The sequence below is a fragment of the Cannabis sativa genome, chromosome 7 (assembly GCF_029168945.1).
Source record: "Cannabis sativa cultivar Pink pepper isolate KNU-18-1 chromosome 7, ASM2916894v1, whole genome shotgun sequence".
NCBI lineage: Eukaryota > Viridiplantae > Streptophyta > Magnoliopsida > Rosales > Cannabaceae > Cannabis > Cannabis sativa.
The window spans coordinates 1,093,144-1,206,995 of NC_083607.1; the positions used below are offsets into that span (position 1 = coordinate 1,093,144).

At 29.2% G+C, this 113,852-nt stretch overlaps 14 protein-coding genes, 3 long non-coding RNA genes, 1 other non-coding gene and 1 pseudogene across 33 annotated transcripts; 10 read left to right on the top strand and 9 right to left on the bottom strand.

Annotated features, from left to right (window-relative positions):
• Positions 1-4,742: 4,742 nt before the first annotated feature.
• On the bottom strand, positions 4,743-9,689 carry LOC133039956 (uncharacterized). Of its 2 annotated transcripts, none has more exons than XR_009688900.1 (2): positions 9,420-9,689; positions 4,743-5,299 (listed from the first exon to the last, which is right to left on the bottom strand). It is a non-coding gene; the product is annotated as an uncharacterized LOC133039956 (long non-coding RNA). The 2 variants fall into 2 exon arrangements; XR_009688899.1 differs by having other exon boundaries at positions 4,743-5,307.
• Positions 9,690-14,203: 4,514 nt separating this feature from the next.
• Positions 14,204-20,514, top strand: LOC115697459 (splicing factor U2af large subunit B). 6 transcript variants are annotated; one of them, XM_030624472.2, is made up of 18 exons: positions 14,204-14,404; positions 15,224-15,354; positions 15,746-15,901; positions 16,080-16,147; positions 16,714-16,784; positions 16,885-16,926; positions 17,016-17,075; positions 17,177-17,237; positions 17,374-17,486; positions 17,910-18,025; positions 18,121-18,219; positions 18,422-18,497; positions 18,709-18,797; positions 19,211-19,277; positions 19,367-19,465; positions 19,603-19,684; positions 20,057-20,127; positions 20,212-20,514. In XM_030624472.2, exons 1-18 carry the CDS (start codon positions 14,354-14,356, stop codon positions 20,353-20,355), a joined length of 1,596 nt encoding a protein of 531 aa, XP_030480332.1. In that variant the 5' UTR covers positions 14,204-14,353; the 3' UTR covers positions 20,356-20,514. The 6 variants fall into 6 exon arrangements, with proteins under 6 accessions (XP_030480332.1, XP_030480331.1, XP_030480333.1 ...); XM_030624471.2 differs by having other exon boundaries at positions 14,208-14,404; positions 17,371-17,486; XM_030624473.2 differs by lacking the exons at positions 14,204-14,404; positions 15,224-15,354; positions 15,746-15,901; positions 16,080-16,147 and adding an exon at positions 16,382-16,481 and having other exon boundaries at positions 17,371-17,486.
• Positions 20,515-21,399: 885 nt separating this feature from the next.
• Positions 21,400-24,309, bottom strand: LOC115697635 (BTB/POZ domain-containing protein At5g17580-like). The gene is made up of 3 exons (XM_030624717.2): positions 23,868-24,309; positions 23,743-23,785; positions 21,400-23,654 (listed from the first exon to the last, which is right to left on the bottom strand). Exons 1-3 carry the CDS (start codon positions 23,978-23,980, stop codon positions 21,951-21,953), a joined length of 1,860 nt encoding a protein of 619 aa, XP_030480577.2. The 5' UTR covers positions 23,981-24,309; the 3' UTR covers positions 21,400-21,950.
• Positions 24,310-24,902: 593 nt separating this feature from the next.
• LOC115696244 (uncharacterized) lies at positions 24,903-27,720 on the top strand. The gene is made up of 3 exons (XR_009683406.1): positions 24,903-24,938; positions 26,037-26,349; positions 27,262-27,720. It is a non-coding gene; the product is annotated as an uncharacterized LOC115696244 (long non-coding RNA).
• Positions 27,721-35,904: 8,184 nt separating this feature from the next.
• On the top strand, positions 35,905-39,478 carry LOC115698249 (E3 ubiquitin-protein ligase AIRP2). 2 transcript variants are annotated; one of them, XR_004008078.2, is made up of 6 exons: positions 35,913-36,328; positions 37,400-37,550; positions 38,028-38,094; positions 38,194-38,428; positions 38,549-38,627; positions 38,897-39,036. XR_004008078.2 is itself a non-coding variant. In XM_061119117.1 (5 exons), exons 1-5 carry the CDS (start codon positions 36,249-36,251, stop codon positions 39,105-39,107), a joined length of 744 nt encoding a protein of 247 aa, XP_060975100.1. In that variant the 5' UTR covers positions 35,905-36,248; the 3' UTR covers positions 39,108-39,478. The 2 variants fall into 2 exon arrangements, 1 of the variants encoding a protein (XP_060975100.1); XM_061119117.1 differs by lacking the exon at positions 38,549-38,627 and having other exon boundaries at positions 35,905-36,328; positions 38,897-39,478.
• A 5,270-nt stretch (positions 39,479-44,748) lies between these two features.
• LOC115698190 (sphingolipid delta(4)-desaturase DES1-like) lies at positions 44,749-47,926 on the top strand. The gene is made up of 2 exons (XM_030625378.2): positions 44,749-45,052; positions 46,936-47,926. Exons 1-2 carry the CDS (start codon positions 44,876-44,878, stop codon positions 47,752-47,754), a joined length of 996 nt encoding a protein of 331 aa, XP_030481238.2. The 5' UTR covers positions 44,749-44,875; the 3' UTR covers positions 47,755-47,926.
• A 739-nt stretch (positions 47,927-48,665) lies between these two features.
• LOC115696657 (tetraspanin-19) lies at positions 48,666-50,723 on the bottom strand. Of its 2 annotated transcripts, XM_030623547.2 has the most exons (6): positions 50,336-50,723; positions 49,919-50,018; positions 49,577-49,657; positions 49,370-49,474; positions 49,070-49,252; positions 48,666-48,979 (listed from the first exon to the last, which is right to left on the bottom strand). In XM_030623547.2, the coding sequence occupies exons 1-6, from the start codon at positions 50,500-50,502 to the stop codon at positions 48,968-48,970; spliced, it is 648 nt and encodes a 215-aa protein (XP_030479407.2). In that variant the 5' UTR covers positions 50,503-50,723; the 3' UTR covers positions 48,666-48,967. The 2 variants fall into 2 exon arrangements, with proteins under 2 accessions (XP_030479407.2, XP_060975101.1); XM_061119118.1 differs by having other exon boundaries at positions 48,666-49,252; positions 50,336-50,722.
• A 170-nt stretch (positions 50,724-50,893) lies between these two features.
• Positions 50,894-50,966, top strand: TRNAV-UAC (transfer RNA valine (anticodon UAC)). The gene has a single exon. It is a non-coding gene; the product is annotated as a tRNA-Val (tRNA).
• A 2,118-nt stretch (positions 50,967-53,084) lies between these two features.
• Positions 53,085-57,900, bottom strand: LOC115698094 (general transcription and DNA repair factor IIH subunit TFB2). Its single transcript, XM_030625269.2, has 15 exons — positions 57,621-57,900; positions 57,374-57,541; positions 57,210-57,278; positions 56,520-56,613; positions 56,256-56,356; positions 56,125-56,170; positions 55,978-56,037; positions 55,066-55,134; positions 54,850-54,933; positions 54,666-54,749; positions 54,478-54,563; positions 54,264-54,354; positions 53,844-53,924; positions 53,680-53,754; positions 53,085-53,574 (listed from the first exon to the last, which is right to left on the bottom strand). Exons 1-15 carry the CDS (start codon positions 57,857-57,859, stop codon positions 53,437-53,439), a joined length of 1,485 nt encoding a protein of 494 aa, XP_030481129.2. The 5' UTR covers positions 57,860-57,900; the 3' UTR covers positions 53,085-53,436.
• A 2,298-nt stretch (positions 57,901-60,198) lies between these two features.
• Positions 60,199-63,706, bottom strand: LOC115696894 (uncharacterized). 3 transcript variants are annotated; one of them, XR_009688901.1, is made up of 6 exons: positions 63,548-63,706; positions 62,443-62,496; positions 61,411-61,514; positions 60,975-61,013; positions 60,488-60,791; positions 60,199-60,391 (listed from the first exon to the last, which is right to left on the bottom strand). XR_009688901.1 is itself a non-coding variant. In XM_030623780.2 (5 exons), exons 1-5 carry the CDS (start codon positions 63,621-63,623, stop codon positions 60,657-60,659), a joined length of 408 nt encoding a protein of 135 aa, XP_030479640.1. In that variant the 5' UTR covers positions 63,624-63,706; the 3' UTR covers positions 60,199-60,656. The 3 variants fall into 3 exon arrangements, 2 of the variants coding, with proteins under 2 accessions (XP_030479640.1, XP_030479641.1); XM_030623780.2 differs by having other exon boundaries at positions 60,199-60,791; XM_030623781.2 differs by having other exon boundaries at positions 60,199-60,791; positions 62,443-62,515; positions 63,548-63,702.
• Positions 63,707-65,946: 2,240 nt separating this feature from the next.
• LOC115697811 (allantoinase) lies at positions 65,947-75,061 on the top strand. Of its 3 annotated transcripts, none has more exons than XM_061119119.1 (15): positions 65,947-66,160; positions 69,047-69,140; positions 70,458-70,578; positions 70,754-70,827; positions 70,984-71,060; positions 71,163-71,199; positions 71,279-71,364; positions 71,995-72,054; positions 72,152-72,300; positions 72,404-72,530; positions 72,768-72,923; positions 73,032-73,142; positions 73,246-73,356; positions 74,093-74,191; positions 74,726-75,061. In XM_061119119.1, exons 1-15 carry the CDS (start codon positions 66,065-66,067, stop codon positions 74,852-74,854), a joined length of 1,527 nt encoding a protein of 508 aa, XP_060975102.1. In that variant the 5' UTR covers positions 65,947-66,064; the 3' UTR covers positions 74,855-75,061. The 3 variants fall into 3 exon arrangements, with proteins under 3 accessions (XP_060975102.1, XP_060975103.1, XP_030480803.2); XM_061119120.1 differs by having other exon boundaries at positions 69,056-69,140; XM_030624943.2 differs by lacking the exon at positions 69,047-69,140 and having other exon boundaries at positions 66,017-66,160.
• A 2,360-nt stretch (positions 75,062-77,421) lies between these two features.
• On the top strand, positions 77,422-82,054 carry LOC115697439 (uncharacterized). The gene is made up of 5 exons (XM_030624447.2): positions 77,422-78,028; positions 79,042-79,909; positions 79,997-80,521; positions 81,176-81,631; positions 81,729-82,054. Exons 1-5 carry the CDS (start codon positions 77,505-77,507, stop codon positions 82,038-82,040), a joined length of 2,685 nt encoding a protein of 894 aa, XP_030480307.2. The 5' UTR covers positions 77,422-77,504; the 3' UTR covers positions 82,041-82,054.
• A 380-nt stretch (positions 82,055-82,434) lies between these two features.
• Positions 82,435-85,384, top strand: LOC115697440 (stem-specific protein TSJT1). The gene is made up of 4 exons (XM_030624448.2): positions 82,435-82,919; positions 83,000-83,240; positions 83,425-83,545; positions 83,878-85,384. Exons 1-4 carry the CDS (start codon positions 82,720-82,722, stop codon positions 84,123-84,125), a joined length of 810 nt encoding a protein of 269 aa, XP_030480308.2. The 5' UTR covers positions 82,435-82,719; the 3' UTR covers positions 84,126-85,384.
• Positions 84,746-85,321, bottom strand: LOC133029186 (uncharacterized). The gene has a single exon (XM_061101679.1). It carries the CDS (start codon positions 85,319-85,321, stop codon positions 84,746-84,748), a length of 576 nt encoding a protein of 191 aa, XP_060957662.1.
• A 4,014-nt stretch (positions 85,385-89,398) lies between the features above and the next one.
• On the top strand, positions 89,399-103,253 carry LOC115697446 (putative nuclear RNA export factor SDE5). Of its 4 annotated transcripts, none has more exons than XM_061119121.1 (13): positions 89,401-89,624; positions 90,005-90,113; positions 90,490-91,087; positions 91,373-91,398; positions 91,510-91,587; positions 91,678-91,745; positions 91,833-92,104; positions 92,196-92,275; positions 92,344-92,400; positions 92,498-92,568; positions 92,663-92,769; positions 92,872-92,945; positions 93,040-93,480. In XM_061119121.1, exons 3-13 carry the CDS (start codon positions 90,565-90,567, stop codon positions 93,157-93,159), a joined length of 1,476 nt encoding a protein of 491 aa, XP_060975104.1. In that variant the 5' UTR covers positions 89,401-89,624; positions 90,005-90,113; positions 90,490-90,564; the 3' UTR covers positions 93,160-93,480. The 4 variants fall into 4 exon arrangements, with proteins under 4 accessions (XP_060975105.1, XP_030480316.2, XP_060975104.1 ...); XM_061119123.1 differs by having other exon boundaries at positions 89,415-89,624; positions 90,049-90,113; XM_061119122.1 differs by lacking the exons at positions 90,005-90,113; positions 93,040-93,480 and adding an exon at positions 102,802-103,253 and having other exon boundaries at positions 89,399-89,624.
• On the bottom strand, positions 93,068-95,432 carry LOC133039957 (probable protein phosphatase 2C 55; annotated as a pseudogene).
• On the top strand, positions 97,403-100,932 carry LOC115697447 (uncharacterized). The gene is made up of 5 exons (XR_004007954.2): positions 97,403-97,655; positions 97,736-97,798; positions 98,994-99,066; positions 100,246-100,417; positions 100,509-100,932. It is a non-coding gene; the product is annotated as an uncharacterized LOC115697447 (long non-coding RNA).
• Positions 103,254-104,189: 936 nt separating the features above from the next.
• On the bottom strand, positions 104,190-104,576 carry LOC115697644 (probable protein phosphatase 2C 55). Its single transcript, XM_030624728.2, has one exon. The coding sequence runs from the start codon at positions 104,574-104,576 to the stop codon at positions 104,190-104,192; it is 387 nt and encodes a 128-aa protein (XP_030480588.2).
• A 1,521-nt stretch (positions 104,577-106,097) lies between these two features.
• Positions 106,098-106,847, bottom strand: LOC115697645 (probable protein phosphatase 2C 55). Its single transcript, XM_030624729.2, has one exon. It carries the CDS (start codon positions 106,845-106,847, stop codon positions 106,098-106,100), a length of 750 nt encoding a protein of 249 aa, XP_030480589.2.
• Positions 106,848-113,852: the final 7,005 nt, after the last annotated feature.

Below are 113,852 nucleotides of genomic sequence, written 5' to 3' on the forward strand. Positions count from 1 at the left end.
TCTAATAAAAAAAGTATCAGCAAAAGTACTTTATTTTATGATTTTGTTACAGTCGTACCCTTTTAGTTGTTAAATGCTAACTTAAAAATGTGTGGCGACATATTATTGCTACAAAATCGTAATATAAAGTATTTTTACCACCATTTTTTTGTTATTAGGGTCATATATTGTGACAATTATAAATATTAAGAGGATTTCGTTGTATTTTTCTTTTTAACGAGGAAAAAAATAATTGGGAGAATATTAAGTTGGGAAAATTTATAGTAAACCCCCTAATAGGTTAGTTTTGATGTATTTTTTATCTACTTTTTAATTATTTCTAATTCTTTTTCATATTTTTGTGTATGTTGTAGTTTTTTTAAAATTATTTGTAATATTTGAGAAAGTTTTAGATAGCTTACAATTTTAAAAATAAGTTTAAGTAGTTGTTTACTTTAGACCATCTCTAATGAGAGATGTAAAAACTGTGTTATATTTGACACAAAAAATAGTTTTATGGTATATTTACACTAAATTTTAGCTTTGTGCTCCAATGCACAATTGAAAAATTTTGATGTAAAATTTAATATCTAATTAATATTTTATTAAAAAAAATAAAATCTAATAACTTTATAATCAATTTTATTATTATTTTAATATGTAAGACAACAAAAAAATAATACAAATGTTTCATTATTTAATGTGATAGTTAAATGTACTAATAAAATAATATAAATGACATAAATGTAAATAAAAAAGTAGTGCATTTATTGTGGTGTAAATTTTACATCATAACTAATGTTGTGCTAAATTTGACACAAAATTTACTATGTGCCAAATTTATATCATTTTTTGGCATATCATTATAGCACACTTTTTGTTAAATGAACTATATTTTAATTTTTTATCATTTATTTATATATCCATTAGAGATGCTCTTACGTATACGAAAGAGTGCTAGAAAATATTTTAGTCTTATTTTTAATATTATAAATTATTTGAACTTTTTAAAAAATTTATAAATAGTATTAAAAAAATACAATATACCATCATAAAACAACGTGAAAGTTACAAGAAAAATCTTCTGGAAGCTAAAATAAGTGCTATCAAATTAGCTATGATGTTTATCTTAGTGGTTAATTAATATTATGTATTTAGAAAAAACAAAATTAATGAATGAAGAAGATATTTGAATTAATTAATTAGTTATTACCCTCTTTCTATACCAAATGACTCGTTATCTTGGTTGTTAATTAATACTATTTTTGTAATTTTTTTTTAATGAAATTTTGTAATTTATTGTTTGTTCTAAGAACTAACTAAATTGAATTTTGTTTTCCTTTTTTAGGGATTTAATTTATTTTAATATTTATATTGTATAATATTTTTAGGAGAATGGTAATCTTATCACTTTAACAAAGATATATAATGTTTTTTTAGAAATGTAACAATATATTTTTTTTTTTTTTGATGAAAGAAATGGAACAATATTTAAATCTTAACAATATCATAAAAAAAATCTCAAACTAAACATAAAAAATATTAAAAAAAAAAATAGATCATATTAATATTGTATAAAATTAGAAAATATGTATAACAAAATCTTTTTTAAAAAACCCCTTAAATATTTAGAGACACCATTTATGAAAAAAAAAATAAAACTTTGATTGATTTCACATGTATAAAATATGTTATATCATATCATATATTAATAATAATAATTAAATGTGACAAAACTTAATTGTTTTTAGACTTACTTTAAAATAATACATTTGGGTCCCATGAAGCTTTTTTTGGCTAAATATTTGATTACTTTCTTCTTTTACGAATGTATGGGATTTTTTTTTTTTGAGTAAATATTATTTTGGATTTTATATTGTGTAAAAGTTATTAATTGATTATTCAGTTTGTTAAATGATAAAATGGACTTTGTAATTTTTAAAATGGTATAAATAGAATTTTAAATTGATTTTTTGTCAAAATAAAACTTAATAATAATCCAATTTAGAGATGTTATGATAATACTGATCACATTTTCTGTATTTATTCGTGTTAGAAATTGTATTTAAGTTGATTATATTAAAAAAAAAATATTGTCAAAAATTGAACTCAAAGTTCTATTTTTATCATTTTAAAAAGTAGTGTCTATTTTATCATTAAGAAAATAAATAATCTAATCGATAACTTTGGCAAAATATATGGTCCAAAATAATATTTATTTTTTTTTAAAATACAAATACAAAATTATGAGTTCTTTGATCTTGTATATCTCGTGTGTTTTTAATAATATTTGAAATATGTTGAAAATTATTAATCAACACCAAGACACAACTCCAAATCTACTAAATGAAACAATGGTGACAAAACACAACAACTAAACAAATAATCAAACACAATAAGAACACATAAACATGAACATAAATAAAAAGAGAAGAAAAATACCAAGTTTTATCCTAGTTTCGATCTTAGAGATCAAATCGATTCCTAGTCATATTCCAACTGAAAGTCATTATCATGATGCCAATATGAATGTGTTGAACTTGTACAATCACCAATGGCAGAGATCAAGAGCTTTGTATTCTTTCTTGAAGAACAGTCATAATTTTTTTTCCAAAAATCCCGAGTATACCCTTAAGTTCTTAGCCTCAAAAAACTTGATTCTGTCTCTTTCTAAGTTTACAATACAAGCTACAACTAGAAAAAATAGGATAGGAACTATTTATAAACTATCGCTCGAACAAAATTATAAACTGTCATAATAGAAACTTAGTGAACTAATTAAACCAGTTCCAACTAACTTAACAACGGTTAGTCAAATTAGTTATTCTTTTAGAGAATTAACTTCTTCAAAATATATATTTATTTATCTTATATTTCAAATATATATTTGGTATCTTAAAATTAAATTTTATCAATTATTTGAATTCTAAATATTTAAGATTTTTATCTTTTTAACCTCAATAATTTTTATAAATATAATTGTGTTAGCCTCTAAATAAAACCTCATAAAGCAAATAAATGGTAAATAAGGATATATTGTGATGATATTTAAAAATATATATATTTTAAGAACATGTTCACAAAAGATTTGATCAATAAGGATAATGTAAATGTAATATTTAATTTATGAAAATAGTAATAAAAAATGTAATTTTAGAAATTAGAATTGAGAATGAAAAAATAAAAGTTATATGTAGAAATCAAAAGAACAAAAATTATTAATTAATATTAATATATATGTATATGTGATATATAATTTGATTGTATTATGAGGACCATGTATGTCATTATCAATTATCATGAAATAGTAGATGAGTTTAGTTTAGTGTGTGGTCTACCTTCTCTCCATATACTTTGGATTTTGGAGATTATATTTTCAATATCATAATTTAATTTATATGCCATCATTAATGACCACTTCTTAAATGTTCTTTAAAAAAAAAAATTGATTAAGAGCACTAATAATATTCAATATTTTTTTTATTATTAATGTAATTTAATATTGAATTCTCAATATTTTGATTTAATAATTGTTAGATGTATATGTATATGTGTTTTATATTAGATATATGTTAATTTAAGGTTTTTTATTTTTATTTTTATTTTTTTATAAACATTCCTTATAATGTTTAGTAGACAATAAAAAATCATTATTTTGAATTAAAAATTTTTACACTACACCATATCTACCATTTTAAATAATAATAATAATAATAATAATAATAATAATAATAATAATAATAATCTAATACACAAAAGAATACATTTATTACCAATGATGCAACTTTCACTATTTCAGAATAATTTTATATACAATTTTATTATTTAATTTTTAGTCAAATAAATTCACAAGAATCATAAAAAAAAAAAAAAAAAAAAAAAAAATTGTGACTCAAATTGGAGTTTTCAATTGTGGTCCAAATGTTGTATTATTATTATTATTATTCGATTGGAAGTGACACCAAATATGAAGGGGTTAATATACATATATTGAGAAAAAAAAAATTAAGACTATGAAAATTAATTATATTGTCTTTTGATTATTATTTCCAACAACCAAACATATAAGAAAGAAGGAGAGAGAATTAAGTAAGAAAGAAAGATAAACATACACACCATTTTATGTGGTCTAGGACTTAAAATAATTTTAGTCCACGATTTACTATTATTATTTTTTTTAACAATGAACATTTATTGAAAATAATTAGTGAATAATATATCATAGAGATGAGATGGAAACATTTATTCAAATTAGTTTATTATTCACTTTAAATGCCCGAACTGTTAATTCATGTCCAATCATAATAATTGAACAACGAACATAAATCAAATATGTCTCATAAAATTTGGACAACAAACTAGTAAAAAGTACTCTAATTCTACAAAAAATCTTACTTTTAGTCACAATAAAATTTGTGACTAAAAGTGAAAAAATTGTAACTAATTATAAATTATTATTTTTATGTTGTGACTAAGAGGTCCGTGACTAAAGGTATTAGTCACAAAAATTACAATTTGTTATGACTAAATGTATTTTTAGTCACAATACTTGTTGTGACTAAAACTAAATTAGTGACAACTTGTAACTAAATACTATGTTTTAGTCACAAGTAACATTTTGTTGTGACTAAAAGTCACATTTAGTCACAAAAAAAAATATATTGTAACTAAAAATTTTTCACTAAAAGTAACAGTTTTTTGTAGTGTAACATAGATCCTAATTCATTACATACAGTAACAACAAAGTAAATAATGAGTCCTTATAAAGTAATATTCACTGTAAAATTATTTCTTTAAAATTTAAAGTAAAAAAAATATTAGTAGCATATGCTCGACAACTAAAATTTGAATCTATTTTATAGACTTACAGTGATAATTGATCATATTTATAAGTAAATAAGCCATTGGGCCGAATTAACATAGCACAACAAGAGAGCAATTCTCGATTAACAACAATGATAAAGAGATTAACATTTCTTAAGATTGCACTAAGTATCATGAGCTAAGGCCCAACAGGCAACCCAATGTGGAGTGTAAATTATGATTGCACATGAATTAGCACTCCGCACTATTAAAAAATTGGACAATCTTGGCCTATTTTCTTGTAAGGAATGGCCTAGACAATTTCCTTTTAAAACTGATTGTTTTATAGATTTGTCTAGGTCGAATGCTCTTTGAATAAAGGCATTCCCCAAGAGAAAATCTTCAAAACCGAATCACGTCTAGGAAATTGGCCTTTTAGAAACGATCATCTTGGCTTCAAAGGCTTATTTTAGGCCCAAGCTCTTCTCACCGTCTAGACCTTGTATTGTATAACCATCTGAATGACTATGTTTCTTCAGTTAGATGAAAATTGTATTTGGTTGGAGGATACTCTCTTAATTATCTTTGTAGTTGTAATAAAATTATTTTATAAATATAGTAGTATGAATCAAATAAATTTTACTTCTTGATTTTTTGTATAGCATCGATTATTTATGTATGATTTATTATAATTTGAATATTTTTGATTATGTATTGTACATGATCTTTCCTTAAAAAATATGTATAATTGTATAAATATTAAAAACAAATTGGAACTTTCTAAAATATTAATTTCCAAAAAAAAACAAAAAAACTCCAATCTAATCTATCATAAATCTCAAATTTACAATAAAAAAAAAATACAATACATATAAAGAAAAAATAACATGCATTGAATAAATTGGTGAAAAAGATAACCTTCATGCACAATAAATAAATTTTGACTGCATGTGAGATTAGGTAAAATTGAAAAATTATGTGATTTTGTATTATTTTGTTTCATCAATAATTTCATTTCATTTTATTTTCTATAAACAACAACCATATTTTTTATATTTTGTTTTAATGGACATTACCTACTTGCCTTTAGTATTTTGACCTAATAGCTTGGATAAGAACTATTCAAAGAAAGAAAGGAAAGAAAAAAGGTCACCATCATAATCACCAAATATTCCATTTGTTTTTTCTTTTTTATTTAGGATTTATTAATGTATAATTTTTTTTTTTAAAGAAAATAAATGACACTAATAATATCTAACATATGTAAAATTTGTATTAATATCCAATTTTATATATTTTAATTGAATAATTATTATATATAAAAAAACATTTATGAAAATTTTGTAAATTATTCTTTCATATTTTTTTTTTTTTTTTTTTAAAAAAAAGCATTCCCAATGCATTGGAATTCAATGCGTAAATAATAATAGAATGTTTTACAAATAATTATCAAAAAAATATTATTTTATTGATTAACATTAACAAAATACATATTTCATCATTTACTATAATTAATTATTTTTTTTTTCAATTTTGAATTTTAATAAATTGGTTAAAATTACACCTGGGTTTTTTACTCCATTCAATTTCAAAATTTAATTTATGAATTTTTGAAATTTAATGTGTCAAATTATATATTCTAAAAAAATAAGTTTACAAATATAATTAAGCTATAATTTATATATTAATTATACATATTTTTCAAAAGTTCCAACTACAACAATCTATAAATTAGATTCATAAATATCTAATATATATAAGATACAAGTATCTACACTAATTTCTTTTTTATTTATCAACTACACCAAACTATTTTAATAATGTTTTTTTTAATTAATAATTTTCTATTGATACATTAATAAACTAAATAATTATTTCATGAAGAAAGCTCCTATGTAGTACATAATGGATTATTGTCATATTAAAATACTAATTAATGGATTTTTCTAAGTAAAATTTATTATTTAAATTGACCACCTATCCTAACTCTATTATTTATACTTATATCTTACTTTATTAAATTTTATTTATTTATATATATTAGATATTTCCCATTAAATTTGACCACTATATATGAACATTGCTAAAAATATATATAAAGCAAAAGTTAAAAGTTAAATTATCAATTCTAATTTTTTTTGAAATAATTTACCATGTTGAAAATATATTTTTAAGTATAAGCATTGCCTATATATACAATATGCTTCACAATAATTTGTGTTTTTGTCATTGTAAGTTGTTCAAAAATTTGTAAATTAATTAGTTTTCTAGCTAAAAAAGAATACAACAAACATAATTATAAATTTTGGACTTAACCAAGGTCAACTCTAAGTATAGGTGAGCTAGACCTGTGTTTAGAGCTTATATTTTTGGAGACCAAAATAAAAAAATAAAAGACATCATTAGGTTTTTATTTTAAAAAATTATGTATTATAAATAACAAATATTCATAGCTCGATAAATTAGAGTGTATGATACATTATACAATAGTGCGAGTCCAAGTCTTATAAGTAAGGGCCCCAAAATACAAATCATGTTATACTCATATATTCTCAAGGTCGACTCTAGACTTAACCCTAAAAAAAAGATGTGTGCAAGTCAGGGTCGGCTCTAGGTTGACCCTAAGTATAGGCGGGCTAGACCCATGTCTAAGACTTATATTTTTTAGGACCTAATATAAAAAATAAAAAGTCTCATTAAGTTTTTATTTAAGTAAAATTAAGTATGTGATAAACAATAAATATTTACTGTTTAATTAGTTAAAGTGTACGATACTTTACACCCTAGTGTGAGTACAATATTTTTTAGAATTTAATTTCATTTAAATATGAAAATGTAGAGAATTGAAACTATAATATTTTATGTGGAATACACACACGTGAGGATTTCATAATTTTTCTTAAAACTTTTAGTACAAATAAAGACCATTTTTAGTCAATAATAGCATGCGTGAAAAAAAAAAGAAGTATTAATTAATATTTATTTAATTTAAATATTTTGTTTTTTTTTTTAAAAAAAAAAATTCTTTTGACAATATAATTATACATATAGATCCAAAATAATAATTGAGAATAAATAAATGAAGAGAACGAGGTTAATTAAGATTTTTGCTCTTTAAATTTTGGCATGTATTAAATTATGCTTCTTAAATTTTGACGTATACTAAATTATGTCCCTTAAATTTTTATCTATGTTAGACTTTGCTTATTAAATTTGGACAAAAAATCTTAAATCTAACAATCTTAATAGTTTATGAGAGAATTTTTAATAACAAAGTTCAGAAAGTATAATTTGATATATGTCAAAATTTCAAGAACAAAAATTATAATTAGCCAGAAAAAGAATATGTCCATTTTAAAATTGACATAGAGAGAACATTATATATTTTTTATTTCTAAGATTACTTTTTTTCTCTAACATATTTTTATGATGATGTTTATTATAATTATAATATTTTTTTATAAATTTTTTAAAATTACAAATAATTTATAGTATGGAAAATTAATTTAATTCTGTTAAACCTACTTATTAAATAAGGTAAAAATTATTTTAAACTCTGAAGATATTGATTGGATTCTTTAGGTTGTTAAATGATAAATTAGACCATGTATTTTTTAATAGTACTAAATAGTACTTTGAATTAATTTTCTGTTAAAATAAAACTTAATAATAACTTAATATTGATGCGTTATGACAAAATTAATTATGTCTTTTTTTTTTTACGTATGTTTGTATCATGAATTATTTTTAAATTAGTTATACTAAAAAAGATTATCAAAAATTAAGTTCATGTTTCTATTTATACCATTTTAAAAAATACATAATCTATTTTTTAATTTAATAAATAAAAAATTTAATTAATAATTTTTATAAAATATTTTAAAGATGGATGAAATTATTTTTTTTCCTTTAAAAAAAGAGAAAAAATGATCAAATTTATCTTGGTGGGCCGGGCCCACTTGTATGTAAAACTGCAAAAGATGAGGTTGATGTAGCCCATTGGCCCATTGACAGGCTGTTATTATTCAGTGTGGTACAGTCCACTATTGCACTTAGACAGACTAGAATGAAATTTTGATCCCATGCTACGTCAGTGCACATGTCTTATGGTAGTCACGTGGCCGTTTGCTCTTAAAACGACACGTGTATATACCGCGTTTGGTTCAATTATTATTATTAGTGTAATAATTAGGTTTAGTTTTAGATAAAGACAAACATGTACTAGTTGTACCTCAGGCTTGTTTGTTTCTCAATTTCGATTTTTTTAATATTATTTTTTATAAATTGTATAAAGCATTAAATAATTTAACAAATATATAAATATTAAAAGATATTTAATTATTGATTAATTATTTGATTGGTTTAAAATGTTAAAGAAGAGAAAAGAATCTATTAAATTTAAAATTTTATTTTATTTTTTCATTTTTAAAACTTCTATTATCCTTAATTTATTATAAATTCTAAATGTTATAGCATTTTTATTTACTAATCTTTTTTAAAAAATTAGTGTATAAGTCATCCAATTTGCATTTTTGTAATATTATTTTTTAAAAAATTAGCACTTAATAATAATTTAGATTTTTATTTTTTATAACAACCATAATAATAAATACAATATAAAGAGAAAATTTAAATACCTGAACAATATTTGCTTATCTCATCCAAAACAATCTAATAGTAGAAAAAAAATCTAGCAGGGGCGACCTGAGAACACACGAAAAATTATCAAATCACATACATTTTATAATATCGATTCGTGTATTCTCAGGAAACCCCTGATAGACTCCTCTACCATCTTTTCTTTCAAAAACCTTCTTCTTCTCTTTGGCATTGCTTGTGTTTTAGTATAGTTTTATATATAATTTTATCATTAGAGTACTAGAAAGTACTTTTTCTTTGTTTTATGAATGAAATGTTGTACTACACATAACAATACTAGTACATGTTACAAAATAAGGGCTTTATTTTGATGGAGTACAATTTTTGTTGTACTTCTCAATTTTTGGTTGTGTTGTGGTACTACTAATATTATTGCTTAAATTCATGGAATAATGTAGACCAAGTAATTTGGAGAAAATAAATGTGTTATTTTTGGGTTATTTGTTTTTGTTTAATAGTAATTGTTCAAGTTATATGGATTGAAATATGGATGAAAATTAATAGGCATAACTACTTCATTTTGTTCCCTCAAAAAAAAATAAATAAATAAATAAATAAATACTTCATTTTGTTGTTCAAAAAAAAAAAAAAAAAAAAACTACTACTTCATTTTGCATGCACACAAAATCATGTGTGTCTTAAGTTAATTGAAGTTTTGGGTAAAAAAATCTAATTGAATTTTTAATATATGAAAAAAATTATACTTTTTTTTATGTAGTGTTAAGAATAATGTTTAGAAATATAATTTAGTATTTTTTTTAATAAAATATGAAATGTAGCATTTTGAAAAAATAAATTAAGTATTAAAATAGTTATATTTTTGAAATATTTGCACCAACAACTATTATTATTAAATTATTTAAGAATTTACCCTTACCTATTTTAATACTCACAATTTAGGCATTTCTTTTTGATAGGTATACCAATGTATATTTATTGCTTCTCTCTCCGCCTACATGCTAATTTTTTTTTTCTTTTTCTAGACAGTAGCTTTTTTTTTTTTTTTAATAAAAATCTAATTTTTTTTTTCAAAATAACAGTAAACTAGGTTGATCAAATATATATTTTTTTTTACATTCTATTCTTTTTTTTTTATTATTATTTTACATTCTTTTTTGTTTTTTAATCTAATTAGTAGTTTTAGAAAAAAAATAATTATATGTATCAACGTGAATTGTAAATTATTTATGAAATTTTCTTAGACCATTTTATTGTTTTAAATACCGCTACACGTCTACTAAAATTAAAAATTAACCATATGTTTTTCTTTTACATTTTATTGACTCTCCTAGTTGATATACAATCAGATTTTTTTTTTTAAAAAAAAAATTATGTGAATAAACGACACAAATTGTTATTATTCTCACTTTCTTTATTTTTTTTTATTTCAAAAGTTTTTTCAGCCACGCAATTTATTATTTGGACACAAAAATTACACTATTATAATCTATTTTTTAAAGTGATCATTTTGACATGTTAGAAGCATATATTTTTTTGCTATAAAAAAAAATGACTAAAATTAAAAGTTAGACTAAGGTTTCTTAAACAACAAAATAACACACTATAATTTAAAATGTAAACAAGAAATTATAAGTCTCCTCCAATATTTATCTTTTTACTTTTTTTTTCCTTTTTGTTTACTTTTTCTTTTTCTGACATTATTATCTTCTTCATTTATTTATTAATTTGTTTTTTTTGAAAAAATCTTCTTCATTTATTATTATTTTTTTATTATTCTTTTTCTCTAAATTTATTATTTCTCTTAGTTTTTTTTATTTTTCCTCTAACACTTAGATATCTCTCTTACATTTTAGTGACTCCGAAAAAGGACGATCAGTGTTAAAAGAAACTTTTTTATTCCTTTTTTATATTTTGTAACAAAAAGTAATAAATTTAAAATTTAATAAACTTTAACATATCAAGTAACATCATAACTTAACTTAAAGTCTTTTGTTATTTTGTATTTAAAAGTTAAAATATAGTATACTAATAATAAATTTATTTAATAAAAAGAATTTAATATGTTAATAAAAAAACTTATAAAGTTACCAAATAGTATCTAAAACATAATAGAATTAGTTACAATATGAAAATTATTATATATATTAATTTTAAAGTTGTCTGATCAAAATAAGGAACCAAATGTGTATGAGAAAAAAATTATCTTGAATTAATTTTTTTCTAATAAAAAGTAACTAATTGATATATTATTTACATCAAAAGCAACCAAAAGGTTGCTTTTTTTAAAATTTGCAAAACACTGAAATTTCTGGAAGCGAGATTTTTTTATTTTTTTCAATTTTCGGTAATTATTTTATATTTCGGTATTTATGCTGACGTGGCAATCGGTATTTATGCAAATAATTTTCTTAAAGGTATTTTTATAAATAAAATCAATTTTATGTATAATATTGAAAAGACCCCTATATTTTTTTAATAAATAATAATAAAAACACAATGGGTTGTTCTTGCTACAAAACCCTCTTATGTTTTGATTTTTATATTTAACTCCCTTATTTATTTTTTTTTATGGGAAAACTCCTTTATATTTACTTTTTTTTTTTTTTTGATATATATATATACAAATTTAAGGTATCAACAGAATATCGTTGTTAAATTTGTAATCTTTTTGTTAAAGAATTTTTCGAGTCTGGGTGAGGAGCTTTGGGTGTAGCTTCTACTGTACCACTCTTGAGCTAGCCCGACATAAAACTCACATCATCATATATTTTTGTTTAATAATTAAGGATTATTTCACAAAAACATAAAAACAACAAAAAAATTACAAAAACACGGTTTTTTGGAATTTTAAATATTTTTACGATATTTTTGATTTTATTTACAGAAAATACGGTCTTTTATGTTGTAATCTTGTTCATTTATTATTGATTTTTTGTTATCTGTATATTATTTTTGTTGTTATTTTGATGTTATTTTGATGTAGTTTTCTTGTTGATTTTATACTGTTTTCGTGTTATTTTTTGGAAAACCGTAAAAATGTTAAAAAACATTCTTTGAACGTAAAAATGTAAATATTTTACAAAAAATAGTACCTTATAATTATTCCTAATAAATATCAACAAATAATACACAAATATTGGGGATTTGAGTAGAACCAATATTTTTGTATGTAATTATGTAATTAAGTATATTCTATAAATTTTTGTTGTTCTATGTTTTCATATGTATTGTGGATCAATTATTGACATTTTCATGTGCTATCGAAATTTTATATAAGGTTTCTTTGGGTTGATTATACTTTCAAGACTACCATTATTTTATGATATTTAGAAAAATACCACAAAACTTATAGAATTTGCAACAAAATACCAAAATATAACACAACTATTTAGGCTTCTTAATTTTGTACAAATTCAATTTTGTATGGGGTATATTGAGAAATACCTCTTTTATTTATCAATTAACTAAAACTACCTCTAATTTTTTATTTAATTGAAACATACCTCTTTTTATATGTATTGTACCCAAAATACCCTGATATAAGGGAGTCACACGGAGAGTATATTGAGGTGGCAAGGGTAAAATCGGTAAAGTGTTTAAAAAAAAGGTAAAAATGATAGTTTTTAAAAAAGAGGGTAAAAATGAAAGAAGACAATATAAAAAAGGTATAGAGTCTAATTTCCTCATTTTGTATTTCGAACTTGCAATGATTTACAATGGTTATAGGCCCGACCGTACCTATCATAGAAAACGAAAATTTTCACAAAATACTTAAAATTACACAATTTTTTTTACATTCTTATAGATTTTTTGTAAGGGAAAGCAACATTGTTTTTAACTTTTATGTTGCTGTAATGTTGTGTTACATTTTGTAACGTGAAAATAACATCTTTTTTTTTAAAAAAAACAACATAATGTATTAAGAAAAATTACATAAAAAAAGTATTTTTTTTTTTTAAAAAAAAAAATTACTCCATAAAAACGTAATTATTTTATTATTTTTTAGTATTTCTGAAATAATACCTTTAGAAACTACCATTCAATCGAGGACTCAATCTGGAGGTCCTCGATCTGGAGTGGGCATTAAGCCCTAATACCTCAAATTGATCATATTAAATTAAGTACATAAAACACTATTTTTTGTTATTTTTTTTTACATTTTTACGTTTAAAAGATATATATATATATTTTTTTATATTTTTATAGTGTTTTTTAACAACTCTAATGTAATGAGAAAATTCAGTAAAATAATATCAAAACAACAACAACAAATGTACAAATAATAGAAAATGAACAATAAATTAATAAAAATATAATATAATAATACATCAAAATATTGTATTTTCTGTAAATAAAATTATAAGAAATCAAAATTCCATACAACTATATTTTATAATTATTTTGTTATTTTTGTATATTTGGTGAAATAATCTTTTAAAAAAAAAAATACGAGAAAATTACATTATATATCCACTTTACTTTACATATTTTAATTTTTTACATTTATTTCTATATTTTTTAAAATATACACTTTTATAGATAATGTCTTCATTATATCCTTAGATTAATGTAAATTATATGTTAGATTTAAGTAGAGTGTGATGCTATCTTGGTCAACCCACTCATAAAAGTAGGTATATTTTAATGAAATATATTTTGAGAGTATTTTTAATTAATGAATATAAAAAATAGGTATTTCTCAACTTATCTCAAAAAATACCATATTCGATAATGGGCTGGGCCTTTAATGGGCTTGCAAAGCTTTCTCTTCAAAAGAGCCCATAAAGACGACAATGAATTGACAAGCTTTCTCATTCATCCCAAGATTTTCTTTGCAACCAAAAAAAAAAAAAAAAGAAAAAGAAAAATCTGAAGAGAAAACTTTGCTGGTCTTCTGAGCTTTACTCAAATCCCAAAATCTTTTGTGTTTGGGTTTCGAATTTGACCTACAATGTCTGATAATGATGGTAGTGGTGACGACTACGCTACTTTTCGGAGCAAAGTACGCTTTCATTTCGTATATATATCTCAATTTGAAAGTCAAATTAGGTTTTGATTTTTATTCGTTAAATTCTTACAATGTTTGTGTGGAATTTCATTCTTTTTTATAATGATTGAATTCAAGTAAGTAACTGTGAACGTCATTGAATTTGCAGTGAAGAAATCTGTGGTTTCGATATTGATTTTATGATTGGCTTGTATTTCTTTATTGTTTCAAATTAGGTTTCTTTATTAGTTGTGAAGTGGTTAAATTCTTACAATGTTTGTGTGGATGGAATTTCATTTTTTTTTAAAGTGATTGAATTCAAGTTAGTAACTGTGAACGCCATTGAATTTGCAGTGAAGAAATCAGTGGTTTCACTATTGATTATAATGGGGTTTTTTCTTATATGATTGGCTAGTATTTCTTTTTTTGCTTCAAATTAGGTTTCTTTAGTTGTTGTGAAGTGGTTAAATTCTTACAATATTTGGGTGGAATTTCATTTTTTTTATAGTGATTGAATTCAAGTAACTGTGAACGCCATTGGATTTGCAGTGAAGAAATCAGTGGTTTCGCTATTGATTTTATGATTGGCTTGTATTTCTTTCTCGTTTCAAATTAGGGTTCTTTAGTAGTTGTGAAGTGGTTAAACTCTTACATGTTTTTGTGGAATTTCATTTTTTATAGTGATTGAATTCAAGTAACTGTCAATGACATTGACTTTTTAGTTAAGTTTTTTCTTGATTGTGTGGGTTTTGATGCAGTGAAGAAATTAGTGTTATAGATTATGGAGTTTCTTTATTGTATATTTGGGGACTTATTGTTGTGTAATTTTCTCAGCGTAATTCTAATGGGTCAGGCTATGAGAGGTCCATGACGAGGGACTATAAGGATAGAAGTGGTAGAGGAGGTGACAGAGGAAGGGGCGGTCGTAATGACTATGACCGTCGTCACAGCCGAGATCATGACAGGTTTTTATTAAATTTTATGGAAATGTTATCAAACCAGTAAGGAATGAGCTATGTAAATGTGTGGATTTATGTAAAATGATGTGGCGAAGTGGGAAATTGAAAATTATTGTACTCGTTGCAAAATGATTTCTAATATGTTTTTGGGTTGTAATTTCTCTAATATTAGTAGAATTTGTAATTTTGTTGCCTATAGTGTGGCGAAGTGGGCTTATGCTCACAACTTAAATGGAGTGTTGGATCTATCTAGCATTCCAGAAAACATTATCTGTAATGAATATGAGGTCTAATTTCTTTTGTTGAATCTATGAACGCTCTGTTTCTTTTAGAAAAAAAATGTGTGGATTTATGTTAAATTGTGTATTGATTTGGGTTTTGTATGTTTTCTTTGTAGGCGACGAGATTATGATCAAGGAAGAGATAGAGATAGAGGAGATAGAGGAGAGAGAGAAAGAGAAAGAGATAGAGATAGAAGGCCTAGGCATAGAGAACGTTCACGCTCAAAGGAAAGATCAAGATCACCCTCTTCTTCACGTTCTCGTTCTAAAAGGTGATTATTCAACGTGTTCAGCTTAATTTTAGATTGTTCATATTGATTTAAAATCCCCTAGCTATATACCCTTTTGGTTTTTCAGTTTATGTTGCCACTTTAAGTTTGTAATTTACCAATATCTTATTGGAACACTAGTAGTGATTTATCTTTTGAAAATGTACTTATTCTTCTTCAGCAAGCGAGGTAGTTTCTTCGATGTGGCGCCACCTTCTGTGAACATGATGCCCGGTGCTGACATGCCAGGTATGGTTTTAGCTTGTAAAGTTATTATTCAGTTGACATGTTAATAATTCTAGTTTGTGTCGTTAACTAGTATAATATGTTGCAAGAAGAATTGTGGTCTCTTGCTACTTTTAGTGTTTTTGCTTGAAAACTATTTTATAATGGTTTACTATGGGAACTGAGAGCCATTGTTCTGTTGTTTGGCTGTTGTGTGTGTTTTTTGTTTGTGATTTTGTTGATGGTTTGGGTAAGAAGGCAATGTTGGGTTGGCGTGACCACGTAGCCTTTATGTCCATCGACGATTGCATCAGTTAGCTGGATCTTGTTCGCCTTCAACCTCTACAGTTTCCATTTGGTAGACTTACTAATAATTCCCTAGCATCTGAAGTGACGGAACTTATTTCTTACTCTATATATATATGATGGTATATTTTAGGTTTCTCTTTTCGGTTTCGTTGTAAATGAAATAGGTAAGTCTAGGTTATTAAATGTATTATCTCTTCACATTGGCTGGGACGTGTTTTCGCTTTTAAATGATTTCAACAATCGTTCTGAACTTTACCTCTTCCTTTTTATTAACAACACAGGGCAGCTGTTGGCTGTTCCTCAAACAACACCTGGAGTGGTGCCAAACATGTTACCCTTTGGAACAACACAAGTCTGTATCTTTCATTGACATCATTTTGTATGGTTATGATACCCTTGTTTTCATCTGTAATTTGGTGTGGTAATACCATATTGCCTTTAATATGTTTCAGCTTTCTCTTCCCATGATGCCGGCCCAGGCTATGACTCAGCAGGTAGAATTATAAATACCATATGTACGTCTATAGAAATATTTAGTGATTACTATCTATGATTCATATTTGTCATCTTTGCTCTCTTTTAGGCTACAAGGCATGCTCGCCGAGTATATGTTGGTGGACTTCCTCCGTTAGCTAATGAGCAGGTTTTTCTTTGAGTTCCTTTTCTGATCTTCTGTTTTAGGTAGTAAGAAATATGTCTTGCTTTCCTTTGAACACTTTGAAGGATTGTCCTATGTTTGAACAGACCATTGCAACATTCTTTAGCGGTGTCATGGCTGCAATTGGAGGAAACTCCTCCGGCTCAGGTAATTATATATCTCACGATAGAAATTTACAACAAGCATTATTTTATAGTCTGTTATTTTGAACCGAATGTGCAACTCATTTCTTTCTCATGCGCTGTTTGAGTAGAGTATGTATTTTTTGGCATTTGCTTAGCAGGTGATGCAGTTGTTAATGTCTATATCAATCATGAGAAGAAGTTTGCATTTGTGGAGATGAGAACTGTTGAAGAAGCAAGTAATGCAATGGCACTTGATGGGATCATATTTGAGGCAAGTTTGATAAGGACATATTTATACCGTGATAAACATCATTAGGTCTAATTGATGATGATCTATTGGCTGAAATTAAAACACATGTTAGAAATGAAAACAACTATTTTTACAGTGTTTTGATTTCATCTATTCGATCTACTTAATCTAACATTGTTATCACGGTGTAGAAATTTGTGTACAAATGCATGTCTATTGAACCTGTTCCATTTTTGGGGTTATCTTAACCAGAAAAATTGTGTAAATAAGTGAATTTAACCAGATGAGACACTCTCTGATTGAATAACTTTATAGAACTGTGGTTGGTTGTTTGACCATTGGAAAGCTTGTGATGTGACCTGAGAAAATGCTGATTGCAGCTCAACTCCATCGTGCTATGGGTTTTTTCATGACTAAAATAGATTACCTATTTATTATTTATAGGGTGTTGCTGTAAGGGTGCGGAGGCCAACTGACTATAATCCTGCATTAGCTGCAACACTTGGTCCTAGCCAACCTAGTCCTCACCTTAACTTGGCTGCTGTCGGACTCATTCCAGGGTTAGCTTTTTTAGTACTTTTAAAATTTGGATTGCTCTTTATGCACTCTAAAGTTGAAAAAGTCTCGGTGCTGATTCTTGTTACTCGGATGACAGTGCAATCACTGGAGCAGAGGGACCTGAACGTGTTTTCGTTGGTGGGCTTCCGTATTACTTCACTGAAGAGCAGATAAAAGAATTGTTGGAATCCTTTGGGTGAGAACATCAGTTCCTACTTACGAACCACATTATTGACTATTTTAATGCCCGATGCTTTATGCTTGTTTATGTTGTTCTCTATGTTTCTTTTTGATGAAATAAATTAAACAAGGAAGAAGATACCTGCACTCATAGATCTCACATTTGTGTCAGACAAACTGTTAGTACTTCATCTAAGTTTTCAAATTTTACAATGCAGACCTCTCCGTGGCTTCGACCTTGTTAAGGATAAAGACACTGGAAACTCTAAAGGATATGGTTTTTGTGTTTATCAGGTGAACAATCAAAGTTTAGATGGAAACTTAAGTTTTCATCTTTGGAGTCGCTAACCTTACTACCGATGGTTGTCGTTATGTGATGAAATTAATATGATTGGTTGATGATAAGGCTGTTTTATTTTCTTTATTCATGCACACATTGCTTTGTAATAACTAGTCCAGAGTATTCTTCTCGAATCTGATTTTGTTGATTTTGAAACAAGTTCAGGACCCAGCTGTGACAGACATTGCCTGTGCTTCTCTTAATGGTTTGAAAATGGGGGATAAAACTCTAACTGTTCGACGTGCTACTATGAGGTTGGTACTCTTTGATTAAATAGTCTTGCCATATGCAACCGATAGGGGGGGAATATCTCAATTTATTCAAATCTCAAACTTCCATGTTTGTTCCTTATTTGCTTATTAATTCCTTTTACAATTTACTATAACAGATTTATTTATTATCAATTCCACTTCATATAATCTTAAGAAAGGTTCTATTCACTAAGAAATATTAATTATAACTCACATGAAGTTTCCTTTTACTTGATTCATATATTATGCAATTACAACATTTGAGATTTTATTTGAACTATTTACAATGTTATTTCCTTTAGGATGTAGTTAGGCATTGTAGTGGATGTCTTGTATGATTCCGAATTTATTTTAAATGTTTTGGTATAGTCGAAGACTGACTTGCATGAAATGTTTTGTTGAATATTCTTTTGTAGCGCTGGGCAATCCAAATCGGAACAGGATAGTATTTTGGCTCAGGCGCAACAGCATATAGCTATTCAGGTCAAACTTAACCTTTGCTTCGTGTTTTTTATTTTTTTTTTCTTAATCTTGTCATCGATATGGTGGACTCAAAATTTTAAGCTATACAGAAAATGGCACTGCAAGCTGGCGGTGTAAGACTTCCTGTAGGCGGGATGGGCTTTGGAGGAAATGGAGAAAGTCCAACTAAGATTTTATGTCTCACCGAGGTATTTTACAAAGCTGAATAGTTTCGATGATTCAATAGTTATGCACTCTGTTTGTACGGGTTGTTATTAGATTGGTTTTCGTAAGTGAAAATGGTCCGATCACTGATTCTTGGTACACTTTGTTCCATTCCATTCAGGCAATTAGTGCTGATCAACTGGCGAACGATGAAGAATATGAAGAAATTTTAGAGGATATGAAGGATGAATGTGGCAAATTTGGTATGTATATATATATTTATGCTTTATATACTTGATGGATGCAAATATGTTTGTATATCTTAATATAATTTTGTAACAGTAATATGATATTATGTATATACAAATTACACGCAAACTTGACAAAAAGAAAATAAATTCAACCAATTATATACATTTAGGATTGTGTATCAAATTTGTGTATAATATCTGTGTACATATCAATACATCACTTTTGTGGCTTCAATAAAGAACATATATATATATAAATATTTGTGTATATATAAAATATTATAAATTATGCACATCTTGCCTAGTTTACTACTTTGATATATTCAAATACAACTTGGTTGTTTTGTCTTGAGACTTCTTTCTGAACGGATTAAATTTAATTAGGAACTGTGGTGAATGTCATCATTCCTCGGCCGAGTAGTCAGAGCGGAGAGCCAACCTCAGGTGTCGGAAAGGTATATTGAAACATCATCAGCAGTACAATATTCTCCGAAACTGAAAATCTTCTTCGGGTTTTAATGGGGTTTGATCATTTGCAGGTGTTCTTGGAATATGCGGATACCACGGGTTGCGCGAATGCGAGGAATGTATTGAATGGAAGAAAATTTGGGGGTAATATTGTGAATGCTGTTTATTATCCAGAAGACAGATATTATAGCAAGGATTTTAGTTATAGTGCCTAAGAATAATATTAAAAATTTTAGGGTATGCTTTTTGCCATATTTTTTGTTGTTTTTTTATTGGGGAATTTTTTTGTTAACAGTATGAAAAAAAAATAGTTAAATGTGACAAGAATAGAAGATGATGATGATGATGGTGTAATATTAGACAATGCTTTTTTTATGGGAAATTTGATTTTCTGTACTTAAAAAATCTTAATATTTTATTCTTAAATCAATACATTTCAAACTAAAAAATATATGTCACTTTTATTTAAAACCTAAAAATACCCCTCTCATAACTCAGTTCCATTTTTTCCCAACCCGCATATGCATCAGACCCCCCATCGGATCCCCCATCGGACCTATCGGACTCTATTGGACCCTAACCCAATTTTCGGACCCTCCTATCAGACCCATCGGACCCAACCCAATTTTTTTCCCAACTCGCAAGCATCGGACCCCCCATCGAGGTGCCCATCGGACCCGATCGGGCCATCGTCTTCCCCAAACTACAATTTTTCCAAATCCCAGATCTAAACCTAAAATCGAACTTAAATCTAACAAAACTCACGGTGCACACATAAACACACACATTATACATTATAACCTTAAAATCAATACCTATCAATACTCCAAAACATATATCACACAAAAAAAAATCACAAAAAAAAGGGGCCAGCGGTGGGAGATCGGTTTTGGTTTGGGAGGGGGCCGGCGTTGTGAACGGTGGTGAGGGGGGGGGGGGGGGGGTTTGGGTTGTGGTTCGGTTTGGGTTGTAGACGAGCAAAGTGAAGGAAAAAAATATAAAAATGAAAAAAAAATGAAAAAAATATAAAGTGAAGGAAAAAAATACTTATTTTTCTTTTCATATTTAAGCTATTTCTGAGAAAGAAAAAATACTTTTTAATATTTTGATAAATTGCAACCCTAATTTTTTTTTACAGGGATACATAATATAATTGATCAAGAGCTCCTACACATTTTTAAGGAAATTTGTAATATATATATATATACATATATATATATTATAATTTTTAATAAATTTAAACAATTTTGAATGTTAAAATTATATTTAAATTGTTTATTGCATATCATATCAAAATTCAAAACAAATCATTCTTCATTTGGACAAAAGGAAGGTGCTTTGCTAAATCATTATTTAAATATATTATTATAATGTTCTAGCAAAAAAATATAAATTAAAAATATGATTTATTATTATTATTATTATTATTTAAACAAAATATGAGATAAATATATGAGTGTACTTGTATAGTTTGAGTAATGATACTATATAATATTTTAACAATCAATGAGATGGAAAAAATTTATATAAATAATGAAATAATCTATAGTAAAGATATAAATGCATGCTAATTATTAAAAACATAATCATAGGAAAGTACAAAAGAAGACACTTGTTTGTGAAAAACCATCCAAATGTTTAAACAATCAAAACAACAACAACAAAAAAAATATAAACTTAACAAACTTAATGATCTCTTCTTCATCTTAGAGCTCTTAATTTCTCTAAGAAAGCAAAAAAAAAAACAATTATTATACTAAATGAATTAAAGAACTAAGCAAAAACAATTCACTTCCTTCTATTACGATCATTACACTTTCTTCTTTTTATTCTTATTCTGATAATTCTGATTTTGATTCTGATTCTTTCCATGGCGATTCGAATCATTACTCACATTACAATTACTATTACTAACACAACCAAACTTTCTCTTCATTTCTCTCCACAAACTCACCTTCTTCTCTTTCTCTTTTTCATTCTTCTTCTTCTTCTTTTTCTTCTTACTCTCATCTTTCTCAATCTCCTTCTTTATAACACAACACTCTTTCTCAAGCTCAACTAGCTTCATACTCATCTTCTCCATTTCAATCCTCATGCTCTCCTCCTCACCACACACCAATCTCGCCTCTTCTTCTTCTTCTTCTTCTTCTTCTTCCTCCTTTTTCTCCCCAAACCGAGCGCTACCTTGACAACCTTGAACTTCCTTCATGATTGACTCTCTAAGTTGCAATTGTGCCACAAACAATACTTGAATCGTCACTCTCAATGGGAGCCTTTCGTTTTTCGCAGCATGATCACAAGCTTCTTCTGACATGTTGTTGAAATCTAAAGCTTGACACACTTTCTCTCGCTCTGATTCGGTTAAGTACTTATGTTTGTCTAAGTAAATGTCAATAGCTCTGTATAATCCATCTGAGTTTCTATTAGTTCCCATTGATAAACTAACTGATAACTCAGCTAATTCCATGAAAGTCTCTAACTTTAAATCTATATCACAACTAGCAATTTCAGCTAAGAATTCTTCAAATAGTTCAGCAACTAAAATCAAACCTGTCAAATGAGAACTTGAGTAGTTTCCATAAAAGTGCTTCAAAATCCTTCTTATGCAATCAATGTCAACTCGGTTTTGAGAGATTATCATGAGATCTTTAACACTTGCATGATGAAGATTTGTTCCAATTCTAAACTCCAAACCTTCTAAACATTCCAAGCTAGCATTGAATAACATTGCTGATCTTAGAATCTCAAGCAATATAGAACAAGGAATTATGATTAGTCCTCTTTCTCTTGGCAAAAGTTTCTCCACAGCTTCAATGATTTCTTTCTCTGAATTTCTCTCTGTCATAGTGGGAATTAACACCCTTTTCTTAACATAGTTAAGAAGTGAAGATGTCACATAGTTTAATGGAACACCTCTCTTGATCATTTCATAGATTAAAGGCTCATAGAGTTTGAGTGACAATGTAGTAAGATCCTCATTTTGTTGCCAACTCAAACCGAAAAGCCTTCTTTTTGCTTTTGGCCACTCTTCATCTTCCTCTTCCTCTTCCTCCTCCTCCTCCTCATCATCTCTATCACTAGTGTTTTCATCATTGTTGATTGGCTCACCGAGAAGGCGAGGATCGGTGAGAGCCTTGGCAATTAGGGAATTCAAACAAGTACCAACTAAACCAAGTTGAATTGCTTGATCAAGAATGTTGTTGTCAATTGTTCTAAGTGACTTGAGTGTTTGATCCCAACTAGAAAGTACATTTTTTTCAAAATAACTAAGAGCCCTTTTCAAAAGATTGTTTTTTGAATGAGTTTCATTCATTCCCAAATGATGAGCAACACAATAGAGTTGAATCACATTATCTTGTGAGATATGAATTTCATAGCCTTGACAAAAGCTTATAACAAGCTCTAAAGTCTTTGAATTCATAGTGATTTCACCAAGAAATTGAGTAACATCTTTAGGTGATGATCCATTTTTGAGAATTGAATCAATGTTAGCACATTTTGTAGCCAAAACTTCCTATAAAGATTAACACATAAATCAAATCAAAATCATCATAATCATAATTAGAGTATTAATAACTTAATGGGGTTTTAGAATTACTTACATATAACTCAATATCATATGAAGAAGAAATAGGCTTGGCAATCCTAAGAAGAAGATAATATTTTTTGAGTCAAATATTTTGAGCTATAATTAATCAAATAAAAAAGTAATGAGAAAATTTGTTACCATGATGAAAGGACTTTGCTTGGTGCAGTGGACATACTCCTTTGAATCTGCAATGGAGATTTGTGGAGAGATGAAGAAGAAGAAAAAGATGAGATTTTTGAATTTTGAAACATTTTTTTCAAGTGTTTTAGTTTCAACTGTTATATGAGTAATTAAGCATTATTACTTAGTATTTTAGTATGATCAAGTAAAGATAAAAAATCAGAATACTAACGTTAGTGTAGAGAAAAATAAGGATTAGTTAGTTTTAGTTGCAAAATAATAGGAATTGTAGAGATATTATATTATTACTAAGTCAAAAAAAAAAATACTTTAATTAATTTAAAATAAATAAATAAATAACTCACTTAGTTTTATTATTATGATTATTACAATAATGACCCATCATCTTCAATCAATTCGATGATTATTATTTATTCAACAACTGCATTAGCTTATTATAATTCTTTTTTTTTTTTGTTTATCTCTTTTCTCATCAAAACCCCATTCTCAATTTTTGTTGAAAAGATCAATTTTTTATATAAAGTTTTTACTTTTATCCATTTTCATCAAAACCCCAAGACTCAATTTTCTTTCTTTAGTTGAAAAGACCAATTTTTTACATAAAGTTTTTTTTTTTTTATAAACATTCTCATCAAAACCCCTTTCTTAATTTCTTTATTTAGTTGAAAAGATCAAATTTTTATACAAAGTTTTTCACTTTTATCCATTCTCATCAAAAACCCATTCTCAATTTTCTTTTTTTAGTTGAAAAAATTCAAATTTTTATATAAAGTTTTAAATCCTCATCAAAACCCCATTCTCAATTTTCTTATTTTTAGTTGAAAATATCAATTTTTTTATACAAAGTCTTTAACTTTTATCCATTCCCATCAAAACCCCATTCTCAATTTTCTTCTTTTTGACAAAAAGATCATCTTTTCATATAAAGTTTTCAATTTTATCAAAATATTGTATGTGCAAAGCCCAGCCCACTAATTTTAGGGCTAACATCATTACCACTCAATTTTCCTCTCATTTCCATTTCTTTGCCCTTTGCTGTTAGCTCCACGGCTATTGCAAGACCAGCAGGTATTTATATATGTATATATATAGATATTTATGTAATTGTATTTGTATATGAAGTTATGAACTTAGTTGTTGATTTTGATTGAAAGATTTAGTCTTTTTTCACTATTATCACTAGCTGCTCTTTTGAATTTGAACTAATAAGGGTTAAGGAAGAAAAGTTAGTAGCTTTGGTGTTCTTAGTTTCAGCAATAACTGGTTTTGTATTTTGTAGGCTTGAAAGAATTGAGGATTGTTTTCATTTGGTTGAGCCTTATTATGGTTTATGTTGTTTCATAGAGTTGAAATGAAACACTATATTATGTACCATTTATGTCTTGAATTTGAGATGAAATATCATATATTGATTAGATCAACTAGATTTGAAACTTGAAACACTAGTGGTCCTAAGCCATGTTGTTGATTTTGTCTTCAATTTGAGTTGTTATATTTCATATATTGATAAGATCCACTAAATGATGTTTTTTCTTTCCTTATAGCTTTGTTTCTTTAATTTTGTCTCAATAAACTAAACTGTTGCAATGGAGGCTATATTGGTTTGGTTTGATTTTGCTTTTCTGCTTTGTAAATATTATCAGTTGGACCATTTGTTTTGTTAAAATGAATTGAGCTACGTATTTTTTAAAATAGTACAAATAGGGCCTTAAGCTCAATTTTTGATAATTTTTTTAATATAACTAACTTGAAAACAATTTATAGCATGAACAAATGTAGAAGACGTAACTAATTTGTCATTTAACAAAATAAAGGGTCCAATTAGTAACTTTTGCAAAATCCAGTGTCCAAAATGGTTTTTACTAATATGTAAATATTATTCCTTTTGTGAGATTACTAAAAATCCTATCCTATGTAACTCAACACTAAGCATGAGATAAATAAGCAGAAAATAGATTAGAAACCAAAGAAGAAAGCATTCTTACATAGTCTTTGATTGAATTCTTTGAGTTGAAACACAAGTATTTAGTTACCATAGCAGACCATGTTGTTAGTCTTGAATTTGAGATATTAGATATCATATATTTGATAAGATCAATCAACTGTTTCTCTTTTATGGCAATCTGATTGATTTTTCTTCTTCTTCTTTGGTTTGATGATGATTAGCTTTGGTTGATTTAGACTTGAGAGAACAATGGCGAAAGGTCTGATATGGGCGACAGCAGATGATTTGGCTCGAAATAAGGGACATGTTCTGTCTCTGTATCGTCAAATTTTAAGGAGCCTCAACTCGCCCGAGCTACCACTTACTTGGGCTGCACGACTGTCAAAGAAGGCGGAGGCTCGGTCCATCTTCTTAGTGGCTTCTGAAGAGCGATCGGTCCACAATATTGCTGACCTCATTGATGTAGCTGAGCACACTCTTTCTCTCCTAAGAAAAGGCCAAATTCCTAAACTTCCCTTAATATGAACATTATTTGTAAGTCTTGTTTTCTTCTTACTATAGTTTTTTTTGGGTTTCCTTTGATAATAATACAAGTTTGAATCTTTATTAAACAATGTGGATGCATATAGAGATTAAAGTTTTATTGGTCTTGAAATCAAGATCAAATTTTATTTGATATTTGTTGTATTGATTTTAGCATAATTAGCTAAAGATGGTTTGAAAAACTTTCATGGGAAACTCATAATAAATTGAATTTAGATTAGGCTTATACACCATAGTATGTTGTTTGTAGTCAACAACATACAAAGAGCTTTTGATTTTTTCATGTTGTCCAAGAGTTGAACAATGATTTTTTTTTCTTGTGTTGTCAAAGAGCTTTTGGCTTACACACCATAGTATGTTGTGTGTAGTCAAATAAATGGCGAGTGTCTGATCGAATTGATCAGGTCCTTTAGGAACAAGGTTCAAGTTTACCGATCTGTTCATATTTCTTGAGATCCACCCTATTTTACGCTCATAACACGTTGTGATACAGGTCAGAGTCAAATAGCAATGATTTGAAACATTTTTTTTTTTTGCCAAATGCTAAGGGCACCCTTGTGAGGTGTCATATTGCTACCAGTGTATAATTCAATATCAGTCTTACTTATTTTACTTTAATAAATAATTATAGAAAATCACTAACCATTTATAGAGCATCATTTCAAAGTGGCGCTAAATATTATGGTGCCTAATAGTAATAGTAATGCTTTTCTTTTTTATACTATTTCGAAAACTCAAGTACTCAATCATAGAGATATTTTTAGTGACAATGTTACTTGAATTGCTTTAATTAATGATATGTAGAGGTTTCTAATAATATTTTTGTAGTGAAATTATTCTTAGTTTTTTTGTTGCCAAGATAGAAATATGAATTGACACCTTCTTATGTTGATCTGTATCAAGAGACTTGCAGACACATAAGGCCGATTTATAGTACAGCTTCAATCGAAGAAAATAAGCTTGCCGGTTGCTCGTGTCCGTGTTTGTGTTCGTGTTGGTGTTGGATTTCAAGTCAAAACTCGAAAATCATGAGATGAGCTGTATGAAATGAAGTATTCAAATTTGCTGGAGCAATTGAATTGGAGTCTTCCACAGCAAGTGAAAAAATTCTTCTCGAACTATAGAAATTATTACAAATTTCCTCTCATGGTTGCATTTCGTAGTTATATGTTTAGAGAGAAATTTTTTCAAAAAACAAAATAATTTATGAGACAAAAAAAGTGTCTTAATTTAGGGGACAAAAATTATATTTATTTAAACATTTTTTAACATTATGAAACCAATTGAAGTGATTGTCATGTGATTTGTACATGTTTTTACTTTGCTAGTAATATATGTCTCTTATGATTGATTATTCCTATACACACCATTGCTACTATACTAGTGTTGTTCTTGCTTGATTGATTTGATTAATCAATGCTAGATGGTTTTGTTCTTAGTAATTTTAGTGTGTAATATATTTTTTTTTTAAAATAATAATAATAATAATAAAACTTCATTATAAAGATAAAGAAAATTCAATTTGAAAAAATATGAGGTTTTAACAAAATTATGAGTGATACTTCATTACATATGTAATATATTTTAGAATATTAGCGGTTAAACTACCTGAACTTTACGGTTTGTAACACAACCACAAAAATTGAAATATTGGTGGCTAAACTACCTAAACCCTGATTCCATTTTGCTCTGCACACCGCCGTCCAAAATCACAGTTAAGTGCCACGGTAGATTGTCCACGTGTACACACTTGTACACGTGGCAAGTTTTTAGTGGTCCACGTAATAATTAGTTTTTAGTGGTCCACGTCGACCAACCTCGGCGACCACCCCTGAGATCGTCGCTGTCGAGACTGTTGTCGTCGAAATGGCGGTCAGAGGAGTTGAGATCGCCGCCGTCGAGACCGTAGGCGTCGAAGGAAGCCACAGTTTTCTCTCTCACTCTCTCTCTCTCTCTCTCTCTCTCTCTCTCTCTCTCTCTCTCTCTCTCTCTCTCTCTCTCTTCGTGGTGGTCGCCGGAGTTGGTCGACGTCACACAAGGGGATCAGGGTGGTCGCCGGGGTTGGTCGACGTCGCACAAGGGGCACAAGGGGGTCGGAAAGGGCTAGGAATTCTGTAGGAAAAGAAGAAAAAAAAAGAAAAGAAAAAGAAAAAGAAAAAAAAAAGTAAAAAAAATATTTTTAATTTTTTTTTTTTTTTGATGGAATTAAGGTTTTATGAAAATCGAAATAAAAAATTGGAGAAAGAGGGGTTTGAACAATGCCAAAGAGTATTTACAAATCGATGTATATTTGTTACCTTCGTAGAAATCGTGGAATAGGAAGAAGAATGCAGCAGAGATAAAAGGTAAAAAAATCGCAGCATTAATGGAACTTTGATTGTGAAGAATTTTCTCTTAACCCTAATTATGGGTAAAATTGTTATATAATTCAGGTTTGTACATTTAAATTTTAATAGGTTTTAATGGAGCAGTTAGATTTAACGTAAAAAAAATAAAACAATCGTTAAATCAAGAATTACCGTTAGATAGTTACTTTTAGATAATCACTTTTAATATATAAAGATATTGATTAAACCGAATATTGTTACGACATTAAACTTAATTGAATTTTTAAGGACTCCAATGCATCTTTATGTTTATTTGCTCAACAAACAATATTATGGGAAGTGAGAATAATCAACTTCCATATTTTGTGAAACTTTATAGAGAATTTAATTAATTGATGTGTTAGATAATATTGTGTGATGATCCTTAATTAAAACACTTGAGTTTTATAAGTCATTAGTTAGTTGTTATTATAATTTGTAATTAATGTGGGAGCATTATTATTATTATTATTATTATTATTATTATTGAGACTAATAATTATATTCATGTAATTAATTGTTGTCTGGGTAATAATTTTTCTCATTAGTAGATCTTGACCTTTTAATTTTTATACTAATTAATAATCCAAAATAAAAATAGTACAACCTTAACAAAATAAGTAATATAGATCGATTGATTTTTCTGTACTTTTTTTTTTTTTTTTTTTTTTTTTGTAGGAAGTATAGATAGATTGAGTGATTTTTATAATGTAAATACCTAGCCATTAAGTAACAAGCTAATATTCACTTGTTATTTTTTTATTAATATATTTAATTGAATTTTTAAATAAAAAATAAAAATTTAATGACATGGATCAATTAGAGACTGTCATGTGACTATTAACTTAACATTTAACGGTTAAGTATTTATGTAAGTTTTAATTAATATAACTTAAATATTATAACTGTTAAAAATTATACTTAAATATTTATTTATAATCAATTAAATTTAAATATTTATACCATAAATAACTTCTATAATAATGGTACATTTTCTTTAAAAAAACAATAATAATTGTACATGTAATGTTATAGTACAAACAAGTTACCAAAGTCTTGTAATTAATTATAATCTCCAAATTAATTAAGTTGGAATATTGTATCATCATTATCAAGATATTAACCCTTAATTATTCCAAATTAATTAAACTATAATTGTTTTGTGTTGGTTGTTAAGACAACATTATCATGTATACAAATTTCCTCTATTTATGAAAGCACATTTGAGCTTTGAGCTGTAAACCACCAATAATTAAAATTAAAATAAATAAATAAAATAAAACAATTGTGGGTGGTCCTATCCTATACCTATATTATATATGTATATAATTATTTATAAAGAAAAATTCAAGATATTTTATCTTAAATATTTATATATCAAAATGGTTAAAAGGGTTAATATGTATACATGGGAATATGAAATCATGATAGTTATTTGTGAATGATGTTAAATTAGATTGCAATAATTTTATAATTTTATGTTAAATTTAGATGTTGAGATTGATCATTGGCATCATTCAAGGAAATTGATTTGTCACTTTTCTTTTTTTACATTATTTGTATATTGGTACTTGTACCCTTTTTTTAATTGCAAGTTAACCCCTATATTTTATATAATGGTGTATTTTTTTATTTATTTGTTTATATTTAAAAATAAGTTAGTGGTGTGTCTAAATTATATGTAAATATATTGAGTAATTTGTGGTTAAATTTTTTATGTTTTTATTTTTATATAGTTAAGTTATTGGTGTCTAAATACAACTCTTGATGCTCTTATATATATATTTGTATATTTTATATATTAAATAATAAAATGCTAGTAAAAAATTTATTTAAGAATACACATCAAATAAATTATATTTTAATTGATAAGTTATAACTATATAGAATTACACTAAAAAAAATCAAAACACCAAAAAATATCAATATAACAATAATAACAATAATCAATCCTTAATAATACATCATAATAAAATTATTTTTGAGTAAATATAATTTATATATATTATAATTTAAAATAAAATTATTAATTTTACATAAATAAATTTACAAACTATATGTTTATATTTTATAAAGATATAATTATTTTTATATAAATATTTATTTTTTTAATACGACACTTAGAAAATGTATAAATAACTAATTACAATTTAGAGATTATTTTTGTTTATAATTGATCCAAATTTAGACTTAAGTTTTTTTATAATAAATTAAAAATTATTTTTGAATAAAGTATTTTTAGATAGATATTTAATTGTATTATTGTTGTAATAGTTATATATAGTTATTATCATTAATAAATTTGATTATGTTGAAAGAGAAAGCACCACCATCTAACAAATAAAAAAACAATAGAGAAGAATTTAGAAAATTTGTGGGGTAATCATTAATAGTGTTTTTTTTTTAAAAAAAAATGGTATAATAATGAATTCATGATGTGAGTTTTTAATTTCTATTTTGATAAAAGAGAAACTCAACTAACTTACCTATCATTTTGTGTAATAAATGAAAACACAAGCTCTAATAAGTGCACTAATCATTCTAGTGTACTAACTTTTTGTCTAATTAATTTTTCTTTTTTATTATTTACAACATAAATATAGGGAATTATTATGTTTTTCATTACATTATTTATAGAATAATGTTATATATATATATTTAAATTGCACACAATTATTATACATATAGTAATGTATAATAAATATTTACTATTGAGAAATTTGTGACTAAATGTGTGTATTTAAATTCATATACACTTAATTCTTTTATCTTTTATACGCGGCAAAACTACTTTATATTCATTTCTATTTGTAAATTTAGATTTCCAGTTAAATATTACAGTTAAACACTAATTAGGATCACTATTGTAGTATTGTATATACTTATGTACATGTATTTATTGGTCTAAATAATTTTTATTATTTAAATATTATTTAATTAAGATAATATCACTTTTAATTATATGTATGTGAGTGCATTATAATTATTTCACTTATTTATTTTAGGGTTGCATCTGCGTGTGGAATTTAAAAAAATATATATGTAAAATTAAGATTAATTTTTTTTAAAAAAAAAATGTATTAAAGTATATTTTTAAAAAAATTAAAATAATTACAATTAGTCTAAATTCTCAAAAGAATGTAAACTAAGTAAAGAGAAAGGAAGATTTATTAGGTTTGTCAAACAAACAAATGAGGTAATTTAGTAAATAAAATGAAAAGTGGGGAACCAAGAGTGATTAAAAATTTATATTAATTAAATATTAAATTAAAAATAAAATAAATTAAAAAAATAACGAAGGGTGGCAGACAAAACCCAAATCCACATTATAAAAATAAAATAATCATAATTACTATTCTTTTATTATTATTATTAAAAGTATATATATATATAGTTTTAGAAATTTATGTAGCAGATCCTAAAGAGTTATTCTAGTAGATTTTCTATCTGTTTTAGTATCTAAGAAATCCACACAAAAAAATTAGTCTATTTTTTTTTATGATTGTATGTGTTGTAGCTATTTAAAATTACTTGTAAATTTTTAGAAAATTACTATATTAGTGAGATAGAAGAAGAACTATGAAAATAAATAATTTTTATTATTTTAAAATATAAGTAATCACCAATAATAAGTTAAGAATAACAAATAAATAGAAAAAACACACAAAATTATAAAGGTTTAGCCTCCTTAGATATGAGTAATGTGACAGTCAGTAGTCCCGTGATCCATAAGGGGAAATACCATGTAAGCTGTACAATCCCACATCGCCTGGGAAGGTCAAGTGAGATGATTCTGAAACTGTGTAGGTATGGGACTATGCAGTTGAAGAGGGCTTAAATGTATTGATTGGTACTATCTATATCGACAAGGTGCATCTTATTTTTCGGTAGCCCATCACGAAAGAACTCCACAGTTAAGCGTGCTTGACCTGGGGCAATTTCAGGATGGGTGATCTCCTGAGAATTTTCCTAGGAAGCGTGCGAGTGAGGACAAAACACGATGGAAACACTCGTATTGGTCTGTAGGGTCAGTCGTCAATCCATGAAGCAGCCAGAGTGACGTACTCGTGTATAATAGCCATTCATTCCGTGGGTGTAAGGATCCAATGGAGGCTTGAAGTGGGGACGTTACAAATGGTATCAAAGCCTTGACCCAGCCGGAAGTGTGGTCGACGAGGACGTTGGACCCCGTAAGGGGGGTGATTGCGACAGTCAGTAGTCCTGTGATCCGTAAGGGGAAATACCGGGTAAGCTGTACAATCCCACATCGCCTGGGAAGGTCAAGTGAGATGATTCTGAGGCTGTGTAGGTATGGGACTACACAGTTGAAGATGGCTTAAATGGATTGATTGGTACTATCTATATCAACAAGGTGCATCTTATTTTCGGTAGCCCATCACGAAAGAATTCCACAGTTAAGCGTGTTTGACCTGGGGCAATTTCAGGATGGGTGACCTCCTGGGAATTTTCCTAGGAAGCGTGCGAGTGAGGACAAAACACGCTGGAAACACTCGTGTTGGTCTGTAGGGTCAGTCGTCAGTCCATGAAACAGCCAGAGTGACGTACTCGTGTATAAGAGCCATTCATTCCGTGGGAGTAAGGATCCAATGGAGGCTTGAAGCGGGGACGTTACAAGTAATGACCTACTTCCCTTTTAGTTGTATTGATTATGAGATAATACTGTGTAGATCACTAAGGAAGATAGAGTGAATTCTAGCTACAGTTCTCAAGATGTTTACAAAGAATTCAACAAAGTGCTCTTCAATTGAGATTATGATTTTAGGTCCCTTCCTCCTGTGAATTCATTAACTATTTATAGGGAGAGATTGTTACAATTAGCTTCGTAAAAAGAGTAACCAAAAAGTAAATATCCATATATTATAGGATTCAATTATGACCTGTTGAAGCTCCTACAATCTCAGGTAGATCAGTCAAATCCACATTTATAGGATACAGTTAGAGATATTTCTGGAAGTTATTTAAGGAAGAAATTAAGGCTTGTGCAGCTTTGTCCGACATTCGTAGTATCGTTCACCCTAGTTGGCGTGTTGACAATCCAACCAGGCCCTTCTTGAAACTTGTCCTTTTTATGGGAAGACTCATGAAGTGTGTCAATATTTCCTTATCTGGCCGATATATTGATAGCCTGACTGGATGCTTCCTAGAAGTCAATCTTTAGTTCATGGATATCATCCTTATACGGGCCCTGCCATGCACACTTCTGCCTAGAAGTCTCTTGTCATGTTAAGGGTTGGCTGAATTATGCCACGCGTAGGTGCCACGTCAGATGTGTAAAATTTAAGATAACAATAAGTATTTTTTATAACTTAAAATATGTGTACTTAATGTTGTGGATCTGTCACGAATATTCATAAAGAGAAATGCTAAAAGGTATTAGTGATGTCTAATACTCTCATCGGTGTCATATCGCTATTGGTGCAATTAAATATTGGGTCCCATATAATTTAATATAATAATTTATTTTTTGGGAGTATCATTAACGAATCGCAAAAAGACATGTCTAGAAGGTGCTAGGCACTGCTGGTGCCCACTAGTAATGCTCATTCTAAAATTTGGCGAACCATTGAGGCAAAGCCTTGACCCCTATCTGGTTAAGGGCAACCACGCCTCAGACTGGTGAGTTCAACGAGGACTTACCACTTTATTAATAGTTTGACTAAGAATAATTAGTATTTTTACCTCTTAAATTTATGACACTACCAGATCGTGCTTCTTAAAATATACGACTTGTTAATATTTCCCCTTAATTTTTTACATTTATAGAAATTTAGTCTTTTTGATATTTAATTTGCATATATTTATCAACCACCATTTCTCGCATCACTCATGTCATGATAAAATTAAATATAATATGCTCAAAGGACCATATTATTGTAAAAAATTATATTTCAAGAGATATTATTAACAAGTCGTATACTATAGGAGGCACAACTTAATATTGTAAAAAGTTCAGTAGAGAAAATGTTAATTATTGTATAATTTTTAGAATAATTTGCGATATAAATACCTATGTTTAACTCCTGGTTACGAATAAATACATAAGTTTAATTTTTAACGGTAATAATACCTAAGTTATATTTATGGAATTTCTGTAGGTACATGACGGTTAAGTGTCAAGTTAATAGCCACATGACAATCCCTGATTGGTCAAAGTCATTTAATTTTTATTAAAAATTCATTTAAATATACCAATAAGAAAATGACACATAGATATTGACTTGACACTTAACTGTCAGGTACATACCAAAGTTTCAGAAATATAACTTAAGTATTATTACCGTTATATATTAAACTTAAGTATTTATTTTTGTTATCTGTATTTTCAAATGGAGGCATGTATAATTCTAAAAGTGGTACAACTCATTTACTTTAAGCCCAAAAAACAATAGGCTCAACTAAGATAATAGATCAAATCTAGTAGTAAAGTCTTATCTTTCGGATGTTGGATAAATGACTCGATCAAGTGGGATAATCCTCCAGCACTGTGCGTATCTGAAAGATCTCAGCCAGAGCATCCAGAGAAGTAGTCAGCAAGCATTCGAACACCCAGCTCAAAATCGTATTCATTAATTACCAGATCACGCAATAGCAAAACTTAACTCCCAAGATTTCCTCAGATGATCATAACTTCCAAAACATAAAAAGATAGTAATTGAGGATCAAACATTTAACATGTCTTTATTATCCATAAAAATAAGACACAATTTTGACAACTATCAATATGATATGACATCCACATCAGCATACAATCATCGCCTAATGGGTCGGGCTTCGTCAAAAAGACTTAAAGTCAGTATATTACATATATTTACCCATCAGTGAGAATAAGGATAAACAAATAGGAACCCTAGCACTATAAATACAAGAAAACTCATTCAAGCAAATGATTGAAATCTCATTCCTCAACTTAGGCAAATTCTAATCTTATTGTAATAATATTGATTCCTGAACTAAGACTTAAGACTTGGTAATGCTATAACCACGTAGAAGCTTTGGTGTTACTTTTTTTTATTATTTATCTATTTCTCTAACTTTCACATATATTTTATTAGTTTATCAAAATCTCATAAATAATCTCTAACCAGATTAAACTTAGATATTTACACCACAAATTATTTTAATATTTATAATAATAAAATAAGAAAAAAAAGAAGGTAATAGTAAGTAGAAAGGGTGTAGTGTCCACGTGTCTAGGTGACGTCACCTTCTCCCCAACCTCGCTTTCAAGAACGGCATAGAAGCAAAAAGAAACCATTTTTATTTTTACTTTCCTTCTTTTCTTTAACATATTTTTCTCCAAAACCAAAACCAAAACACAATCTCTTCAGGGTTTTTGGCCAACTCCACTAAAAGGGTTCACTCATATTAGGGTTCTCTTCAAAATTCTCTCTTACTTTCCAAATTTGCCTATTTTTTTTCTTTCTTTCTTTTGTTATTATTTGTTAATTTTTGGTTTTGAATTATATATATATAATTAATTTTTGGAAGAGAAGGAGAAAAAAAATGTACATAGGTTCCATGAGAAAGTCGTTTAAGGATTCTCTGAAGGTTCTCGAAGCTGATATTCAACATGCTAACACTCTGTAAGTTTCTTTGTTTTTTTTGGATTTTTTTTAATAATAATTAGAAAAGTTTGGTTTTTTATTTCTGGGTTCTTAGTTTTGAATTTCAAGCTTGGATTATTTTTTTTTTGCTTTAAAATTGGGTTTGTTTAATTTTTGTGATACTAAATTTTAAAGCTTTCCTTTTTGGGTTTTCTTTGGTTGTAAAAACTTTTGTGTTTATTTTAATTGAGTAAAACAATTATGAAGAAGCTTGAACATTATTTCCTTTGATACCCTTTTGGTCCTTTATATTATTTCCTTTGATGTTTCACTCACAGCTGTTTTTTAGCTTCAATTTTCATCACTAATTGTCACATTTGAATTAATCTTTGTTTTGTGTTTAATCTCATTGATTATTGTGTTCATATTCTTCTTATGTTTTTCAATATCAATCTATCATAGCATATATATTGGCATTTGCTTCTTTATCACTTTTGTGTTTATCCTTTTCTTTATTGATACTTCACAGTAATGCCACTTGGTCCTTACTCTTGTAATATCTTATGGCAATTCTTAGTTTCTTATGTTTAAGTTTGTTGTTTCGAAAATCGGTTTTAGTGGTTTTAGTTTTGCAGCAGGAAATGACTGATTTTTGATTGATTTTGATGTTTTAGCTTTTTCATAATAACAATGTTTATTTAATAATCAAATGTTTATATCAAGCTGTTGAAGAAATTCTAATTTGAAGAGATGCTTAAGTTTGTTGTTTCGAAAATCGGTTGCTAAGTTTAGTTTAGCAACAGATAATGACTGATTTTTGATTGATTTTGATGTTTAAGCTTTTCATAATAACAATTTTTTCAATAATCAAATTCCCATAAAGTTGTTTAAGCTTGCTGTTTCGAAATCGGTTGCTAGTTTTTAGCTTTGCAACAAGAAATAACTGATTTTTGATTGATTTTGATGTTTTAGCTTTTCATAATAGCAAATTTTACTAATCAAATTCCCATATCAAACTGTTGAAGAAGTTCTAATTAGAAGAGATGTTAAGTTGTAATGTTGCTTTTCTAAGCTGTCATTTTTTGAATCAATTTATCTTGTGAGACGCAGGGCTTCGGATTTTCCAAGGGATTATGATGGTGCTTCTCTTCAAATGAGGATATCATACAGTCCTGCTGCTCACTTGTTCCTTTTTCTTGTTCAATGGACCGATTGCCACCTCGCCGGAGCTCTTGGACTCTTGAGAATTCTTATATACAAGGTTGAATTTCGTGTCCTCTCATTGTGTGCTCGTGTGTGAGAGCGAGCACACTTTTTCGATTGCATTCATCGGTTGTGTGTATGAGAACCGAATGAATCCATTGAATTTCTTTCTAAAAAGGTTATGGGATTACTAATCCTTAATTTTCGAGGAATCCATCATGAATGATTGGTTTTTCTCAATCTTTTCTATCAACCTTGGTTTCGTAGGAATCATGATACTCTATTAAGTTTCGGTGTCATAAATCATGTAATGCATGGCAAATCATTTAAACAAAAAAAAGCTGGTTTTTATTCATTAGTTGGACATAAAATCGAGACATCAAAGTTAGATTGATAGAGGATCTTGTTTCGTTTCGTAGGTTAGCAATTGTTGAATGTGACATTTTTCTTTTAAGTTCATTGTATTTTAATCACTTTAGACTCATTTTCGGGTGATGGAATTCGATACGAGTATTGACCTTGGCACTTTGCACAGGTCTATGTGGATGGAACAACCACCATGTCTACTCATGAAAGGAAAGCAAGTATTAGAGAGTTCTATGGTATATAGCATATACTTGCTTTCGGTTTGTATGTATGTATGTATGTATCTATCTATGACTTATATTGACTGATTTTGTGACTTTTTTAATCATGGCCAGCGGTAATTTATCCTTCACTTCTGCAACTTCCAAAAGGTGTTACTGACACCGAAGATAGAATGCAGAAAGCAGTGTGCTTGGAGAGGTACAAGAGAAGAGACGATGATGAGAATTGGCATTGTACAGATATAGAAATCGAAAGAGAAGAGGAATGCGGTATATGCATGGAGATGAATAGTAAGATTGTGTTACCCAACTGCAATCATGCTATGTGCTTCAAATGTTATCGCGAATGGTATTGCCATCTCTCTCTTATTGCTCTTGAATATTAGCATACTATTATTTCATCGAGCTGCTCGAATGCCTTAGTTTCGGTCAATAGCTTATATTTTATTCTTGTTATGTCCTATTTAAGTTTGATCAGTTAAAATGAGGAACAGTTAGGCAAAAGGCATGTGGTTGCTCTCACATGGTCCCGAGGGAACGCCTACTAGGTACCTACATTGCAATTGCTTTAGTTTTCTAGTCGAATGTTAGGCCGGGAAGAAAATGAGCAATTGGCTATTAGTGCCTTTTCGAAACTCTTTTAATATTGAGTTAGGAGAAAGATTAGTTCTAAAGACAAAATGTCCTTAGAATTGTACTAAAGGATTGATTTTTATAACTTCATCGAGTTTTGAGGCCCGAAATTTGATAACATGTGTTGCTTTTATAACTCCTTTGTTAGTTAATTCGGTTAACATTTCCTAAAATGTTTAAACAGGCGAACAAGATCTCAATCATGCCCCTTTTGTCGGGACAGTCTTAAGCGAGTGAACTCTGGCGATCTCTGGGTATATACTGACACTAGAGACGTAGTTGACATGGCAACGGTGACAAGAGACAACCTAAGGAGGCTCTTCCTGTATGTAGATAAATTGCCTCTTGTCATTCCCGATGACCTTTTCGACAAATATGATTCTCATCTGAGATGATTTTTGTACACAAAACCCCGAAAACTAAAGAAAAGAAGAAAAGCATTTGAATGAGTAGTTGTAATAGTAGTAACTCATCTACTTTCGCTTACCTAAGAACTGAGATTTTGCTCGGTGGAAAATTTAGAATCAGTTTCTTCCCTCTTCTGATGAGAAGATCCCGACCAGAATTATTGTTGGTCGGCCGGTGAAGTTAAGATAGTTTTTTTTTTTTTTTCCTTTTCGTTTTTCAATTCAAATGGGGTTTTTTTTTTTTTTTTAAATTTGTGTAACTATAACACTACTTATTTTGTACATGCTTTGTATAGCTCCTTAAGTTTGCATATATGAAAAATGCCTTGCATATTCTGCATATATGGCATCATTTTCAAGCTTGGGTCTTTTTTTTTTTTTTTGTTTACCTAATAGAAATGGATGTGAAATTTGATATGAAGGATTGTCATAATGTCAAATGAAGAGGAATAATGCCCATCTAAAGGAGTGGCCAAGTGATATTGATATATGACTAGTTCTTCATTCAAATGGTCTCTTTAAAATAACATTTTTTAGCTATATTTGGGAATGAAATTACAAGGGAAATTTGACATTATATACTTAAAAAAAGCATAGATTGTTTTTATATGCTTCTTAAAAAAATGTAAAAATAATACCCTCCAAATATCTTTAATCCCAACAATACCCTCCTCATTTCAAACCCCCATTCTCTCTCTAACTCTCTCGTTTTTCTCTCTCTTTCTCTAACTCTCCAAACCCATTCCCAACAAAACCCCACTGGACCATCCACGAGAAGCACCCGACAACCCACGACCACCGCACCACTTCCGGCGAAACCCATTCGCTTGTTTTCTGCATTTTTTTTTTCTGGTTTTTGACGATGTCGCGAAACATCGCTAAATGTCGCGAAACATCGCGAAATCATGAAACATCTCTAAATGTCTTTAATTCACAACAGCGCTTGTTTTCTATATTTTTTTTTTTCTGATTTTTGACGATGTCGCGAAACATCGCTAGATGTCGCGAACATGTCGCGAAACATCGCAAAATCGTGAAAACATCTCCAATTCACTATATTGCGAAACACATCGCGAATATCATCGCTAAACATCGCGAAACATCGCGAAATATCGCTAAATATCGCAAATCATCACTAAACTTCATCCCTGACCTCTGATTTGTTCTATCATTGCAAATACATCGCTAAATATCGCTAAATATCGCAAAATATCGCAAAAAACTGGTAAACCAGAAGAAAAAAATGCAGAAAACAAGAGAGGCCGTGAGAGAAGATGACGGCGAGGCCTTGCGACTGAAGTTCTGGGTCTGTGTGTTCGACGGTAGGGGTTCTAGGTCGGGGTTAACGCCGGAGAAAGAGAGAGAGAGACATGGATGTTTGATTTTTATTTGTTTAAGGGTAAAATTGGATAGAAAAATAGTGTGAGTATATTTTGCATGATGCAAAATATGCTAGCATATTTTTAGTGGATAAATTAATTTTAAGCATATAATATCAAATTTCCCAATTACAACTACTCTATATTTACTCCAATGTTGAGAGAGAGACATGAAGGATCTAGCTCTTGAAAACAAAACAAAAAAGTAGATTAACATTACTACTATTTTAATTTAAAAAGTGGGACTTATTTGGAAATACAAACTCTTTGATCATTAAAATTTAATTTAGTGATGTGGCATTGTCATGTTAGTGCTAATTGTATATTTAAATTAAAAAGATTAGTCTAAAAATAAATATAAAAGTTTAAAAGAAATTATTAGGTTTAATTGAAGTATTAAAAAAATATATTAAAACTTTATCATGTTTATATTGCTCTAAATCCTCCTCTTAAAGGAAAATTTAAAATAATTTATTTAAATTCTCAGGCTAAATATTCATGTTGCTTTAAATACTCTTCTTAAAAAAAATTCAAAATAATTTATTTTATACTTTCATGCTAAATGTTCATGTTGTTGTAATGTCTCCGTTTTATTTGTGTAGTCCCATACCTATATAGTATACACATGTACCTTATTTTTTCAAGAGGTTTTCCATCATAAGATTGTTTCAGGTCAAACACAATTAATTTTGTAGTACTTAAAAGATAGACTATAGAAAAGAAAATATACCCATCAATCCATTTAAGTGTTCTTCAATTGTATAGTCTCATACTTATACAATCTTAGAATCATCACACTTGACCCTGTCCATGCGATGTGGGATTGCATAGCTTACCTATATTTTTCTTTATGGATCACGAAACTCTAACTGTCACAGTTGCCAATTGGGTTTTAGTGTGATTCTCTTTTATATATTTTGTTCTTGGTGTTAGCTCTGGTGTTCATTCCAAGTGTTCGACTCTGATGCACAAAGCTCTTTTTTGAACTCCAGCAAATTTGTAATTGTAGAGGGAGAGACTTGAGCTTTACTTAAGGGAAGTGCATCCATGTCTTGGCTCCTTCACCGTTTTGAACCTTATTGGGAGGCTGAGAATGGATTGTTATCGATGGGAGTTTTCTACTGCTTTCTCTACCCATTTTTCTACATGATCTAGGATGATATTAGGGCTCCTTTCCACTCGGTGTTTGAGTTTATAGAGCGACTTAGTGGCATGATCATTTAGTTTATTTTATTTTCTTTGTAATAATAGTGTTTAACACCCTTTGCCTTTAGTGTCATTAGCTTTAGGTGTGTTTTTTGCCCCTTTATTCTTATTTACTGAGATTTTTGAAAACTAAGTATTTAAATAAATAAGTTTAAGAAAAAAATAAATTAAAGATGATGAGACCCAAATTTTTACGTGGTTTGAGTGTTAACAAACTCTAGTCTACGAGTCAATGTTATTAAGCAAGAAAAGTTCTAAAGTATTTCTTACAAGTATTTATGCTCTAGTAAGAACCCTAATTCTTAGTTCTTCTCCTTAAAAATTGATCCCTCTCCCCCTTGGACGAAGGAGTAATTCTATTTGTAGGAAAGAATCGGGTATGGGCATACCCAAACCTGGTAGAGTTTATGGGTGTCAACTAGACCATCTGATGGGATAAAATACAATGTTTATTGACTTTGGGCCAATTGAGTAGGCCCAATTCACGAGCTAAAGATATTCCGTAGAAGCTAAGACCATTCGAAGGTATTGTTTCCGTACCAAGGATGTCATAGAATATGGCGTTGGAACAAAGTGTGACATTCTTTTAGTAGCACACACACTCAGCTAGGCTGAAGCAAGGGACAAACTCTGACATGGTGGGGCCCTGTATCTAAAGGGTTCCGAGTTGATTGAGCTCTGGAATCTATTAGAGTGACTCTTCAATTACCCGCTTCAGGATTGCATCTTAGAGGCCTCCGATAAGTATTAAGAGACTCTTCGTTTCTGGTCGAGATGGCCTCTTCTAGATCAACACGATTCAACCTTGGCGGTCTTAGCAAATTATAGCTCATTCATGGACCAGAGTTTTAGTTTGACCTAGTTGTTGGGCCTATTTAGACTTGTCTCAGCTGATATAGAATTTTAGAATTATACATGTCACCTATCTAAAAATCCAAATAACAGTTTTCCTTAGCAATCTTTGAGTTTTTGTAACAATTTTTTCTACATTATCGTATAGGGTTTTGTCTTTTTTAACCTTGATCACAACGAATCCCCTTTCAACAAAATAAAAATAAAATTATAAAAAGAAAATATAGGTACCAAAGTATATTCCATATAAAGAAAACTAGAGACTAGTACATAAATAGATAACAATAACATGTGGGCATGCATGAATATGAATGAACGATAGTTGATGAGATTGAGGATTACCTAAATATAAAATTAATAAATTATATATATATAGGGTATTTCTAGCGTAGAACTTAGTATATTGCACTTATACTATAAGGTATTTATGTTAACCAATCTAAACTTAGAAAAGAAAAGATCTAAATAACTTTTGTTCAAAAAATCTAGAGGATTATTTGAAACTCTGTATATTTATTTTTTCACTAAATGAAACTTTATATATTGTTTCATTGATTGAGTAGCCTTAAGACTCAGCACACGCCTTAGACATGGGCGCATGGGATATTTAGATTTTGGTCTTTTCTTGATAATTAAAAATATTATTTTATCATTTTATTGTTATACTTTTATCATTTATAAAATAGATAAGGGTTTTTTTTTTTTACACTTTATAATAGTTTTTTTTTTTAATTTTATTTTTTTACATTTTTACAAAATTCTACATAGAAACCCCTATTGTAACTAGTGCTGCAACCTAAATTGCAACAAAAAATCGTATAGAGACTCCTAACCATTTAGAAACCCAAATCGTAAATTTGAAAAAAAAAATAGTATATGGGGTAGTTCCTCAATAAATAATTTGTGACATAAATATTTAAGTTTACTTTTTAACAATAATAATACTTAAATTATATTTTTAAAATTTCAATCTATAAATACCTAACCATTAAATGTCAAGTTAATGTTGTTAATATTTTCCAAATAAAAAATGAATTATTTTTATAAACATCCAATAATAACAAAAAATTATATTTCTACAGATTTATAATTATTTTTATATTTTTGCAGATTTTAATTTTCTTTTTTCAAATACGGAGTGTTGTTGTGTTCATCCAATCCAATCCACACTATTTTCCTCATAGTGCATCTGATTCGCACTAAGTGCGAATTTCATATTTTGGATGTAATCCATTTCGGACAATAGCTTAAATTCAATCCAATTCAATCAGTAAAAATACAGATTGAATCAGTTATTTTGAATTGGTTACTTTTTAATATTAAATTATTTAATATTTATAAAAAAATATTTTTTTTCACATTTGATATTTTATATTGATTAATATTATATTGATAGCAAAGTTGGTAACTAAATTTTTTTTAAAAAATAAATATTTATATAAAAAAATTAAACTAATTTTTTTTTTTTAAAAAATAATAATAATTTAAATTAAAAATAATATTTTTTTTATAAATTATTAATATTATTTTATTTTTTAAAATAAATATATCATTAAATATTATTATAATGTATAAAGTTTTCATTGTATACAAGCAGTCTTATCGTAAGAGTATACACCTTATATCATAATAACCACATGATCTAAAATCAATGGTTAAAAAAAGTACCCTACCGGTGGGGAACTTTTGTTAGGTCCTACCATAGTCTTGCTCTATATATATATAAAAAAAAAACCTTAGGATTTTTCATCTCAACTAAACATAGTTACACACTCACATAATATACTAATATAATGTTTTTAATTAATTAATTAATTTTTTTGTAAGGAATTAATTATTAATTAATTAATATAAGATTGTGGATTACCTAAATATATTTAATTTAATAAATTATAAAAATAAAAATAAAAACTTAGGATTTTCCATCTAAACTAAACTAAACTAAACTATAATATTTTTATTTATTTATTTATTTCTTTTGTAAGGAGTTAATTAATTAATATGAGATTTAGGATTACCTAAATATATTTAATTTAATTAATTATAAAATATAAATAAATAAACTTAGGATTTTCCATCTAAACTAAACATAGTTCTACACTTACATAACATACTAATTTAATATTTCAATTAATTAATTAATATTAATATTAATATTAATATATAGCTGTTGTTTTTTACCCAAAAATGGATTTTTTTTGAACGATTGAACGAACGAGAGTTCAGCTATATATATACATATTATATATATAAACACACAGACTATATATATAGATCAAACCCAGAAAGGAGAAGAGAGAGAAAGAGGTATAGAGAGAGATGGGAATGGCGAGAGATGAGAAAGAGGAAGAAGAAGAAGAAGAAGGAGTAGCAATGGCCACCGACTTTTTCTGGTCTTACACTGATGAACCCCATGCTTCTAGACGCCGTCAGATTCTCTCCAAATACCCTCAAATCAAAGACCTTTTTGGTCCTGATCCCTTTGCTTTACTCAAGGTATATAAATATATACATTGTAGATCTGTGATTAAAGTTTGAATTTTTAACATCTGAATCGTTCTGCATTGTGGTTTTTGGTGGTGGGTAGATCTTACTTTTTCATGGGGTTTGGGTTTTGATTTTGATTTGATTGAATTGAGATGTGTTTTTCTACTTGGCTTGAGTTTTACTCTTTAGGAATGAAATTGATTGTTTTTGTTAGAATAATAATGATTAGTGTTGGTAATGTGCTTTTCCAAATTATGGTTATCCGAACATCTGTTAAAATTATAGATATATTTTAACTTGCTAAAGAGAATATTGTTAAAGGGCCAACACTTGAAGTTTGGGTGTAATTTAATATCGGGTCCTATCAGAACCCCTAACCATTCGTAAAGCGCTACCTTGGGATTCTATTGGTAATTTTTGCAAAATAACATCAAGACTAGGTGTCTAGTACGATGTTAGTGTGTGTTATGATAGTTAGTTTGGTTATTTTGGGATGTAATGTGAGAAAAAAAATAGATTTGTAAAAGCTTTTGCAATTTCATATCGGGTCCTATAAGAACCATTAAGTACTTGTAAGATGCTATTGCTAGCTTGTGGTGGTGTTGGGCACTACTGATGACTAATAATCGAGAATTTCAATAAGGTGTCGAGTATGTTAATGTGTGTTTTGAAAGATCATTCTACAAAAGAATTGTGCAAAGTACCCAAAAAATTAGCTCTTTAGCCAAACACCCTTAATCATATATTGTAAAGGGTCCTTGGCAAAATGGTTGTTTTAGTCACTTTGCTTTGAAGAGGCTCTTTCGAAGTTTCACAAAAAATTATCTTTTCGAAAAAAGAAGATCATCTTAGAAAGTGATGTGAATCTATTTTTTTTCATCTCTAACTAATATTGAATTGGTACTTCTTCCTGTTTTAATGTGGAAGAAGTATTGTGATTTGTACATACCCAACAACACAACCATTTTTGTACTATTGCAGTTATAACATTCATGTTGTGGTAGTTGGTACTCCTTAATGAACCTTTAAAAGTGTCTTTCAAACAAAATTTTCACTCTTGATGCAGTTCCTAACTATTCATATTTTCCAAAATTTGAGACCATGTCATGTCATGTACATAAATGACTTAGAAGATATGTAACTATCATTGAAATATAAACTTTGAGTGTCCCTACCAAGTTACCTATCAACAACTTTCATAGGTCTAGGACTTATTTGTTGACCATAGAAAGTATAAGAGAACCTGATTAGTTTGTGTGGTCCTTGTACTTAGTTTCTTATTTGTTTTAAAACTATTTTTTGGTTGTAATCCTAGGTGGCTTAAGTCATTAATGACCTTTCTTGATTCGATATTAGAAGTGTACTGATTTTTCAGTAATAATTGAATTCTTTTGTGTGTAACTATAAAATATTTGATTCCATTCATAAATTTTATTCCCTATGAGTTTTAGTCTCAATCAAACTGTCATCTTACTTTCGTGTTTGTTGGACCCCACAAATTACTTTTTACTCAAATTAACCAAGCCTAACTTTGTTTGATTTTCGTTTGCAATGATAGACATAAACTTAGTAGGAATATCTCTCCCACTGAAAATTCGATCTGGAAAAGAACATGAAACTGTAGTAAAATTATGAGTAACTCTGTTAGTAGAATGATAAACAAAAGAGAGTACAACACCGCTTAATTCAGCAAAAGACTTTCATCAATCATCAACCAACCCAAATGGAGAGATCAAAAAACTTTGTTTGATTTTAATAAAAAACTAGAGAGGAAATTCATTGATTCTTGTGTATTGTTGTCTACCTATACTCATTCTAATATCTAAGAAAAGTCTATCATTGCCCTTTGAATTTAATATATTTCCTTGGCTATATTTGTTGTTTTCATGCAGATTGGTGTGGTTGTTCTGCTTCAGCTTTGTACAGCAATCTCCCTCAACAATGCAGGATGGCTAAAGATACTTGCAATCGCCTACTTCTTCGGTTCATTTCTCAACCACAACCTATTCTTAGCAATCCACGAGCTCAGTCACAATCTCGCCTTCTCAACTCCCGTCTACAATCGCTGGCTAGGCATTTTCGCCAACCTTCCAATTGGGGTTCCCATGTCAGTCACCTTCCAAAAGTACCACCTCGAACACCATCGATTCCAAGGAGTAGATGGCATTGACATGGACATCCCAAGTCAAACCGAAGCACACTTAGTCACCAATGTAATAGCTAAATCCATCTGGGTTCTCTTACAACTCTTCTTCTACGCGTTTAGACCACTCTTTCTCAAACCGAAACCACCTGGCTTATGGGAATTCATTAACTTCTCAATCCAAATAGCTCTTGATGTTGCCATGGTTTATTTTCGGGGATGGAAATCGTTGGCTTATCTGATCTTATCCACATTTGTTGGAGGTGGAATGCACCCTATGGCTGGTCACTTCATCTCAGAGCATTATGTATTCAATCCTAAACAAGAGACATATTCTTATTATGGTCCACTGAATCTTCTGACATGGAGTGTTGGATACCATAATGAACACCATGATTTTCCAAGGATTCCTGGTAACAAACTCCATAAGGTGAAGGAGATTGCATCAGAGTACTATGATGGTTTAGACTCATATAAATCTTGGAGCCAAGTTATATATATGTATGTTATGGATCATACAGTTGGACCCTTTAGCAGAATGAAAAGGAAAGCAAAGAATTCTGAGTAGGTTTGGTTTAGTATTTACTTTCTTTCTCTCTTTGATTGTTTCTCCTTTTGTTTTGGTTGATTATATTTACATATAAATATGAGTTATTTTCTAATATGAGCTTTTTATTTTCATAAAGATCTGATTTTTATTGTAATATTCTTTGAAATAGTTGATTTTTTTTATTGTAATATTTTTTGGGGTTCCATTGGGTTGTTTTTAATATCATTTTGGACCCTTGGTTTCAAATAATTACAAATGAACCCTTTCGATTTGTAGACTACTTTTAGCTAGGCATATGGGTGAAATTAAATATTGGATTCTACGTGATTTAATTTAAATAATTATTACGAGAATATCGCTAGTCATTTACAATGTACCATCTTGTAGTGGTGTGGTGTTAGGCACTAGTACCTAATAGACTAAGAATTTATTTGGCACAGCTTTTAAAAAAATTGTGATAAAAATGTGTTTGGTAAATAGTTAAAAAATAACTTTTTGAATAATTTATGGAGAAAGTACAACTAAAAGCTAAAAGCAGTACAACTTAACTTTTAAAAAAAATTATTTTGATTAAAAGACTATAATAAATTTATTTATACGAACACTATATTTACTTATTTATTATATATTAAAAAATAAAAATATTTAAAATAAATTAATTATAATAAAATGAATAATAATTAAATCTATTCTTTCTTAAAAAGAAAATTATATTTTATTTTAATATTACCAAACAATATCAACTTAGAGTTTTTCTTATATACCTGAGTTTCTAATTTTTTTTTTTTACATTTGATAAAATATAATATAAAAATACTATAAATTATTTTTATCAAATGCATATAAATTTATTCCTTGAAAAAAAAAATACATAAAAAATAAAAATTTTATATAAAATAATTTTTTATATATATATTTGTGATTATAAATAAATTAAATTATAACATTCATTGTTATTATAATAGATCTTAATAACTCACAGTACTTTAAAATTTATAATTTACCACACTCAGTTCAGCTTTTTTTCACAATTCTACTGCAGCTGCTTTTTCTCACAGCACAACCACAACTGCTTTTCTCCACAACACAACTGTGCCAAACTGACCCTAATAATATTGGTCATAAGTAAATGTTGTTCAATTCACAGTAGACTGATAACTTTTTTTTTTTCCACATGTTGTTTTTCGTTCCTTTACTTTCTTTTCCTGTAAAATGCTTGAAACATTGCTCTTCACTTATTTGTCTGAGAAAAATAAGAGGCAACAATCAAATTTTGTTTCTTAAACTTAAAAGGTTTTTAAAAAGAATAGAAAAGTTTGTAATAAATTCTTACATTCAAGGAGTTGTTGATGTTTTCAGAGGCAAATCCAAATTGTTCGCCATTGACAACATATGGCGCCGGTTGGTCTACATTCTTTATGAGCGGAAGCCTTGCCGGTGAGCTTTCATCGTCACTATCATAGTCCTCATTTCGGCCTTTACATCTTAGAATCAAGGCCAGTAAGATTGAAAGAACCTGCAAATTATGGAGGGAGAAAAAATTAGTGTAAATCAACCCCATTTGTTCCAATGTTTTCTCATTTGATTTTTTATATATTTCATGAAAAGTATCATAATTTGAAAAGATGGATACCTGTGCTAAGACTATTATTAAGCCAATCCATTGAAGGATCTTATAGTTTGACTTTATAGAATCTTTGAAATCATTGAATCTTCCAGTACGATCATTTGGTATATCCTAAAAGAATTTGTTAAGCGCATGAGATAAAAAAAAAATAATAATTGTTTTTAATTTTTTCTTTATTAAAATATAAGAAGACGATTGTCAAAGATTATATACCTTTTCCCAATTAGAATTTAAGAGTATATCTGTTACAATTGCTGTCTCTAATAGAAGAAGTAACAAAATCATCATCATATACTAGTTGAGTTAAGGATATAGAATTTAGATTTTGTCCAAATCAGAGATGATTTAGTTTAGTTCACACTACAAATAATTAAATTTGTCGGATGAATGTTAATCATTAAAAACTGAGCACAATATAGAATTTAGAGATAAAATACAAATATTTATCATAGAAGAATATATAAGTAAATTCATTAAAAGAAAAATAATAATATGAAAACTTGAAAATATCATTGTAACAAAGAGTTAGTCCATAATAACAAGAGGAAAGGATACACAAGAGAGGCAACAACCATTGGAAGAAGTTGCAGCTAAATGGCCTAAACATGTTATTAGGCATAGTGTTACTCCAACACCAAGAAAAGTATATATAAACCTGAAAAATATAAACACCAATATGAGTAAACATTTTTGTGAAACAAGTAATAGTTTAGATCACACAACTCAAATCTGACCTCAATTTTTAAGAATCTCTAGAGGAAGAATAATTATTTTTGCGACTCGAATAATAGTATAGTATGTTACATTTTGTTTAGGTCAGACATGATCACACAACTTGAATTCAATCTGTATTAGAAACAATTAAAGACAAAAGAACTACTAGCCGGAAAAAAAAATAGTAATTGGATTGATTAGACACGATAATATGACTCACTCGAATCTTACTCAATAAAAGAACTACTTAGTACTTACCATGGAGTAGTAGAAAGAAGATCATCAAAGGAAAAATCTTCAATGTCCCTTTGCCAAACTCTCATCATCCAAAGACCATACAAGATCATAGCAATTCCAACAAACCCCAAAATTGAATTCACCAATTTAAGGAGTGACTTCAAGCATGATTTTACAATTGTGACCATTCTAGCTCTTGAAAATTTAAGAACCCTTGTTTATATTATTGGACTCTCTTCCAATCTTGAAAACTCAATAAAATGTCAAAAGGTTTAAGAGCTTTTTCTTCACTTGAAAAATCCAATCACATTATGGGTTTAAGAGATGGACTCATGTAAGGCAATGCAAGCCTAGTAGTAAGTGAGGGACACACTTAAATATTTTTTTTTTTGCTATGAAACTTTAGCTTAATTTGAAAATTTCTTAGAAACTTACATGTTTGTCTTTTATTAAGACAATGCATGTTTGAATTATTTTTATCCATTTGGAAATTAGTGATTGGATGGTTGTAGAAAAAGATAAGAACTTGTAGGGGTAATATGGGAATAAGTTGTAAAATTGGTGATTACTTATCAATTAGTTGCTGTGGTGTAGTGGTTATCACGTTAGTCTTACACACTAAAGGTCCCCAGTTCGATCCTGGGCAGCAACATTTTTGTTTTTCTTTTCTTTTTTGATTTTTGTAATATAATATAATTTTTTTTTAGATATTTCCACATTGAGATATTACAAATTTGAAAGATAAGGAAAAAATGGTGTCCCCATGTAGAGGGGTTTTTTTTTTTTTTTTTTTTTTTTTTTTTTTTATGGAAAAAAATTGCCAACATTATATAGATAAATGGTGTTCAAGATGTTTGTGAGTCGGAGAGTCTATTTCTTATTATCTTGTGGGGTTTTTGCTTGTTGGTGGGTGATGGGTATTTCGGTAAATGGTGTTCAAGATGCTTGTGAGTCGGAGAGTCTATTTCTTATTATCTTGTGGGGTGTTTGTTTGTTTTTGCTTGTTGGTGGGTGATGGGTATTTCGGTGATAGAAATTGGTGACAACTCTTTTAGGAGATGGCTTCATACAATAGATTTTAGTGTTGGGATTCTAGAATGAAACATAGAGTTGCTATGTTTTGCTAGGCGATGTGATCTGTGCGCAATGACAAGGTGTGGAATGGTAAGAATAAGACTGTTAAAGAGGTGGTTTCCTTGGCTAAGGGTAATTTTGATCAATGGAGTTGTGCTCAAGATAAAATTTTTGGTTCCTCTTTGTTTTCTTTACTATATTGCATTGGTTGGTAATACGATCAAAATTAAAGTCGATGCAGCTATTTTTAGCATTCAGAATAAGTATGGGTATGGTTGAGTGGCGCGGAACTCTTGTGATCAAATTATTATGGCTCGGAAAGTAAGTCAGATGGGGGTGGTTGATCATGTTCTTGCTGGAGCTATCAGGGTTAAAGAGGTGTTGAGTTGGTTGAAAGAAACAAGGCAACATGATGTGGAAGTGGAGTCGGACAGTTTGGTCACGATCCAAGCTATCCAAAGTTTGTTAGATATGACTTCTGTTTTCAGAGTACAGACAGATTCTTTATAGTTTGAATAATGTCTTTTCGATTTTTGCCAAGCGATCTGTTAATCGTGTTGCTCATCATTTTATTAGAGCTTTGTGGTTAAATGTTGGTTGCACCTATTTAGATTCTACAATTGTGAGCAGTTTACATGATGTTCTTTTGAATGATGAGTTAATAAAATTACATTTCTATTCAAAAAATAAACTCTTTTGAATACATCATTAGAATTTTATTAAATAATAGTCTGCAATCCAATCAGGACATACACGACTAGGATTAGAATTAAAAAAACAAACTAAATAATAGTAGTCTAATTCTCAGATCATTTGACAAAAAAGTTATAAAAAAATCAGATGAAAGACAGTTAACCTTAAGAACACTTATATTCTGTTTCATCCACAGCTTAGGAGACACAACAGTAGAAACGGTTGCAATAAGTTTAACCTCGTAGCTTGAGGACTCAACTATTGTGCAAAGTACGTAACTGCACTACAAACAATTCCTTCAATCGCAAAAAACTTGTTATTCCCAACCACTAACAGTGATTTAATGGAGAGCCATTGAAAAATAAAGAAGAACCAACAACGAAACAAAACAAAATAAAATAAAATCATGTTACATAGACAAGACAAACACTCGAAACCATATCATAAAGATAAGATTAAAATACTCAAAAGAATGTATCAGAGACAAGACTAATTGTAATAGCAAAACACAACCTCGACTAAACCGTATTTAAGCCCAAGTAAAATCGGCGAGCCTGGCCAAAAAAAATAACTTTCGATAGCTATAGATTTAAGAACGAGACACCCTAATTTTTTTTAATAAAAAAACATATATGTTGTGTTTCAGCTAATTATTATTATTGCTACAAACATTTGTTATTTAAATATTAATTACACATACTTTCATTTTTAAAAAACTGTTTTTTATTTAGAAAATACGTTTATTTAATTTAATTTAGTTTATTGATATTTAGAATTAGATATTCCCAATTCCCAAATTGAAATGTTATAAAGAAGAAGAATATCAAATAAATTGAAGTTTTCATTATTATTTCTCCTCCTCTCAATTATTTCAACATTTTTGTTTCTTTGATGAATTATTTTCTTTTCCCCATAAGGCAATAAAACATAACACAAAAAAACAAACAAAAAAGACTAACATACAAAAGATAAACAATACAAGAACAAAACAAAAAAATTCTTATCAAAATCACTCCCATCATTAACCAACTCTATTATTAGTCATTACCAAACAAAATATATTGGATTTTCAAACCTGTTCATTAGTTACACAACAATGCTCCTTTTATCTATAGTAGTTTTACATTACCCGTAAAATCATCGCCATCATCATCATCATCATCATCATCATCATCATCATCGCCTTCTCCAGACGAATTCGAAAGCTTAAAACCGAAATTGTCAAATTTCATCATTCTCTCAGTGTTGAAATACCACCCCTTTTCGGGCTTTACTCTTCCGACGAGATTATTCCCAAGCACAAGCTGTGATGGCACTGAATATGGCACAAGACAATAAACCCGAGTTTCTTTAACTTACTGCTTTGCACGACGAAGGTGCTCTCGCATGTTCATGTGGATTTCTGCCTTGACCAACAGACGCATCTTCTTCATATCTTCCCACAATAAACCATTCCATTCTCGTGCAAAGTCGCAAGCAGCCTCAAAGACTTCCTGTTGTTATACAAAACGAAAAAAGAATCCGAGACATAATCTTAGTGATACAGTATAAGCGAATATGTATTTGTTATAGTTTGAGAAAAGTGTTGAATTTGTCACCCTTGAAGGAAATTCGTCGTAATAATATGCAGGGGTCGCTTCGATCCTATTCAAATCTGCTTCCCATAATCTGATCTGAAACATAAAGAGTACATTTTCTTAGTATGCAATACGTTCACCTGAGAAGGACTATGTAGAGCATAATGATAAAGAGTATAGGAAACCTGATCGGTGACATTCTCGGGTACAGATGGTAGTTTTTCTGCAACACGAGGGTGTGCATTCTGCTGCAGAAATGAAATTATCTGTAGATGGAAAGGTTCAGAAATCGATGATCCAACAACGTAAGATAAAGGGTACAAAGAGGAATATCACATTCTCGATAATTGAAGACATGTTAGTTATGACATATGAGCCAGTTTCGGTTTGATTTTGTTCATGTGACGAGACAACTGTAGCACCCTATTCTTGTTAAAACGAATAATTCAAGCAAACCGAAGAAGATCCAAACACTTTATAGCCCCTTATAACAATGAACATTTCTCAAACCAACACGATTTCCCGTCCACATTAACAAATTAGGCATATGAAGCGAGTATATACGAAGAAAAGAAAGAAGAATATAACAATGAAATACGACTTGCCTGATCTGCACTAATGCCATTATCGAAAGCATTATACAAGCTTTCTTTTGTAATTGCTCCAACTATAAGATTCGGAAGTTGATATTCTACCCTGCACAACGTTAAAAAATAAGAATACATCGACCAATCTCAGAATTTAGCAACACCGAAAAAATAAAAACAAAGCATAACACAAGATTTTTCAAATTGCATAAGCTAACATTCACTGGCATACCGTGAGAAAAGGCGTAAGATCTCACAATGTAATTTAGAAGTTGAATAGGCATACAACCTAAAATTCGTTTCCACAACCACGAACCCCTAAAAATTATGAAGACGAAAAAGGTGAGATCAACAAAATTTATATTGCAAACGGTCACCAATTGATAGCAGTTATCTTTACGGAAAATGAAAAGTTCAAACCTGTTTTCGTGATGATGAATCTGTTAAGCTAATAGAAAGATTTGTAGCTAGTTTAGTAGGTATAAACCAGCTATCCTTCCTACCCTAGAAAGATTCCCAAAACTAATTAGAACTTCGGTAAAGCATATTGATCGTCTGAGAGACTATAAGCCCATTATCTAACAAGAATAAAAAGCGAAAGAACCTGTTGAAGTTTCACTAATCCCAAGTCTGCAAGATCTTTGACCGTCTCCCTCTGAACGTCACTCAATGAGTTGAGGTTATACGCCTGAAAATTAATGCAACAAAATGTGAAAGATAGCTACTAACCGATAAAATATTAGTTAGCTAAACAAAACCGATTCAATGACTCTACAAGTAACGAAAAAATCAAATGTAAAAAAGAAATATAAACTCGTACCTCGCCTGTGGCATGAAAACTAAGCTCAAGAAGAAATGAAATTAACTCTGCTGAATCAATGTCCCTCTCCTGTGGCAATAAAACAGAACAAAATATATTACAGATGAAATGTAACTTGTGAATAGTTAGCACTATACAGAATACGAATCATCGCAATCTCATATTCCGCCAACTTTTCAACTAATGAAACACATGGTTTTAAAGCCATCCTTTATTAATAAATAAATAACTGGGATTTTTTTCCTTCGAACTATGACTACTGTAGAGTTTTGCCCCTCAACTTTTTTCTGCTGCAAAAATCCCCCCTTAACGATAAAAACTGTTGTAAATATCTTCATTCTGTTACATTCTGCTCTTTACACAATTTTTTTGATGTAGCACTAACGAGACGTTTATCTGGCTCAATTTAAGAGTTTAGACAAAAAATAATTGCATAAATAGCAGTATAATGATGAATTATGAAAATATATATATGCATTCTAAGAGAAAATGTTTGTCTATTTAATGCTGATAAACTGCATTTCGGGCAGCATAAAGTTTTCATATCGACCATTGTAATGCAACTAAACATGTGACTCGTGGTCACATAAGCCAAAAAAATATATTAAGAAAGAGCGGAATGTAAAGTTAGGGGGAATTTTTGCAATAGAAAAATGTTTGAGGGGCGAAAACTTTACAAGGATCATAGTTCGGGGGCAAGACATCCTATTCATCTTAACATTAATAATACATTATTGAAGAAATTTTACAATAGTAAAGTTATTGAATCCAATCAAGAAATCAGTTTCAAAGCTTACTGTTCATATTCAAGACAAAAAACTTATACAAGTTAAAAAAGAAGAGTTAAGAGTGTAAGAATAAAATAACAACGAAATCCGCACATTCACATTAGGTACTCATGAGTTTCATTACCTCAGAGTTAGAGATATATTCTCTGATGATATACCAAAGTTGTGCATTTGTATCCATCAGCTGTCATTAGCACAGACAAAGAATGATGATATCTTGTAAGAAACATCATAAAGTGGTAAATGATCGAAAAATGTTTACAATTCATACCAAGAACTGGAAACCACTTTCGGTTAATCGTGGAGCTTCTTTCTCCCTGTAAAAACAGCAAAAAAAACAAAAAGTCGGGATCAGATATGGAAACTACTTCTCGAGTCATTATAGTTTTAACTCAAAAGCACCTTTGACTCAAAAGGCCGCGCTGGAAAACCTTCATCGTAGAAGAGCTAATATTTGACGGCCTATCAGCTTGAGATGAGTTAATAAGTTGCAGCAAGAAGCACTGGGATTAACACGACAGCACGTCATAAGAAAGAGAAACCTAAAGCATAAAACAAACTTGTAGATATTTGTATCATTGGATATCATATAGATAACCGATAAAATTAAGAGCCTGAACACAATGCCCGGAAAGGGAAATTGTGAAACAAATGTAAATTTCACACCTCCCACTGTTCGACTGCAAAAGCATTAAGTTCCTCCGAGCTTGGAAGCCTTCCTATTAGATTGGTAGCCATTGGTTCTCTTGGCAAAACTTCACTGCAATTATCAGTGAAACCAAATATTTAAAGTAAGAACAGAAAAGAGTTACAACACTCCATCAAAGAGCTATTTCCCTTACATGAAACCCGAAAAAACATAAGAAACATAACATCACAAATCAAGGGGCTGCGATTGAACACAATTGAAAATTCAAAACTTCAAGCAAAGCTAATACAGAATACAGAAGAAAATAAATAACAGGGCTAGAACATTAAAATTAAAATTTCAATGGAGAAGGAACTATTTAACTTGAGAAGAACAAATCCACAGCATTATTTGATTGTTGGATTCAAGTATTTCCATTAAATTTTATTTACAGGCGTCTGAAGAAGACGGAAGTTAAGGAGAAACAATTTGGTACATGTCAAAATTTAGGAGCAGAATTTGGTACATGGACAATCGCTACATATTAGGCATCCATTAGTAAAATTATCTGAATTGGACTGAAGTCCTTAAATTCAATAATTTCTATAGTTTAGAGATAATTCTTAACAGCCCGAAAAGTTCAATGGCACAACTTGGTATATGTCAAAGTTGGGGGTGAAAAGAAATCCTAATTATACAAAAATAAAATTAAAAAAAAAAAAACTTACCCATTGATTAAAAGCTTCTGGAGATTACTCTGAAACACTGGATTTAATCTATAAGTTATTTCCCTTTTCCTGTAAGAAATATATTAGCCTAAACTTAACTGTAATTCAGTTGAATTTTGATCAAGATCATTGCTTTTTGTTCTGTAATTAACTTTATATAATACCTGTCAGAAGTTTCAGTAAATACTCTCAACTGAAGTAAACGATCAATGGCAACTTTATGCTTAGAAGCTCCATCAGGAAGTACCCATTCCTCCATTGATTTAGCACTTACAGGACCTTCAATACATAACATTTGCAAAGCATATTTCTTGGCCAGAGGTGGCAAAGACCTATATTATACATAAACATATATAAAATCCCCAAATAAATGGCAATAAAATTGGGGGAAATGAGAAAATGAAAGCTGACCTGAGAATGGCTTCACAGATGAATGCATTGGCGTAGAGAGAATCGAGTTTCATGGCGGGTAAGGAGGCCACCATGTCCATGAAATTCTTGGCTATGATCTTCACCTGAGGCATTGTGAGTAAACCCAAAATTGGTCTTGTCAATTCTAGGGTTTTGGAAAAATCAAAATCGAGTCTTTTGGGGGGGTTTTTGTGAGTGAAAATATTGGGGGTTGGGGTTCTAAGGTTATGGATGATCATTAGAAGAAACTATTACACTCTAATGAGAAAAAGAAATTTGTGTCATAAAATATTTAATTTTAGAATAATTCACGATATAAATATTTAAATTTAATTCTCGATTATAAATAAATATTTAAATTAATTTTAACAGTAATAATTTTAGAAATTTGTAGGTACTTAATTTAAGTCATTATTCACGTGTCATTTTCTTATTAGTATATTTAAACTAATTTTTTAAGTTTTAAAAATATAATTTAGGTATTATTTTTGCTAAAAATTAAATTTATGTATTTATTTGCAATTAAAAGTTAAAATAAGTAATTTACGGTATAAATACTTAAGTTTAACTTTCAGTTGCAAATAAAAACGTAAGTTTAATTTTTGGCAGTAATAATACTTAAGTTATATTTTGGAACTTCCGTAGGTACATAGGTGTTAAATGTCAAGTCATTATTCACGTGTTATTTTTTTATTTGTATACTTAAATTATTTTTTAAATAAAAAAAATACAAATTTAATGATGTGGGCCAATCAGAAATTGTTACGTAGCAATTTACTTGACAAGTATCTATAAAAATTCTAGAATTATAAATTAGATATTATTACCGCAAAAAATTAAACTTAAGCATTTATTTACAACCGAGAGTTAAACTTAAGTGTTTATGCCATAAATTACTCTCCTAATTAAAACAAAATAAATTTCATGTCTTTATTTATTTATTTATTTTAATAAATCATGAGATTTTATTAATATCAATCAGTTAAAATAATAAATTGCAATCCAATCGGGATATCTCTACTGTTAAAGACACGACTAGGATTAGAATAAGAAAAACAAGCTAAAATTATTGACCACCTGATTCCTGGATCATTTGACAAAAGAAACTAAAATAAAGTCAGATGAAAAAGATTACAACATCGCATATAATCTTAAAAACACCTATCGGATTCATCTACTGCTCCGAAGATACAACAATAGATTATGTTACAATAGGTTCATTCAACCTCGTAAGCTTGAGCATTTTACTTTTGTGCAAGGTACATAACTATACTACTAATAACTTCTTATTATTATTATTATCATTGGTATAATACGTTCTAATTATAATATTTTCTTTGGTTTTGTAGGGAGGTTCACATATTAGTAGAAGCTAAACTTATGTAGTGGTTGCACTGGATTGATCTCTTGCATTGGGCTACCTAATAAATCTTTTGAGTCTAGTTGATTATTTTCTAGGAGATCCTTCTTCTTTGTTTTAAAGTAGGATCTTTCCTAGATTTTTGCTAGTTTGCTATCCAGTTTTCTTGAGGCATCTCTGATTCATGTTTATTGTACACATGAATTAGCAGTTCGTGCACTCAGGGTGGATGATAAACTAGTTTGGATAGATGATTTTTCATCTTTTCTCTATGTATAAACTTTTGAGTATTTTCAATGAAAATTCATTGTCAAAAAAAAAATAACTTCTTTAGCCCGGAGAAATTATTATTTCTAACCACTAACAGTGATTTGGTGGCGAGCCATCAAAGAACAAACGATGAAAAAAAAAAAAAGACAAATCAAAACCATATCACACAGACAAGACTAAAACATTCAAAACTATGTTACAACGACAAGACTAAAACACACAAAACTATGTTACAAAGACTGGATTTGGTGTGGGATCGATGTTGATGGATGGTTTGTTCTTGATGATTGTGACAGTTACTAAAATCTACAGTGGTGGTGTTTGGTTTTTTCTTATCTTATTTGGTTTTGTTATTTCCCTTTTCTATTTTAAGAGGGTGTTTATTTTACTATTTTTTTATGGTGTATTTACATTCTTGTTTGATTTCCAGTCATTTTTGGATTCAGATGCACAAGTTATTATGATTTCTTTCCCGATTTCTTTTGACACCTTATTTTATGGTTCATCAACATTTAATGTCGGGAATTTTGAACAGGATTTATCATGTTATTTTTTATTATTCTAGTTTGAATAATTGGAATGTTTTTACCCAATTTTATTGACTCGTTGTCATTGATAGATGTAATCTATCACATGTTCATTCGAAATAAAAATTTAGTATTCTTCACAGTGTTTGATACTTCCCAACTGACGACTGATGAATCATTTAGTTAAAAATGTTATTAAAGCTTTTGTCCTATTTAATGTAAACAACTTGATGAACCTATTTTTGTTGATTTTGCTCAATGAGCAATATCTACATATAATGAATTATGTATAATTACCTATTAATGGAAATTCCATTTTTCTTCCAACCAACCAAGTAACTTCATTTTATATCTGTAATGCATATCTTTTGTCAATTATATGTCGAAAATGTTGTTTTGTAAAGAATTACTAAAAAAAATCTGCTAAGATGTCATTTGACATTAAAAGCCAAATGTTCTGTACTAAGCTTTTCATACCCTTTGATAATAGATCAACAGAATATGTATTTGCTCATATCTGTCATTTTAATAAATTAGAATCTAATTTCTGTTTCGGTTTCGCTTTCTAAGCTATCAAAATCTGGTAAACCGGGATGTTAAGGCGAGGGATCCAACTAAGATCGAAAAACACAAATCTAATTTCTGTTTCGGTTTCGCTTTCTAAGCTATCAAAATCTGGTAAACCGGGATGTTAAGGCGAGGGATCCAACTAAGATCGAAAAACACAAATCTTTCTCCCCCCCCAAAAAAATAGAGAACCCCTCTAAACCAAACTAAAGTACAACAGCAACATTCTATCGAAATGCTTACCCTACTTACTACCTTAGATAAGATGTTAAAATTATTGTAAGATCTAGTTTGGGATTGATTGGATCAACATTAGGCAGAAATGCTTGGTAGATCTTCAGACTTTTCTTTGGGTTCGATCGGTTGTGAGGCCGGCTTTGGAGCAGGAAGTGGCTTAGGCGGTCTATTCGGACGTGCTTTAACAACTTCCTCTGATGGAACCTCAAACTGCAACGAAAGAAAAAAGATCTTTTTATATAGGTAATCTTATGAACTAATGCAATGGAAACAAAGGCAAGTACTTCTAATTGGATAAAAGAATTCGATTTGAAATATCATTGTGAACCCACATTTCTAACATGATCAAATCATTATGCAGAAGAAGCTTAACAGAGTTGAGAATGGTCTAACCTTGTAACCACAGCCGGAAACACAAGCCGAGAAACATAACTGTACAAAGAGATGATGAACCAAACAATCATTAGGTTGTACAAACAATCAAGAGCAAAGCTAGAAATTGTGATCAAACATTCATTGCTTCTTATTATCGTATTCGATCGAAGTACAAAAGCTTATGATTATAGCAATACAAATTCAAAATTATGAATGTTTTGAGATAGTTGATGGTTTTAGAACTAGTCCTAAACCCTAAAATCAATCTTTGCACTACCTTTTACTTCGAAAAATCTGAAGGGTCTGTTGGGAATGTTCTATTAGACAATGTACAAGTCATAAGTTCAATGGATCCCAAGAAAAAATATGGCCATGAAAAATATTCAAAAAAGTTTGATTTTGCCTGCAATGATTGAATAAGCAAACTCTAAAAACATTTGGCATGAAGAGAAACCTCGGAGTAACTATCAGATCCAGGCGAGCGGTCGATATAAGCACTCCATTGCTGGTCCTTTAAGACAGGATCCTTATAGCATATCTCAGTGCATTCATCCAAACCTGCAAGAGCAAATCAAAGATTAAAAATAATCAAAATGAAATTTAATAAGCCATCCATCAAATAGTATATACTATAGTTCCTAGCTCCAAGCCCTTTGTATTGATAGGTATTTACTCTATAGCATTGGTGCAATAACTCTTTGTAAATGATGATTTTGTCTCCATATAAAATCATGACAAGAGAGAGAGAGAGAGAGAGAGAGAGAGAGAGAGAGAGAGAGAGAGAGAGAGAGAGAGAGAGAGAGAGAGAGAGAGAGAGAGAGAGAGAGCCAATGCAAGCTTTGTAGGAAAAGATTCTCCATTTTTCACCAGAAGGTGGGGGAAGAATCAAAGCCAGAGAATATGTTTGTATAAGAACCATAACCTTGCAATAAAACAAAATGAGCTAAAGCTTTATAAAACTATGAGAGACTTCATTCCACTGAAATGCAAGAGTTGTTTTGTAAAAATAATCATTATAAAAAATTTTATTAGCAAAATAACCACGCTAAGCGACCAAAAAATACACTATGCGATCATAAAAGAACCAATATGGTCATTTTGCAACGATAGATTAATGGTTGCTAGTTTAACATTTTCATGTTTCCAAATTGCAATATATTATCATTATCACTCACAATTGCAATATAGAAAATGGGAAAACACCCAAATTCCATTTGAAACAAACATTCACCATAAAAGTACAACAAAGCTAAAAAAATGTCTTCAAGATGCCATTCCCATAACATTTCTACAAAGTTATCCTGTTAGAGTTCGCTTGGTATGCCATATTAACCCGTCTTGTATTGAATTGAATAGTATGTTAAATTTTGATTTGTATCAAAATATTGTATATTTATACACACATAAGTCAATACCAAATGATGGAGAAGAAGTGTTCATTCAAGCATAAACTACAAAAGATAACTACAATGAAGAATTCACTTACATTCTTGAAAACAATCTCCATCAGCATCACACCCTTTTTTGCAGAACACTCGCCCTATCATAAGCCATTCAGTCTTACAATATCAAAATTACAAAAACAAAAACAAAAATAAGTAAATATGCTTAAAATGAACAATTATTATGTATTCAAATTGCCAAAATCTGATCAAAATCTAAACATGTATCATTATAGTAATTGTTATAACTTTCAGGGAAATTCCCCTATTTCAATTTCAACAGTTGAATAACCAATTATTCATAATCGATCAGATCGTTGATGCAAAAAATATCCAAAAACTAAATTGAGAGGAAAAAATTCCAATAATATAAAATTCCAATATATAAAGTCTATGATTTATTTTCATAAAATAAAATGTAATAAAGCATTAATACTTAATTAATCTCTAATTAAACAAAATTGTTCTATTAAGAACAAAAAAATCAAGAACCCTAAGTCTATAACAAGTGAAATTTGCCAAAAATAACAATGAAAAATACTAAAATTTGTAAATTAATCTCAAATTTACTCTATACGATCACGATAGTCGCACATTGTAAATCTATAGTCGTTTTGAGATTATAATGGTTTATAGTCACACAATGTAATTTATAATCGTTTTTACGATCATACAAGATTATTTTGCTGATAAAATTTCGTAAAGGTTATGTTGAAGATTGACTCTAGATCATATTTCATAAAGATTATTCTGCTAATACTCTAATTTTCAGTACCCCAAATACAAAAGGGGAAAAAATGATCTAAACCAAAGTATTAATCTTAGCTCATACTTCATAAAATCTTTGGGACTAAGTAAAAATTCACAAGTTAAAAATAGTGTTAAAGTAAGCATTTTTATCACATTCTAGCTAAATTCCTTAAACACCATCCATAATTTATTAGCTTAAGTTTCAATTAATATTACCATTATTGAATAAAACTGAAACTTAGTTGCAAAGCTCAAAATTATGTTCATTTCATACTCCAATTACAAACAAGAACAAAAAAAAAAGAAAGCCCCAAATTTCCCAAACTTTGAAAACTGAAATTTATATATTAAAGAGATGAAATTGAAGAAGAGTGACATAGAGAATGAGTATATACACACATGGAATTTGAGTTAGAGCTGCGTATTTCTGAGTGCATTGGTTACCGCACGGAGATGACCATTGCGGCGGTATCATTCCTCTCTTCTCTCTCTCTCTCTCTCTCTCTCTCTCTCTTGCTTTCTCTCTCTAGATTGTGTTGGATTGAAGCACTGAACAGGGAAGGCTGAGAAAGAAAGAAGATGGGCTTTGATGGCCCAATGGCATTTTGGTCATTTTGTTTTGGGCCTAATTCTTGTACCCAACAAAAGTGATAATTTTTTTAAAAAAAACACAAAAACAATAAAAAAAAAATACAAAATATGGAATTTTTAATATTTTTTTAGATTTTATTTACATAAAATACGGTCTTTTAGTGTATTTTTATGTTATATTCTTGTTATTTTATTGTTGTTTTTTTGTTATTTTTATATTATTATTTTATGTTGTTATATTGTTGCTTTGATGTTACTTTCACGTGAATTTCTTGTTATTTTTTTGTGTTTTTATAGAATACTGTAAAAGTGTTAAAAAAAAAACTTTGAAGGTAAGATGTAGATTTTTTTATAAATATTAGTGTTTCATGTAATTATTCCCAAAAAAAAGTAACAAATTATTAAGGTAACAATATTTGTTTTAAAAAAAAAAAGTTCCGTAAAATTATTTGTACTTTTTAATTTTAAAATTAAGAATCAAAATTTTGAAGAAAAAAAATTACTTCCATAAATATTTTAATTTTAAACAGATTATTTTTAGCTACAATCTATTTGTATTTTCTTTTATCAATATTTTAGACCTCGACCTTGACTTGGATCCAGCTTTGACCCTAGACCCAAACTCGAACCAAGCCCTAACCACAGTTTTGGACCCCGGTCGCGAAACCCAAACCCAAATCTCGATCCCAAACCTGGACCACAACCCCAAAGCTAGCTACTTGCTTGTTAAAGGTGCTTGCACAACTCCAAACCCAAATCTCGATCCCAAACCCGAACCACAACTCCAAATCCAAATCTAAACACGACTTAAAAAAAGTAAAAATAAAAAATAATATTTATAAAACACCCTTTATATATTGCTGCTAGTAAGTGAATAAATCAAGTTAAAAAAAAAAACTATAAATTAATAATGTTAAACATTCCTTTTTTATTTGGTAATTAACAACTAAATTGATGTTTTAATTTTATACAATTCATCTCTTGATTTTTTTTCTTTTTTTGTTATTCTCCTCTAATTAGTTTCACTTTTCTTTACAAATTTAAAATCACGTCATTAAATACCAATTAGATTGTCACTATGTACAACTATTTATATATGACATGTTTTTATTAGCTTCGAGATTATACACCACCTAAAAGGGTTGTTTCATAGACCTCCTTATCTATTTCAGCATTTAAGAGAGATTTTAATTTAATTTTTTTTTATGATAGTATATATTATAGTTATTTAAAGTCACTTATATATTTTCCTTTAAAAAAAAAGTCACTTATATATTTTTAAGACATTCTAAAATGTTTATCAAGCTAAAATTTAAACATTTACTTACTACACATAAATTATTCAAAAGTTTATGAAAATTTAAGTATTCATACACCAACATACAAAAGAATTAAACTAAAAAAAAATTCGTGATATTAAAAAATATAAATAAGTCAACCAAAATATTTCTTTAAAAAGTGCACTAGTTTATAGACAAATTAAATTTAAAAAAGGATAATTTGCGCTGTAAATACCTAAATTTAATTTTCAGCTGCAAATTAATACTTAAATTTAATTTTTGTCGATAATAATACTCAAGTTATAAATCTAAAACTCTGTAGCTAGGCCCTTAAAAATTAAACTATTATCCACGTGTCATTTTTTTATTACCTACAAAAATTTTATAATTATAACTTAAATATTATGACCGCTAAAAATTGAACTGTATTTATGACACAAATTATTTTTCAAAAAATAAATATTGGATTCTATTTATTATCTATTAATAGTAAAAACATTAGATTTAAAAAAAAAAAAAGTAAAAAAATTCACAATGTCACACTCACCACCGCCTCAGTGAATCTGAATCTAAAAAAGGGAATCTTTCAGACGTAACTATAATCTCACACGCAGGTGACCAAAACCCGAACCGACTAAAAACTCTCTGTCTCCACCATTGGCTCGTCACCTCACAGGCAGGTAACTTTATCAAAACCCCACCACCCACCAACAACGCAGCCCACTTGCATAAAATAAACCGACCCCACCAACGTCACGTGCAACTAAATCAAACTAATCACCATTAACTCAACACGTGTCAATATCTTATTCGTCAATAAATAATAAAATTTATAAGTATATTTAATTTTCTTTTGTTTCCAATGCAACGCATTACGTGCTTTTATCGTTTATTTTTTTTTTATTATAAAAAAATAAATAAACAAATCAAATAAATCTCTCTGTATCCCACAAATCTAATATTTAATTTATTTATATATATATAAATATACAGAGAGAGTGAGAATCGAATCGAGAGTAAGAAGAAGAAGAAGAAGAAGACAAGTATGGAGAAATATAGATTTGAATGGAAGATTTTTTCTCTTATAATGATATTGGTTTCTTATTTGTTGTTTGTCTACGTTCAAAGCTATAATTCCAAGGTTAGTTTTTCTAATTCCCTTAATTAATTTATTAATTAATTACTTAATAATCTCAATTAATATGTGTATATATATAATCAGTATATCACTTAGAAGACGAATATGAAGTTTTGTTGATTTCAATGAATATTTATATATTTTTTAAAAAAAGAAAAACTAGAATATTATATTTTTTTTCATCAATAACATGATATTATTTAATATATTCATGTCCTTTATTTATCTATTTATTTGAAAGAACAACAGAAATAGGCGATAATTACTCATTTCTAGTTTTTTTTTTTTATTTTATTTTATTTATATTACACAAGTCTTTGAATACTTTTTTTTAATCTTACCAACTTCTAAGGGGGCGTTTGGTACGAGATGTTCAAAATAATTTGATTGTAGGGAATATTATGAAGGAGAATATGATTATAGGGAAATGTGTAAACTGTGTTTGGTTGTGTAGGGTAATATGTAATCATATTCCTATTAATTAAATTAAACTGTTTGGTTGAATACAGAAATCTTATATATTATTTTGAAAAATTAAAATAGAAATGTTTTTTATGTATTTATTTAATGTTAATTATATATGAAAATAAAATAATTATTTATTAAAGAAATTTATTTATTAATTAGTATAAATATTAAATTGGGGAATTACTTCACATACTATTTTCTTAACTTTTATTTTTTTTTCAAAGTTATGGTTTAAGGTTTCTAAAGTGGTTGCAGCGCTAGTTGCAATATGGGTTTTATACGATTTTTTATTTCAATTTAGGTTGCAGCGTTAGTTGCAATAGAAGTTTCTATGTAGAATTTCGTAAAAATACAAAAAAAAAAACTATTTTCAAGTGTAAAAATGAAAAAGTCCATATTAAATTTTATTGTATTTTTTATTAATTAAAATGAATATTTCTACATATTTTATCAGTACATTATTTATTTTTGTTTGCTATGTCATTTATGTGTACACCATCCGCATAAAATTTATGTATAATGAATATACATATATTATTGCTAATAATATAAAAATAACTCAGTTGAAAAAACCGATTTCACAAACTAAATATATACCGTAATATTTTTTATATATAAATGATAATATTATTGGTATTTAAATTAATTTATTAATTCAAAAATTCTATTCAAATTAATAATAGAAGGTAATGATTCAATCCTACCCTTTTTTAAAGTATCAACATTACCCTCCTCAAGGGTAGTTATAATACTAAGGGAATAACATTCCAAGGCTAAAGTCTCAAAACAAACAAGGTAATGTTTCACATTACCATTCCCTTGTTAACTTTAACCCATTCCAAACACCCCATAAGTGATTTTATTTTAAGTAGTGATATTTTTTAATTTTTTTTATAGTGGTATTTTTTATTGTTACAATATTATCTTTTTTAATTTTTTTAAAAAATTTGAATAATTGAGCGTTAAAAACTATTCAGATTTTTTTAAAAATTTATATTAATTATGAAAAATACTACTATAAAAAAAATGTAAAAGATAATTCGACATATGATTTTGTATATGAAGATTGACTAAAAAATTGTAATTAAGACTTATATTTTATTGGGTGCTTTTATAATGCATCTCATCCCATTAAAATGATATACATTGATGCATTCTCTATCTGTTTCGATATCTAAAAAAAATTAATTTAAACTTTTTTTTATTAATATACATTATAATTATTTAAGATATTATATAAAATTTTGAGATATTTAAAATAATTTACAATATTGAAAATATTGTTAGTTAAAATTAAATAATTCTACTAAAATAAATAAGAATATTTGGGTATATTTTTATTAAGAATGTGTATTGTTGATTTTTTTTAATTTTATTTATTTATTAAAAAGAATTATTTAAATTATATTTAATTCTCATGAAATGGAAAAGTCTAGTGTCACGCATGTAAGTGTGACAAGTGACAAGTGGATTCAAATTGTCACTAGAAAAAACTCTTTTGGTTTTTTGTGTAAAATTTGAAAGGAAAAAAATATAGAAAATAGAAAAACCATTCATAATTAGATAATTAAATTCTTTTTTAAAAAAAATAAAAATAAAAAACTACAACTTGTTATTTGTCAATATTGAGAAGACAATTTGAGTGTCCACCACAAGCATGATTGGACCCCACATTCTATAATAAGGTTAAAGTACTTGACAATTTTGTTTATTTTCTATTTAGGAAATTTTCTCATTATTTATTGTTACTCTTAAAGGAAAAAAAAATCTATTATGTTATATTGAGTATTAATTTTGTAATATGTTTGTATTAATTTTTTAGTATTATATTTTAATATATAATTGTAAAATTTAATAAAAAATATTTAATTAATATTGTTATTAAATATACATAAAAAATTGTCATTAATTTTATAGTTAAATATGTTAATAATAAAATAATAAAAATTATATAAAAATAAATAAAAAATAATATATTTATAATGATGCAAATTTTATATTAAATTTATTTTACATTTTGATAGACTTGGAATATTTTTTTACTTCTAAGTTATATATTTTTAACCTTATATCACTTATCTTATTATTTGATAAATAGGTATTCAAAAAAATTAGATCTTTTGAATTATTATTGATATTAAATATTTCCTCTCAACATTAGAGAATTATTAGATTTTTCATTAAATAATTAATAATTTTACCTCCCTAATAGTAATAATAACCACTATTATTTTTGTCCTTCCAACTTTTACCATTGCTAAATTATGTCTTTTTTATTTAATAGAGGTTCCAAAACATTTTGAAACAATACTATATTTCAATAATATATATATACATATATATATTTTCATTTCACAATATTTAAACAATAATTTTATTATGATATTAATATATTTATTTGATAAAATTGTATTGTTATAGCTTCCACAGGAAAATTGCAGTTTGGTCCCTTATCAACATTTTTGGATAAGTAGTAAACGCATTGTAACACCCCAAGGAATTATTTCTGGTGCAGGCATGTATTCACAACTCATTAATAAATTTTATTATATTCTAATAAATTTTCATCAATAAAGTATAATCAAATAATATAATATATACTTTTATATATAAATTGTGACTGTTTAACTTTTAATAGTTTAACAAAATATTTTAAGAATATAAAAATATTTTATTAAATTAACATTGTAGGATTTAATTTCATAAATATATAAATATTAATATTATTTATTTTAGATTAATTTCAATATAAATAAACATTTTTTAAAAATAAATATATATAAATAGTAATATTATTTATTTTAAGTTAATTGAATTTATACCAATTTAAATTTATATATAAATATTAATATATTATTTATAACAATATTATTTTTTATTTGTATTTTAATATTGAGAGTATGTTTAATATACAATATTAATATATTATTTTAATAAATTAATAAGTGGTTTCCTTTAATTTATAAAATTTTAAAAATACACATAACAAAAATAAAAACTAAAAATATTACTAAGTATACATGCATTGCACGTAACAATAACCTAGTATATATGTAAGAGGAATACTAATTACAACCTCTTAGTTAATATTCACATCCGAAATCACATGGCAATTTTTTTTTTTTCAATTTTTTTTCTATAGTAGTATTCATTATAGTTACAATATCATCCTTGTAAATTTTTGAAATTTTTTGAATAATTTAAAGTTTCAAAAACAGAGTTTCTTATATTTCAGTTTACCACTCGTGTTTAAAAACTTAAAACCTATTTTCAACACTATAAACTATTTGAAAATTTTCAAAAATTTATAGGAATGATGTTGTGAATATAACGAATACCGCTAGGGAAAATAATTGAAAAAACTATTCTGACACGTGTTTTAAGGCACAAAGATTAATTAAGAGATTGTAATAAAATATTGATAATATAGCACTCTTCTATACATAAATATGGAAAGAATCTTAGTTAGGAACACTTTTTATTTTCGGTAACTAGAGAAATTATATCTTAGTTTTTTATACATATAATATTGTGTGTTGTAATCGAAACAAACATTTCACATGTTTTTGAGAAAATTCTGAATAAAACTGATTAATTGAAATCTATTTTCGAGACAAAAAATTATTCAGAATATTAAAACAACGAATAAAATATCTATTATAACTATAATGCGAGTTATGAATTCATGAAACTACGACACAAAATTTTTCTTAGCTAAGTCTTGTTTGAATTGTTGTCACACACAATTATTGAGATTACTAATTATTAATTTTTTTTAGATAAAATATATCTATTAATTATTTTTGTTAAATTTTCCTTTGAATGAGCACAGTCGAGGTTAAGAATGGGAAGATTGCCTCCATTGTTACAGAAGTGGAAAAACTTTGGAAATCAGAATTATTGCAAATAATCGATTATGGAGATGCTGTTGTTATGCCTGGCTTAATCGACGTGTAAGATTTTGTATTTTGTTATGTTAGACGCCGAATAATGGTAGTCACAACATAGACTTTTCTTTTTGTGATTAACTATCATTTTAATCTTAACAAAAAATTACTCGTAACCAAAAATTTGTATTTAATTTAATTTTAACTATAAGAACTTAAAATATTTTGATTTTAATGACAGGCATTCACATCTCGATGATCCTGGAAGGGCCGAGTGGGAAGGATTTCCATTGGGAACTAAAGCAGCAGCTGCTGGTACTTATTAATAATACCTTTTAATTCTAATTTACTCACAAATTATAAATATAATTTCTCTCTTGAGAATTAATTAGACAATAATTATATTATTATTATTTTATAGTTTTTTTTTTATTATTTTTATAATTGAAAATTTTACATTTTTTTCAATAGGTGGTCTAACTACATTAGTTGACATGCCTCTAAATAGCATGCCTTCAACTGTGTCTAGAGATACCTTCAAACTTAAGGTATTAACCTAATTATGGAGTCAAGTTAAACCTATTATTGATCTCTTTAGTTCATTAATTATTTTTATCTAAATCTTTTGTGTTTTTTTTTTCTTTCAATAGCTTAAAGCAGCGCAAAAGAGAATATTCGTCGATGTTGGTATGTTTTTGAACTCATTTTTTTGTCATATTAATGTTTTCGAAACACTAGTTTTATGACTAATCTTTGTGTTCAATAGGTTTTTGGGGAGGCCTTGTTCCCGAAAATGCATTTAACCCGTTTGTTCTTAAAGATCTTTTGAATGCCGGTGTTCTTGGTTTGAAGGTAAACAACTATTTGCACAAGTGAAAAAAAATTAGTCTATGCCATAACAAGGTGTATTTTTTTTTCTTTCTAAAATATGTTTTCAGTAATTTCATTAGTAGCTCAAATAGTCAGATATATGATTTTAATATCTCTCGAAATTGAGATTCAAGTCCTTTTCTCGATACTTACATAATAATTGTTATAATAATGTTCAATTTCTCAAATAGTCAGATATGTGATTTTAGAGAAATGCTAAAGGGCACCAGTGGTGCTCCTCCTATGTGTCAGTATCGTTATTGGTCCAATTAAGTATTGAATCCCATATAGTTTAATAAAATAGTTTTTAAGGAGTATCGCTAACCAATTGCAACGTGACATGTCGAGAATGTGCTAGGTACCACTGGTGCTTTATAGCAATGCACGTGATTTTAATATCTCTCGAAATTAAAATTCAAATCATTTTCTTGATACTTACGTAACAATTGTTATAATAATGTTCAATTTCTCAAATACTATAGAATTAGACAAGTAACCTACTTATTTATAAACAAAATATTTATAGTAGTATATATTTACCAATTTCAATATGAGCATTTTTGGGATATTAAATCTTCATCTAATGAAAATTATTGCTCTATCTTTTTGTAGTCTTTTATGTGTCCTTCAGGAATCGATGATTTTCCAATGACAAATGCTAGTCATATTAAGGTATGTTTTCATAATATATTAATGTTTACACAATAATATCTTAATTCTTCTTTGTTTGTTTGGTTACAATTACAAATATCCCAATTATTTTTTCTAGGAGGGATTATCTATACTGGCAAAATATAAAAGACCTTTACTTGTACATGCTGAGATTCAAAAAGAACTCGAAAACCCTTCGGACCTTGATGATGGCTCTAATGATCCTCGCTCTTATTCGACTTATCTCAAGACTAGACCACCTTCAATGTAAGATATTTTTTCAACCATCTTCTTTGCAGAACGATTAATTACACATGTTATAAGGCTAAGTGAGAAGTTTAACACCGATTTGTTATTTACTTAAAACTAGGGAGGAGGAAGCTATTAGTGAGCTCTTGACGGTAACTAAGGACACAAGAATTGGTGGCTCTGCGGAAGGAGCTCATCTTCACATAGTTCACTTGTCCGATTCGAGCTCTTCACTAGGTCTTATTAAAGTAAGTAATGCGTTTTTTTTATAAGAATAATGATATGTACACTAAAATATTACATATAATAACGTGACATTTTTAACATAATGGATTAAATTAATGTGATTCGTTTTAAAAAAACATGTTACATATGTGTAGCTCGTTTGTGAAACATTTGTCTCGATCGATATTCCTCTTAGCCTTGATATGTACTATTAGTAAATCTTTCTTCATGTTGTAAATATTTTTTTCTCTATTTTGTAGCAAGCCAAATTTAGAGGTGATAGTGTGACGGTTGAGACTTGCCCGCACTACTTAGCTTTCTCGGCAGAAGAGATTCCTAATGGAGATACTCGCTTCAAGTGTGCTCCCCCCATTCGCAATGAAGCTAATAAACAAAAACTATGGGAAGCCCTAATGGTAAAGAATTATTGACACATCATTTAAAATTTGAAACACGACGATAGAAAAAAAAATTATGCGAAAATATTTGGCTTTCTCATACTCGAAATTCATAATGTTTTGCAGGACGGACATATTGACATGTTAAGTTCCGACCATTCACCAACCGAGCCAAAACTTAAGCTCCTTGAAGATGGTAACTTTTTGAGGGCATGGGGTGGAATATCATCTTTGCAGGTTGGTTTTTGTTCTCTTTTCTCATGTAAATATGTGGTTAAATTTGTGTATTGTACTTGAAAAACTAACTGATTTTTTTTTATTTTTTGGTCACATTTTACAGTTTGTGCTTCCTATAACATGGACATATGGGCAAAAATATGGAATTACTTTAGAGCAATTGGCTTCATGGTGGAGTGAGAGGCCTGCAAAGCTAGCTGGACTTGAATTAAAGGTAAATTGTTATTTCTATAGCATACAATTACTCACCCAATTAGTATGATATAACAAGATTCGACCCTGAACTAAGGCAGATTAGGCTCGTGTTTAGAGCCCATCCAAACCGGCAAAATTTTTATACAATATACTTTTGTAAAATTTTATAAAATAGATCCAATAATACTCAAATTCCACTTTAAATATAGCACACTCAATATAATCATAGTAAGACAATTTTAATTTTTGATTTGTATCATAGCTTAAACTTATTATAGCATGGTTTACACCAAAAAATGGTAGCATAAACCTTCTTCTTACCATATTTGATGTTTGAACCTTCCTAGATAAACATATACAATAGGGTCGACAAAGGAATATAGTCTTGGCTATCTGCAATTTTTTTTAATTATTATTATTAATTTTTTAAACTAATGTTTCGGCTATTCCGATTTCTTTTATTTCTTTATTTTGGCCACCTTAGGTATTTTTTTTTTGAATTAAGCATTTATATATTATAATATATAACTTATGACTCGAATCCAGGACCTCAAACACATGTACCCTTTTAAAGCCACTTGAACTAGCCTAGGTCTTGATCTCTGACTCTATCGATTTATAGTTTTTTGATCTCTGATATAATGTAGGATTAATTAGATTGAGAGCCTGGGAATTCTTTTCCATTAATTATCTTTCTCTCATAATAATTATAAAAATTATAAATATTCAAATGAGTTTTCACTCTCTTGTTGCAGGGAGCCATTAAAGTTGGAAACTTTGCAGATATTGTTGTTTGGGAACCTGAAGTTGACTTTGACCTCACTCAAGATCATCCTATTTTCATTAAACATCCAGTATGTCTATCTAATCTTTCTTAATTACTCAATGAAATTTTACTCATTTATAATAAATTAAATAAAAACAATAAATTGCATATAAAGAATAAAATAACATTGTAGATAAATACTTAAATTATATTTTTAAAACTTTCGTAAGTGTCTGACAATTAAGTGTGAAGTCATTATTCACGTGTCATTTTTTTATTTAAATTAATTTTTAAATAAAAAAATAAGAACTTAATGACTTAGACCAATTAAGAACTGTCACGTGGTCATTAACTAACACTTAATGACCCGGGACCTACAGAAGTTCAACAAATATAACTTACGTATTATTACCATAAAAAATTAAACTTAAATTTTCATCTGCAACCAAAAATTATTAAATTTAAATATTTATGAAGACTTAATTATTGTTATTGTTATAGAACTCAAACACATAATTGTTTTGTTAGTGATTAAATAATAAAGTATTTATGCTAAAACTTCTGAAATTTATTTATTTATTGACACAATTTATTTATTTTGGTTTTGCTTGTGTATGCATAGGAAATTTCAGCCTATATGGGAAAAAAGTTGTATGGACAAATTTCATCAACTTTTGTGAGAGGAAATCTTGTCTACAAAGAAGGCATTCATGCTAACAATGCTTGTGGTGTTACAATCCTAGCAAGATAGAGATTGGAATATCATTACTTTTATTTACATTTTCCAAAAGAAAAGAAGAAGAAGAATAAGAATATGTTTTTATAGGCTTATTCAACTTTGTTTGGGAATATTGATTATGGTAAAATTGTATATATGAGTTTGTAAATATGTACAATATACTTTGTAAGTTCATTAGTTTGAACTTTGATGCATGAAACTAATTAAGTTTTGATGGGATATTTGTAATGTTAGGTGAGGTTTTGTGAGGTATATCTATTACAATTTTATTTGGGCTAACATTAATTTTTATTAATGTTATTAAAATTTAAGTTAATTGGATAGTTCTTTGCTGTGTTAGTCATATTGTTAGTAATCAATAGTTAATATCTAGTTGACGCAGAAGCGTGTGAGATTTTTTAGTTAATTGAAGCCTTTGAAGACTCGACCTAATCCAACTAGGATTATGCATAGCTAAGTCCACTCCCTAACTCTATAAACAATTATATACTTTTGATAATCAGATAAATAAAACTACTTCTAATTTAGAAATTTATGGAGAAAGACTTAGTTGATAAATTATATACAAATTTTGTTTCCTTTTGAGATATAGTGAGGTTATCCAAATGAAGTATTGAGGTTTAGTGAGTTGTATACATTTTCAAAAAAAAATAAATAAATAAAATATCATCAAAATTTATCGAGCTGAACTACAGAGATCCAGTGAGATGTAGTTTAAGATAGGAGGTTAATATGTATTTGGATCTAGGTTAGGTATGCTTTTGAGAACTGTTTTTGAGATTCTCAAACTGTAAAATTATTTTCGGTGTAAAAACTCTTTTAACATAAATTAATTTTATTTTGGAAGAGTAAAAATTTAGCCAAATATGACATTAATAAGATAGTTCAAAAGTTAATGTTCGGTAGTTAATTAGATAACATTTTAAATTTGTTAATAGTTTAGTAGTTTGAAAGGTTTTACTAATTAAAATTTGAACGATTAAGGGTATCTCCAATGGAGAGTTGTATTACTATTTTTAGAATATTTTGCTATAATTTTATTCTGATGGTGATGTAAAATGTGTGTCAAATTTGGCCCAAGCTAAAATGGGCCAAATTTGGCATAGAAAATAGTATGGGCTAAATTTTAGCCCATAATAAATAGGGATAAGTTGAAAATACTTCTTTTTTTATATTCATTAATAAAAAAATATCCTCATATTATATTTTATTAAAGAGTACCAACTTTTGTAAATGGATTTTCTAATATATCCTCACTCTCCACTTAAGTTTACCACATAATTTACATTAACTTAATGGTTATAATTGGAACATCATCTATAAAAGTGGATATATCTTAAAAAACATAGAAATGAAGGTAAAAATTATACAAATAAAATAAAGTGGGTGTACAATATAATTTCCTCCAATAAATACTACTTTTTTTAAATTATCTCTTTGCCACTTATTAATACTATTCATTGACTTTGAATAAAATATTAAAATAATATAAATAAAATTAATTATTTTATATAATTTTGAATGAGCATTAGTAGTAATATCGACTTTATAACTAATATTAGAGCACAAATTAAAAAAAAATAAGTCAAATATAATTTTATAATATATTTTGGACCAAATTACCAAATTTAATCCAAAATATACTCTAAGTGCAAGTGAAATAGACTTTATTAGTGTTCAAAGGATTGCATTCTAAGAATTTTAGTGCATGTTTGGCATCATAATTAAAAAACTGTTTTCTGTTTTTAAAAACAGAAAATTATTTTTTGAAAACAATTTGGCTTGTTTGGCTTTGTTTTTTGAAAACAGTTTTCAGAAAACAAAGTTACAAAAAACAAGAATTTTGAAAACAATAAAATGTTGTTTTCTGTTTTAAAAACCAATTCACTTTTAGTCAATATTGTTTTTAAAAAACACTAACCAAACATAACTTATTTTTAAGAACTTCAAAAATTATTTTTTGTTCTCATTTCTAAAAACAATTTTTTAAAAACAAAAAACAAAAAATAATACCAAACATGCTCTTAATGTTTCTGATTTTCATAGTGTCTTACATGGCATTTCTATTCTCATGTCCAATTTCCCTGGAGTACAGATCTCGCATGTATTTCGATCTGCTAATGCCTTTGCTCATGCTTTAGCAAAGTATGCTCTCTCGATGGACAAAAAATGTATTTGGTTAGAGAAATTGGGGTAAGTTGAAAAATGCCTCTTTTATTCATCAATTAATCAAATTTACCTCTAATTTTATGTTTATTTGAAACATACCTCTTTTTATATGCATTGTACCCAAAATACCCTTACATAAGAGAATCACATGGAGAGTATCTTGAAGTAATAGGGGTAAAATTGGTACAATGTTTAAAAAAAGAGGTAAAAATGATAGATTTTAAAAAAGAAGGTAAAAATAAAAGAGGACAATATAAAAAGGGTATAGAGTGTAATTTCCTCATAGGAAATTCCCATCTCATCTGATGACTATTGTATTATGATTTTATTTTAATATAATAATTTTCTTATTAAAAAAAAAAAAGTGAAATAGACTTTAGCGCCAAAACTCAAAAATAAATAAAAAATAAAAATAACGGCTAAAACGGTAATGGGTTCAGATAAGGCGCGAAACAGAGTAACCATTGGAAATGGATAACGAAACCGATTCCCAATGCTCTTCAACTCACTGAGTCAACTCGTTCCTCCGATGCAACTCCTTAACCTCCGATTCCGATTCCGATCACCACCACCTCCATTTCACCTCTTCTCCAGACCCCTCAAACCTTCCTCGTTCTCCTCCGTTGCTGCCACCGCCACTCTCTCACAGACTCTCCAATCGGAAACCCTAGAGCTTCTCGAATGGGGATCGCTCTGCAAACAGCTCTCGGTGTTTACATCGACATCAATGGGCTTCTCAACCGCACAGAACGCCAGAATTCCCTTTGGCCGGTCTCGGGAGGAGAGCCAGAAGCTTCTGGATCAAACCGTGGCCGCTACCAAGGTCGTGGAGGTTATGGGTTCTAAACCGTCTGATTTCTCGGCGATTGAGGATGTTTCCGAGATTTTGAATTCGGCAAGTTCTGGAGAATTGCTTACGATTAAGGAGATTTGTGAGATTAGGAGGACGCTTATGGCTGCTAGGGCTTTGTATGAGAAATTGGATGAATTGGCTTCGATTGATGATTGCAATGAGAGGTAATATTGGATTATGAATTATGATGATAACTTTCTAAGCTTATGAAATCGAAAATAATTATGAGTTTGGTGATATTTTCAGTTTAATCTGAGTGTAATGTTCCACCCAAACATTTAGATAGCTGCTAGTAATTAATTGTAGACCTTACTATTTCGAACTTTTGGATAAAATTTAAAGTTCAACTTAATGATCTTTGAACTGCATAATCAAATATTTCTCTACTTCTATCAATTCGCATTCGCAAGATCTTTAACAACTTACATTAAAAACTCATGAAATTTTTAAATTTTTTCAAATTTCTTTGCATAAGGTAAATAACTAGAGTTATTGTTTAAGAATTTAACGAGATGTTTGAATACTATAACTGAAAATTACACTATGTGATCATTTTGCAACCATAAATTTACATCCTGTAGTGTGAATTCAATGTGGCAATTTTGCTAATTTAACATTTTTCATGTTGTTAGTTTGACAAATATTTGGTTTGATTTTGTGGAAGATACTAAGAACTGAAATGCTTTCATTTCCGATTTATGATTGGGAGATTTGCGGCATAAGTATTTAATGTTTTGGGATTGTAACCAATTGGAACCATTGATTTTTATTAGCGGTAAAACTACCCGATGTTACTAAAAGTGTAATTTTATCCAATTTCGTTCCAAGAGATTCAGTTTGAGAGTTTGCACGTGTTTGGACATGATTAATACATATTTGTTAATACATGATTAAATGGGTATTAATCGTGTCCTTATATATGCTCATACAAACTCACAAATGGAACCTGTTGGGACGAAATTATACGAAATTATGTCGCTGCTAAAAAGAATCAATGGGTTTCTGCCGGTTACAAAGCCAAAACTTTGAGTAGTTATTGCTGCAAATATGATAAGAGCTGAATTTCTCTTTCGACTTAGTGGTTTAGCTTTTGAATATGATAGGCAAAAAAACAGAGAATTTTGAAATTTTGATTAGAATTGAATTCTAAATTTTTGTCTAATTTGATTATAAATAGGTACTTGCCTCTTCTTGAACTGCTCCAGAATTGCAATTTACATGTGGAGTTGGTTAGAAAGATAGGATTTTGTATAGAATGCAATCTTTCGATCATACTTGATAGAGCTAGTGATGATTTAGAGATTATTAGATCAGAGAGAAAGAGAAACATGGAAAAGTTAGAAGCTTTGTTAAAGGAAGTGTCATCTAAGATTTTTCAGGCTGGTGGCATTGACAGTCCATTAGTTACAAAACGTCGGAGTAGGATGTGTGTCGGGGTTAGGGCTTCCCATAGGCATTTGGTTCCAGGTGCTGTAGTTCTAGATGCTAGTAGTTCTGGTGCAACATATTTTGTGGAGCCTGGGGATATAGTCGACTTGAATAACATGGAGGTGAAGCTTTCGAGTGCTGAGAAAGCTGAGGAGATAGCCATCTTGAGTATGCTAACATCCGAGATAGCAAACTCGACAAGAGACATCGAGTATCTTTTGGATAAGGTTTTAGAAATTGATCTTGCTTTTGCTAGAGCCGGTCATGCTCTGTGGATCAATGGGGTATGCCCTACTTTTTCAGAATTTAGTAAGGACATAGATGATTCTGTTTCTGTGGATATTGATCAAATACAACATCCGTTGCTCCTCGAGTCTATGAGGAAACAAAGTTCTTTAGATGTTGTATTTGATACTCCTGTACCGATAGATGTCAAAGTCGGATATGGCACCAGAGTGGTTGTGATTTCGGGGCCAAATACTGGAGGGAAAACTGCTTCAATGAAGACTTTGGGTTTGGCTTCTCTTATGTCAAAAGCTGGAATGTTTCTTCCAGCTAAAAACCATCCGAAGCTTCCATGGTTTAATCTTGTTTTAGCAGATATTGGAGATCACCAGGTAGGAGTTTACCTCAATTATGGCAGATAAGTTATTGGTACTTTTTAAGTTTTCCATTATAGTCTGACATTAATTTTCCACTTGAAGTCTCTAGAACAAAATCTCTCAACTTTTAGTGGACACATATCGCGAATTCGTAACATCTTAGAAGTGACCTCAGAAGAATCACTTGTCCTGTTGGATGAAATCGGAGGTGGAACTGATCCTTCAGAAGGTTTGGCTCTTTCGGCCAGCATTTTGCAGTATCTCAAAGATCGTGTTAAATTAGCTGTTGTGACTACTCATTTTGCGGACTTAAGCCGTCTCAAAGAAAAGGATGACCGGTTTGAGAATGCAGCCATGGAATTTTCCCTGGAAACATTACGACCAACTTATCAGATCCTTTGGGGAAGTAGTGGCGATTCAAATGCATTAAATATTGCTAAAACTATCGGTTTTGATCAACGTGTCATTGAAAATGCCCGTAAATGGATGGAGAAGTTAGTTCCAGAGCAGCAGCAGAAGCGGAAAGGATTGCTGTATCAATCATTGATTGGAGAGAGGGGCCGACTCGAAGCACAGGCTAAAAGAGCTGCATCTCTACATTCGAAAGTCATTCAAATTTATAGCGAGGTACTATTTCTGGTTCATGAATTTTCTGCTTCTGCATTGTTTTTTCATTTGATTTCATTATCAAAGACTCTTACACTATGATTCTCATTAGATTGTAGAGCTGATTAGTTGATATAATTAATTACTTTTAAGGCATGTTTACTTAAGGGTAATGAGAATCAATTGTATAGTATTGATTCCTGTATAATTGTTGACTAAATTTCGAAAATGGAGAAACTGGTGTGGCCCACAAAAATTAGGGAAAAAATAAAGAAAAATATTCTTCTTTCATCTTTATAAGGAATATCTTTCTCTTTCTTAACTTACATTATTTTGTTTTATTTTTATTAACTAAAAATAAAAAAACAAATATACCCTGCAAAAATCTATAAATAAAAAATAAGTACATGGTCTAATAATAACAATTTAGTCAAATTAAAGCATTATGATTATCTTTACTAGTTATACAAACAAAATAAAATAATTCTGAATTCCTTTTCAAATAGTTTAGTAAATAATTATATTTTAAACCAATTAATTTCTTCCATTGATTATTCCCGATTCCAATTAAATCGATTCTCATGGGCCAATTTCTTGCATAAAGCTGTTGCAAGGATTTTATTTGGTTGTTTTTCTTGTTTATTTATGCACTCTTTTCCCCATATTTATCTGAAGATCCAAGATGAGGCTGAAGATCTTGATAGGAGGGAAAAAGCTTTGATGGTCAAGGAGACCTTACAGGTTCAAAAAGATGTTGAAACTGCAAAATCACAAATGGAAACTGTGCTGCAAGAATTCGAAAATCAACTCAGAACAGCCAGTCCTGACCAATTCAATAATCTGATCAAGAAATCAGAATCTTCCATTTCATCTATTCTTCAAGTTCACTGTCCTAGTTATGGTGAGGATAAAGAAAACACCGATTTTTATACACCAGAAGTTGGAGAGCAAGTTTATTTGACAGGACTCAGAGATAACATAGGCACTGTAGTTGAAGCTCCAGTTGATGATGAAACAATCCTAGTTCAATATGGTAAAATTAAGGTTCGGGTAAAGAAAAGTGACATTAGAGCTATGCCTAATCGTAACAAGAAAGCCACTACCAGTTCCACCCCACGAGTAAAGAAGCAGGTAATAAACTGGTGAACTTTTCATTGTTTATGGCTTTTAAATGTCTGGAAAGGGATTCAAATCGAAATCTGAATACATTGCTTTAAAATTATTGTAGCTTCAACAGAGCAGAGAATTCCAAACTCCAAGTGATAACAGCAAAGAAGGAGAGGTTTCTTATGGTGCAGCAGTGCAGACATCAAAGAACACAGTTGATCTACGTGGCATGCGGGTAGAGGAAGCTTCTTTCCATTTGGATATGGAAATCTCAGCTCGAGAACCAGGTTCTGTTCTCTTTATCATACATGGTATGGGCACCGGAGCTATCAAGGAGAATGCCATTGAGATTTTAAGAAACCATCCTCGAGTTGTTGATTATGAACAGGAAAGCTCCATGAACTATGGCTGTACAATTGCATACATAAATTAAAATCTCTGTTTCTATGTGTTCTGTCTTCATGCATATCAATCCGAAAACCCTTTTCAATATCGTCTTTCTGTATATTATGAAAAATTCGTTTGATTTTCACAAATTTGTTAGTTATAACAGTAAACAACTTCAAAATCTTTTTGTAAAGTAGTCATAAAAAAATTGTTTTTAACTTGTTGAGTTAAGCATTCATTTGTTGTTCACTGTTGCTTTAGTAAAACTCAGATGAATCTTATCACCTTCTTCTATTTTCCTCTGTTTTTTTTCTTGTATATTGTGTATAAATCTAATGGTCACTATCAAACTGCCAGTTTTTCTATCTCTAATTTCAATGACTCATACATAAGATTTCTTGTAACTGATATTCATCATGGTTGTTTAACTTTAGTCATAGCCTGCATACTCTCTCTCTCATATATATATATATATAAAATGTATATATCTTTCTTGAAAAGCATAATTTGACTGAATAAGACTAAAGGGAGATTGAACTAGAAGCCAAAATTGGTTTTTGCTTCTTTGGCACTATGCCTGCATCTTTTCCTTACCTTCTTTCTATCAAGGTACACGTTTCTCTCCTAACCAAAGCAATTTGCTTTACTTTTTACTTCTTTATTTAACATTTTCATACACACTTGTCTTGAGATCATCTTGAATTGTTTCTGAAAAAACAAGAAAAATGTTAGCTGTTTTTGAAAAATCAATCTCTAACCCACCTGAAGAGCTGAGCTTGCCTTCATTGGGTTTAGAGAACTCCATGAACAGAGAAGAGATCTTGCAGACTTTTCGGTCATCTTCAACAGAGGTCACCGTTTACAATCTTACAAATGGGAATTTCATGGCTTTGTCTCATGATGACACTAGCTATTCTCACCCAAGGTACTGACTAAGTTGTATATTGTTTGTTATTCTTTCATTTTTATAGAATTAAATAGCTGATTATCTTGTTTTTATGTCAGGTCTATCGTTGTTTTGGACGATGTATTTTGCATTTTCATTGGAACTTTGGTGAACACTTCAGATCTCAGACGCCATTATGGGCTCCCGAGACAAGCAACAGAAGCCATAGTTGTGGTTGAAGCTTATAAGGTCTTGAGAGACAGAGCTCCATACCCGATTGATCAAGTCATCAAAGATCTCCAAGGAAACTTTGCTTTCGTTCTCTTTGATGCAAATTCCGGTACCCTTTTCATATCCAGGGTTAGTTCTAACTTCAACCATGTGAACTTTCATTAATTATTTTCATTCATATTTTCTGCGAAACAAGATGCAGGATATCAAATGTATCGGGAATGTTGCTTTGCAAAGAAGAAACTAAAAAAAGTTTATTTTTCTTGACACCCTTTGTTAATAACTACAAACACTAATTAATGAATGTGATTAGGATCGTAATGGAAGTGTTGAACTTCATTGGGGATTGGCAGGTGATGGGTCTTTAGTCTTCTCCAACCATTCCAATATCATCAAAGAAGCTTGTAGCAAATCTTATGGGCCCTTTCCTCCAGGTAATTTCAACCAAATCTAAAATTCTATGTATATAATCAATAAGGTTAAAATAAAAATATCATTTTGCACCTTATGTTTTTTAAGAGATAATGATCGAACCCTCTGTTTTGTTGAACGATATTTCGAACCAATAATTTTAGAAATGATAAAACATTATATCCTATTTTCAAAAAATACAAAATTCAAATTGTCATTTCACAAAATATAGAGTTCAATCAGTAAATTTTGCTAAACATAGAATCCAAATCAGGAAGGTGTATGTATAGTGTTATACAATATATTTTACTTACTAATATTATATATATATATATATGAATGAATGGCAATTCAGGGTGTATATTCAGAAATGGAAGTGGACTGTTAAGCTTTGATCATCCATTGAATAAGGTAAGAGCAATAACACACAAAGATGATGACTTTGAAAACATCTGTGGAGTGAGTTTTCAGGTGGACTTGTACACTCGAATCCCAAGCATTCCACGTTCCGGCAGTGCTTCTAACTGGGCCGATCAGGAATCACCACCACCGCATGATCACCACGATCACGATGATCAGATCGAATTAGACTTCATTTCTTAATCTTCTTTTCTATTATTATGTATTATCTAGTCTTCTGCTCAGTACTAGCTAGTGCTGATTTTATGAAGATTTGCACTAATATTGAAATAACACCAAAATATTATTGGCATAATTAAGCTTTTGAATCTTAAAATACAAAGTAGTAATAAGTTTTTAATAAAACATTATTTTTTCATTCATAAAGTTAACCGATAAAGATTAAGATAACAATCGTAATGTATTTATTTAGTATGAAAAATTACATATAAAGCAACAACTGAAACAAAGTAACAAAACAAACCACATTTATTCTTGATTGTATATAGTTTCTTCTTCACCTCAACTAGTTGAACTTAATTATTATCATTGTTTCTTCCATCTTCATTTTTCATCTTCTTATCTTTGTCAAACGACTTGTCGTTAGATGAGCTAGTATTACTATCACTAGTTGGTTTCTTAGTGTTAGTTAGGTCACCAAAGGAATTAAGATTTTTTCCCAAATCGCACTTTTCTAGATTAGCTTTGCATTCAGCTAGTAATGGCACACATATTTGAGGAGAGGCATAGCTATTACCGCCCTCTATGATGGTGCCACCCTGAGAAGGAGCATAGCCATTACCGCCCCATATAGTGGCACCACCTTAAGGAGGAGCATAGCCGTTACCGCCCCATATGGTAGCGCCACCTTGAGGAGGAGCATAGCCATTACCGCTACCGCCCCATATGGTGACACCACCCTGAGGAGGAACATAGCCGTTACCACCCTGAGGAGGAGCATAGTCATTACCGCCCTCTATGGTGGCACCACCCTCAATGGTGGTACCATCGAAACCAATTCTGGTTCCAATAACAATTGGTGATTGCGGCAATGACATCACCGGAGGTATTGGTGGGATTGCTGGAATCGGTGGGATCGGAGGCATAGGTGGTATAGGCGGCATAGGCGGCATAGGTGGTTGAAATGGCATAGGTGGCAGTATATTTGAGATTTCTCCTGCGATGTTTACATCATTCGGCTTTATTAGAGCTGTTTGATCACTGTCATCATCACCACCACCATTGTGGTGATGATGGTGGTGGTGATGATGAGTCGAGATAGTAATAGTAGTTGTTGCGGGGTGATTATTACACGAGCCGAGCAAAGAATAAGTGATTGAAAGGCTATTGTGGTTGTGATGAGTAACAAGGCAAAGAAGGCTAAAGAAGTAGTACCACATTTTGCTGCATCCATAGTTTTATGTACTATGTTTTATAGTTTATGAAATGTATATGTAATGATTGATGATAAGCTTACTATAGATATGTATATATGTGTGTATAGAGTGATGATGATCATGAATATGAGAAGGAGGAGTTTGTTTTGGAAGGTTAAAACAAGAAGAGGGTTTCATGCATTTTCTCATATCATCTTATTTATGTGATGATTATTAAACAATACATAATACTTAAGTACAAAATTAATAATATTAATTATTATTTACTTTGAAAATTTTTAGGAAATTATATAAGGGAGAAAAAGAAAAATTCTTATATTTGAGGAATTTTGAAAAGTAGTACAAAATTTTAAACAACAGTAATTGTGTACTTATGTTATTATTAGTACTGCCTAAAAATATTTCTCTTAGGGCTCGTTTAGTACGTTGTATTGTATTGTATTGTGTTAGATTGTATTAGTATTATTCAATACAATATTATGTTTGGTATTGACTTGTTTTAATAGATTGTATTATATTGTATTGTATTATATTAATATTATTTAATCTGGGTCTGGGTTTCGGGTCAGGTTCGGGTTTAGGTCCTGAGTTCGAGTTCAGGTTTGGGTCCGAGTCCGGTCCGAGTTCGGGTCCGAGTTTGGGTTTGGGTTCGGGTCAAGGTCGGGGTCAGGGTACAGGTTGGGGTCGGGATACGGGTCGGGGTCCGGGTCCAAGTCGGGGTCCAGGTCCGGGTTTGGGGTCCTGGGTCCGAGTCTGGGTCTCGGGTCTGTCTGGGGTCGAGGTCTAGGTCTCGAGTCCGGGTCCGGGTCCAGGTACGAGTCGGGGTCAGGGTTCAGGTCTGGGTCAGAGTCCAAGGTCCGGGGTTTGGGGTCCAGGTTCGGGGCCCGGGACTGGGTTCGAGTCCCGATCCAGGTCTGGGTCCCAGGTCCAGATTGGAGATTGGTATTGACCCCGAATCCTTTGTAAATATTATAATACAAGCTAATACGGATCATTTGTTATGTATTAAATAATACAACATACATTGTATAAAACATTTGGTCGTAATAATTAATATAATACATTATTTTATCCAAACATGGTGTTATTTATTATTCAATACAATAAACCCTTATACGACGTACCAAACGAGCTCTTAGAGTAGTTCTTCATACGAATAACAAAAAATGTTATAATTATTTATGCACATTTTATATACTTTACAGATAAAATAATACATAAAGTTAAATAAAGTAAAATAAGAAATTGAAATATTTTGTTGAAATTGTTTGTTTGGAAATTTTAAATAATAGTATATCCTTGATTATGAAATATCGATTGCTCATTGATCCTGTAAATTTAAATTGTGTGAAAATGACGTAATTGAAGATAAATAAAATATAAATTTTCCTATGAGATTAATTGAGAATATAATGTGTATAATCTATTTTTAATCATAAAATATGAAATAAAAACATTGTAACTAACTCATCTTAAACACATGATATGAATATTATTATGTTGAATAATAAAATGGTTATAGCATATATGAAATATTGTCATTTACTCTAAATTATCTCTCATTTATATGGAAAATAACTAATAAATTTTCACATAAAGTATTTTGCACTTTTTTTTTTTTTTTTTTACTGACACACGGTATTTTAATTTTATTATATATTTTTTTTTACAAAATCTCATAAAGCAACATAAAATAACGTAAAATCAATATAATATAAATGTAAAAACAACATGGAATTAACATAGATATAATTTTTTTGTGAAAACAACAGATTCATACTTCCTTAAGAAAAACTTTTAATTTGTAAAAATGTTTTTGTAATATATCTATTTTTTTTATTAATTATAAAAAAAAAATATCTTATAAAAATAAAATTCTTACACAAAATATTTAAAATTACATTTTTTATATATATTTTTACGAATTTCTTTTACAAATTTTTTACTTGTATTTTTTCAGTAAACATTGTTATTTTCATATTACTTTTTATAACAATAATGTGAAAATAACAATAAAATTACCATTATCAAGTATGAAAAATTACATATAAAGCAATAACCCAATATGAAAGAGTTTTATTGATTGAGGCATATAAAACAAAGTAACAAGCCACATTTATTCTTGATTGTATATAGTTTCTTCTCCTCAACTAGTTGAACTTAATTATGATCATTGTTCCTTCCATCTTCATTCTTCTTCATCTCATCTTTATCAAACGACTTGTCGTTAGAGGAATTAGTATTACTACCACTAGTTGACTTCTTAGTGTTAGTTAGGTGACCAAAGGAATTAAGAATTTTTCCCAAATCACACTTTTCTATATTAGCTTTACATTCCACTAGCATTTGCGCGCTTATTTGAGGAGGAGCATAGCCATTACCGCCTTCTATGGTGGCACCACCCTGAGGAGAGGCATAACCCTTATCGCCTTCAGTGGGAGCCTTATTCTCTGTGGTGGTACCACCGAAACCAACCCTGGTCTCAATAACTGGTGGTTGTGTCAACGACATCATCGGAGGCATTGGTGGCATTGGAGGCATTGGAGGCATAGGTGGCAAAGGTGGCGTAGGTGGCATAGGTGGTTGAAGTGGCATTAGTGGCAGTATTGTTGAGATTTCTCCTATTATGCTTACATCATTCGGCTTCATCAGAGCCGTTTGATCACCGTCATCATCACTACTACCGATGTGGTAATGATGAGTCGGGATAGTAATAGTAGTAGTTGCAGGGTTGGTTATTAGCCGAGCCGAGCAAAGAATAGGTAATTGAAAGGCTATTGTGATTGTGATGAGTAATAAGGCAAAGAAGGCTAAAGAAGAAGTAGTACCACATTTTGGTGTCGCCATAGTACTATGTTTTTTAGTTTATGAAATGTGTATGTAATGATTGAGTATATTTCTTAGTATAGATATGTATATATATACATATATGTGTGTGTAGAGTGATGCTAATCATGAATATGAGAAGGAGGAGTTTGTTTTGGAAGGTTAAAACAAGAAGAGAGTTTCATGCATTTTTTCATATCATCTTATTTATGTGATATTATCAAACAATCCGTATTTAATTACTCTTTTATTAATAATAAAATATTACTACCGATTATGTACTTTGAAAAGATTTAGAAATTTATTTTAGGGAGAAAGAATTCAAATAATTTTATTTGGAATATTCTAACAAAAAAATGTACAAATGTTTAAATATAAATCCTATTTTGGATTTTGTATTTTACAAAAGTTATTGATTGGACTCTCTGTTTTGTTAAATAATAAATTAGACCATGTATATTTAAAAATAGTATAAAATAATACTTTGAACTTAATTTTTATCAAAATAAAACTTAATAATAATCTGACATTGAAGTGTCTGTGACTATACTAATTATATTTTTTTTTGCATCGTTTCATGTTAGAAATTAGTTTTAGATTGGTTATGTTAAAAAAATTGACGAAAATTGTTCAGGGTATAATTTTGTACTATTTTAAAAAATACAAGGTCTAATTTATCATTTAACAAAATAGAATGTCGAATCAGTAATTTTACGAAACACAAAGTTAAAAATAATTTACCCAAATTTTAACATTAATATGAAAAATACATAGTGTTGCCAAACCTTGAATTTCCTTAATAAAAATACAAATAAAAAACAAACCATCATCAAAATATATTTACAAAATTTGCATATTTTTTGGTAGAAAGGATATGATACAAAAATGCTGTCACACGAAAAAGTTTTTAAAAATATTGTGTTTTTATAAAACACCAGTAGAACACAAAACAACACAACTGACAACTCAAAACAACAGTAGAACAACTAAAAAATATCAGTGAAAACTTAACACAGTATATTGCAGTATGAAACTTATAAAAAAAACATAGTAAAAAAGTAAAAAATACCACCTGACAGTATTTTTTTTAAAGAAAATGGCAAAAGTTAGTATACCAATGTAAATTTCTCTATTAAAAATGGTATTTTTGATAAAAATCTAAAAACATTACAAAACTTAAAACATTGGGCCCAAAAGCCCAAACAAGGCCCAAAATTCATAAACTTGCTTCAGAAGGGGAAAAGGCGCGTGGGGTCAGACGAAAAGATTCAGAGATTTAAACACTCTTTCACTCTCTCTCTCTACTCTCTCTCTCTCTCTCTCCTTCTTCATTCTTTCCTTTCCACCATTAAAGACCATTCCTTTCATCCAAATTCATTATCAGTATCCAAAACCCATCTCACACATTCCCTCACTCTCCTAATTATTCACCATACTCTCTTCTCTCTCATTCGCTCATTCAATCAAGATTTCTCTTCAGGTAACTCGATTCTCCATTAATGCTGTTTCGTTTTGTTTTGTTTTCTCTCATTTCGTAGCTACTTTGATAGAGATAAGACAATGAATGTATTTTATCTCTTAATTCTATCGTTACTTTATTTGATTTTAGATTTGGGTTTTTGTTTATTTGTTAAAGATTCTCTTTTTATCTCCCTAGTGAATAAGTAAAAAGAAAATGATGAAGAATTCCTTGTTTGGGCAGTGGGATTGGATTAGTTTCTGTTTGATTGTGTGAGTGAACATTGGTTATTGATACCCAATTGTTTGTTTTTCATTTATTTGATTATTTCTTGGTTAAATTTGGTTAAAATTCTAAATGGGTTGTTCTTTCATTGTTTTTCTTTGATTTCCTCTGTTTAGTTGGGTATTCATTCTTTGGATATTTTGCATGTTGTTAATTGAAGTTGAAGAGAAGACTGAGATTTTAAAGGCTTATTTGATTTTTGGGTGTGGCATTGTGTTTTTTAAGGTAATGATTGGTTGTGTTAATTTAATCTGAATTATATTATGGGAATTTAGTAATGTGAGTTATAGTTAATCATTGATTATGTGTAGATCAGTAGATCTTATTGATTTTCTTACTTAAGTTGCTTACTTAAATTATTGCTCTTTCAGTCTAAAATAACTTGTCAAAAACGAAACCTTTTGGTTTTAATTTCTGTCTGAAGACAAATTTGATTTTTATTTCTTCAATTTCTGTTTTTGGTTAGGATTATATTGGGAAGGGTTGCCATTTTCTTTTTTCTTTATCCAACTGTAGAAATGTAATTTGAATTGGAGAAACTTTTTGCTTAAGAGCCTTATTTTATTGAGAAATAATTTCTTATGTTCTTATTGTTTTATAGGAGAGAGAGAGAGAGAAAAGATTCATCTAGTTTGGTAAATAAAGTAGCCGAGTTTGTAAAAGTTAAGTCTTAGGGATGGCTGGAGGAACCACTATTACGGAAGCTGTAAAAGAGTTTTCAAAGGAAAATGGATCTTTCCATAATATGAAGAACCAAGGTAAATCGGGTGTTAATGGGACTGTGAGAGGTAAGGGAGATTTACCGTATGCATTTTTCAGCAAAGAGCAGGATAGTTCGTCTTCTTCTTGCTCGGTTGCAGTTGATGGAGAAGAGATAGGGGGGATCGAAGATTCTTTGGAATCATTATGTGTTAGTGTCTCAGAGCGTTCAAAGTATCGTTCTGCTTCTATTGGTACCGTCTCAAGCATTATTGGCAAGGATTATGTGAAGACCGCACAATTCAAACAAGGATATGTCAAAGCAAACAAATCGATGAAGCTAAACTCGAAGGTGTTGCCAGTATCCGAACCTTTGATAAGAGAAGCTAAGTTAAATTCTGAAAAGGATGATAATGTGCATGACGACATGGAGGAGTTTCTGTTCCATATGCTTGGAGATGGATTCCAGTTAGAGAGAGATGTGATTCGACAAGTTCTTGGTAATTCTTTTATTTGGGCATGTTGAAATACTTTATTTGGTTTTTAATAACTTATTTCGTTTTACAAATTTGTCCAACAAACATTGTTTGATGCTAAGTGAAATTAGTTTAGTTTAAATCTTGTAAGAAAAAATGAACTAATTCTAAAACCTTTTACATATAAACTTGTAAGAATTTCGGCCTACTTAATTGCTGTCAAGTTTTCTTATTTGATTTGGGATTGTAGTTAGAATAACTTTGATCTATATTTCGATTAGCTAATCGAGTTTTATGTTGAACTTGCAGATGCTTGTGGGTATGATATGCCTAAGGTACACGAAAATCATTGCTATCTCAAGTTTTTGTTTATTCCCTTTATTTCTTAAACTTCATTACGAAAAAAAGAAAACTCTTTTGCACTTAACTATTTCTTTTTCATTTAGAGTATGGAGAAATTACTTGATATATCCATAGCAACTTTGGACGAAAAGAGCGAATCTGATAGTGGCTCCACTGACAAGGTTGGTATGATTCTCACATAGGGGAGGGAACAAAGTCCCTTCAATGACGTTGTTAAACTAATCTCGGTCTAATTTGAGTTGGTTTTTCAGTATACAGGCTTGCATTCGAAAGCTGAATATACTTCATATCAGAGGAAGTGTACAAGATATCCCGGGGGGTAATGTCTCTTTTCATAATTCATTTAGCTTTTCAATTATTTCTCACATGGTTTTCTAATTTGAGGTGTAATTGTGCTTGTGTACAGTACTACTACTGAGGATACAGCTTCAAACTCAAGTGAAGATTTCTCTGTTGTAGGAAATCGGAAAAATAATCTGGAGAGGGATATACTGACTTCTTTATTTTGTGCTCCCGATACAAATAAGAATGATTTTGTGTTACCTAATAAAGTAAGAGTAAAAACAACAAAGTCGCGGGGTTTGTTTGGAGATGCTGTGAAAGAACCTCTACAGGACTCTACACTAGAAGTAGAACAAAATATAACTTCGGTGCAGCCACGAAAAAAGGATGAGTATGGTATGCTCATTTTGCCACTTCTACGAGTATATATATATATATGCTAATAAGTATTTCTGTAATGACGGGCTTGTTTTGTTTTGTTTTGCAGATCAAGATGAGGAAAGGTACCAAGCTGTTCGTCGAGGTGTGAAGGAGAATAGTGAACTGATGAAGCAGTATTATAAATCTGTATGTGGCCTTTTCTCGTCTATCTAACCGAGTTAATAAGTTTGGAACTGATGTAATTTCTTGGTTAGGCTGTAGAAGCGTTGACAAAAGGCGATGGTGATCTGTTTGAAAAGCTAAAAGAACAGGTATGTTTGTTGTTACTGAACTTGATCGGATTAGGACTTGCGGTTAGTGTGTTGTAACAGAGTCATCGTCATGGCTTATGTTGTTGTTATTTTGCAGGGTGAGATTTACTACAAAAAGGCTCGTGAAGCACACGAGGAGTCCTGTAAAATGATTCTCGAAACCAGCAAGTCAGTATCTAATCTAATTCGTAGGATATGTAAATACCATTTTTCTTCTTTGTCCAATTCTTTATTCTCATTTTTCTCTTCTTGTTGTTGATAGAGATGTTGACACCGAAGAGGACATGGTGGAGGACTTGCAGGATTATGATGCAAAGGGAGCGGTACGGCTTTTGAAGGATCTTCTTTCGTCACTTTCAGGCATTTCATGTTAGTCCAATTCGGTTTTCTGCTCATTTTCATTTGTTATGATGTCATTGTTTGTTAATCGAAATAATAATATTCGAAAAGAAATGTATTGTTCATCCTCAGCTATCCAATATCTCAAGCTGATCTTAGACTCGAAAGGGGAAGAAGACAGCTCCAAAGGACTTCGTAGAAGACGGGTAAAAGATAGTTCTTTCACAAACATTATGATTCAAATTTCGATCCCATCATTCTGATGTGATGTGTTTTATGTTTTTATCGACATTGGAACAGGTTTTGAAGTTGTTGGAGAAAGAATCCATCGAGTGGACGGAGGAGGGAGAGAGTTCGGGAACGATTTGTATTCGGTTGGATAGAATCAACCCTAGACGTTTGAGTTTTGTCAAGAAGTGAATTGCCTTCAATTTTTTTTGATCTTGGAATCAATTAATTAGGGTGAGTTGAGTGGTTTCGATGATTGGAGTTTCGAGTTGAGATAATTACGAGTCGAGATTAGGATACGCAAAAAATTGTGCACACACTCGCAAGTGAAATCTTGTTAACTATACCGTTAAATTTTGTAAGGTGACAAAACTGCGATATCATTGTGTGTAAAAAGTGTGTATGCTACGTTGAGATAGTTATTACTCTATTTTAGACATTTATGTAAGTTGGTTAATTTGATGTAAAAACACAATATATTATAATATAATTACATTGTCTTCAAAAGGCAAATTGAATTGATTTTTTTACACTTTTTTTTAAAAATTAATAACAAATAATGTATTTATTTGTTTAAAAAGGGATTGATGATCCATAAAAATACAATTAAAAAATTAATTTTGCTTTTTCTTTCTAAAATTTAGTAACCTAGTGATAAGTCTCACCCAAGATTCTTCTGAATTTTTTGCTAGTTAAAATTCTCCCAAAAACTATTCCTAATATTGTGTACAAATACAATTAAAAATAAATTTTTACATTATAAATTCAATCATTAAAATTGGATTAGTTTTTTTTAGAATGAATGAAATTTCTTGCTAGGCCTAAGCCAAAATAAGTTTGTAAACTTACATAAATTCAAGTCATCTTAGTCATTAAACTCTTCGGAGCGATTACAAAATAAAAACTTAAAATTATTATAAATCAAATGAATATCTTGTAAAACTAAACCATAAACTATCAAACATGACTCGTTCTTATTACACAATTTAGAAACAACTTGGGAATCTATTTCAATTTTAACATTGACATAGTCTAGCCAATGTCAATGTTGAATTCTACAGATGTGTCATACCACATCAATGTCAACAAATGCCACAACAATAATTTGTCACAAATACAACTTATTAATTAAAAAATGATAAAATTTTATTACAAGCTTAAGCATAATTGTTGGTAATAATGATCTAATTTAGAAAAAGAAAAAAAATGTCATGAGAGAGTGTTATCATATGGTAGCATTGAATACATCCCAATCAGATTGGCACATACTCAAAACCACCATTCATTTTTATTACATATTTATCTATCTCATTTCTCAAACCCTAACCCTAACCCTAGCTATAATAATGTATGTACTTTTCATCGACTAGTAATTCTTGCAACAATAACAGTTATGTCATCGAACTTTCCTCCAGTGTGAGAATGCCCAGCCTTGGTGGCTGCTTCAGAGAAAGGACTTTTTCGATCTTTCATCAAAGAGTAACGACGAGAGAACTCTGCCAACCAAAAAGCACTACCCATACTTGAAAACATCTTCAAAACATCTTCTATATCCGAAACAAACATATTATCGAATAGCCCATCAGTTCCCAAAACAATAACATCTTCTGGAACAACCGTGATTTCCATTGTCCCTGCAGAGTCAGGAGTATCATAACCCTCAGAGTTTCCCAACTGATAGGGCACGTTGAATTCCACCTGTTGAGTCTTCGATCTGTAAACTAACTTATTATTTCTAAAGACAAAGAATCTGCCATCTCCAGTATTGACACTTTGCAAAATGCCATTATTATGGCGGAGTATGCATGCAGTTGAGGAGCCTTGAATCTCGGCCTTAGCATTAGCTGCAAAAGCTTCTTTTAAAAATACTCTTGGGATCAGTGTTATTGTTCTTGACGATGGATTCGATAGAGTTGCTCATGAGTTGGCGAGCATACTCACCGGCGTCGATGCCTTTACCAGCCCAACCGCCTACCCCGTCAGCCACTCCAATAATTTCTTGTTTTGCACAAATGAAGTGTGCATCTTCTCCAATAATATCATCCTTAGGAAGGTAATGATATTCACAAACCATTTTCATTGCCATAATCACTAATATTATTTCCTTAATTATGACTAATTAACCTATATATTGTTTTTTGTGTTGAGTGTATTTTCTTGATCTAAAAATATTTTTAATTTTTATTGAATTAATGATGATGTGCGTACTTATATAGAAATGTTTGTTTATAATCTAAGTAATATGATTTAATTAATGATTAATATATATTTTTTAAAAAAATGGCCGTTATAGATATCTAGATTAAGATTTTTCTAGATAGATATAATATATAATTTGAAGTAATAATAAGAAACGTATTTTGTTTTTAAATTTTAATTTAATTTGAAATTTACATGACCCAATATATCTTTTATGATGTATTAAAATATAACCAATATAATTAAAGAAAAATTATTTTATATATTTTCTATCCATATAATAATTAGGATTACAACGTCTACAGAAAATATATATAATATTTATGAAAATATCTTAAAACAAATTACAACAAATAAGAGGTACCCTCCAAATATTTATTAAGTGGAAATTAAATTATTGTTACAAAACAATATTTATTAGAAACACAAAAAATAAATTAATAATAAAAATAAATATATTGCAGCGGTTCATTTCTTGTAAATATTTTCATTTTAACAATGAAAAAAAAAATGTAAAACACAAAGAAAGTAACATAAATATTTTCTACCAAGAAAAATATTATTGGTAGAATTAAATATTGAATTTTATATAATTTAATTTAATAACTATTATGAAATATCATTAATTATTCGTAAAATGACACCTCGAAAATTTGAATGTTATTTAGCCAATTACTCGAAAATTTGCCAATCTAACAATGCAAATTAATTAAGAAGAATGAGAATTATTTCTTTCAGAAAAAAATGAATGAAGAATTTATTGTAATAATAATAGAATCAAAATTAATTACAAGATAATAATATTAAATTAAATATATATATATTAATATTAATGTAATCAGTACTTGTTAATATTATTCTTATTATAATTAAAAATGTGTGAAGTTTATAAATTAAGTTCAAATCCGAATATCCACTTGTAAATTATTAATATTAAATAATCTTTTTTTCTCATTAATGTTTTTCTTAGCATGTTTATATCATTCCAATGTATATTAATAATAGAAAGTGTTGAATTAATACAAAATAGTTTAATTACAATGAAACAAATCAATGAAAAATAATATATGGAAAGTGTTGAATACATCCCAATCAGATTGGCACATACTCAAAACCACCATTTACTTATCTCTACTTTTCCCAAACCCTAATCCTAGTTGATAAAATGTTTTTCATTGACTAATAATTCTTGCAACAATTACAGTTATGTCATCGAACTTTCCACCGGTGTGAGGTAAGCCGGCCTTGGCAGCTGCTTTCGAGAAAGGACTTTTTCGATCTTTCATCAAAGAGTAACGACGAGATAACTCTGCCAACGAAAAAGCAACATTGGAACTCGAAGACTTACTCTTCAATTTCTCTTCTATATCGGAGATAAACAAATTATCAAAAAGTCCATCAGTTGCCAAAACAATAACATCTCCTGGAATCACCGCGATCTTCATTGTCCTAGCTAATTCAGGAATATCGCTATACTTAGAATTTCCGAGTTGATAAGGCGAGTTGAATTTCCACTGTTGAGTCTTAGATTTGTAGATAAACTTGTTTTCTCTAAAGATCATGAAACCGCTATCTCCAATGTTGACAGTTTCTAAAATACCATTATTATGGCGAATAATGCATGCAGTAGAGGAGCCTTGAATCTCGGCCTCAGCATTAGCCATATAAGCTTCTTTCAAAATAGTTTTGGGATCGGTGTTGTTGTTGAAGAAAATGGCTTCGACACTGTTATTCATAAGTTGTCGAGCATACTCACCAGCATCGATGCCTCTTTTGGCCCAACCGCCAACCCCATCTGCCACTCCAATAATCTCTTCTTCTTCGCAAATGAAGAGTGCATCTTCACCAATAATATCATCCTTAGGAATATAGTAATATTCACAAACCATTTTCTTGGTTTTCTCCTTCTTCTCATCATCTATGATCATCTTCATCTTCGAATTTGAATCACTATGTGTTTGAGTTTTTTTGTAAGTGTTTAAAGTGTGTTTTCTTGAATTGAAAATGTGTATATTATATATTGAAGTGAATAATAACTATTTTAAAGTAATGAACATATATATATATATATATAGAGAAATAATTGATAACCTATATATAATAGGACAAGTTTAAATTTAAATCTGTTCTAGATTTTTAATAAACTGAATAATTATGGAAATGTGAATTTAAAAATTATTTTAATTAGCACTTTTTCTTTATTTTATTTTTATTTTTTTTCAGAAATTATTGAAACTCTGGTGGGTTTTTAGCCATGAAAACACCTCGTCCAAGCTGCCATTAACAAATAACAACAAACAAGAAAATTTCAGACCAATGACCCCAAGGGTCAAAAATTTCCTGGCGATCTGATCGACGGACGGCAGCTCCTTTCTTCTCAACTCTCGACGATACTGCAAAACGATTCCCCAAGTTGAAGCCCATGACAGCCCAAGGCCAGGTTCCTCTCTAATCCTCTGTTTCGTACACAACACAAGCCAAAAATCAAGGTTTTTTTCTTCTTCTTTATTCCTTTGTCTATCTCTGGTTTAGAGATTATTGACTGATTGTATTCATTTTTTTTTTTCAGATTAAGAGAATCACTTTCCCTTTCGATCTAGAAACTCGAACTCATTCAAGACAGAAACTAGAGGTTTAATCTCCTCTTATCTTATCTCACTTTCCATTTGTTCAGTTTGAGTTGTTAATTATTTTAATTTTAGAGATCAATATTTGTTGTTTATGGATTCTTTTTTGTTCATTATTTGAGATTGTGAAGTTGTGTCGTTGGGTTTGATTACATGACTTAGTAATGACATTTTTATTACTACTGTTGCAAGAAATTAGAATAATAACAAAATAATAGGCAATTGAGTGAGTAGGTTTGCCTTTTTAGAATAGATTTTGGTTGATAGGGTGGGTGAGTACCAGGTATTGTATTTTCCTATATGTCATACTGGTGTGATTTTCTTAGCAACCCATAACCAAGTATTGGTGTATCAACGCAACGCAAGAGTAGAGAAGAGAATGGAAAGAGATGTACTCTACTTCCATTGTGGTTCTCAGCACATGCATAGGATAGGAGCACCCTTTTGAGAACCATGCTATTAATTTATTAATAATAAAATCAGTTTGTGGTTGTTGTGGGTATATATAGATAAAATTAACACCAACACTTTCTCAATAGTTCTCAAAACTCCTATAATTATAATATGTTTTCAGTATGTTGAGAAAAATAAACTACTACTGTATGTATGTGTATAGTGAAAGCAACAAATTATTTATATATAATCCATCATTAATTATTTCTTGCTTCCTTCAATAGGCCATATCTTCAAAATTATTTGTTTTTTTTTTTAAATAATTTCAAAGGATGCCAGTGGTAAATAAATATTTAAAATACATACACTCATAATGTGTTTCTTATGTTATCATGTGAGTAAAGGTACTATGGTTCAATTTGTTACTTACATATATAATAGTGAAACAATGAAATACTTGAAGAAAATCATTAAAAGTTCATAACATAAAGTAAGTATAAACAGTGATACACATAGTTTGCTTCACTGGTGTGAAGACCAAACTAATTAATAACCCTCTATTACTAAATCTAAGTGTACCTCTCTTTGCCTACTTATATTGGGTGAAGAATTTAACAATTTCACACAAAACAAAGAATATAACATCACTTAAAAAGAACATATTTTCTAAATACATTATCTTTGACCGTTCAATACTAGTTGTTGGTGAAGTAAAGATAACATCTCATAAATTTACTTGTTCATTCTCCCATTGTAATCCTTAATACATTGGCAATCTTTGTAATACTCTTTATTTTACTTTTGTAGGTATACTACAACTTTGGTTTTGATTGATCTTTGGAGTTTGAAGAACGCAAAGCAACTTTATTGGATTAGTTAGGTACTATTCTACAATTTTAAAATTCTTTATTTCATATTTTATTAATATTAGAAGAGTTTGAATATTTTAGATATTCATCCGTAGTGAAGTAGGTTCTGCGATTATTTATATACTGCGGTCGGGTGGGTGATTATTTTTTAATTGTTTTTTGTTGTTTATAGTAAGTGGTTTTTTGTTGTTTATAGTAAGTTTAAAAATTTTAGGAACATTAAATCATAAATGTTATGCTACCAAAATTTCGGTAGGATAACAACTATAATTTCTTTGATGGCTCATAGATGAAATTGATTAAAACGTGAATGTTTTTTTTTTAGAAACTTCAGAATGGATAGAGATTGGATGAGTGCAGATAGGTTGTCAATGAAATATAGGGAAGGTGTTGATCTGTTTTTGGAGTTTGCTGAGAAGAAGGCTTCTAATCCTAATTTTGTTCATTGTCCGTGCATGAAATGTGGCAACATGGAGCGTATGAAAATTTTTAAGATTAAAGAACATTTGTTTAGGAACGGTATAGACAAAAGCTATAAAATTTGGTATCACCATGGGGAAAAAATTAGAACTTCAGATGAGGGACCTTCCAAGTCTAGGAAGGAGAAGTGCGTTAATTTGGATTACGGAGATGATCACATTGCAAAAATGATTGATGATGCACAATTTGAATCCAATACAGCTGATCCAGTGAAATTTAAATCCCTTTTAGAAGATGCTGAAAAACCTATTTACCCTAATTGTAATAGGTTTACTAAGTTATTGTCACTTATTAGATTGTACAATCTGAAAGCCAAATATGGGTGGAGCGATAAGAGTTTTACGGAGTTACTAGCCTTTTTAGGAGATTTGTTACCTGAAGGTAATGAAATGCCTTTGTCTTTCTATGAGGCAAAGAAGACATTGTGTTCATTAGGCATGAAATATGAAAAGATACATGCATGTCCTAACGATTGCATCCTCTATCAAAATAGATTTGAAAATGAAACGTCGTGTCCGACGTGCGGTGAGTCTAGGTGGCAAAAGAAGAAGAATTCTGATGAGTGTAGCATTTTTAGATTCCAGAAACAAAACCATTCGTCAAGATATTAAAAGATGTGTTCAAACGTATGTTCTAGTAGTTCAAAGCTCTAAACATATTGCTCTAATTTCCATTAATGTATGTATTAACTTTATATTATTTATGTGTAGTGCTCTTGAGAGGTACTACCTTGAGAAAAGAAACCGACGGTCAGTAGCAATAAGCTTCACTGAGTACAGATGTCCAGAGCAACCAGATGGCGACCAGTGTGGGTAATATAGCATGAGATTTATTAAATCATTCATGACTGAAAATAATCCTACACGAAAATTAGAAACAGAGGTAAAGACACTAATTATTTTCACAAATATTAAAGTTTTTAAGTACTTTTATTATGACCTATTAAATTAATGATTTGTTTCGTTTGTTGCAGTTTAAAAGGAACATATCATCCTCTTACACTAACAAAGAAATCAACGAAATACGTGACGAATGGGCAAAGTATGTCATGCAGATGATAGCAGCAGGCAAATGACTAATAACATAGAGTATGATGACCAATGATCGCTCATGGACGATCCCCATGTGATCTAAGAAAATGATTGATAGGTTTGACATCGATCTTAGTTACTATTGTCTTGCTTTTTTAGTTTTTAGGAAGTGATCTCCAGCTATATGATTAAAGTCCCAAGTGACTACGTGGAGACTTATTTTGTTCTTAGTATACATATTTTTAAATGTTCAGAAGATATTCTACAAAAGATTGCAAAATGTAAAAACTTAATTGGATTTCCTTCTTTTGTATTGCATTACTAAACTTTGATGGCATATTATGATTTTCATGAAGCTTTAATTCTTTTGAAGAGTGTTAAATGTATGAATTTTCTTATAAAAATATTATTATTGTTATTATGTTTTTTCATCATTGTTGGAAATCTAAATAATAAAAATACAAGAGGAGAATTGAATTAATATTTCTATTTTATACTTTACTTCATATTGTCTGACGGTTTATAACAGTCATTTTAAGTAGTGTATTTTGTTACTTATAGTCTGAATAAAGTCGTTTCCAACATTTCTTAACTGTCATTTAAAGTAACTTTTTGCCACAGTTATAAACCGTCATTTAAAGAGATATTTTCCATCACGGAAGTCTTTCCCCACGGTTATAAACCGTCATTTAAAGTTACTTTTTCCAACATTTCTTAACCGTCATTTAAAGTAACTTTTTGCCACAGTTATAAACTGTCATTTCAAATTCCGCATTTTTATGACACCCATATAGCCAACGGTTTTAGGAACCGTTGGGAAATCATATAAAAGACAGTTATAAACCGTTGGGAATAGCTCTTTTTGTAGTAGTGAAATGAAGAGTGCATCTTCACCAATAATATCATCCTTAGGAATATAGTAATATTCACAAACCATTTTCATGGTTTTCTCCTTCTTCTCATCATCTATAATCATCTTCATCTTCGAATTTGAATCACTATGTGTTTGAGTTTTTTTGTAAGTGTTTAAAGTGTGTTTTCTTAAATTGAAAATGTCTTTAGTGAATTTTCTCTCGAATGTGTATATTATATATTGAAGTGAATAATAACTATTTTAAAGTAATGAACATATATATAGAGAAATAATTGATAACCTATATATAATAGGACAATTTTAAATTTAAATCTGTTCTAAATTTTTAATAAACTGAATAATTATGGAAATGTGAATTTAAAAATTATTTTAATTATCATTTTTTTTTTTGGTCAAAAATTATCTCAATAATGTTTGGAATTTAATTTTAAAAAATGTAAATAATGTCTAACATAGTTTACTTATCACTGAATTGTCTCTCGAATATCCCAATAAACACATTTTACAATTTATAAAATAATGGAAATATGAATTTGAAATATATTTGAATTTTAAAATTATTTTAATTATCACTTTTTCTTTATTTTATTTTTATTTTTTTTCAGAAATTATCTCACTTTCTCGATCTTAAATATATATATGAAATGGGATGTTGAAACTCTGGTGGTAAAGGTAGGGTTTTTAGCCATGAAAACACCTCTGGACTTGGGTCAGACCCCAAAGTCCAAGCTGCCATTAACAAATAACAACAAACAAAAAAATAAAACCCATTCAAGAAAAATAAAAATCAAAGCTTTTCTTTTTTTTTTCTTTCAGATTCTATCATGCTTCTTCTTCTTCTTCTTCTTCTTCCTTTTTGGAGGTTATATTATATATAAATATATTTATATACATTTGCTCTGTATTATATTATTAATTTACAATTTGATAATGACATTCTTTTTTCTATTATTTACCATTTTACCAATACATTTTATTTATTTTCAGTAGTTGGTAAAAAAATACAATTTTTACCCAAATAACTGAATCCTTTCCTAACTTCCTTCTACATATTAATTTAATTTTACTTTTTCTTTGGATTTTTAATTTTTTTTTTTTCAAACTCAATCAATATTGTTCTTTCGTCACTTTCAGGAATTTCATGTTAGTCCAATTCGATTTTCTGCTCATTTTCATTCGTTATTATGTCATTGTTTATTAATCGAAATAATAATATTCGAAAAGAAATGTATTGTTCATCCTCAGCTCCAAAGGACTTTGTAAGACGGGTAAAGATAGTTCTTTCACAAACATTATGATTCAAAGTTCGATCCCATCATTCTGATGTGATGTGTTTTATATTTTTATTGACATTGGAACAGGTTTTGAAGCTGTTGGAGAAAGAATCCATCGAGTGGACGGAGGAGGGAGAGAGTTCGGGAACGATTTGTATTCGGTTGGATAGAATCAACCCTAGACGTTTGAGTTTTGTCAAGAAGTGAATTTGCCTTCAATTTTATTTTTTTTTTTTTGATCTTGGAATCAATTAATTAGGGTGAGTTGAGTGGTTTCGATGATTGGAGCTTCGAGTTGAGATAATTACGAGTTGAGATTAGGGTATGCAAAAAATTGTGCATCTTGTTAACTATACCGTTAAATTTTGTTAAATTTTGTACGGTGACAAAACTGCGATATCATTGTGTAAAAGTGTGTATGCTACGTTGAGATAGTTATTACTCTATTTTAGACATTTATGTAAGTTGGTTAATTTGATGTAAAAACACAATATATTATAATATAATTACATTGTCTTCAAAAGAAAAATTGAATTGAATTTTTATGTACTTTTTTTAAAAAATTAATAACAAATAATGTATTTATTTGTTTAAAAAGTGATTGATGATCCATAAAAATACAATTAAAAATTAATTTTGCTTTTTCTTTCTAAAAATTAGTAACCTAATGATAAGTCTCACCCAAGAGTCTTCTGAATTTTTTGCAAACTATTCCTAATATTGTGTACAAATGCAACTAAAAATAAAATTTTACATTACAAATTAAATCATTAAAATTGGATTAGTTTTTTGGAATGAATGAATTTTTTGTTAGACCTAAGCCAAAACAAGTCTGAAGACTTACATACATTTAAGTAATCTTAGCCACCAAACTCTCTTGAGCGATTACAAAATAAAAACTTAGAAACATTAAATCAAATAAATATCTTATAAAATTAAACTATAAACTGTGAAACACGACTTGTTCTTATTACACAATTTAGAAACAATTTGAGAATCTGTTTCGACTTTAACATTGACATAGTCTAGCCAATGTCAACAAATGCCACAATGATAATTTGTTACAAATACAACTTATTAATTAAAAAATGATAAAATTTTATTACAAGCTTAAGCATAATTGTTGGTAATAATGATCTAATTTAGAAAAACAAAAAGAATGTCATGAGAGAGGGTTATCATATGGTAGCATTGAATACATCCCAATCAGATTGGCACATACTCAAAACCATCATTCATTTTTATTACATATTTATCTATCTCATTTCTCAAACCCTAACCCTAACTCTAGCTATAATAATGTATGTACTTTTCATTGACTAATAATTCTTGCAACAATAACAGTTATGTCATCGAACTTTCCTCCAGTGTAGGAACGCCCAGCCTTGGTAGCTGCTTCAGAGAAATGACTTTTTCGATCTTTCATCAAAGAGTAACGACGAGAGAACTCTGCCAACCAAAAAGCACTACCCATACTAGAAAACATCTTCTATATCCGAAACAAACATATTATCAAATAGCCCATCAGTTTCCAAAACAATAACATCTTTTGGAACAACTGTGATTTCCATTGTCCCTGCAGAGTCAGGAGTATCATAACCCTCAGAGTTTCCCAACTGATAAGGCACGTTGAATTCCACCAGCTGAGTCTTTGATCTGTAAACTAACTTATCATTTCTAAAGATAATGAATCCACTATCTCCAACGTTAACACTTTGCAAAATGCCATTATTATGGCAGAGTATGCATGCAGTGGAGGAGCCTTGAATCTCGGCCTTAGCATTAGCTGCAAAAGCTTCTTTTAAAATACTCTTGGGATCAGTGTTGTTGTTCTTGACGATGGATTCGATAGAGTTGCTCATGAGTTGGCGAGCATATACTCACCGGCGTCGATGCCTTTACCAGCCCAACTGCCTACCCCGTCAGCCACTCCAATAATTTCTTGTTTTGCACAAATGAAGTGTGCATCTTCTCCAATAATATCATCCTTAGGAAGGTAATGATATTCACAAACCATTTTCATTGCCATAATCACTAATATTATTTCCTTAATTATGACTAATTAACCTATATATTGTTTTTGTGTTGAGTGTATTTTCTTGATCTAAAAATATTTTTAATTTTTCTTGAATTAATGATGATGTGCGTACTTATATAGAAATGTTTGTTTATAATCTAAGTAATATGATTTAATTAATGATTAATATATATATTTTTTAAAAAAAATGGCCGTTATAGATATCTAGATTAAGATTTTTCTAGATAGATATAATATATAATTTGAAGTAATAATAAGAAACGTATTTTGTTTTTAAATTTTAATTTAATTTGAAATTTACATGACCCAATATATCTTTTATGATGTAGTAAAATATAACCAATATAATTCAAGAAAAATTATTTTATATATTTTCTATCTATATTATAATTAGGGTTACAACGCCTACTGATAATATAAATAATATTTATGAAAATATCTTAAAACAAATTACAACAAATAAGAGGTACCCTCCAAATATTTATTAAGTGGAAATTAAATTATTGTTACAAAACAATATTTATTAGAAACACAAAAAATAAATTAATAATAAAAATAAATATATTGCAGCGGTTCATTTCTTGTAAATATTTTCATTTTAACAATGAAAAAAAAATGTAAAACACAAAGAAAGTAACATAAAGAAAAATATTCATTTACTCAATTAAATGTATAAAAAAATGCCCTCATATGTCAAACAAAATAGAAATGCTAAAAACACAAACTTTTATTATTACGTAATATTATTATTGGTAGAATTAAATATTGAATTTTATATAATTTAATTTAATAATTATTATGAAATATCATTAATTATTCGTAAAATGACACCTCGAAAATTTGAATATTATTTATCCAATTACTCGAAAATTTGCCAATCTAACAAATTAGTTGGGAAGAATGAGAATTATTTCTTTCGGAAAAAAATGAAGAATTAATTGTAATAATAGAATCAAAATTAATTACAAGATAATAATATTAAATTAAATATATATATTAATATTAATGTAATCAGTACTTGTTAATATTATTCTTATTATAATTAATAATGTGTGAAGTTAATAAATTAAGTTCAAATCTGAATATCCACTTGTAAATTATTAATATTAAATAATATTTTTTTCTCACCAATGTTTTTCTTAACATGTTTATATCATTCCAATGTATATTAATAATAGAAAGTGTTGAATTAATACAAAATAGTTTAATTACAATGAAACAAATCAATGAAAAATAATATATGGAAAGTGTTGAATACATCCCAATCAGATTGGCACATACTCAAAACCACCACTTACTTATCTCTACTTTTCCCAAACCCTAATCCTAGTTGATAAAATATTTTTCATTGACTATTAATTCTTGCAACAATTACAGTTATGTCATCGAACTTTCCACCCGTGTGAGGTAAGCCGGCCTTGGCAGCTGCTTTTGAGAAAGGACTTTTTCGATCTTTCATCAAAGAGTAACGACGAGATAACTCTGCCAACGAAAAAGCAACACTGAAACTTGAAGACTTACTCTTCAAATTCTCTTCTATATCGGAGATAAACAAATTATCAAAAAGTCCATCAGTTGCCAAAACAATAACATCTCCTGGAATCACCGCGATCTTCATTGCCCTAGCTAATTCAGGAATATCGCTATACTTAGAATTTCCCAGTTGATAAGGCGAGTTGAATTTCCACTGTTGAGTCTTAGATTTGTAGATGAACTTGTTTTCTCTAAAGATCATGAAACCACTATCTCCAATGTTGACACTTTCTAAAATACCATTATTATGGCGAATAATGCATGCAGTAGAGGAGCCTTGAATCTCGGCCTCAGCATTAGCCATATAAGCTTCTTTCAAAATACTTTTGGGATCGGTGTTGTTGTTGAAGAAAATGGCTTCGACACTGTTATTCATAAGTTGTCGAGCATACTCACCAGCATCGATGCCTCTTTTGGCCCAACCGCCAACCCCATCTGCCACTCCAATAATCTCTTCTTCTTCGCAAATGAAGAGTGCATCTTCACCAATAATATCATCCTTAGGAATATAGTAATATTCACAAACCATTTTCATGGTTTTCTCCTTCTCATCTATGATCATCTTAATCTTCGAATAATTGAATCACTATGTTTGAGTTTTTTTGTAAGTGTTTAAAGTGTGTTTTCTTAAATTGAAAATGGGTTTACTGAATTTTCTCTCGAATGTGTATGGAAGTGAATAATAACTATTTTAAAGTAATGAACATATATATATATAGAAATAAATGATAACCTACATATAATAGGACACGTTTAAATTTAAATCTGTACTAGATTTTTAATAAACCGAATAATTATGGAAATGTGAATTTAAAATATACTTGAATTTAAAAATTAATTTAATTATCATTTTTTTTTTCAGAAATTATCTCAATAATGTTTAGAATTTAATTTTTAGAAAATGTAAATAATATCTAAAATAGTTTAATTATCATCACTGAATTTTCTCTCGAATATTCCAATAAACACATTTGCAATTTATAAAATAATGGAAATGTGAATTTGAAATATATTTGAATTTTAAAATTATCTTAATTATCACTTTTTTTTTCAGAAACTATCTCAATTAAATAATTGATCGATAATGTTTTTAATTTAATTTTGAAAATTGTAAATAATATCTAAAAACAGTTTTATTGGTCGTAGATATTTTTAGTAAATTGATTTTCAAATACTTATTGTTCTTCCTTTTTTTTATAACATTTTCTAATACGTTGGGAATTTAATAATATATTAGAAAAGATGTATAATTTTCTAATTAAATCAAGTACTATATATATTATTTTTAAAGTTTAATAAAACTATTTAAAAAAAAAAACAAAATACGAATACAATTGCAAATTAAAAGTAGTTAACAACATTAAGACACATTATTATCTTCATTAAAAAAAACACATTATTATATATATATATATATTTTATATTTTTCACCATATAAGCTTATTATTTATATATAACATATTTCACATAATCAAATCATAAGAGAGCTATTGTAATTAGGATACAATTAAATATTTTACATTCCTAAATATATGTGTTTATGAATAGTCATACCTAGTAAATAAAAATATGAATAATAATTCAAACAGTTTATTTCATAAGTGTGATATAAAGAACCGTGTTCGTGTATATATCTTAATTTAAACTGCACCCGATCGTCGAATATTATTTGTGTGCCCTAAGCCAGACCTAGCGCAGTCACTAATTGCCAACACCGGGACTCGGGACAGATCTCAACACTACTTGGTAGCTCTTAGGAGAAGTTGATGAGAGCTTTTCTTCATTTGTTTGATCCTCCAAAACAAGATGATGATGATGATTATGAGTATTATGATCTTTGATGATCATCTTCTTATCATGATTTTCAGATGGAATAATCATTAATATATTTCTAGCTTCATAACATTGTATATAGCTACTTATTATAATTATCAAACCAAACACAAATACAAACAAATTCAATGAAGATGACTTATAATTACACATATTAAAAGATCTTATAATTAAACAAAGCTATATATGTAGTACTAGTACATAATACATATATATAGTCCTTATATATGTATTAGGATATTGAGAAAAAATATATGCATATATATATATATATATTGGGTGAGAGAGAGAGAGAGTTATGTGTTTTGTTGATGATAAGAATTAGGTAGTGAATAAAGTTGGGTTTGGTACAAAAAAACTAAGAAAAAGCCAATAATAATTAAATTACATCATTATATATATTATTTATTATATATAATTGTAATGTATATGACCTCCAAATACCTTGGATGAATGGATACTAACCATTGAAAGAAGTTGACAATTATTTTTCAAATAAAGAAAGAAGTTGACATTTTAATAATAATTTCAACAAAAATGTATAAATTCTTTCATAATAGTTTCAATTGAAATGGGAAAATGAAGTGATATATATAAAGTCCATTGTAGTGACAGTTTTCATTTTTATTTATCCTATTAATTCTTCTTTTTTGCGTGCAAGAATAACTTGTTGACCAACTATATATATTTATATAAATAAAAATTTATGTGTTTTAACATAAAATTATTTTATAGGGTTTCTTTTAGCAATTCAATATTTGAGAGAATGATACATAGAAAAAATTCTTAGGGATTAGATAACTAAAAGGGATAAAAAAAAATGAAAGTGTTTATGCTAAAAACCATAGGGTAATTAAGGAGTGTTTCGGTAGACCCTTTATTTGTTTCGGCATACAGAAGAGCTTTTTAGTTTTTTTTTTTTTTTTTTTTTTTTTTTTTGTAGTCGTGTACGTTATAGTTATTTAAAACTACTTGTAAATTTTTAAAAAATTCTAAGTAGTTTATAATGCCGAAAATAAGATCTATATGTTTTATTACACGTACTGCTTTTTTAATACGTGTGGTAAGTAACTATTTGGTGTTGTAAACTACTCAAAATTTTCTAAAAATTTACAATTAGCCTAGCTACAGTGATCATGAAAAAAAAAAATAGACTAAATTTATTTTTCTAAATGTCGAAATAGATAAAAAGCCTACTAAAATAACTTTTTTACAAATTTAGTACATAAATTTCCAAAACCACCATTTATCTAAATAAATAAATTTAAGTGCTTCTAATGATATTATAGGTCGAATGCTTGAACAATTTTTTTTTTTTTTTTTGAAAGAAGAATGCTTGAACAATTATTTGACCACATTTTGTTATACAATAATTGATGCCATTCTAAGTTGAAAAAGAAGAAACTAGGCAAACTAGAATAGACTCTTTCACATAGTGATTGGACCAATCTCATGTACAGTTCGATCAATTATATAAGATTTAAAGTAAAATTGACCTTTTATAAAAGAGAAATACTATAAAGTACACTCTCCTACGTGTCAATATCGATATTAGTGCAATTAAATATCAGATGTAATATAACTTAATGAAATAATTTTTAAAAAATATTATTGACAATCGTAAAACAACATGTCTAGAAAGTGTTAGGCATAACTGGTGCCTAATAACAATATGAGTAACTTGTGTCTAGAGAGTCCCAATGTTATAGTCCATATTTATTCTATTCCTACCTAATTTTTAGTTATTCTATTTCTTGTTATTTTTTTTGGATAATAAGGAAAATGTCCATGGTAATTTACAAGATGAAAATGATTAGTGGTCATAGACACATACTCAATTATACCACATTTTTTCTCCATTAGAAGGTTTTAAGTTTAAATCTCATTTCCCACAATATCAAAATTTACAAGATGATCAAGTTAATAAAGTCAACAAAATTAGGAATTTATTTGTTTGTGATGGGATGCTCATATTGACTTCAAAAATGCATCTATAATAATATGCATGAAATTTAATTATTTATAGTTCCATACTTTTATCATCTAATTAAGTTCAATATTTGGGTGACCTTTTATAAGTTTGTTCTAGATATTATAGAACTTTTCAATTTTTATATAAGTTTTTTCACCTCATCTCGTGATGATGTTGAGCACTACTGGTATTTAACAACAGTACTACTATTATTAAGCACTTTTCACTTTTTATAAGCTTTTTCATTTCATGTTGAGCACCACTAGTATCTAACAACAACACTGTTATTATTTAAGTATTAGTGGTGCTCAATACTACTTTACGAGTAGTTAACAATTTTTTCTAACGACTATTAAAACTAACATATACGAAATTAAATATTAAATTGTACAGATACCAACATAACATTTTAGGTAGTGGTAAACACTATTAGTTCAATAATATTGCTTATCCAGCTCAAACATTTACTTTTCTAGCTAAAAAATATCGTCGTAAGGCTAATGTGGGAACCGCTCAAGGACCTAAATTTAGAGTCCTTTCACAATTATCTTATTTATTTTTTGTAAGGAGCAATTCTTTTATTTGATTTCATATAATTGCTTAAAACACACCCTCTATCATGTATTCACTATTCTCTAACACTATGTTTGGTAGGAGGGAGAAATAAGTGGAGAGAGAGAAATGAAAGTGGATAACAATTCCTCTTGTTTGGCAAGAGAGATTGAGGAATAGTTGGATGGACAACAAATCCTTCTAAATCCTCCATTTAGAATCCTTTCATTAATGGAAAAATCTACACTTTCTCACTTCAATTGTTGGAAATTACAATTATGCCCTCTTAAAAAGATTGTTACTCAACTCTCCCTAACTCCCTCCTATTCTACCTCCTCCATCAACTTTCCATCATCTCTATTCTCCATCTCTCCTACCAAACATAGCCTAAATGTATAAGAAGAGTAATACTAGAGACAAACTTAAACTGCACATAATTTGTATACACAATAATATGTATTCGGTTTTAACCATTATATAATATTAAGTGAGGGCCACCTCACTTTTAATTATATAATTCAAAAATTAATGTAAAAAATATGTGTAATTTAAGTGTATCACAATTATCATTATTCTGTATAAGAAATTAGATGAAAAGATAAACCCAACAAATTCTATATGACATGACATTAAAGTTTCAATTAATAATGAACTAGAAAGGTCCATCATACAAAATTACATATAAATAAATGCAATTAATGACTTTTTCACTTATGCTTAATTAAGCAACATATTACATACTCACTCACTCACTACTTTCTTTATGAGCATTGTTATTGGGTGGCGGCACATAATTGGTTAGTGATATTATCGATAGCAGTATGACACTGAGAAAAGTGGTAGGCACCAATAATACCTTTTAACAATTCTCTTTCTTTATTCATTACAACAAGAGATAGTCAAACACACTACAATACCATATAACACTATTAAACAAAGTAATTAATGTAAATTAATCAAACAACAAGATTACTATATATAGCTAGTTTCCAACTCCTGGACTTGGAACAGATTGCAAAACCCTATGATCAGTCTCATAATCATTAGTGGTCACTACTACATGATTTTTTGCCATCTGAGAAACTAAAGTACTAATTAACTCTTTATTATTAGGAGGCAATATTTGAGTTGAACTGTCCTTTGAAACAAGACCCTTTCTCCCTTCATTTGAGGGAATGTAGCTTATTATTATTATTAAAGCAAAGAAGACAACAAGAAGAAACTTGGAGAAAGGAGCCATATAAACTAAAGGGGTATATGTATATATGATTGTATTTATGTATATCGAAAGATATGTTGGAATTGAGTAGTTATGTGAAGCTATATTTATAGATGTAGTAGAAGAGAATGATAATAATGAGAGAGAGTTCAAAAGGGGTTCTTGTTCTTGATAATGGTTAGTGAAAGAAAGTTGAGTTAGGTACATAAAAAATTATGTGTATTGTGTATAGTAGCTTACCTTTTTATCAAAAGTAATTTTGTCAAGGCTGCTCTTTTTATATCTTCTCCAAGTACATTGGATAAAGCTCATTATAAGAATGTGTTTAGAATGTCCTTTTAGCACAATAGTCTTCTAGAAAAGGTGTCGAGTGTGTTTAAAACGTCACTTTGAGGAGCGAAAAACCCTCTCGCATAATAACCTCTTTTTTTTCTTTCTTTCTTTCTTATAATTGTTTGCAAAACGACACTCGACAACCTATAAAGAATATTTTTTTTTTCGAAGATAAAAAATTTCGGATAACACTACCTTCCGAGCAATAAGCTCAAAAAGAGGGACCGAGAAGAAATGATATCATTAATGAATGGTATCAACAATAACAATGTTTCAGATACAACTTGGAAAATCAGGCCACTAGACAGTATTTACGGTAACAGATAAAACATATTTAGCTAAAGAATGAGTTACGAGATTTACTGTTCTAGAGCAATACAAAAAACTAACATCATTGAAACCATTTCTCTCATGTTTTTCATTTCTAATTTTCATTTTGAAGACCCAAAGAAACAACAACAACAACAACACTATTGTTGTCTTGTCAATTTATTGAATTGACTTAAAAAGAAACCAAAAGCAACCCACTTGAAAATACTACTAGTGCTATCCATGTTTAGGACTTTTTTGCGTGCAAGAAATGAAATAGACACACTACATTCATTGCTTCAAAAAGAAAAAAACTTAATATATAAACTAAGCTATAATAATAACAAAATGAGCTGACCAAACCAGAGTGGATTATTTTGATTGTGACAGTAGTCAATATATAGTCTTAATAGTTAATAATGGCTGTGGAAATAGAAAAGAAGAAGTTGAACTTCACATAAGAATCTTAACATTGTACAATAGAAAAAAAAAAAAGAATAATTATATGAATCAAAACTACTAATCTAGTTAGTGCCTTGAGGGTCCCAATGTTTGTTTGGTCACTTTCCTTTATATTCCTTTTATCATGCAACAAATATAATTGGACCTTAAGGGTCAAATATATATTGAAACTAGGATTCCGGCCTAACCCTACAATATTTGCGAACTAAGAAACTGTAACAATTGTTATTTTGTAGACGAGTTTACTATAACAATTGTTATGTAGGTACCTAACAGGGCCTCGAAACTCAGACCTTGTTGAAGCAAACCACATGCCTGACCGTTTGATTAAACCGTATATGTGTGTGTGACTATTATGAATCGTTATGTAGGTACCTAACTAACAGGGTCTCGAACCTCAAACCTTGTAAGAGCAAACTACATGCTTGACCATTTGAGTAAACTATATATGTGTGTGTATGACTATTATGAATCGTTATGTAGGTATCTAACTAACAGGGCGACGAATTTCAAACTTTGTAAGAGCAAACCACATGCCTGACCATTTGAGTAAACCATATATGTGTGTGACTATTATGCTTTTGAGAATTTAAGGAACAGATCATGGCATGTTAATTACTGTAACTTTTTTCATGTGCTCATATCAATAGGTGTAGATTATGTAATATAGACATGTACCTAATGAGGCTCAAATTGACTTTGCTACACATTGCACTTACTCATGACTATTCAGAAGTACTTTTATTAAGTAGAGTTTAAAAAGTTGATGGAGAAAAGATATGGTGTGTGTATATACAAGATACCAGAAGCTAATATAATAAACTTGTTAAAGTGGAACTTCTTAAATGTTTAGAATTTTCTATAAAAAGTTGTCTATGATAAAGATA

What these genes read in the sequence shown, in the direction of transcription:
- LOC115697459 (XM_030624471.2), top strand. Translation starts at nt 14,354, where the DNA reads ATGTCTGATAATGATGGTAGTGGTGACGACTACGCTACTTTTCGGAGC. An exon ending in GCCCGGTGCTGACATGCCAG is followed by an intron (nt 16,148 to 16,713) that starts GTATGGTTTTAG and finishes TTAACAACACAG; the next exon opens with GGCAGCTGTTGGCTGTTCCT. An exon ending in CCCAGGCTATGACTCAGCAG is followed by an intron (nt 16,927 to 17,015) that starts GTAGAATTATAA and finishes GCTCTCTTTTAG; the next exon opens with GCTACAAGGCATGCTCGCCG.
- LOC115697635 (XM_030624717.2), bottom strand. Translation starts at nt 23,980, where the DNA reads ATGTTTCAAAATTCAAAAATCTCATCTTTTTCTTCTTCTTCATCTCTC. An exon ending in AGCAAAGTCCTTTCATCATG is followed by an intron (nt 23,786 to 23,867) that starts GTAACAAATTTT and finishes TCTTCTTCTTAG; the next exon opens with GATTGCCAAGCCTATTTCTT. An exon ending in CATATGATATTGAGTTATAT is followed by an intron (nt 23,655 to 23,742) that starts GTAAGTAATTCT and finishes TAATCTTTATAG; the next exon opens with GAAGTTTTGGCTACAAAATG.
- LOC115698249 (XM_061119117.1), top strand. Translation starts at nt 36,249, where the DNA reads ATGTACATAGGTTCCATGAGAAAGTCGTTTAAGGATTCTCTGAAGGTT. An exon ending in TGAGAATTCTTATATACAAG is followed by an intron (nt 37,551 to 38,027) that starts GTTGAATTTCGT and finishes CACTTTGCACAG; the next exon opens with GTCTATGTGGATGGAACAAC. An exon ending in AAGTATTAGAGAGTTCTATG is followed by an intron (nt 38,095 to 38,193) that starts GTATATAGCATA and finishes AATCATGGCCAG; the next exon opens with CGGTAATTTATCCTTCACTT.
- LOC115698190 (XM_030625378.2), top strand. Translation starts at nt 44,876, where the DNA reads ATGGGAATGGCGAGAGATGAGAAAGAGGAAGAAGAAGAAGAAGAAGGA. An exon ending in ATCCCTTTGCTTTACTCAAG is followed by an intron (nt 45,053 to 46,935) that starts GTATATAAATAT and finishes GTTTTCATGCAG; the next exon opens with ATTGGTGTGGTTGTTCTGCT.
- LOC115696657 (XM_061119118.1), bottom strand. Translation starts at nt 50,502, where the DNA reads ATGGTCACAATTGTAAAATCATGCTTGAAGTCACTCCTTAAATTGGTG. An exon ending in CTTCTTTCTACTACTCCATG is followed by an intron (nt 50,019 to 50,335) that starts GTAAGTACTAAG and finishes TATATTTTTCAG; the next exon opens with GTTTATATATACTTTTCTTG. An exon ending in TAATAATAGTCTTAGCACAG is followed by an intron (nt 49,253 to 49,369) that starts GTATCCATCTTT and finishes CATAATTTGCAG; the next exon opens with GTTCTTTCAATCTTACTGGC.
- LOC115698094 (XM_030625269.2), bottom strand. Translation starts at nt 57,859, where the DNA reads ATGATCATCCATAACCTTAGAACCCCAACCCCCAATATTTTCACTCAC. An exon ending in TTTACTGAAACTTCTGACAG is followed by an intron (nt 57,279 to 57,373) that starts GTATTATATAAA and finishes TATTTCTTACAG; the next exon opens with GAAAAGGGAAATAACTTATA. An exon ending in AATATATCTCTAACTCTGAG is followed by an intron (nt 55,135 to 55,977) that starts GTAATGAAACTC and finishes TTATTGCCACAG; the next exon opens with GAGAGGGACATTGATTCAGC.
- LOC115696894 (XM_030623780.2), bottom strand. Translation starts at nt 63,623, where the DNA reads ATGATACCGCCGCAATGGTCATCTCCGTGCGGTAACCAATGCACTCAG. An exon ending in TGGAGATTGTTTTCAAGAAT is followed by an intron (nt 61,515 to 62,442) that starts GTAAGTGAATTC and finishes TTGCTCTTGCAG; the next exon opens with GTTTGGATGAATGCACTGAG. An exon ending in GATCTGATAGTTACTCCGAG is followed by an intron (nt 61,014 to 61,410) that starts GTTTCTCTTCAT and finishes CTCTTTGTACAG; the next exon opens with TTATGTTTCTCGGCTTGTGT.
- LOC115697811 (XM_061119119.1), top strand. Translation starts at nt 66,065, where the DNA reads ATGGAGAAATATAGATTTGAATGGAAGATTTTTTCTCTTATAATGATA. An exon ending in CTTCACTAGGTCTTATTAAA is followed by an intron (nt 72,531 to 72,767) that starts GTAAGTAATGCG and finishes TCTATTTTGTAG; the next exon opens with CAAGCCAAATTTAGAGGTGA. An exon ending in AACTATGGGAAGCCCTAATG is followed by an intron (nt 72,924 to 73,031) that starts GTAAAGAATTAT and finishes AATGTTTTGCAG; the next exon opens with GACGGACATATTGACATGTT.
- LOC115697439 (XM_030624447.2), top strand. Translation starts at nt 77,505, where the DNA reads ATGCTCTTCAACTCACTGAGTCAACTCGTTCCTCCGATGCAACTCCTT. An exon ending in ATTGATGATTGCAATGAGAG is followed by an intron (nt 78,029 to 79,041) that starts GTAATATTGGAT and finishes GATTATAAATAG; the next exon opens with GTACTTGCCTCTTCTTGAAC. An exon ending in TCATTCAAATTTATAGCGAG is followed by an intron (nt 80,522 to 81,175) that starts GTACTATTTCTG and finishes ATTTATCTGAAG; the next exon opens with ATCCAAGATGAGGCTGAAGA.
- LOC115697440 (XM_030624448.2), top strand. Translation starts at nt 82,720, where the DNA reads ATGTTAGCTGTTTTTGAAAAATCAATCTCTAACCCACCTGAAGAGCTG. An exon ending in ACTAGCTATTCTCACCCAAG is followed by an intron (nt 82,920 to 82,999) that starts GTACTGACTAAG and finishes TTTTTATGTCAG; the next exon opens with GTCTATCGTTGTTTTGGACG. An exon ending in GTACCCTTTTCATATCCAGG is followed by an intron (nt 83,241 to 83,424) that starts GTTAGTTCTAAC and finishes GAATGTGATTAG; the next exon opens with GATCGTAATGGAAGTGTTGA.
- LOC133029186 (XM_061101679.1), bottom strand. Translation starts at nt 85,321, where the DNA reads ATGTGGTACTACTTCTTTAGCCTTCTTTGCCTTGTTACTCATCACAAC.
- LOC115697446 (XM_061119122.1), top strand. Translation starts at nt 90,565, where the DNA reads ATGGCTGGAGGAACCACTATTACGGAAGCTGTAAAAGAGTTTTCAAAG. An exon ending in TGTGATTCGACAAGTTCTTG is followed by an intron (nt 91,088 to 91,372) that starts GTAATTCTTTTA and finishes TTGAACTTGCAG; the next exon opens with ATGCTTGTGGGTATGATATG. An exon ending in TGTACAAGATATCCCGGGGG is followed by an intron (nt 91,746 to 91,832) that starts GTAATGTCTCTT and finishes GCTTGTGTACAG; the next exon opens with TACTACTACTGAGGATACAG.
- LOC115697644 (XM_030624728.2), bottom strand. Translation starts at nt 104,576, where the DNA reads ATGAGCAACTCTATCGAATCCATCGTCAAGAACAACAACACTGATCCC.
- LOC115697645 (XM_030624729.2), bottom strand. Translation starts at nt 106,847, where the DNA reads ATGATCATAGATGAGAAGGAGAAAACCATGAAAATGGTTTGTGAATAT.